Source organism: Schistocerca piceifrons, chromosome 1, assembly GCF_021461385.2.
Source record: "Schistocerca piceifrons isolate TAMUIC-IGC-003096 chromosome 1, iqSchPice1.1, whole genome shotgun sequence".
Taxonomy (NCBI): Eukaryota; Metazoa; Arthropoda; class Insecta; order Orthoptera; family Acrididae; genus Schistocerca; species Schistocerca piceifrons.
Window position 1 is genome coordinate 121470939 of NC_060138.1, and position 144179 is coordinate 121615117.

At 41.2% G+C, this 144179-nt stretch overlaps 1 protein-coding gene across 1 annotated transcript; it reads left to right on the forward strand.

Moving 5' to 3' along the window:
* Positions 1 to 27418: 27418 nt before the first annotated feature.
* On the forward strand, positions 27419 to 120409 carry LOC124783711. The gene is made up of 5 exons (XM_047254042.1): positions 27419 to 27624; positions 27727 to 28531; positions 71388 to 71521; positions 103748 to 105744; positions 119240 to 120409. Exons 1-5 carry the CDS (start codon positions 27533 to 27535, stop codon positions 119764 to 119766), a joined length of 3555 nt encoding a protein of 1184 aa, XP_047109998.1. The 5' UTR covers positions 27419 to 27532; the 3' UTR covers positions 119767 to 120409.
* Positions 120410 to 144179: the final 23770 nt, after the last annotated feature.

The window sequence follows — 144179 nt, forward strand, 5'->3', positions numbered from 1 at the left end:
GACATAGACTATGTATCCATTTCAACAACAAGATGGTAGCTTATCTTGATTACAGATCAAATAATACACTTTATACTTTTCACAATTAAAGAATTATACAGTCAGCTGAAATTGAACTTCTTGCAGTCATAAAATCACCAGGCATGTTCATCTAATGGCCAGCTACACATATCATGTCATCTTCATTAGATGTATTAGGTCATCCTTGCATTTTGTGAACCATGAAACACAGAGAAACTGAAAACAATAAATTCATCCACATTGTTTAAAAATTAGTACCTGTACGAAATACACATTCTTTGTACTCACTGCCATTTTGCGGAAGTGGTAGAAATAAGGATATTGCAGTTCACATTTGTGACACTATAGTGTTTTGTAATTTCTGCACCTATTTCTACCGTCATTTCACAATGCACGAACACTTTGCATCACTTTTTGATTTTCTTCAATGAGATTATCACAGTCAGTTATTAATAAAAATACTTCTAGGACTAACAATGTGGTCAATTTTTCTCTTATTTTTTGAGTGGTTTGCTTTTTATTGCTCTTAACAAATCACTCTTTGGTATACCTTTGTCTCGTATTTGTCTTATTTAAACAGTACTTGCTTAGGTTTCTTCTCCTTACATTATAAGGTTCAAGGCTGAACACTTGTTTGCAAAGCTTCTTCTGCACACCATTCGACCAGTATTTCGCTCCAGTGTAGCATAATTATATGGGCTGCATATTGGCTGCATTGTCGCTTACAAGGTGGAACAGCCCTGCATCTAACTTTGCGTGAATTTTATTTTTGGAATGTGATTCCATCTACAGGGCAGAGTGCAGTGGATACTAGATGAATGTCTTGCTTGCTACATACAAAACTAAGGAGTTGTTTGCAGCTCAACAAATTTGTTTCTCATTTATATGAGGAAAACCTTACTTGAGTCTCCACAATACATTACACAAGTATTTGCAAATATGAAGACTTTTCCCTCTTCACCATGCCATTTATCTCAGTGCAAAACTGGTTTAATCCTGCTTGTAAGTTATGCACCAAAGATATTCCCTTGTTTGCCATTTAGTTTTATTTTCTTTCAGTTTCTTATGTATACTGTGGGGTGTATTTTTCCTCCTTTTCCTACTGTTGTTTATTTTGTAAGATTTGTGGTGGGTCTTAAACTGGGACCAGTGGGAAGTTGCGTCCCTGACCGATATAACAGGGTAATACTTTGCTGACCTCAATACACCACCAGATGAAAGGAGTATTACCCTTATCCTGTCTTCTAAGAGTAGTTTTTTTTCTTTTTTGGTGGTCTGGATTTTTCTGTGCCACCTCCGTGTCTATTCAACTGCGGTGAAGATCCCTGGAATGCTTCTGCAAGTTCTCTCTATTGCGCTACTAAATAAATAGCCCCACATCTCACAAACAGGGAATATTTTGCCCAACATTTTCAATATTACTTTCCACAATGCAGCTAACAATCGCTGCAATTATATTGCTCCCTTGAGTACATTCAAATGTCCGCACATGCATACTGTAGGACAAGAGAGGGAAACCAGAAAAACAACTACCACTCTTGAATGGTTCATTATGGCCTGGTTGGTCCGTCATTTATTCCATGGCTCTCAGATTCAGGCACTTGCTGCACTATGGCACAAATGACTCCCAGATGACCAGTGGTAGTAATACCATTTTTACTGGTTTCCTTCACACCAGCTCCACCACTGTTCCACATTCACTGCATACAAGAAAGGAAAACATACAGTTTCCCTTTCCCAGTACATTTATCCTTATTCAATTTACTCACGGGCATCTCTTGTTGATGGCTTTGCAATGGTGTGTTGGGATGTTTACAAATACCCCGAAACACTACAACTGTTTATTTTTTGCAAGACTTGAGTGTGAAACTCGTTGTGGTTTCCTGTGACGTGTTCCTGAATAACACCTGTCTCTTGTTTGGGTGTCGTGACTTCCAGCACTCTTTGGAGGGACAGATTATCAAACTTTTTGGTCACAAATTGATCTATATATGTGAACAACACCTCCAAATAATCTAAAAATAAATTGAGATATTCTTTCCTCTCTTTTCCTTTTGTTCCCTGCCAGACAAGTAAGTTTTGGATTCGTTGGTTATTTCAGACACCAAGTTTCTTATGATTCAATTCAACAAATTGCTGATCCTTTTCCATACCCATTTTTCAAGTCAGGCGATAATAACTGGTTTTTGTGTTACATAATGTTCAATCACTATCGCATTGTACTTTTGACACAAACTGGCCATTTATTTTGGAACTGCCTCCAGCTTGCTTCACTTTTGGCAAATATTTTGCTGATAGTTCCTCGCAATATCGACATATATATTTCTGGACAGATTTTTTTCAATCTATTTATACTAATCACAGCTTGGTTAACATGGGAGAGACTCTACCAATCTGCACTAGTTATAAAGGAATTTCAGTATTTTGTTTTTATCCATACTGAATGAGAGGTCATGGTTGTGAATGTCAATGTTAAAAAATATATCGGCTCAACTACTTGTTTATAGTGTAAAACACTAAGATTGACGCGTTTCAGAAGTCAAGCTTCCATCATCAGAATAATAAAAAGTAAAAGAATCTGTTAAAACTCGCTAAAATGGAACATGCACCAGGCACAATAAAATGGATAATAAAATTAAAACATCGTGGCTACTTCCCTTGTTGCAGCCGTGTCTTCCAAGGTGCATCTCCACATAGTCATCAAAATATAAAATACTTTAAAATGGTGTCGCCTATGGTGTTCAACATCTAACCACATGGCTCTCTCCTCTATCGTTGTAAACCGCCTGTGTGTCTTCGTTGATACCACACACCACGTAGCCAAACACGACTGCATCTTTTATTACTGGTTTTGAAAGAGTAATGATAAACTTGCCCAAACATTGTTAATCAGAGAGAATTGCAATTGAAATGGGTGAAGGAGATTCAAATAAATGACAGAAATGATGTACCAAGTACGTAAACAGAATACATACATCACCTGATCTATTCCCGCATGTCCTCATACAATAACTTTAGTAAAAATTGATTATAGAAATTTAGCAATATAAATTAGTGGAATCAGTTACACCGCCATCTGTGCTCTTATGGCATCACAACAATATTTAAAGGAATTTCTCCCCTTCTTTTTATTCAAGTCATCATTACTGTAATTAAGATGAAATTATATATTAATTAATATGTGGAATATTTATCGTCTAAGTAGCGACTATCATAAATATTTTTCTATGATCACTGTAAGGTAAAAGAAAGAGAACAAAGCTCCTCAAGTGAACTCTGTTATAAAAGGGACAAACAAAGATGCAAACGACCATTCCATTTAGATAGTTATGCAGAACAGTTTCAGTGAAAGAGTTTAATTTTAACATGACATTATCGTTCAGAATTTCATTTCCAGTTGGAAACTGTTATAAAATGTATGATAGCTAAATGTGGAAGCTTTTTGTTTTGGGTATAGTGTTTAATTCCAGTTATCAATTATTGCAGTATTAATTTTCATTCATTAAATATGACAGAACCGGGAATGACTTCTATTTGTTCTGAACTCTGATTGTCTTTTTTAACTTTAATATTCATACAATTAATGTCAATATTAACACAGAGAATTAAATCAAATAAATTGTTTCCAAGCAGACTGTGGGCCATTGCCATTCTGAATCTAATAGTAAAGATACCCTGGAGATTTTTCAATAATTTAACAATTTTATCAACGACAGAATTCCGTGAATAAGTCAAAGATAATTTTTGAGTCCCAGTTTGTAAGTTTATCGATACCAGAAGTGAAGTAAATAGCATGCAATGGTATTTTAAGAGCCAATTAAGACCTGAATTACTTAAATCCCAATTGAAGACAGAAAGGACGTTTACATGTTCCCTTAATAGTGGTATTAATATTTGAAGTGAGCTCTCCAACTATGGAAAAAGATATTGATAAATAATGAGCCAATTAGTGAAGATTTATATCGATGACCTAAATGGGAAGATTTATGTAATCATTGAGGGATACAATTTTTGTAAGTTAAAGCATTGCACAGACGCTTGCCTCTGGATGCTCTACAATAATATTTCACAAACTAAATTACACTAATTTTTGAAATACTGTCTATATCATTGTCATAAAAGGTCCCAATCTTGAGCTACGTTCAGCAACAAATGAATTCAGGGATTTTCTGCATGTAGCATTTCTACATCAAACATATTCATGTTCTCTTCCTTTTCTGAACTTGATATGTTCGTTTCTGTACATTATTTTAGAATAGAAAGCTTATAACTTTTTGGATGTGTAACTTTACACATGTTTTGGGAAATCAGAGGGAAATGTAGTAATTGTGAGATAGGATTTGTTGGTAAACATAAGTATCCGTAACAGCATAAATACTTCTTAAAATACTGTAAAGTACATTGCAGAGTGCTTTTCCTAATATTAGTGGAAGCAGCAGATTTGTTTCATTGCCTTTTTGAATGTATTTCTCTATATTCGAAAGAATAACATCCGTCATTTAAGTGATGTGTGGTACAGTAGCCAGGTCATTTGTATATGGTCTAAAGTGACTGGATGTAATCTTAGGGTACATCCTCAAATTCTTTAGATTTCCTTCTTCAGGATGACTTGAGGAGAACTCCAATATTATAGCATCACTCTGCAATATAAAAACAAATTAAACAACTATCTGTCTAATGCACTTTTTTCTGCCATGATGTGTTATGAGTATTTTTTAAGTGGACCAATGATTTACACATGTTTTTCTTTTCCTGAATGTAGCCAGTCCTCACCTTTCATTTCATTGAAAAATAGTTATTACATAGGTAATTATCATAAAATGGTGCTGTAATCGTTGATTATGAATGGTAACAAAGGTACTTGCAAGGTGTTCTAACCAAAACTTCAATGAAGGTTGTTAGAGAGGCACATTGGAACCACTCAATATTGCACTTAACGCAAAACAAAAACTGTCCAGAGATTATACAGGCATAAAAACGTAATATCAAACCTGCCACTCATGGTCGCCAGGATATCAGGTTTTATAATGGCGAACATTCTTCATGACATAAGAAAGGCAGTTAACGATTTAGTACAAACTGACAGATGTCTCTGCAGTCTCTGCGATCTGCTCATGGTACTGTGGCCCTTACTGCTAATATTCAGAAGGGATTTTGTAGCGAAGTGTTGGTAAGAGTTTGCAAATTTTTGAAATGCATCATCGCATAAATTAAATAGATCCATGAAGATTCTCATTGAGAAAAGAGTATTATTTGTCATGTATCGGTGTTTGCATTTGTTATGAAGAATCATGTTTTTTCGTTGCATGATAAACAGAATGCCTAAGAAATAACTGATGTACCCAGTTTGCAGATGCAAATTAACTCTGTTTTTTCAACTCCAGAACAGTACTGGAAGCATAAGATTATTATGGAGACTGATATTTTGAAATCAGATCAAAGATCTAATAAAAAAACTGCATTTCCTGAGGGTGTTACACTTATGGGATACTTTGAACCTTCAACTGGATAGTAAGAGTCTGGTAGGTAAAAGTGTGTAGCATCTTGTAAGGATACAAATTGAACATTATGTATTTATTGAGGCATACATGCAGCATTTGTTAGTTGTAACTGTACTACCTACACTTACCAGTCTGTGTGAAGAAAACTGCTAAAGAATTGCAGAATATTTAATTACACAAATAAAGTCAACAAGGGAACCAATACTGTCTTTCACAGATAAGTGGATATTTTCATATGTTTTGTGTGTTAATGCACTTCCAAGTGAGCAGTAACATTAGAGTTAATTTTGATGTTATGGGAAAGTTGAATCATTATTAAGAGACATCACACACTTTTTTAATCTTATACTAACAACTACTGCTTCAGTGCTACTGTAGATGTAGTTTGGTATGTAGTTAAGAAATGAAAATATTGTTTCATGGACTCCAGTCTGACAGCTCACATAGCGAGGTAGGTATTCCTGTTGTGTAGAGACAATGGAAAGTACAAATTTCTTTATGTAATATACGTCTAGGCTTCATGGAGCTGTAGATATTGCTTGTGCCCATGGATAATGGAGAGTGTAAATTGCATAACAAGCTATGGGTGAAAACTATATAGAGACTTTCAGTCATATCACTCACTTGAATATATCGCTGACTTTACATTCTTTTTTCGGCAATAGCTGTTATTTTTGACAGCACTGATAGACACCAGACTCAAAACGTTTCATTTTGTGATGCTGTAAAATAGCTCAGGTATTGGTGAAAAAACAACACATATTCATCTGTAGACTGAAGTATGAATTTTCCAATATTTGTATTGTCTGTACACAAGATTGACATGTATACAGTGTATGGCATGAAACAGTGTTAATGTAGTCTAGTAAATACCGGAAAAAACTTGTGATGCTAAACACATTTCACTTTATTAATTTGGAGATTAAACAACAAAATGCAACATTTCACACTCCTACTAATGTAATAAGCTGCATTCATTTAGGAGCAAACAATTATGGTAAACTTCTGATAGCATATAAAATAAATCAGACAACCAAGACTGGCTGCTGCTTGTTCATATGTAGAAAAACTATCTTTTGGCCACTGTTCACAATAGAGCACTTATGAGATTGTAGGGCCTTGGATCAGACAGTGCAGCTGTTAAAAAAATGGAAGTCTCTGAAATGAAACGAAAGTATTCAGGCTTTGTACACAAGCATTCTTCAAAAACTATTAACAACATTGTCTGATAATGGGACTGCTTACAAAACAATCATTTCATTTTTTAATACTTCTTGGTGCAGCTTGGTATTTTTCATGATAGTACATAATTGCCAGAGATGAAACAGGCTACATCCTGACTGACTGACTTACTCATGGACCCATCACCACCCGTCCAAAAGCACTAAGATTAAAAACTTAAAATTTGCAGGTGGTGTTGCTCTTACACTGTAGGCATAGGCGTCGTTTAAGAAGGGATTTTCGATATTACCTTTCTAAGGGGCTGAAACACAGATGAAAGGCTGTTTGAAAAATGTCGCTATTAAGGCAATTTTGAAGCTAGATGTATGAAAAATGGTATTTGGCTGCTTGGTGAGAAATAAAAGTATATGCATTACAGCATTTTTGGAAATTTAAGCCCTATGAGAGTGAAACAGTGGAAGAAAGTTTTTTCGAAAATATTTAATTATTAAAAAATACTAAGGTATTTTAAAAGCTACATGTATGAAAATTGGCTTTTGACTTCTTGGTTACAAATAAAAAAATATGTCTTCCAGTGTTTGTGGAAATTCAACCAGTAGGGGGTGAAATAGGGGATAAGATACTTTTCCAAAATCTTTCACTAAAAAGGCATTGTGAAAGCTAATACTTTGAATGTTGGTGTTTGCCTTCTCAGTTAGAAATGAAAAAAATACATGATTCATTGTTTTTGGAAATTCGACACCCAAGAAGGTGAAATAGGCCAGAATGAGTCACTGAATCATCATTGCCCAACCCACACTAGGCCAGAAACTTGAAATTTGGAGAGGGAGTGGGTCTTATACAATAGGCATCGTTTAAGAAGGGCTTGTTCGAAATTCCATTCATAAGGGGGTGAAAAAGGGGATGAAAGGCTTTTAGTAAGTGTCTCACTATGAAGGCAATTTTTAATTTAGGACTACAAAAACTGATATCACAAATAAATAAAAGTATGTGTGTAGCGTTACTGGAAATTCAAAAACTAATGGGGAGATAAAAATACATGTTAAAGGATGAAAATTTCAATGGAAATATCATTGCAAGAACGCAAAAGGCATGATTAACAAAACCTTTGGACTCCAGCTACCGGAATTGCTGTTTGGTCAGAGGTACATTTGGGAAAGACCATACTTATATAACCTTAATTAGAGCGAAAAATTTGGGAAGTGTTACAATTTATAAACAATATAAAAATTTGTTTACAAAAAAACAAAAGAAATCTATACAGGCTATACAGTCTATGAGAACAAAGTAGTGGGAACTAATCTACTAATGTATATATAAGAATTAACAATCGAATACGAAAATTCGTTCGTAATCCGTTTCTGAATGAAAAAAGGAAATCTCGAATACTTATTTTCACCATTTGCTGAATTAAGTGACTACTGTGAAACTACACATCATCATTCACTAATTACTCAATAATACTTGCTTACTCACTAACATCACGCTTTTCCCATATAAATTAACTATCATGTGCTCATACCTGCAGTGGCGACATTACGTAACCTGTGGCTACTGGATACAAACTTGTCAGTAATGGTTGTAGAAACAATAGTAAATGTGATGGGTCAGCTATTTTTGTCAAAGATTATTTCAAATTTACAGCAGTAGAAAAGTATCACAACGTGGCAAGATGTAAATACTTTGAACTATGTGTAGCTGATTTAGGAGATCTTAATACCTTTGTTCAAACACTTTATACAGGGCTGAAAACTATTCAAAGCAGAGTTTAACAGGCTGCTTAATAATACAAAATATGACAAGAACAAGAAGTTATTTGTGTAGATTTAAATGCAGACTTTTTAAAAGATTCAAGTCATAGAAATGAGAAGTTAAATGTAGTCAATTGTTTCGAGTGTATACAAAGAGTCAACTTTCCAACTAGAATTATTACTGAAACTAAATCTGCATTTGACCAGACTTTTATAAACTATCTTATCTTCATTAAACTGCAACATTGTATGTATGAACTACAGTGACCACGAAGCTCAGGTTTTGGCAAGTAAACTGAATGCTAATACAAAATAGGGATGAAAAACTAACAAAACTGGACACAAACACATCAGTGATGACAACATCAGAGTTTTTAAGTTTATGTTGCTAAGGGATACGTGGGAAAATATCTTCATCAAACGTGAAATAAATAGCATTTCCGACCGTCTACACAATGTATGTTTGCATTGTCGTCATATAGCATTTACAATGGAAAAACGTATAACAGAAATAGTTAAAAAATATTGAATATAATGGGATGTTGTAACTTCCAGTAACAAGAAAGACACTACTCTTTCATAAAACAAAATAGTCGTACACCAGAATTCAGAAATCGTGTTAAAAAAATGACCAAGTGTGCAACAAGATAATAAAAGAAACTAAAAGAAATAATAACGATAACTATGTATTAAATGCAAAATATAAAAGAAAAGTTATCAACAAGATTATCATATCAGAAACTGGCACAGATTAGACACAATAAAAAATAGCTCATTAGCTTAATGTGTATCACAGTAATAAACGAAATCAGTTAATACAAAATAGCATGCAGATATACTTTGTCTACCAAAATATGTAAATGCTATTCTGAAGTAAGATATCACACTGACAGAGGAGAAGCTAATATTGAGGTCGTTTAGAAACCAATATTTGTGTAGGTTATATGGTGTACCACAGTTTGTACAGTCTCTAAAAAATCGTCTGATTATAGTAATAAAACCAATAATGTACACAGTAAACATATCCCTATGAGCTGGAACATAGTAGCTTAAAAACAGCTAAATTAACTACAGTATTAAAAAAGAGGTGTACTGAATCATATTATTTTTTGTTGTTTCCTTTTCTTATATATAAGCTATATGTAAACTGAATGAGTTATAGACACCACCAAAGGTAGTTTAACGAGTTCTTTTGTAGCATGGATAATGGTTTATACGTTGTTAAATATCTGCAAGAAACAAAGTAAGAAACACACTCTTCAATTTGTTAATTAATGTTTCTTCACACTTTTGTTTTGGGAAGTGGTAGTGTACAGAGGTGTCCTTGAATCCGTCGCACCAGCATTGTTCAATATGTGTGTTTTAACCGTTTATTAAAAGTATTATAAAAAAAGTTATTAGAAAAGGAATATTTAGTAGCATGGTTTTAAGGTCAAATTCTATCTATTCATGTTTTCACTCGCTGTCGATATCCTGCATAAAGAGATTCAGTGCAGGCAATACTAACTAAAGCGGTATATGGAGGAGCATTCCTGCAGCGATATTGTAATACTCAAGACTAAACACAATGGAATTTATGTGGAGGTAATGACTCAGACTTAATGTTGTTGTTGTGGTCTTCAGTCCTGAGACTGGTTTGATGCAGCTCTCCATGCTACTCTGTCCTGTGCAAGCTTTTTCATCTCCCAGTACCTACTGCAGCCTACATCCTTCTGAATCTGCTTAGTGTATTCATCTCTTGGTCTCCCTCTACGATTTTTACCCTCCACACTGCCCTCCAACACTAAATTGGTGATCCATCAATGTGTCAGAACATGTCATACCAACCAATCCCTTCTTCTAGTCAAGTTGTGCCACAAGCTCCTCTTCTCCCCAATTCTATTCAATACCTCCTCATTAGTTATATGATCTACCCAGCTAATCTTCAGCATTCTTCTGTAGCACCACATTTCGAAAGCTTCTATTCTCTTCTTGTCTAAACTATTTACTGTCCACATTTCACTTCCATACATGGCTACACTCCATACAAATACTTTCAGAAACGACTTCCTGACATTTAAATCTATACTCGATGTTAACAAATTTTTCTTCTTCAGAAACGCTTTCCTTGCCATTGCCAGTCTACATTTTATATCCTCTCTACTTCGACCATCATCAGTTATTTTGCTCCCCAAATAGCAAAACTCCTTTATTGCTTTAAGTGTCTCATTTCCTAATCTAATTCCCTCTGCTTCACCTGACTTAATTGTACTACAGTACATGATCCTCGTTTTTCTGTTGATGTTCATCTTATACCCTCCTTTCAAGACACTATCCATACCGTTCAGACTTAATAGGCACCTGTTAAACTTGGTTTACTTGCACTAAAAATATTGTGCTTCCTGCGACAGATCGACAGTTTCAATGGTTGCAGTGATTATCTGGTAGCGCACAATACTGGATGCAGCAGAACTTGATGCAAATTATGTTTATTGACTTTGAAGGTAATGATATTAAACGTGTGTTGGTATTTGTATCAGTTAAAGTTTCACCCAAGATTGTGCACCGATTCAAAAATTACCCTCAATTTTTATCAACTATTCTTTCCAATCAGTTATTTCAACTATTCAACGTTTATTAATCACTTTCCATTTCCATATACTTGTTCAATGGCGACTGTGTAAAGGATAGTGCCAAGTGAAATATGAACAGACCTTTCAATTGCTGAGATAAAATTTTTCGAGATAAATGATTCATATTATCGTTACAAGGAACTGATGAAACTTTCATTGTATTTGTTACATGACCACGAGATTAGAGATTGGGAATCTAGAAACATTGAAAGAGCAAATTAAAATTAAATTTTGCCTATAAACGAGACAAGCCAGGAATGCTGATTTCAGTGGAAAAGGTAGGAAGCTGCTACACCCTATGCTTATATGGCTGCACTGCGCTCTCCAGTTTGTTAATCCATGTATCTTCACACTTTTGTTTTGGGAAGTGGTAGCATATGGAGGTTTGCTTAGATCCTTCGTACCAGCATTGTTAAAAATATGTATTTTAACTGTTCATTAAAACTATTATAAAAATCATTAGAAAAGGAATATTTACTCACATGGTTATAAGGTTAAATCCTATCTGTTAATCATTTCACTCACAAACCGAGCTCCCGCATCAAGAGGTTTGGTGGAAGCAAGAATAATTCATGCCATATATGGAGGAGTGTTCCGGCATCAACATTGTCATACTCAAGACTAAACACAATGGAATTAATGTGAAGGTAAGACTCAGACTTGACAGGCACCTGTTAAACTTGGTTTACTTATACTACAAATATTGTGCTTTGTATGATAGGTCGACAGTTTCAATAGTTGCAGTGATTATTTGCTACCACACTACTGGAAACAGCAGTACATAATGCACATTATGTTTACTGATCTTGAATGTAATGATATTAAAAGTCTGTTGATATTGGTATCAGTTAATGTTTCACTCAAGATTGTGCACAGATTCATAAATTACCTTGAAAAATTTTTCAACTATTCTTTCAAAACAATTTTTCCAACTATTCAACCAATTACTAATCCATTTCCATTTTCATATTCCTTTTCAAGGGGCACTTTAATCTAAATAACTGTTGTCCAGTGTTGTAAATCAGTGTTTCCTCCAAAATACATGAAACAATGTACAAAGTTACATTACAAAAAATATCATATAATGTCCAAGTCATCTTGGATTTAGCAAATCTGAGTCTGCATTAACAGCTATTTATTACTATTTAGAAGAACTGGATGGCGTGGAGGATGTCATCAGAGGGATTCGATATCAGTGGAAAAGATCTTGCATAGAGGAAAGGCAGCAAATGGTGATATTAAGGTACGATAACTTTGAAGAAAATGACGTTACAACAATACACATCTATCTAATAAATTACCAATGAAGTACAGAGTAACACAAGGCCCTGCGCTAGGATCTCTATAGTTCCTTTCAGTGTGTCTGATTACTAGCTAATGGCAAAAAATAACTTAATAATAAATACAGAAAAAACTATCAGTCTCCACTCTTCTTCATTTCTACAAGAATTTGAAACAATACCATGGATTGGCAATATGTAATTGACATCAGTTCTGAAACTAAAGTTCTATGAATATCGCTGAAAACCAATTTAAAATGGTGCTGTCATATGAAAGATCTTGAAATAAAGCTTTCAACAGCTTGTTCTGCTATTTCTGCGCTAAATCAAAGTGCAGTCAAGTCAGCTGTGATTAAGGCATATTATGAACACTTCCAATCATTAGTTCAGTAAGGGCTCATCCTCGGGGAAGACACAGCTCTCTGTAAAACATCTAGACAACACTTCATTCAGCTGAAAATAAAGGGCCCACAAGACTTTAAGATATTAGTTAGTTGGTTAGTTTCATGAACCATAGATCATTTTGCACGATAAATCATAATGGGATGGACTATGTCATTTTATATTCACAGAAAAAATTAGTTTGGAACTATTGCTACATACTGAACATTTATATGTTTTTTTTAAGTACACAAAGGTGAATTATTAATTCCTGCAACCACCTTTAAGTCATTACAATAACAGAAATTGTTCTAAGGAATAAAAGAAATTGACACAGAGAAAGTTTTTTATTTTTAGATTTTATTTTTCTGTCCGACAGACTTTTTATATCACTGATTAAGTGATCAAAACTTTTAATTGCAGCTTTGTGTACCACTTTTTGTGCTGAAGACAACCTTAATATAGAGTAATAAGTATCACTTTTTCTTCTTGTATTGTAATTACATACATCATTGTTCATTTTGAACTGGAGCGAGTTACTTACAACAAACTTCACGAGGTAATAAATACTGCAGTAGTCAGAACACGCAACTACTTTGACAGATGTCTACAAGAAGATCGTGTGGGGGCACTGTGTATTATTCTTACAGCTCGATTCTGAACAATGAAGATTTTATTGCTTAAATATGAGTTAGCCAAGAACATTATTCCACAGGACATTATTGAATGGAAAAATGCAGTATATCTCAGCTTACTGATTTGTCACTCCCCAACATTTACAATGATTCCAGGTGCAAATGTGGCTGAACCAAGTCATTTTAGGAATTCCAAAATGTCTTATCTTCAGTTTAAATTCTCATAAATAAGGACATTTAAGAATTTTGAATTTTCCACTCTATTTATTAATTTCTCACCATGTGTTACACTTTTAATTGTTGTGGTACCCCTAGATATAGAGAACAGAATATGTTGCCTTTTAAAATTGAAGATGAGAGCATTCACAGATAACTAATCAAAGGTAATTTTAAGAATTTATTTACTATATCACCTGTTTCTGTATGTATGAGTGTATCTGTTTGCTGATGAGTGTCTTTTAAACAGCGCTTGAGACCTATGACAAAATAAAAACATATTTTTCACAACACATTAAACACAATTAATATTCACATATCTCAGCCTGTAACAGTATTAGGTCATTCAAGTGCTTTGCAGATAACAGTAAAATTATGCAGCAGCCCACCTACTGATTTAAAATAGCAGTGACATAAAAATACTTTCAAACATAATTTCTGGGAACAGTACTCTTTCTCTCACACTCTTTCTCTCTCCGTCTGTCTTTCTCTATTTTGCTTGTCCTACGTGCAGTGTATTGTTTAAGTATGTAATGGATCAGAGTGCACCAACAAATAATGATGACCTTTAACTGCCAGCAACATTTAATTTATAAAATAAGTAATAGGTTCCTATTAAAATAAATACCATGTTGTCACAGTTCTGGTCATATACAATTTAGAATAAAAATGCACACACTATGTTATTGGATAGTGTGGTACACACCTTGAATGATGAGATAACAATCCACCTCATTTCGTTGTCATCCGAGATGTGCACTTACTATACAGCATATCATAATTAATATTTTGTATTGACAAAGTATAGCACTAACATTTTTGTACAACTTTCACAAACTTTAAAGAAATGCACGATTTCTTCGTGAACACACATTACAATGCCTGATAAGTTTTGAAAGTGGAATTTATTTTATATACAACCATACATTTCCAGAAACCAATCTTTTGGTCCCTGTTTTGTTGTGTCCATTTATGTAGGCACAGCAAATACTTCTTATTTTAGCTTATGTGATATGCAAATCACCCACTCGTCATCCACACTTTTGCGAAATCCTTGGTCATTAAACTTCTGTGTTTGCAGCACTCGTTTTTGTATTTCCACAAACATGCTCGAAATTTAAGAGACTCAGCAATTATTGCTAATGATTTCTTTTTAGACTTGTTTGGAACTGCAAATCACACACACCAGAAAATTGCAAACATGAAAACTAAAATACAGAAATGGTGCTTTGAAATTGAAACAACAATTGACAAACGGAATTTGCTGTTCATTAGTGCAGGAAGGGAATTGCATCAGAAGGTGCAAATGGGATGAACATTTTGTGCCATACTCAAATTGCCTTTTGAGTGATGTAATTGAAAACTGAGTTCTCACACACATTGGTTAGTTAGTTAGTTTAATGTTCCATGAATTATTTGCACAATAAATCGTAAAGATGCGGAACAAGTCATTTTATATTCACGTGGCAAATTAATTTTTAGTTTGAAAATATGGCTATACGCTGAACATTTATTACCATTAATATCATTAAATATACAGATGTGAGCTAGTAATTATTGCCTATCGCATTTTACACATTTCAATAATAGAAATATTTCTGCAGAATGGAAGGAGTTGTCAAGGAGAAACATTTTCAGCTTGTTTTCAGATTTTACTTTGTGGGGTAAGTTATAAAACTTTCAGTTGCAGCACTGTGCACTTTTTTGTGCTGAAGACAACCTTAATGTTTAGTAATGAATGTCATTTATCTTTCTAATATAGTAATTATGTACAACATTGTTTCTTTTGAACTGCAATGGATTATTTGCAACAAAGTTCCTGAGGAAATAAATATATTGCAAAGCATAAATCGGAATTCTCGACTCCTTAAACATGTCTATAAGATTATCATGGATAGATGGATACTTAGAACATGTTTTTGAGCAACATACATTTTCCTTCTTAAAGATTAGTTACCCGAGAACATTGTTCGATATGACGTTATTGAATGAAAATATGCAAAATATATCAACTTACTGGTTTGTCTCCCCTGTAGATTTCCGAAGATTGTAAGTTCAAATATGGCTAAACAAAGTTGTTTTAATTTCCAAAATGTGTTTTTTTCTTGTTTAAATTCGTATCAATATGGACACCTACAAATTTTGAGTGTTCTATCCTATTTACAATTTTCTGATCATGTGTTGCACTTTTCATTGATGTAGTACCTCTAGACAGGCAAAGCCGAATATGTTGTGCCTTTTTACAATTGAAGGTGATACTGTTCACAGAAAACCTGTCAATGAAACTTATAAGAATCTTGTTTACTTTTTTTGTCTTTCAGAGTGTGTGCTTGGATTGATTATAGTACTACTGTTACCTGCAAAGAGTACTAAATCTGCTTGTTGCATGTTAGATGGAAGATCATTTACATACACGTGGAACAATAGCAGACCTAAGGTTGAGCCTTGGGGGACCACATACGTGATTTCCCCAACGTCAGATTAACGTTCCTAGACTACGTTTGTTGCATTACTAATTACTACTTTATGCTTTCACTTCATTAGATATGACATTATCCAGTAGTTGGCTACACCATCAATCCCACAAAACTGTAGTTTATCTAGGAGAGTACTGTTACTCACACATTCAGTTACCTTAGATAGGACAGAGAAAATATCAACTGGCTCTATTTTGTATTTAACACACATAAAATTTGGTGAGTTAACAAGTTAATAGCATTCTCAGTAGCAGAACCCTTCTGGAATCCAAACTATGATTTGCTGAGGGTATTAGTGTTCCTCAGTTACTATTCTAGAATATATCACCTTCTCAAAAATTTTCGAAAATTAAGTCACTAGCGAAATGGATCGGTAGGTATTGACACTTCTCCTGTCATCCTTCTCAAAGAGGCATTTTACAATGGCATATTCCAGTCTCTCTGGAAAAACATCCTTGAGTTAGTGATTCATTAGGCTGTGAGCAGGCAGCACACTCGATGACATAACGCAGGCTGATGCTGTTGTGTCCTGGGCAGTGTGGTTGGTAGCATCTTGCCGAGATCAGCCGAACAATAGAATCTGATGCGTTGTTATTCAATTTGATAGTGGAAGTAAGTACATTTCTGACAGTACATTTATTTAGTGTAAAGTAAGGTCCAAGCATTCAAGTGAAACAGAGAAATGTTTGGAGAGTTTAATACCATGCAGGTGAATTTACGATCAAATCCTGATAAATTCCATAAATTCACTAGAATGTCCACATTTACATTTGATTACGTTTTGAAAGCGATCGATGCAAGCTTGAGAGTACTCTGCATCAATTTTCATTGAACTGTATCGCTCGCATCAGCGCAAGTTAAGTGATTTCAACACTTTTTTTGCTTTTTTGGATATTATTTTCAACGAAAATAGTGTAAACAGCTGCATATAACATTACTAGTGGCAAAAACTGTGCGACACTTGTTTGTGAATTACTTTGTCTGAAGAGAATAACACAATAAAAATATTTACTTTATGTTCATTTTAAGCTTCATTACTATTTCACAGCAAACCTTCCTTCCAATGGACTTATTTTTATACTGAAAATGGCTAGGCTGCTAAATTTCTGGCCTTTTCTTGTTCCAGTGTGCTAATTTCTTCAAAAGACATTGCTTGCCACTCACTACGCACTTAAGAAACACAAACTGGTTTCTGTCGCCTGTGAACTCCCTGCTGCTTGCTGTTACTGTCATCTGCACGTGCCTCCCGAAATACCTGCCTCCAGGACACTTCCATATCGTCAAATAGGTTTGTGTTCTGCACAGTATGGGAGACACCATTCAACACTACTCACTTGGATCATAACCTTAACAAATCTTTACTTTGCTACTTGAAACACTGTCAAATCCAGATGAACTTTTATTTTTGAGAGTATATGTAATTTTTATAATTTCAGAAGAATTTGATGAAACATTCATGTGTCTGAAGTTTTTGAGAGTTGTTTCTTCAACATACTACTATGAGTTTTCTCTTGAGCTGTTAGTCCCTTTAATTTCTTTTGTGTTTATCGAATGATTTTTAAACATATTTGGTGCCTGTCACTTATCATTTATAGCTCTTCCCTTCAGCTCTATAGTGATGATACCATTTTATGTGGCCTTGTCTCTAGTTTCACTACATTCTATATATCCTCACATCTGTTGTCAGAGCTACTAGTTTCTGACATTATGTGCATGTTCCTTGATTTTTTAATAACTTTTGTTAGTAATTTTGACAAGTATTTGTTGTGTGCAACTACTGCAGAATATCCACTTGTTCTTGCCAACAGATACATTCCCCTTTCCCTTTCACAAGCTACTTCAGTCCCTGTAATGATTCATGTTTTTTATGTGGCTGTTTAATGTCTTTTCCGATTAGCTTTTACGAGGGTTGGAAGTACACTCTTAAATGGTTGATAATTCGAAACAGCTTTTATGTAGACAATGAATAAGACAGATTCAACTATGGAGCCTTGAGGTACTCCTCTTTTTATTGGGAGTGCTAATGATTTATGCATGTTTACAAATGGATTATGTAACTTATTTCTTTAAATTTAAGAGTTAATAAGAGTTGAATAAGTGGAGTGATTTATCTTTAACTTTGCAACAAGTATGTTAAGTGAGACAGAATCAAATAATTTGCTTAAATCAGCAAATGTACCAAAGAAAGTCAGCATTATATCATACTCTTCATAAATGGCATTAAAGTTTCAATTGTTTTCACAGCTCCTAGATGGCTGAGTTTGGTGAAGAGCAGCGGTAACTATTTGAGAGAAAGTACAAGTGTGATAAGAGTGAAATGGTGATATTGTGATCTATGTGTGTGTGTCTGCATAAAAGTGATGAGCTATTAATTATAATGCAAGATTTTCATTCTACTTGTGCATAGCTGAGATCAACATTCGTTTCCATGTGACACTACCTAAATTAAGTATGTCTTTTCGTAAGTAACTAGTGCTTAGCATGGCACAAAATGATTGAAAGATGCTAAAAGATTATTATTATTATTATTATTACCATTATTAATATTAGTATTAGATTACCTACATTGCCAAACACATAGACTATATTGTAATGTGTGTGTTGTACCTTCATGTACGTATATGTTCCTCTGATCTAATAAGAAACCCTCAACGAGACTGCTCATGTCTAGTCATGGGCACTCAGATCATTTTATTTTGCAGGTGTCCAGGTTTTAAAATTTGTCAGTGTTAGTTTACATGCTGTGTGTCACCCTACTACAAATTTTTTTGCCAGTGGCTAAAGTAACTGTTACATTGTATGGTCTTAATATAATAACAATTATCTTCAGTATGTTGCTCAGTAGTCGCATATTTGGTCTCTTCAGTACATGTCCAGCACTTGCAGAATTACGGCGACAAGCAGAAGTCTTTTATTCACAGTACTAGTGGTTGTGTGTACAGAGTGGTCCATTGATAGTGACTGAGCCAAAATATCTCACGAAATAAGCATCAAACGAAAAAAAAACACAGAACGAAACTCGTCTAGCTTGAAGGGGGAACCAGACGGCGCTATGGTTGGCGTGCTAGATGGCGCTGCCATAAGTCAAACGGATATCAAATGCGTTTTCTTTAAATAGGAACCCACATTTTTATGACATATTCGGGTAGTACATAAAGAAATTAGTTGGACCACTTATTTCGCTTTTTGATAGATGGCCCTGTAATAGGCACAAACGTATAAGTACATGGTATCACGTATCATTCCGCCAGTGCGGGCGGTATTTGCTTCGTGATACATAACCAGTGTTAAAATGGACTGTTTACCAATTGCGGAAAAGGTCGATATCGTGTTGATGTATGGCTATTGTGATCAAAATGCCCAGCGGTCATGTGCTATGTATGCTGCTCTGTATCCTGGACGACATTGTCCAAGTGTCCGTACCGTTCGCTGGATAGCTAAGTTACACTCCTGGAAATTGAAATAAGAACACCGTGAATTCATTGTCCCAGGAAGGGGAAACTTTATTGACACATTCCTGGGGTCAGATACATCACATGATCACACTGACAGAACCACAGGCACATAGACACAGGCAACAGAGCATGCACAATGTCGGCACTAGTACAGTGTATATCCACCTTTTGCAGCAATGTAGGCTGCTATTCTCCCATGGAGAAGATCGTAGAGATGCTGGATGTAGTCCTGTGGAACGGCTTGCCATGCCATTTCCACCTGGCGCCTCAGTTGGACCAGCGTTCGTGCTGGACGTGCAGACCGCGTGAGACGACGCTTCATCCAGTCCCAAACATGCTCAATGGGGGACAGATCCGGAGATCTTGCTGGCCAGGGTAGTTGACTTACACCTTCTAGAGCACGTTGGGTGGCACGGGATACATGCGGACGTGCATTGTCCTGTTGGGACAGCAAGTTCCCTTGCCGGTTAGGAATGGTAGAACGATGGGTTCGATGACGGTTTGGATGTACCGTGCACTATTCAGTGTCCCCTCGACGATCACCAGTGGTGTACGGCCAGTGTAGGAGATCGCTCCCCACACCATGATGCCGGGTGTTGGCGCTGTGTGCCTCGGTCGTATGCAGTCCTGATTGTGGCGCTCACCTGCATGGCGCCAAACACGCATACGACCATCATTGGCACCAAGGCAGAAGCGACTCTCATCGCTGAAGACGACACGTCTCCATTCGTCCCTCCATTCACGCCTGTCGCGACACCACTGGAGGCGGGCTGCACGATGTTGGGGCGTGAGCGGAAGACGGCCTAACGGTGTGCGGGACCGTAGCTCAGCTTCATGGAGACGGTTGCGAATGGTCCTCACCGATACCCCAGGAGCAACAGTGTCCCTAATTTGCTGGGAAGTGGCGGTGCGGTCCCCTACGGCACTGCGTAGGATCCTACGGTCTTGGCATGCATCCGTGCGTCGCTGCGGTCCGGTCCCAGGTCGACGGGCACGTGCACCTTCCGCCGACCACTGGCGACAACATCGATGTACTGTGGAGACCTCACGCCCCACGTGTTGAGCAATTCGGCGGTACGTCCACCCGGCCTCCCGCATGCCCACTATACGCCCTCGCTCAAAGTCCGTCAACTGCACATACGGTTCACGTCCACGCTGTCGCGGCATGCTACCAGTGTTAAAGACTGCGATGGAGCTCCGTATGCCACGGCAAACTGGCTGACACTGACGGCGGCGGTGCACAAATGCTGCGCAGCTAGCGCCATTCGACGGCCAACACCGCGGTTCCTGGTGTGTCCGCTGTGCCGTGCGTGTGATCATTGCTTGTACAGCCCTCTCGCAGTGTCCGGAGCAAGTATGGTGGGTCTGACACACCGGTGTCAATGTGTTCTTTTTTCCATTTCCAGGAGTGTATTTAAGGAAACAGGAAGTGTTCATCCACATGTGAAACGTCAACCACGACCTGCAACAAATGATGATGCCCAAGTAGGTGTTTTAGCTGCTGACACGGCTAATCTGCACATCAGTAGCAGACAAATTGCGCGAGAATCTGGAATCTCTAAAACGTCGGTGTTGAGAATGCTACATCTACATCTGTTGGACCTGTAGCATATTTCTATGCACCAGGAGTTGCAAGGCGACGACTTTGAACGTCGTGTTCAGTTCTGCCACTGGTCACAAGAGAAATTACGGGACGATGACAGATTTTTTGCACGTGTTCTATTTAGCGACGAAGCGTCATTCACCAACAGTGGTAACGTAAACCGGCATAATGTGCACTATTGGGCAACGGAAAATCCACGACAGCTGTGACAAGTGAAACATCAGCGACCTTGGTGGATTAATGTATGGTGCGGCATTATGGGAGGAAGGATAATTGGTCCCCATTTTACCGATGGCAATTTAAATGGTGCAATGTATGCTGATTTCCTACCTAATGTTCAAATGGCTCTGAGCAGTATGGGACTTAACATTTGACGTCATCAGTCCCCTAGATCTTAGTACTACTTTAACCTAACTAACCTCAGGACATCACATACATCCATGTCCGAGGCAAGATTCGAACCTGCGTCCGTAGCATTCGCACGGTTCCGGACTGACGCTCCTAGAACCTCTCGGCCACCGTGGCCGGCCCTACGTAATGTTCTACCGATTTTACTACAAGATGTTTCACTGCATGACAGAATGGCGATGTACATCCAACATGGTGGGTGTCTGCGACATAGCTCGTGTGCTGTTGAAGCGGTATTGAATAGTATATTTCATGACAGGTGGATTGGTCGTCGAAGCACCATACCATGGCCCGCACGTTCACCGGATCTGACGTACCCGGACTTCTTTCTGTGGTGATAGTTGAAGGATATTTGCTATCGTGATCCACTGACAACGCCTGACAACATGCATCAGTGCATTGTCAATGCATATGCGAACATTATGGAAGGCGAACTACTCGCTGTTGAGAGGAATGTCGTTATACGTATTGCCAAATGCACTGAGGTTGATGTACATCATTTGGAGCATTTATTGCAAAATTGGCATTTATAGGTAATCACGCCATTACAGCATGCGTTCTCAGAAATGATAAGTTCACAAACGTACATGTATCAGATTGGAACAACTGAAATAAAATGTTCAAACGTACCTATGTTCTGTATTTTAATTTAAGAAAGCTACCTGTTACCAACTGTTCATCTAAAATTGTGAGCTATATGTTTGTGACTACTATAGCGCCATTTATCGCAAAGCGAAATAAGTGGTCCAACTAAAAAATTCATATTTCTCTATGTACTACACGAATATGTAATAAAAATGGGGGTTCCTATAGAAAACAAAACGCAATTGATATCCGTTTGACTTATGGCAGCGCCACTAGCAGGCCAACCATTGCGCCATCTGATTTCCCCATTCAAGCTAGACAAGTTTTGTTATTTGTATTTTTTTCGTTTGACGCTTATTTCGTGAGATATTTGGCCCGGTTACGATCAATGGACCACCCTGTGTATGTTTGGTTCACTTCATGTCATTTCACAATGTTACATACATTTTGCTAAACACTCCACGAAAATTAAATTCATTTATTTCTACTTAGGACATCACACTTTCTTGGGAAAGGTTACTATTGCCCCAGTTTTCTGAAAAGTGCTCGCCACTGATCACTCCACGAGGGATTTTTCCAGCCAGTACTTTCTCAAGCAAAAAGATATGGGCTATTGTCCTTATGACGCTGGGCGTTTGTGCAATACTGTCTCTTTTCGATTATAAACAAGCGACCCTGTGATTCTGTTGATGCGTTTTCTTCTTGAGGTATCATTTGAAGGTATGAGTCATGGGAAAAGCAGTTACAATACTGTTCAGGAGGCCATTAATGAATACTTTTAGATAGTGAGGTCACAAATCATTCAAACAGCTATCTAGTCAGTTTGGGAACTTTTCACTCAAGTGCCTCCATCTAGTGGAAATTCTTAACAATAACTAAGATTGAAGAGGAGTTCTTTTTATGGTATTCAGACATTCAGTTACAAATATTGCATTCTTTACGTGATGTAATTGTCTTCTCTGACACTGACTCACTATATATGATGAAAAATAGTTAGTTGTCTGAGGAGATACAGCATACTGATCTGTCCTTCTTACACATGACTGAAGAGGTACATAGATTCATTTTATACAAATATATCATTGTAATCCTTCCACAGTAGTATATCACAAATAACATTTCATTTTGTGAACAGTATTTCTTTCTGTTTTTTGGGAAATCATCTTATTCAATTCTTGTAGAAAAATTTGTGACAGTTCTTATTGCAGATGGCAATTGTGTTTCTGTTAGAGTATTGTCATGTAGAAGTACTCTCAAAAAGAAAAAATGTAGAAGAAGAGAATTACAAGATTAGTAGATTTGGAGAACTATGGTGTGAATTCATCATCTACAGCTTGCTCGAAATATTGAATACCACTGCTACTTAATTTGGTTAAAATCAATGATAATAATGAGTGAGGAGTTTTCAGAGCCATTTTGGCTGCCACTGCAAGCAGAACTTCATAAGTATATTATTAACAGTTACAGTAATTGTGGGGGATAGAAAATCTAAGTCACTGATAATATGAACTGTACAAGAAATGTAATAAAATTGCGCCAGTGAAAATAAGCAAGGATGTATTCTATTATGGATAAGTATTTCTGATGGTAGTTAATTGAGTGAGAATAGAATTACCTTGCATTGCTCAGCTTTTTTTTTCTTTTTGCTTTGAACACAAATGGAAATTTGTGATGATATGGTCACTCTGCAGGTCCTCTGCCCGATGGGTTGCTGAAAAATTCATTTCATGTTGTATGACTTCAGTTAGCTGTGATAGCTTGCTAACACATACCTACATTGCTATTAGCCTACTACACTGCCTCTGTATGGAATAATCAGTTCATATCAAATGGTTTTTGGTCTGAAGACAACACTACTGTTGCATGAGACATGTCTGGTGTAAGCCATTTGTTCACAGAGTATAATGTTACAACTGAATGTATTGTTACAAATTTAATTTGGACAAATGTCAATTTACACCTTGTGTTGTACAGTATTTAGTTCACATTATATTATTATATCATTTACGCTATTACGCCTGAATTCATCAACTTTCTAGAAGGTCTGTATTTTAGCCATGATTCCATCGCCATTTTAATTTTGTTGTAGCAGTTACTTGATACCTTTTGGTATCTTTTTCAGAAACAGCACGCAAATCTGTGCAAAGTTATTTTTAGTCTAGTTCAGAGGACATTTATCACGGTTCCGTGCCTTGTTTTACAAGAACAGACATATATATGCCTTCTCCTTCGGTATTGACAAGAACTTCGAGTATGTACAAGCAGAGACAATAAGATTTTGTATTTTGTGAAGTATTTTTTGCAAGAGATAGTGTTTTATAGACCAAAAATGCATCTTATTATTTTCTTTTGCCAGAGGAAGACATTTGTAACTCTGACAAAATACTCCTAGACTATTTTATTTTATTTTGTATGTCGTGTTCCACAGGACCAAACTGAGGAGCAGTTGTCGTTAGTCATGGAACGAGCCAGTAAACGAAATTATAACAAAAGAGTAATAATAGATAAAACGGGACATATATGAATCCTATGTAGATGACAAGCCACAATTTTAAATAAACATAATCAACAATGCAACACAGTAATTAGCTTAGTTTTTTGATTTTTCCAGGAGTTCCCTGACAGATTAAAAAGAGTGAATGATGAGGAAATTTTTCAGTTTGGACTTGAAAGTGCGTGGATTACTGCTAAGATTTTTGAATTCATGTGGCAGCTTATTGAAAATGGATACAGCAGAATATTGCATGCCTTTCTGTACAAGAGTCAAGGAGCTGCATTCCAAATGCAAATTGGATTTTTACCTTGTATTAATTGAGAGAAACTTATGTTTTAAACTATATTATTTGATACTGTGTTAGCATCGCTAACAACTTGGTGAACTATCAAGCTGGTATCATCAGCAAAAAGAAATGTTTTAGAATCACCCATAATACTAGAAGGCTTATTATTATATGTGACGTAGCATGTGAAAGTTGCTGAATTGGACGGGTTACTCCTGTAACTTAAATATCAGATCTGAAGATGGTTCTGAATGAACTGAAACCGGTCATATGGATAATAAAAAATTTGCAATCAAGACGGATTTAAAGTAACATTATAGCTTATTATTTACATAAATAAGAAATGATAGCAGGACCAGCACTATTTTGTTTATTAAGATATTATGTGAAACAATTTTGAAGCTCTTACAACGATCCACTAGAGTGAGTGTTGAACATTTACTGGGAAACAGCTCTATCCAAGGCTATATGTATTTTGTAATAGCCTTGAAACTACATGATTATACCAACTTTATCTTAGCAACAAAGAAAAATGTGTTGGTAATGATATGAAATTCTTAAAAAGATCCATAAATATTATTATACGTTAAAACATTTCTGACTTGATTTAAAAAAGGTATAATTTGCTGTTAAGCACATTCTAGCCTCATTTAGCACATCATCATTCATCTATGTCTAAAGTCCATAAACCACTGTAAAGTCCATGGCACTGGACCCTTCTCATTGTACCAATTATTAGGACTTTCTCCCATTCCTTAAACGTACAAAGTGTGGGACAAATGATTGCTTAAACGCTTCTTCGTATGTCTTCAAGACTCTTCCAGTTGCGATGATCCTCTTTGTATATGTTTAATATCCCTTAGTATTCCTGTTTGATACGGGTTCCACACTCCACACACTTGTGCAATATTCTAGGATGCTTCACACGTGTACTCTGCATGCAGTTTTCTTTGTAGGATAGTTATAACTCTTTGATTACGAAACGTGGATGAGATGAATCGTGCATTATACTGTTATTTTGAATAATAAATATCGAATCCATATCTTGCTTTATACTTCCAGTGTTTTTACTAAACATTTTAGGTGAATGTTAGGAGAATTCCTTAAACGAGACTATTGTCAGTCTTAGCAGCATCGTTTGAAATTAGCTGTTTTCCGTTGATGTCCGTTTGTAGGCCCGATTCTCGACTTTTCAGTGTGATTATTGGTGTTCACTGATCTGCAAGGCATTGTGGTATATATTGGAAATGCTCGCATTGATTAGCGTACGAAAAGAAAATACAACAATTTGGCATTGATCCTTGTTGTATTCTTAGAAGAGTGTCACAGAATAATGGAAAGTCTCATTATGGTGGCTGTCTTTCTTATCGAAACTGTGAGCTTATATTATGCACAATGCAATCATGTTTCTGTACTGCTCTAGTGACACATCAAGATATGGAAAAACAGTCGTATTAGTATATTGCTTCATTTGGCATTTGCTGGGTTCTAAATTTTGGATCTCTTCTTTCGATGCCAGTGACCTGTCATTGAGGATACTGAATATTGGGTTTTAGGTAACAGCTACTCTCGAAACGTTAATTTCAGTGGTTATTGCTGTAGTGATTCATTCAAATTGATACCAAAATGTCTAGTAAGTTTCAGGGGGCAGCCTCTACATAAGACAGACCACGCTGTTCCAGAAGAATTCATGAAAGTCGTATTCTCTCTCACGTTTCATTAAAAGACTATTTAAAAGGGAAGTATCTTCACGTTATTAAACTGTACCGGTTAGCATTTCTTCTAAATTTTTGTGATTTTGCGGAATGTTATTCATAACTTTTTTGAGTGTGGCTCATTTGCGTTATAGGCTGTTCGCCATTGCTCATATTCAGAGGTGTTCTACCTCGAAAAAGTAGCTAAGCAATTTCTGCCTGAGTTTAGCGACATCAGCAATGCTAAGGCGAAGCAAAAGTTACAGAATAATTCATAATCATAAATCAATAATACGTATATATTATATACTGAGTACATGTAAGGAGATATTCTTGTATTACGGAGATGACACTCGAGACGCACTGAATACTCCCTTGGCTAGTGCTAGATAAGTTGGAGCAACTGCAAGTACCAAACAGTAATCATGTTGCACTGTGTACTCATACCTTTATCATTACGGTAGTCGACATATTTGCTATTAATGCACAGTTGTTTGGTTGATAATGTGCTGAAATTTTCGATTTTTTGTAATTAAATGTGTAATATAGAAGAAATGCAATAAACTAGAACTACTCATTGCGTGACTAACAGATCATTTAGAAAACTGCGTAGGACATGAAATATAGACCTTTAAGAATAAGTGAATGTGTCCACAAATTTTCTTAATTTTTTCATCTGAATCTTATATTGGGACGGTTATGGTAAACATCGATTACTTTACGGAATTTCGCAGCATATTATTTAGCCACTTGATATTAAGCTTTTACGAAACAGCACTTCCCGCCATGTTGTCTGGCCATTTGTATTAATTTGAGTCAACAATCTTTGGTGGACTTGTAGTTGGCGTGTGTTCGTTTGGCACGAAGTTTGTATATCAATGATTTTATACGACATAGCGCTCGAAATATGAAATAATGAGATTGTAAGATACATGACATAAAAGTTGTGTAATGGGAGGCGTGTGTAGAGCTCGTAATTGCTTTCGCACTAAAGATAAGTGTCCTGATCTACCGTTCTTCACTTTTCCTAAAAACCCTATCAGGTATGTTGGTGTTGAAATGTATTTATAAACTTGTTGATGGTTTTCACATCCTAAATACTTGTTATGTTATTTTTTCTTCATGATTTCTTTTGTTTTTAATAGTGCCAAGAAATGGATTACAAACATTGGTGACCCAGAACTGTTGAAGCGGCCACCTAGCGCCTTGAAGAACAATGTTGTTTGTGCCCTTCATTTCGAAGAAAAGTGTTTTGTGAACAAAAAGAAACGCTCGCTTGTGAGAAACGCTGTCCCTACTATATTCAACATTCCTCCATTTAGAACTCAAGAAATCCATAAGAATGATATACATTCGAAATCGGAAAGAACAGACGTTCCTGAGTGTAATAGTGGAGCACTTTTTTCATGCAATGTTGAATCATTTGATAACTGGCATCGTCAGATTGATGCCGTAACAGAGCAGCTGCTGTGTCTACTACCCGAAAATAGCAGCCATACTTCGCAGCTAGAAACGCAAACAGAAAAAAGGTGTATCGACGCATTTACGCAGTATGAGGATGAAAGTGAAACTCGCGATTTTGAAAACAGATTAAACGATCTGAATAAAGATACCAATGTTGAATCGAGTGATGCAGTTCCGAGAGTGCAGTTGCTGTGCCGTTTGTGTTCAAAGCTTACTCATCGTGAAAGAGTGATGCCAATTTTTAGTTATGAAGCGGAAAAAATACATCTAGATGTTATGATTAATAGCATTATGCCAACGAAAGCAGTGCAGGACGACGGTCTGCCACAGCAGGTTTGCAAGTTGTGTGTACGAAAATTGACATTTTGTCACGATGTAAGAAAAGAGTTTTTAGCCTCAGACAAAAGATTACGGGATCTTTTGGGCATTGCAGCTCCCAAGGATTCGGCTGAAGTAGGCCTACCTCCTACCAAAGAAAACGTCATGGTAAGTAGTAGTACATACATTGATATAGGCTACTAATGGAGACAAGCATGCACTTACAAAAGAATAAGCTAAGATCTCTACCAGTGTTTGCGTTCTAATTTGTTGCCAGTAGACAATGCCGGTTGAGTAAATATAACAGGCCTCATAAAACTATTTATGTAATCGAAGCTCTTGCTTACAATTCTCACAGTAGAAACACATGAAGCATAGTAGGAAGGTGTCTCAGAAGTCAGAATGGTGCAGTAAACATTCTGGCATTCTTGTCAACAACAGGGATGTAGACAAGATGTTTGAAAGTTAATATTTCATGAATTCATGTCCAAGGTTACCTGTATGTGTGTTATTCAGTGTACGCTAATATAGGTTAGCACTTCACAGAAGCAAATTAATCTCAACTCAGTCGGCATCTATTTTTAAAGAAACAGAAAGAAAGAAAAAATGCTTGTGACGTCAAATTTCAGCAAAAATCCATTGTGTTTATTAATTATTTAATAAAATTTTGTTCAGTCTGTTACAATCAAAATGTTAAGAATAGATTTATACATCAGTAAATCATTAAAAATGTATTTTAGTAAAATATATTTCATAAATTGTAAAAGAAATTATGTTAATAAGAGATATAAATACATCTTATAGTGTTTTGTGTCCACACACTGCTGTATGTAGTGGTTGAAGAGTACCATAAGCTGTAGTGCTATAGTGGACATTAAATGTGGCTCTAGTGTGATGGTGTCCCCTTCCACTCCACACTCTGGGGAAATTAGTTGTGGTCACAGTCATGTGTAAAATACCTTGAGGCATTGGTTGATGTAGAGTTGATTGTAAGTTGACATAGCCAGTGAATATGGGTAACAGATTACTCTGTAGTACAGTTGAGACCTAAGTTTGCTGTTGGAAATATTTGCTCCGTATTTAATATGTAATTATGAGACGTGTACTCAGCTTTGTGAATGCATAAGTCATTTCTAATTTTGGGTAGAATCCATCACTACCAACATTTGATCTAATTGTTTCTTTATATATACCTGAAAATGGAAGGCAAATTAAGAAATGTTATATCACTTTATGTAGGGATCTCCTAGTGTATTTTAGTGCATGTTGTGTCCATATGCAATACATTTAATCGTGATAGAAACAAGTGGGCCATAATGTAGCTTGGAAGTTACAAAGTAAACTCCCCTTTCCTTCTTTTATAGTTGTAGAAGATATGCCTAAATATACTTGTCAGAGATTTCTCCGTTATGTAATTATTCTTTCCTCAATTTACTGTTCAATTTCATTTTTCTAACAAAAATTAAAGTGAATATTTTACCTACTAGGTCTCTAGTCAATTCACATTTATTGACTTTGCCATCTGACAGCTTTACCCAAACCTGTGGCTCCACAGTATATCAGTATGTAACGACAAACAACATCGGAAGGTTGGGGAGTCGGATAAGCCTCTAGGTGTCAACTTTTGCAGTGGAATGCTGTGTTTTTATTGTGCTGAGCTAGGGCTGTTTGTTCTAGAACAAATGACGAAATAATTAAGGTCCATCATGTAGGTCCTAGGACTGATCTGGGAAGAAATGTTATTGTCCACGTTGACTGCTGAAATTTGCTGCAGAGCATTTGTGAAATGGCAGAATTGTAGGGGGACGGTGAAATTTCCTCCTTCCATGCAGCAGTCTGTGTATAGAGTGGAGTGATTTCATTTTACCTCCCACCCTGCTATTAAAGGTCAAGAAAAAGTTTGCAGACCACTACCACGAGTGAGTTAAGTTCTTCCATTGTGTTGTTTGATTTGCAACTAAAGTTAGAAATGAAATTTGGAATGAGGCACTACCTTTAATATACTTTGCATTTCATTTTCCGTGGTAATTTATTTCAAAGCTCGTCAGATGCTTGATGGAGGTATGTCCATATTTTTTTCCGTGCCATGAGACTGTATCAGAGAAATAATCCCATAATACAACATCAACTTACGGGGCATCTGATACCACCATCTATTGTCTTTAACCAATATCGTACCAAGCCCCAGGATGCAATGTACAAGAACGTGGTTTCGAGATGGTGATCAATAACCTTAGACGTTTACATGGTGTGAAAATGTAAACATCAAATACAAAATTGTACTAATTATTTATAATAAATATTGAAGCTAACAAAACTACCACGGGAAAGTGGAGGTTTTTGGTGGTATCAAACTAAAATCTGATGCAGCAGGAGCAAAATCACATAAAGAGTAAAATATACAAAACACAACAGTGGCAAAAACATGATATGGCATAAAATCAATACAGAAATCCTAAAAGAAATTGTACTAACAAAATGCAGTATCAACATCCAGAGTTGAGCTCAACTTGAAAAGCTGAGACCACTACAAAAATCCTAAAATTGATCATACTATGGAATACCTAAGAACAGGATCGATACACATAGTGAAAAATTGTGAATACTAGTGTAAGACATTATTGATACCGTACAGCAAAACCAATATTTGCTCATATGGTGAATATTGAAATCATTGCTGCACCAATGTAAGTAAAACAAACTGTGATTCCTGTCACCCACAACCAAATATAAATACTAACAACACAACCAGCAAATTCAAATAAAGCTGGAATAAGACACACTTTGATATCCAAGAACCGCACTGTTATGTGCAGGTGAGATATAGATCTAGCAACAGCTAGTGTTAGCTGAAAGAACGTCATCCACACGAGCTCTTGAATAGCAAGCTTAGAATTCCCAAACCTGGAATCCCTCTACATAGAATGCCATATGTTGTTCTGCTGACAATGTCACATATGCTGGTCACTTGGCAGAGATGCAGCAACTTTGGTTAGGCTCACATTTTCTCCTCAATCATAACACTTCACGTTATCTGCAATTAAATCAATCAATTGTAGGAATTTAACTGTGCTCAACATGTCATCCCCCCCATTGCGAAAGGCAGGGACCTACTTGTGAACTTAATTGTCACATCCATAATTAATAAAAAATGAAACATAAAATTAAATCTACAACCATAAACAATACCTACACTAATGCTTCTCAACCCAGAAATGACTATTGCTCATAACTGTTAGACTCAAAATAACTAACAGATTGCCACAAAACAGACTGCCACGAATTACTCTAGTAGTACATCATTAACACCACTCACAAATGTATACATCCTACATTAGTGTGTGCCACTACACACTCCAATACACCATTTGCAAACATTATAAGTGTACCGCATGAACATGACATCCCCAACACAACTCAGTTATGCCGCAAGTCAAAGCAGATGAGTGGTATTGAATGCCCGAGTTCACCCAAAAAGTTTAGTTAATGGAAGTTGCAATCACAGTGCACACACATTAGACAAAATCATGAGAAATGGAGTAGAATATGTCTGGATTTCGAAGAAAAGCTTTCATGTAGTTTCTTACTTGATTGCTTCCATATGTTCCTTTATGCTGTGTTGAGATATCTGCATAACTTGAGTTAATAGCTGTGTTCAGTAGTATCTTTTACTCTTTACTGCAGAAACATAAGAAGACTATATAGTTTTTTGCGTACCATACTTTTTTCTTTTTACACATTTGTTAACTTCATTTGGGCACCTTTTGTAAGCAACTTATCATATACTAAAAAGAAATAGGGGACTTTTGATTTTGTATTGCTTTCCATTTAATCACTTAGTATGTCGGTTTATTTTATACCCTAATATTTTACTTGTGCCTGGTTTTTCATCCAATAACTTATCTACATGATAGGTTTTAATACGCTAAGTATCAGATGGTTTACAGAAGCTTTCATGACAGCATGCTTACTACACTGATGGGGAAAAAAAATCACACCATCAAAAAATGATTACCATAGAGTTAAGAAACTCCATGAAAGAATTTATCAAGGCAACATATTTAAGTGATTAATGTTACAAGATCACAGGTTAATCAAAGCACAAGATAAGCCATTGTAAGTGTGAAATGTTGGTACATTAATAATCCGATGTAGCCACCAGAATGTTGAGTGCAAACATGCATGCATTGTGTAGAACAAGTGCCGGACATCAGTTTGTGGGATGGGGTTCCATGCCTGTTCACTACAGGGATGGTTAATGCCATTTGTGAATGATGCTGCAGTTGTCATCCGATGATGCCCATATGTGCTCAATTAGAGGCATATCTGGTGATTGAGCACGTCAAGCCATCATGTCGACACTGTAGAGCTTATTAGGTGATGACAGCAGTATATGGATGGGCATTTCCTGTTGGAAAACACGGAAATACGGAAGCGTCCGATCCCACCCGTCTGCTTTGACCCATGACGTCACATATATGGCGGAAACAAAAACAAACACACACACTTTCCACAAGAAGCCTAATAACACTAATGGGACAAGTGCGGGATATGGGGTGTTTTGGGTGGGGGGCAAACTAAATATAAACAAATTTAGACACCTTGCGTAGCTACAACGTGTAAGTGAAGACAGCCATGCATGAATACCCACCCACCTCCCCAGGGGTCGTAACCCCTGCAACCCATAGAAGATAAAGATGCTTCAGTAGCTGATTAGTGTTTTTTGTCTTTTAAAAAAAAAAATCTCACGGTATAGAACGAACAGATCAGAAAGATAAATATAATAAACTAAAACAGAAATTCGAGGAAACAGATAATTAAATTAAGTAATAAGTATTTTTAAATTAAAAAAAAAATGTCACGAGATAGAACGAACAGATCAGAAAAGAAAATATAATAAGATAAAATGGAACTGGAGACAGCCACACTCAAACTAAACTCCGCGCCGTCATGACGTCACACACGACAACACCCTTACGTCACGGGTCAATGCCGACGCGTTGGATCGGACGCTTCTGTCGACCCGAAAACACTTACTGGAATGCTTTTCACAGATGGAAGCACAACGGATGAAATCACCAGATTGAAGTACAGATTTGCAGTCAGGTTGCATGGGATAATCACGAGAGTGCTACTGTTATCATATGAAATTGTACTGCAGGCTGTAACTTCAGGTGTAGGCCCAGTGTGTCTAGACCATGAACAGATTTGTTGCAGGTGCTCACCTGTCCTCCTCCTTACCAACACATGGCCATCACTGCACTGTGGCAGAACCAGGTTTCATTAGAAAACACAGCAGACATCCACCCTGCCCTCCAATGAGCTACCGCTTGACACCACTGAAGTTGCAAATGGTGTTGGTTTGGGGTCACTGGAATTCATGCTACTGCACCTCTGGCTCGGAGCTATCCTTGAAGTGACCAGTTTGTAACAGTTTGTTGTGTCACTGTGGCGCCATCTGTTTCTCAGATTGCTGCTGCAGATGCAGTGCAATGCACCAGGGCCGAACACTGAACATGGTGGTCTTTCCTTTTGGTAGTGCCACACAGCTGTCTGAATGCCAACCATCTAGTGACAGTACATTCTGGTGACCATCACTGCCAGCAGTTGTGGAAAGCAGCTACATTCCTACCAAGTCTTTCCACAATATCGCAGAAGGAACAACCAGCTTCTCGTAGCCCTATTACACAAGTCTTTCAAACTGAATGAGGTGTTGATAATGGTGTCTTTGTCACCTTAAAGGCATTCTCGACCAACATCAACTTACCATGTCCAATCTCAAAGGTAACTAATGTTGATAACCGTTACAGCTTGTGTTTAAACCAAACCAGATTTGCATTCTCATAGTCGCTCTACTAGCACCACTCTTATGCAACTGGTGTGAAATTTGAATAGACATCATCTTTCGTATGCATAAACATGCCTTCTAACTTTTGTTTACGTTGCACATCTCCTTTGTGTTGTGATTTTTTTTCCCACCTGTGGATATTCGTAGTTTTATCAAATGTAGTTATGAAAATAATTGCTTTATCGAAGGGGTAGGGTCGAGATTGAGGGCCGTGCTGTCACTTGAATGTTTAGTGCAGCAAAGTTAGTACTACACATTGTGAGGTATGAAGTTGGAAGTTGGTGCATGGCTAAATGGCAGAGCAATGAACAGAGTTCAGCTGATGATGTGTGGAAGCCAGTGCTTAAACCCCAATAGTATAAAAGCACAATTCCTAGTGACAAAAAAATCAGTGAAATTGCAGTATTAAATAATGACAGTGCAATGTAGTATGGTATGTATTTCATAAGTGTCATCGCTTCTGAGTAACTATTTGCTACTTTAATTGTTTGGTAAATACAGCTAAGCTTTGTATCATAAAACAACATATATTGGCTTATCGAAGTCACGTCTAAACTACCACATCTCAACTTAATCTAGAACTCTGGGAAACACTGCTGCATCACATTCATTGACTTTTCCAACTTACCAGTCAAACAGTCACTTGATATTGCACTAAAGACCTGTCTCTCATAACAAACAGCATTCTAAAAAAGAAGTGAAAGACTGTTAAAATAATGACACCAATATTTAAGTCAGCCACAAATAATGCCCAAAGGACATCACCGACATTGGAGTCCTCTGAACACTTTTATAATTTCACATTGATTACCTAAAACCGTCCTTCAGTTCGAAGTCTAAAATTGACTTATAGCAAACCCACGTGCTGTAAACGAAAAGCTCCTTGGCTGGCACTGCACCTGTTCTAGACTTTAGATGATAAGAAGACATACTGCACGAAAGTTAAACATAAGTTAGCTATATTATCTCCAGTATACAAGTGACATATTTTCAGTAATTCCACCCTACATGACTCACCTTAAGAAGGTATAATTTTTTCATCAGGTTAATGATTCATTAACAGATGAAGCACATTTTATTAATGCATTGTTCTACAATGTGTATTTACTGTGTGTGATCAATAGACACACCAGTGTGACATGACGGTGACATATGCTTGAGGGATATTTTGCCACTCTACACTTGAGAATTTAAGGAGATGGGACCTGGATAAACTAAAAGAACCAGAGGTTGTACAGAGATTCAGGGAGAGCATAAGGGAGCAATTGACAGGAATGGGGGAAATAAATACAGTAGAAGAAGAATGGGTAGCTTTGAGGGATGAAGTAGTGAAGGCAGCAGAGGATCAAGTAGGTAAAAAGACGAGTGCTAGTAGAAATCCTTGGGTAACAGAAGAAATATTGAATTTAATTGATGAAAGGAGAAAATATAAAAATGCAGTAAGTGAAACAGGCAAAAAGGAATACAAACGTCTCAAAAATGAGATCGACAGGAAGTGCAAAATGGCTAAGCAGGGATGGCTAGAGGACAAATGTAAGGATGTAGAGGCCTATCTCACTAGGGGTAAGATAGATACCGCCTACAGGAAAATTAAAGAGACCTTTGGAGATAAGAGAACGACTTGTATGAATATCAAGAGCTCAGATGGAAACCCAGTTCTAAGCAAAGAAGGGAAAGCAGAAAGGTGGAAGGAGTATATAGAGGGTCTATACAAGGGCGATGTACTTGAGGACAATATTATGGAAATGGAAGAGGATGTAGATGAAGATGAAATGGGGGTTATGATACTGCGTGAAGAGTTTGACAGAGCACTGAAAGACCTGAGTCGAAACAAGGCCCCCGGAGTAGACAATATTCCATTGGAACTACTGACGGCCGTGGGAGAGCCAGTCCTGACAAAACTCTACCATCTGGTGAGCAAGATGTATGAAACAGGCGAAATACCCTCAGACTTCAAGAAGAATATAATAATTCCAATCCCAAAGAAAGCAGGTGTTGACAGATGTGAAAATTACCGAACTATCAGCTTAATAAGTCACAGCTGCAAAATACTAACACGAATTCTTTACAGAGGAATGGAAAAACTAGTAGAAGCCAACCTCGGGGAAGATCAGTTTGGATTCCGTAGAAACACTGGAACACGTGAGGCAATACTGACCTTACGACTTATCTTAGAAGAAAGATTAAGGAAAGGCAAACCTACATTTCTAGCATTTGTAGGCTTAGAGAAAGCTTTTGACAATGTTGACTGGAATACTCTCTTTCAAATTCTAAAGGTGGCAGGGGTAAAATACAGGGAGCGAAAGGCTATTTACAATTTGTACAGAAACCAGATGGCAGTTATAAGAGTCGAGGGACATGAAAGGGAAGCAGTGGTTGGGAAGGGAGTAAGACAGGGTTGTAGCCTCTCCCCGATGTTGTTCAATCTGTATATTGAGCAAGCAGTAAAGGAAACAAAAGAAAAATTCGGAGTAGGTATTAAAATTCATGGAGAAGAAATAAAAACTTTGAGGTTCGCCGATGACATTGTAATTCTGTCAGAGACAGCAAAGGACTTGGAAGAGCAGTTGAATGGAATGGACAGTGTCTTGAAAGGAGGATATAAGATGAACATCAACAAAAGCAAAACAAAGATAATGGAATGTAGTCGAATTAAGTCGGGTGATGCTGAGGGAATTAGATTAGGAAATGAGGCACTTAAAGTAGTAAAGGAGTTTTGCTATTTGGGGAGCAAAATAACTGATGATGGTCGAAGTAGAGAGGATATAAAATGTAGGCTGGCAATGGCAAGGAAAGCGTTTCTGAAGAAGAGAAATTTGTTAACATCCAGTATTGATTTAAGTGTCAGGAAGTCATTTCTGAAAGTATTCGTATGGAGTGTAGCCATGTATGGAAGTGAAACATAGACGATAAATAGTTTGGACAAGAAGAGAATAGAAGCTTTCGAAATGTGGTGCTACAGAAGAATGCTGAAGATTAGATGGGTAGATCACATAACTAATGAGGAAGTATTGAATAGGATTGGGGAGAAGAGAAGTTTTTGGCACAACTTGACCAGAAGAAGGGATCAGTTGGTAGGACATGTTCTGAGGCATCAAGGGATCACCAATTTAGTATTGGAGGGCAGCGTGGAGGGTAAAAATCGTAGAGGGAGACCAAGAGATGAATACACTAAGCAGATTCAGAAGGATGTAGGTTGCAGTAGGTACTGGGAGATGAAAAAGCTTGCACAGGATAGAGTAGCATGGAGAGTTGCATCAAACCAGTCTCAGGACTGAAGACCACAACAACAACAAACACTTACTGCAATCTTAAGGTCCAGAACCCTTTAGGAACGTGCGGGAATAATTGCTTCTTGTAAGTGGATCCCAGAACTGTTCAATTAGATCCGTGATCAGCAATCATGTTGCTCATATAGAGTAAAAGTCTCTCTCTGTTGCATGTTGTCCACCAACTAAACTCTGCGAGGAAAAGCATTATCTGTAAAAAACAAATAATTTTCAATTGCTCCAGCTTACATTTAAATATAGAGTTCAGCCGGATGCATCCTCTACCTCAAAAGTTTATTTTGAACTGATTCAGATGACATGGAGAACATTTACTAACGCTGGTTCTGGGTGAGACTGTCAGCCAGTAAGATGCACAAAAATAGAGCTATAAAATGTTACCTGCTCATCCGAAATGTGTGTCAGTTTTTGGTATCAACTAAATCAGGACTTAATGAGCAAAATGCAGCTCCATTTGTTATGAACCATCCGTGGTGGTACCCGACCCAATATCTTAATTGTTGTTTGAAGGGTTCTCGGGTGTCCAGCCAGATACGATCACTGAATGCCCATGATATTTTGGCGAATAACTGTTCTGCCAGCATCAGGTGGTGTTGATGCATTCGACGACACCCGAGAACCCTTCAGACAACATGTATGCTGAGAAAGCCTCCGATCACATATCCTAATTGTTATTTGAATGTATTTAAGTGTGTGACATAAATAAAGGTAACTTTCAGAAATCAGAATGCACAGAATTTGAATTGCTCCTTTCTTTGGGCTATATGTTGGTGCAAAAGGACAAGGAGGCAAATTGTACAGAAAATACGTCAAGAAGGTATGGGAAAGACCTCTTACAGTCTGAGAGATCTGCTTCCAATCCAAACCAGCCCCCCCCCCCCCCCCCGCCTCCCTCCTCTTTTCCTTATTGAAGAAGGAATGTGAAGTACTGATAGTGAACAGTATTGCTTTCTGTTTCAAGTTTTTCTATCGCCAGTACTAGAATGTCATCCGTTAAAGGTAGTTATTGGTCAGCCTTGCTATCTCTTTTTAATTTCAAAACCAAATGGTCAATTTTGTACAGTAAACCACAAAAATACTGTGACAGTTGTGAGCAACACAATGATACAAAATAAGTTTCAATCTATGTTCAATTAGAAAAATGTTGAGGATATGGCAACAGGCGACAGGTTAAAGATATGTAAGTGGAAGATTTGGAGGAGGAGGAGGAAAAGGAGATCAGTGTTAAACATCCTGTCGACAACAAGGTCATTAGAGGCTGAGCGCAAGCTTGGGTTAGGAAAGGATGGGGAAGGAAATCATCTGCGCTCTTTCAAGGGAACCATCCCGGAATTTGCCTAAAGTGATTTAAGGAAATCACGGAAAACCTAAATATGGATGACCGGTTGGGGTTTGAACCATTGTCCTCCTCCTCCTCCTCCCCCCCGAACGTGAGTCCAGTGTGCTAATGACTGCTCCACCTCACTTGGTTAATTTGGAAGTGAGTGGTGTGTAATCATTACTACTGTGTGTGTGTGTGTGTGTGTGTGTGTGTGTGTGTGTGTGTGTGTGTGTGTGTGTGTGTGTGTGTGTGTGATGGGGGGGGGGGGGGGCACATGAGCATTGATTAGTTGTCATCCTAACATAGAATGGAGAATGGTGTTCATCAATTGCACCACAGCTAGTGTATAACATAGCTGCTGTCACGCATAACGCTATCCTGGATAAAAGGATATACCTGTGACTGGAATGTGGGAGGAGTGGTGAAAAAATTTGTAGGTGGAGCCTTGCACCTATGCTATCTGCAGGGAATTACCTCTGTGGTGCAGGATTGGCTGTAGGGTTAGAATGTTGCGTATGTTGAATGAGCAACTGAATACTACTATGGGTGATGAAGGTAGCATTGTGGGTAGAATAATCCTGATTTAATGAACATCGAGAGGTAGTTAAGGCTCTGATAAAGAATGTGTTTTGAGACTTTCAAGACCTGTGGGTATTAAGTAATTACAGGGTTAATGTTCAGTGACTAGTTCACATTAGGTAGAGAGTTTGATGGTGTCACAAGAAGACGTGACATAGACTGTGTATTGCTGCGAGCTGTGCTGCATGTGTAAAGTCGTTTAGAGGATAGTTTCACTGGCTGGCGTGCTGCAGTTGACCAGTTCAAAAATGACCACGAGCAATTACTTGTTATTTAGTATTAATAATTTTTGCAACGTTCTTTTAATTCCTTATTTTTGTTATATTTGCTTATTCTGGAAAATGTCAGCAGTTAATTTCTGTTCTGTCTGGTACTCGCATTTGAGAAGATGACAGTCAAATCTGTATCCCACCATCCTGATTTAGGTTTGCTGTGATTTACTCCAGGCAAATGTTGGTTCCTTGAAAAGGGCAGTGCTAGTTTTCTTTCCTTGTAATACCCTTCTGTCATCACCGTGCACTTAATTTTTTGTATTAGAGAGGTCAGTTACAAACTTTCCCTTACCCCACATTCAACAAGAGTTACTGATTTGCTGGCCTGTTATTATTTTATTTTTGCTGACGTAATTTTTCACTCTGGGAATGTCTCGTACTTAAGAGTAACTGTATCAACAGTCGCAAGAATTATCATTCCTTTTCGTTTTTGATGAAATTCTTAAGCAATTTACATATGAACAACATCTATCAAAAGTTTTTCTTATTTTTTTATCAGTTTATATTGATGCGGAAAATCTTGACAAATTTTAGTGCTGTTCATTTCTTTGTTACATACACACGACAGAAAGCAAACATATGCACCAATCAATTATCAGAGACGTGACCTCCTGTAACAACTCTTTTCAGGAGAGCTAGTTAGTTCCCAAAAGATATAGTTGTAGCTGATGCATTCATTTGTGTATATATAACAGATATAGTACCTTAAATCAAACATTGGAAAATTCAGTCCAATGGAATGTTAACAATATTATGAGGAGGATAGTTGCTATTCACCATATAACAGAAGTGCTGAGTCGCAGATAGGCACAACTAAAAGACTGTCACAGATTAAGCTTTTGGCCAACAAGGCCTTTGTAACCGAGCGAGGTGGCGCAGTGGTTAGCACACTGGACTCGCATTCGGGAGGACGACGGTTCAATCCCGCGTCCGGCCATCCTGATTTAGGTTTTCTGTGATTTCCCTAAATCGCTCCAGGCAAATGCTGGGATGGTTCCTTTGAAAGGGCATGGCCGACTTCCTTCCCTAATCCAATGAGACACACACAAACATGACATGACTGCCATCTCTGGCAGCTGAAGGCACACTTACTTTGGAACAGTCTTTTTGTTGTGCTTGCCTGTGACTTGGCATCTCCGCTATAATGGGGAATAGTAACTATGCTTTTCATAATATTGATATATAGTTCCTTACTTCTTTCCTCCTTTCAGCATATGCATGTTTCTTCAAACTTAAAACTATGAAAACTCATGAACAGACTTCAACGCCTATTGTGTGATAACTAACTAATGGGGATTTACCGTCCATGTTTCACTTCCATACATGGCTACACTCCATACAAATACTTTCAGAAACGACTTCCTGACACTTAAATCAACACTCGATGTTAACAAATTTCTCTTCATCAGAAACGTTTTCCTTGCCATTGCCAGTCTACATTTTATACCCTCTCTACTTCAAGCAGCATCAGTTATTTTGCTCCTCAAATAGCAAAACTCCTTTACTACTTTAAGTGTCTCATTTCCTAATCTAATTCCCTCAGCATCATCTGACTTAATTTGACTACATTCCGTTATCCTCATTTTGCTTTTGATGATGATCATCTTTTACCCTCTTTTCAAGACACTGTCCATTCCATTCAACTGCTCTTTCAAGTCCTTTGCTGTCTCTGACAGAATTACAATGTCCTTGGCGAACCTCAAAGTTTTTATTTCTTCTCCATGAATTTTAATACCTACTCCGAATTTTTCTTTTGTTTCCTTTACTGCTTGCTCAATATACAGATTGAACAACATCGGGGAGAGGCTACAACCCTGTCTTACTCCCTTCCCAACCACTGCTTCCCTTTCATACCCCTCGACTCTTATAACTGCCATCTGGTTTCTGTACAAATTGTAAGTAGCCTTTTGCTCCCTGTATTTTACCCCTGCCACCTTCAGAATTTGAAAGAGAGTATTCCAGTCAACATTGTCAAAAGCTTTCTCTAAGTCTACAAATGCTAGAAACGTAGGTTTGACTTTCCTTAATCTTTCTTCTAAGATAAGTCGTAGGGTCAGTACTGCCTCACGTGTTCCAACATTTCTACGGAATCCAAACTGATTTTCTCCGAGGTCAGCTTCTACCAGTTTTTCCATTCGTCTGTAAAGAATTCGTGTTAGTATTTTGCAGCTGTGACTTATTAAACTGATAGTTCGGTAATTTTCACATCTGTCAACACCTGCTTTCTTTGGGATTAGAACTATTATATTCTTCTTGAAGTCTGAGGGAATTTCACCTGTCTCATACATCTTGCTCACCAGATGGTAGAGTTTTGTCAGGACTGGCTCTCCCAAGGCTGTCAGTAGTTCTAATGGAATGTTGTCCACTCCTGGTGCCTTGTTTTGATTTAGGTCTTTCAGTGCTCTGTCAAACTCTTCACGCAGTATCATATCTCCCATTTCATCTTCATCTGTCTGCTCTTCCATTTCCATAATATTGTCCTCAAGAACATCACCCCTGTATAGACCCTCTATATACTCCCTCCACGTTTCTGTTTTCCCTTCTTTGCTTGGAACTGGGTTTCCATCTGAGCTCTTGATATTCATGCAAGTGGTTCTCTTTTCTCCAAAGGTCTCTTTAATTTTCCTGTAGGCAGTATCTATCTTACCCCTCGTGCAATAACCCTCTACATCCTTACATTTGTCCTCTAGCCATCCCTGCTTAGCCATTTTGCACTTCCTGTCGATCTCATTTTTGAGACGTTTGTATTCCTTTTGCGTGCTTCACTTACTGCATTTTTGTATTTTCTCCTTTCATCAATTAAATTCAGTATCTCTCCTGTTACCCAAGGATTTCTACCAGCCCTCATCTTTTTACCTACTTGATGCTTTGCTGCCTTCACTATTTCATTCCTCAAAGCTAGAAAGGTGAAAACTTAAAAATGATAACATTGTCCTTATAATAAGAAAGCTGTGTACTTTCTAGATTCTGTGGTTGTGCAGAAACTGAGACTATCGGAAAAGTTACTAAAACTTTACTTTGTACTGTATCGTGTCTTTTGTCACTTGTTTGATATTACATACGAAGTCAAGGAATGTCATAGGTTACCAAGAAGACTAAAAACATAGAGACGTTAACGTCCACAGTATAAAGTAAACTGAAGACCCATTCGACAATCACTAAGCTTCAATGGGAGTGGTTCCTTTAGTGCTTCATCATAATGAAGAAGAATTTACAACGTGAACAGAATGTGAGGATGTATTAACACTGCCATGAAGAGGACCAGTGATAAGGTCTACATCCAGAGTGCTGGAATTGGCTCCTATGAGATCTACTGAAACAGCCACTCGCTGTTCCTCCAGGGGAGGCATAAGTGCCATAAGCTGTGTTGCGTGTAGTGTTGCACAGTGGTTGACGTGCTGCAGATCAACTGTTGAAACCCTGCCACCAGTAGTTAGTTAATATTTATCATTTCTAAAAGACTCTCGAAATTTCTTTTCTGTTGTAATGTTTGTATATTTTGGAATATTCGATGCTCATATAAGTAACAGCCCATCCTACCCGGAATTCAGTTTTGCTTTGCCTGTACATAGGTGTTCGTAATATATATGCTTCCGCAGCTCATGGTCTTGCGGTAGTGTTCTCGCTTCCTGCACACAAGGTCCAGGCTTCGATTATTTGACTGAGTGTTGTTGTGTCGTCTTCATCATCATTCATCCCCATTATGGTCGGAGGAAGGCAATGCAAACCACATCTGCTAGGACCTTGCCTAATACAGCGGTGTGGGTTTCCCATATCATCCCATACGCTCCTTGGAGTATGGGATCTCATCATCATCAGTGGAAAATGTTGTACGTCATCTTACTGTAGGATTTTGACTTGATTGCAGTTACAGTACGACAGTATTGCCCATCTGTAAAGGCTCCTGCAAGATTATTGATATATTTGACAAACTCCTGCGACCCACAGACAAGTAGATGTCCCCAGCAGTGCTACTGACTTCTTGAAATCACCTATTTTGTGGTGTAGGTTGGGGTCTCAACTATGCACCCACAATCTTCACCCTGTTGAGTCTTCGTTTCTGAGTAATCGATAAAAAAGGACTTAAAATTTTCTTGTGATCCACTAGAGTTTTTAATATAGTGCTGATTTCAAAATGGCAGAATCTCCTAGCTCCTACTTGTTATTTGACTGATATGCTGAAAATTGTGGCTTTGGTCCTGCCGGCTGCAGTCTACTTTCTAATCTATGAACTTCTTATTGCTAACATTTTTGTTTACTGTTATTATTTTTTCAATGCGAGTCTCTGAACTTATGACACTAAAAATTTTCATGTATTTAATTTGTTTCTTTTCTCCTTTTTGTATTTTCAACCTTGTTACTGCAATTGTTATATTTTTACTTTTATATTTTTACTTATTTTGCTTGTATTTAATTTTATTTATAAAACCTTTTATTAGTTTTGTCCTTGGTGCAGGAAGAATTCAAGTTTTAAATGTTTATATAACAATTACCATAAAAAATTACATCTCCTAACAAAAATAAATTTTGGACACCATTGCACAACCAATATTAAATATTTGTCGTTTGTTTTTTATTCAGCTGATTGGTAGGCCTATTTTGAAACTTTTAAATAGTTCACTGGATAAAGTTTCAAATGGACATGAGCAGGGATGATGAGGCTTCACACTGAAGACCACAACAACAAAAATAAGATGCAAGGCTAACAGTCATGTAATGCAGCATTGTAAATGGGAACTCTTATTAATAATTTCCTTTAGTGTCTTCAAAGATGTTCTCACTGGTGGTGACTTTACAAAGCTTTGTCATGAATTGAAGATTTCTTGGTGGTCTGTATTTAATGAGTGTAAGCATGGGACACATCTGTCTTTAGATCATTTGATCATATTGCACCATGGGATACTAATATCTTGTCGGACCTCCTTTTGTCCGGTGTAGTGCAGCAACTTGATGTGGCATGGACGCCACAAGTTGTTGGACGTCTCGAAGTCCACTGGAGAAACATTGAGCCATGCTACCTCTACAGCCGTCCATAATTGCAAAGCCGTCCATAATTGCGAAAATGTTACTGGTGCATGATTTTGTGCGTGAACTGATGTTTTGATTATGTTTCATAAATGTTTAAGGGGATTCATGTTGGGCAATCTGGATGATCAAATTGTTTGTTTGAATTGTCTGCAGTGTTCTTCAAACCAACTTTAAACAATTGTGGCCTGGTGACATGGCGCACTGTCATCCATAAAAATTCCATTATTGTTTTGTAACATGATCTCGTGTATGGCTGCAAATGGTCTCCAAGTATCCGATCATAACGATTTACAGTCAATGATTGGTTTAGTTGAACCAAAGGGCCCAGTCCATTCTGTGTAAGCACAGCCCACACCATTGTGGAGCTGCCACCAGCTTGCACAGTGCCTTGTTAACAACTTTGTGGGGTCTGTGCCACACTCGAACCCTACCATCTGCTCTTACCAACTAAAATTGGGGCTCTTGTGACCAGGCCACAGTTTTCAAGTCATCTAGGGTCCAATTAATATGGTCACTAGCCCAGGAGAGGTGCTGCAGGTGATGATATATTTTGTTAGCAAAGCGTCTTGCACTAGTCATCTGCTGTAATAGCCCAGTAATGCCAAATTTTGTCACACTGTCCTGGCAGATATGTTTGTCGCATGTCCCACATTGATTTCTGTAGTTATTTCATGCTTTGCTGCTTGTCTGTTAACACTAACAGTTCTAAGCAATCATTATGTGAAGGCCGTTGGCCACTGCGTTGGCCGTTGTGAGAGATAATGCCTGAAATCTGGTACTGTCGGCACACTATTGGCACTGTGGATCTCAGAATATTGAATTCCGTAATAATTTTTGAAATGGAATGTCCCATGTGTCCAGCTCCAAATACCATTCCGTATTCTAAGTCTGTTAATTTGTGTTGTGCAGCCATAATCATGTCAGACATCTTTTCACATGAATCACCTGAGCACAAATGACAGCTTCGTTGATGCACTGCCCTTTTTCACCGCTGTCTGCGTATTGCTATCCCATGGCTTTTGTCACCTCGGTACAGTGGAACCTCGCATAATGAGCATAATTCATTTCAGAATCTTACTTGTAGTGTGAAACACTTGTTAAGCAAAACAATTTATCCCATATAAATTAATGTAAAATCGATAATGTGTTCCACGCAGAAAAAATATTAAAAGTTTTCTCTTATTCGTGCCATTTATTGAAAGAAAATTGCACACATCGTATTATGTACTTTATTTTTCATGATACATAACAATTCTTTTTTACTGGGAAACCATCTATAGTCATTTGTTTCTGCCGATACTTCAATGCTTGGTGAAAATGCAACACAGCATTATTGTCAAATATATTTGTAGCGTGCGTAGCCACTGCTTTATTGGGGTTATAATTTGCAATGTACAAGCAGCCAATTCCCTTGCTTTCAGTATTTATTTTATTGTACCAGAAGATTGCTGTTTTGCTGTTACTGCCTCCTCCTCCTCCTCCTCCTCCTCTTAACTCCTCTCCACAACTTCCTGCTGTGAAACACACTACAACTCCATAAGCTCTTCGGTGGTCAGTTCTTGGCTCTGGTCTTCCACAAACTCGTTAATATCATTGTTATCCACTTCTAATCCAATGCCCTTGGCCAAAGACACAACCTCATTGACGACACGCTCCACAGGCACCGACTCCAATGCCTCAGAGTCACATTCAACAACGCACTCCGGTCAAAGCTTCTTCCAAGCAGAAGTTCTCTTGGTAACCCCCTTCCCACAACTTTTTGATCTTTTGATGAAGGCAACGATGTTGAAATTATATTTCCAAAACTGTGTGAGAGTGAGATTGGTCACTTCAGTCAACTCAAGTCTACGCTCAAAGAGTGCTTTAATATAGAGCTTCTTAAAGTTGGAAATAATCTGCTGGTCCATAGGCTGGAGTAACAGAGTGGTGTTAGGAGGCAGAAATAGGATCTTGATGAATTGATATTCTTCGAGGAGGTGGTTTTGTAGACGTGGAGAATGGGCAAGAGCGTTGTCCATAACAAGTAAGACATGGAGTGGCAGATTGATCTTAAGCAAATATTTTCTCACCTGGGGACCAAACTCTTCTTGACTCAATCACAAAAAGGATCACTTGTCACCCAAGCCGTGTTGTTGGACCTCCACGTGACATTTAACCTGCTACTCTGGACTTTAAGCTTCTTGAAGGCTTGTGGAGTTTCTGAATGGTAATTTTCAAATCACCACATGCATTGGCACAGAGTAGCAGTGTGAGACCGCCTTTAATTGGCTTGTGACCGGGCAATGCATTCTCCTCTGCTGTTATGAAGGTATGCTTTGGCATTTTTTTTCCAGAATAGACCCTCTTGTCACTATTAAAAACCTGTTGCAGCAAATAACCTCAGAATCTACTAGCATCTTGAAGTTGTTGATGAAGTTCTCTGCTGCCTTTGTGTCTGAGCTGACTGCTTTGCCTTGCAACACGACGCTGTGGATGCCAGTTCTGTCAAACCTCCCACGACTTCCCTTAAACCCTTCTTTCACCACCGATGATCCTGGCATCATCTTAATGAGGTCAGTGAAAATCATTCTCGCCTTCTCACAAATAATGTTCTTGTTAATAGTGTCGCCTTGCAGTTGCTTTTCATTTATCCATATAACAGCAACCTTCTGACATCATCCATAATATGAAAACCGTTGTTTAGATATTCTTCTCACTCCCTTTGAAGCACCTATCTCTTTAATTTTGTCCTTGTTCTTGAGGAGAGTGCAAATAGCTGATGTAGACCAATTTTATTTGCGTGCAAAATTAGCAATGCTCACGCCACATTCACATTTTTCAATGATTTTACGTTTCATTTATAAGATCATTTCTTTCTCTTATGGTTGTCTTCTTGCGGTCTTATTTTCAGGGGCATTTCTATGATGGTTATTAAAATTTTCACACAAAAGAACACTGTGTGAACATAAGTTTAGAAAAACGTGTGATCACAAGCTGCTCTGAGATGGTAGCGGAGAGGAGTGCTAAACACAGACTGCGGTATGTCCTAAAGACATTGTTCATATGCCGCTGCTGCTGATTAAAGGTGTTCATATTGTCGAACGTTTCCCCCTCTGCGTGTGAGTGGCTGGTGATGTCACTTTAAATCATCATTACTCGCTATGAGAAACATCGCCCGTTAGGCAAATCATTTTTTTTACAATTTGTTTTGCTCGTTACCTGAATTGTGTGTTATGGGAGGTACTCGTTAAGCGATGTTCCACTATATGTAGTTTTTTAGTTTGTGAAACTGAATTTCATGTGAATGGCCTATTGCAGTACTTTCTAAAGTGACACTGTTACCATTACTGTGTGGTAGACAATCTGAGTGGTCCCCTAGTGACGACTGCATTCCAAAGGATAATGCTCTTGAGGTCTGTAGCACATTTACATGTGTCTCCTTCAACATGTCATGGGTGAGCACCTCAGCATTCAGCAATTGAATTTGGCAAGCATGAGTCTACTATGCAAGGGGTCGATCAGTGTTGCTTTGCTTCTACTACCATAACCTATCTACACACTTCAGTGACTCCATTTGATCTGATGGAAGAATTTTGTGTGTCACAAGTGATAGAAATCTTAGCTCCATGTACCATGAGTATGATTCAGACTTCTATTACAGTACTTCAACTTTAAAGTGTGTGTGCTCCATTTGAGTGGATGGCAAAGGTTGTTAGTGGGTAACTAAGAGCACACACACCGCATCCACATTGTATAAATTTACTCAGCCAAGCTGCATGGACATATACTTTCCTAGCCTCCTATAGAAATTATGTGCTTTCTACTAATTCTAAAACCGATCTATTGGTTTAAATGTGGCATCAGGTAGTACCAGTGCCCAACCTGCAAAGATAGTTTGGCTGGCTACCTCTGAAGTAATTTTAGGAAGTGAAAGTATTAAGGTAACAACCAAAGTCATAATTGCCATTGTTCTAAAAACAAACAGTTGTTTGACTTCTGATGAAATGTTGCTATTCTGTGGATGCAAGTGACTGTAGATGATGGGCATTTGAAATCTTGTCATGTTTGGTGATGCAAATAATTTACAAAGAACGATAAACCGGGGGATTATTAAATAACTAATGTTTTTACATCGTGAACTTAGGTATTGATGTTGCCTTGTGCAAGGACCTCATGAATGTAGGGTGAGTAGAATTGCAGGAAGAATCGGAAATGGAAGGGCTGTGCAGTATTCAAAATTCTGTAAAGAGGGGTGATGTTGCTGGAAAAGAGGGTAACATAAACATTAACATTTACACTGACATTTTATCAGTTTACAATATTAGATAAGGAAAGTTACTACTGACTATACAGCAGAGATGCTGAGTCACGGATAGGTGCAACAAAAAGATTCACATAATTATAGCTTTCAGCCAGTAAGGCCTTTGTCAACAATAGACACACATACACAAACGCACACACACACACACACACAGTCTGGCAATTGCAACTTGCACACACGACTGCAGTCTCAGGCAACTGAAGCCACACTGCAAGCAGCAGCACCAGTGCATGATGGTAGTGGCAACTGGGTAGGAGTAAGGAGAGGCCAGGGCAGGGAGGGGGAGGGATAGTATGGTGTGGGTGGCAGACAGTGAAGTGCTGCAGGTTCGATGGATGGCAGGAGAGAGGTGGGGAGGGGGGGGGGGGGAGTAGCAGAAAGTAGAGAAATAAAAAGACTGGGTGTGGTGGTGAAATGACGGCTGTGTAGTGCTGGAGTAGGAACAGGGAGGGGGCTGGATGGGTGAGGACAGTGATTAACGAAGGTTGAGGCCAGCAGGGTTACAGGAAGTAGGATGTACTGCAGAGAAAGTTCCCACCTGCACAATTCAGAAAAGCTGGTGTTGGTGGGAAGGATCCATATGGCACAGGCTGTGAAGCAGTCATTTAAATGAGGGCTATCATGTTTGGCAGCGTGTTCAGCAACACGCTGGTCCACTTATTTCTTGGCCACAGTTTGTTGGAGGCCATTCATGTGGACAGACAGCTTGTTGGTTGTCATGCCTACATAGAATGTGGCACGGTGATTGCAGCTTAGCTTGTAGACCACATCACTGGTTTTACAGGTATCCCTGTCTTTGATGGGATAGGTGATGTTAGTGACCGGACTGGAGTAGGTGGTGGTATGAGGATGTATGGGACAGGTCTTCCATCTAGGTCTATTACATGGGTATGAACCATGAGGTAAGGGATTGGGAGCAGGCTTTGTGTAAGGATGGAGGAGTATATGGTGTAGGTTCGTTGGATGGTGGAATACCACTGTTGGAGGGGTGGGAAGGATAGTGGTCAGGACATTTCTCATTTCAGGACACGAGAGGTATCAAAACCCTGGTGGAGAATATAATTCAATTGCTCCAGTCCTGGATGGTACTGAGCTACAAGGGAATGCTTCTCTGTGGCTGCTCTGTGGGGCTTTGGGAGGTGGTGGGAGGCTGGGAAGATAGGGCACGGAGATTTGTTTTTGTAGGAGGTTGGGAGGATAATTATGGTCAGTGAAGGCTTCAGTGAAACCCTCCATATATTCTGAGAGGGACTGCTCGTCACTGCAGATGCGACGACCATGGGTGGCTAGGCTGTATGGATGGGACTTCTTGGTATGGAATGGATGGCAGCTGCCGAAGTGGAGGTATTGCTGGTGGTTAGTTGGTTTGATATGGATGGAGGTATTGATGTAGCCATCAACCAGGTGAGGGGTTTAGGATTCTAGGTTTTTAGGAAGGATTGCTCTAAATGGCCCATGAATAGGTTGGCATAGGATCGTCCCCTGTGGGTACCCGTAGCTGTACCCTGGATTTGTTTGTAGGTAAAGCCTTCAAAGGAGAAGTAATTGTGGGTGAGGATATAGTTGGTCATGGCAGCTAGGAAGGAGGTCGTTGATTTGGAAACCATAGGGTGTTGTTGCTGGTGATCAAACACCAACAGTCTCTAAGCATTCAAAGTCTCAGTACAAGTAAGTATGACCCTAAATCATTCCCCTCCCTAGCCACACCATGGGAGGAATGCCAGGCTAAGGGTGGCAGTGAACCTTATTCACCCCGGTACCTCGTATGTATGAGAACTCGATTGTTTCTATTGGGACTCGATTGTTTCTATGAAGCCACAGTTGTTTGTAGAACATTTAGAGGACAAGTTCGGGGAGGTGGAGGGCTTGTCCAAAATGTGATCTGGGTCAGTCTTGATAAAAACAGAATCCTCTGCCCAGTCACAGACCTTACTAACTTGTAACAATTAGAGGGATGTTTCTGTTACCATCATGCCACGTAAGAGCTTAAGTATGGTCCAGAGTATTATCTTCCACAGGGACCTTCTTTTGCAGACTGATGACGAGCTGCGTGCCAATTTAGAGCTGCGAGGTGTTCATTTCATCCAGCGTGTCCATCCGAGATGGTCAAGGGGATGGTCTACCGCTGTGATGTGAAGCCGATGCGGTGCTTCGAAGTGCTAGGAGTTTGGCCATATATCTTCCCATTGTGTTTCCAGCGTCACATGTCGAGATTGTAGACGTCCATCACATCCCAATAATCCATGTGCCCTGCCTCCTATCTGTGTCAACTGTGGAGAGCCTTATTCACCTTTCTTGCCAGACTGCAAGATTTTACAGAAAGAGGGGAAATTCATGGAATACAAGACCTTGGACCAACTGACCTACACTGAGGACAAGAGGAAATTTGAGCGCCTACATCCTGTCTCTATGACCTCCTCTTATGCCGCCGTATGAGAACAGTTGTCGCCCCATCAGTTCCTTGCATTCCTGTTGCCTCTCATCAGAACCAGAATACTACACCTGCCCCTTGACGGTGGGGGGGGGGGGGGGGGGACTTCCATCCCTGTTGCTCCCACACCACCTACTTCAGGAGCAAACCCCCCCCCCCCCCCCCACTTCTGAGCCGGAGAAGCGTATGTCTTTTTCATCATAGGTAGGCGTCGCTTCCCAGGTTTCTGCTAGGGGAAAAGATGACACCCGCCAATGGCTGAAGAGCCCAAAAGCAGCTGGTCGTAGGGCTTCACACTCATCCTCAGTTCCGGAGACTGAATCAATGCAGTCCTTCCAGCCAGGGAAACCTAAGGAGCAGCACAAGAAATCCAAAACAAAGGTCCCCGAGACCAAGGGAATTACGGTGGCACCCACACCACCACTACCTACAAGCTTTGCGTCTGCGGATGAGGTGGAGATTCTGGTGTCTGCCGAGGACCTAGATCTCGCTGGACCCTCATACACAATGGATATAGACTGCTCAGGCAAAACGTTAGTGGCAGCAGGTGACCCTGAGGCATAAACTGCCTCCTTGAATGTTTCATGCCTTCCCAGTCTCACGATGACGTCATCCTCCAGTGGAATTGCAGCAGTTTTTTCCACCGCCTGGCTGAGCTACAGCAACTGTTCAGCTTTATACTGGCTTTCTGCATTGCTCTCCAGGAAACCTGGTTCCCGGCAATGTGGACCCGTGCCTTCTGCAGCTATAAGCGATATCACAGGAACCGTAACGACTATAATTGAGTTTCAGGTGAAGTTTGTATATATGTCCGAAGCTCAGTCTGTAGTGAAACTGTGCCCCTTCAAACCCGTCTTGAAGCTGTGGCTGTCAAAATAAGGACGACACAGGAAATAACTGTCTGCAATGTATATCTTCCTCTAGATGGTGCAGTATCTCTGAACGTATTAACTGCACTGATTGATCAATTCCCTAAACCTTTCCTACTTTTGGGAGATTTTAACACACATAACCCCCTTGTGTGGTGGCACCGTGCTTACTGGCAGAGGCAGAGATGTCGAAACTTTACTGTCTCAGTTCGACCTCTGCCTCTTAAGTACTGGGGCTGCCACACATTTCAGTGATTTATCAATTTGCCGCCCAGGACTTCTCCCATCTATCCACTGGAGAGCACATGACAATTTGTGTGGTAATGACCACTTTCCCATCCTCCTGTCAGTGCCCCGGCGTCAGGCCCACAGACACCTGCCTAGATGGGCTTTAAACAAGGTGGACTGGGAAACTTTCACCTCTGCTGTCACCATTGAATCTCTCCCACATGGGAACATCGATGTGATGGTTGAGCAGGTGACTACAACAATCGTTTCTGTGGCAGAAAACACGATCCCTCCCTCATTATGGTGCCCCCTGCGAAAGGCAGTCCCTTGGTGGTCACCGGAAGTTGCTGAAGCAATTAAGGAGCATCAGCAAGCTCTACAGTGGCATAAGCACCACCCTTCCCTGGAGCACCTCATAGCCTTTAAACGGCTCTGTGCCCGTGTTCGCCAACTTATCAAAGAATGCAAGCAGGAGTGTTGGTCGAGGTAAGCCTCGACCATTGAGTGCCATACGTCACTTTCCCAAGTCTGGGCAAAAATCAAACGTGTTTTCGGGTACCAAACCCCAGCTGGTGTTCCCGGTGTTAACATAAATGGTGTGTTATCTACCAATGCAAACGCAATTGCTGAGCACTGTGCTCGAGCCTCCGCGTCTGAGAATTACCCCTAGCCTTTCACACTCTCAAATAGCAGCTGGAAGGGAAAGTCCTCACGTTCACTATATGCCACAGTGAATTCTATAATGCCCCATTTACAGAATGGAAGCTCCTCAGCACCCTTGCTCATTGCCCCAACACAACTCCTGGGCCAGATCGGATCTACAGTCAGATGATTAAACGTCTCTCATCTGTCTTCAAGTGACATCTCCTCTTCATCTTCAACCGGATCTTGTGCAATGGCGTCTTTCCATCAGAATGGTGGGAGAGCACCAGAATTCCGGTGCTCAAACCTGGTAAAAACCCGCTTGATGTGGAGAGCTATCAGCTTCACCAATGATCTTTGTAAGCTGCTAGGACATATGGTGTGTCGGCGGTTGGGTTGGGTCCTGGAATCACGTGGCCTACTGGCTCCATGTCAGGGCGGCTTCCGCCAGGGTCGCTCTACCACTGATAATCTTGTGTCCCTCAAGTCTGCCATCCGAACAGCCTTTTCCAGGTGCCAACACCTGGTTGCCGTCTCTTTTGATTTACGAAAAGTGTATGACACCATCTGGCAACAATATATCCTTGCAACATTATACATGTGGGGTCTCCGAGGCCTGCTCCCGATTTTTATCCAAAATTTCCTGTCACTTAGTACTTTTCTGCCCAAGTTTGTGCCTCCCATAGTTCCCCCCATTTCCAGTAGAATGGGGTCCAGCATGGCTCTGTATTGAGCATCTCTCTATTTTTAGTGGCTGTTAATGGTCTAACAGCAGCTGTAGGGCCGTCAGTCTCACCTTCTCTGTATGCAGACAACTTCTGCATTTCGTACTGCTCCACCAGTAGTGGTGTTGCTGAGCGGTGTTTACAGGGAGCCCCCCTGCGGGTTCGGGGATCAGAATAGGCCCGCGGTATTCCTGCCTGGCGTAAGAGGCGGCTAAAAGGAGTCTCAAATGTTTCGGCCTTATGTGATGGTCCCCTCTCGGGTTTGACCTCCATCTTTCTAAATTATTCCGAAGAGCGAGCCAATTGGGGAAGGGCGCCTTACATGGTGCACTGTATCCGTCGTGCATTGAGACCTTTAGCCAACTTTTTCGTCATTGCAATGGTGTCCCGCTCGTTTTCCGTCTCTTGGGCGGGGATACGTCACTGGGTGCGATTACCACACTGCACTCTGCAGTGTTGCTTTTAACTGCGACGACGACCTTGGACATTTTTGCACCTAAGATCCAGCACAGTAGCCAGTCCGTTGTGGTGGGGCCACCATGTACCCTATTGGTTGTAGCCCCCTGACAACACAGGGATCGCTCTACTGATGCCTGCGCCGTTAACTCCCCACGTATGCCAAGGAGTAGATGCCCGTCTCCCTGGGGCATCAGGACTCCCGGCAATGGACATCCTGCCAGGTGGCTATTGCTGCGGCTGGGTGGCGCCCGTGGGGAGGGCCCTTGGTCGGAGTAGGTGGCAGCAGGGCGGATGACCCGCAATGAAGCGTGGTACACCATCTCTCGCTGGCGGCCAGCCGCCAGCAGTCTCTAAGCGTTCTCGGGCTCAATTTAATGCTCAAAAGTACGATCCGAAAACGTTCCCCTCTCTGGCCACACCGTGGGAGGAGCGTAAGTCTCAGGATGGGGGTAATAGTTATTCGCCCCGATTCTTAGTCTGCACGAGAGCTGATGGGGAGTCTTTTCTATCCACAAAGCCTCAGTTCTTCGTCGAGCATTTAGAGGACAAGTTTGGGGAGTTGGAGGGCTTGTCCAAAATGCGCTCTGGGTCAGTACTGATACAAACGGCATCCTCCGCCCAGTCATGCAGGTTACTTGCTTATGACAAGTTGGGGGATGTTCACGTTACCATTACACCACATAAGAGTTTAAATATGGTCCAGGGAGTTATTTTCCATAGGGACGTACTTTTGCAGTCTGACGACGAGCTGCGCGCCAACTTAGAGTGTAGAGGTGTTCATTTCGTCCGGCGCGTTCATCGGGGTCTGAAGGACAATCAGGTTGCTACCGGTGCCTTCATCTTGGCCTTCGAGGGTGATACATTACCGGAGAAGGTTAAGGTGATGGTCTACCTTTGTGACGTCAAGCCCTACATCCCTCCCCCGATGCGGTGCTTTAAGTGCTGGAAGTTCGGGCATATGTCCTCTCGCTGTACTTCTAGCCTCACATGTCGAGATTGTGGATGCCCATCTCATCCCGATACTCCATGTGCCCCGCCTCCCATCTGTGTCAACTGCGGAGAGCATCATTCCCCTTGCTCGCCTGACTGCAAAGTCTTTCACAAAGAGCGCAAAATCATGGAATATAAGACCCTGGACCGGCTGACCTATACTGAGGCCAAAAGGAAATATGACAGACTCCATCCTGTGAGAATGACATCTTCTTATGCAGCTGCTACAACAACTGTGCTAGCCCCATCAGTTTCGAGACTTCCAGCCAGCTCGATAAGCAGTAAGACTCCTCCTGCCCCCTTGCCCGTGGGGGGCTCTACCCAACCGGTTGCTCCTGCACCACCTACCTCAGGAGCAACCTCCTCCCACCCGTCGGGGACGTCCGTCCCCGCTTCTCAGCCGGAGAAGCGTCTAACTTCTTCGGCTACTCTCGCCCGTAAGAGTTCCCTTGGGACCCTCCCTTCCCAGGGTTCCACCAGCGGGAAGGATGACGGCCGCCAGTGGCATAAGTCCTCACCAGCGGCTGGGCGTAGGGCTTCACGATCCTCCTCTGTCCCGGAGACTGAATCGGTGAAGCCTTCCCAGCCGGTGAAACCCAAGGTTCAGCGAGAGAAGTCCAAGAGAAAGACCTCTAAGGCCAAAGAACTTGCGGTGGCACCAACCCCACCGCACCTTTCGCGCTCTGCGTCTGAGGATGAAGTCGAGATTCTAGCGTCCGCTGAGGACCTTGATCTCGCTGGTCCCTCAGACGCCATGGATGCCTCTCGTACGGGTACTGAATCGGTGGCAGTGAGTGAACAAGCGGAGTAATTTGCCTTCCCAGTCCTTTCACGCCTTTCTCAGCCATGGACAATATCATCCTCCAGTGTAACTGCGGCGGTTTTTTCCACCATCTAGCTGAGCTCCAACAACTTATCAGCCTTCACCCTTTCTTCTGCATTGCTCTTCAGGAAACTTGCTTTCCAGCAATGCGAACCCCCGCCCTCCGTGGCTATCGGGGTTATTATAAGAACCGGGCAGCATATGAAAGGGTGTCGGGTGGCGTCTGCCTCTATGTCCTTCACACTCTGCACAGCGAGTCTGTCCCTCTCCAAACACCTTTAGAGGCTGTCGCTGTTCGGGTGTGGACGCCACATGCTGTTACCGTCTGCAGTCTTTACCTTCCACTGGATGGTGATGTCTCGCAGCATGTCCTGGCTGCGCTGATAGCCCAATTGCCGCCACCTTTCTTGCTATTGGGCGACTTCAACGCCCATAACCCTCTGTGGGATGGGTCAGTGGCAACAGGTCGAGGCGCCATCGTTGAACATTTATTGTCGCAGCTCGATCTCTCGATTTTAAATGATGATGCCTTCACACACTTCAGTGTGGCGCATGGCACATACTCCGCCATTGACCTTTCAATCTGTAGCCCTAGCCTCTTACCGTCTGTCCAATGGAGTGTGCATGACGACCTGTGTGGTAGTGACCACTTTCCGATCTTTCTGTCACTACCACAGCGTCACTCTTCTGGGCGCCCTAGCAGATGGGCTATGAATAAGGCTGATTGGGACTTGTTCTCCTCCACTGCCGCTCTTGAGCCTCTCTCTAATGACGACATTGATGCGGTGGTTCAATCGGTCACCACTGGCATCGTTACTGCCGCCGAATCTGCCATTCCCCGCTCCTCTGGGTCCCCTCGGCGGCGGACTGTGCCTTGGTGGTCGCCTGAGATCGCTGCAGCGATTACAGATCGCCGGCGGGCACTACAGCGTCACATGCGACATCCCTGCATTGAACACCTGATCATCTTCAAACGGCTGCGTGCGCGGGCCCGCCGCCTTATCCGCCAAAGCAAGCAGGAGTGCTGGGAGCGGTACGTGTCCACCATTGGCCTCCATGTCACTCCATCGCAGGTCTGGGCCAAGATTCGACACGTCTACAGCTATCGGCCACCTGTCAGCGTCCCTGCGCTCTCACTGAATGGAGCAGTTTGTACTGACTCCGACGTCATTGCAAACCACTTAGCAGAGCATTTTGCTATGAGTTCCGCTTCTGCGAATTACCCTAAGGCCTTCCGCTCCATTAAAGAGCGGATGGAACGTCGGAGCCTTTCGTTTCGCACCCACCATCCAGAATCGTACAATGTTCCATTCAGTGAGTGGGAATTCCGCAGTGCCCTTGCCGCTTGTCCTGATACCGCTCCTGGACCAGATAGCATCCACTGCCAGATGCTGAAACACCTCTCAGTGGACTGCCAGCGACAGCTCCTCGACCTTTACAACCGTATTTGGGTCGAGGGTGAGTTTCCGTCGCAGTGGCGGGCAAGTATCGTTATCCCCATGCTGAAACTAGGCAAGAACCCTTTGGAGGTGGACAGCTACCGCCCCATTAGCCCCACCAACGTTCTTTGCAAGCTTCTCGAACGGATGGTGAGCCGGCGCTTGACTTGGGTACTGGAGTCTCGGGGCCTTCTGGCTCCATCTCAGGGTGGGTTCCGTAAAGGCCGCTCCGCCGCCGACAATCTGGTGAGCCTGGAGTCGGCCATCCGTACTGCCTTTGCCCACCGTCAGCACCTGGTCGCTGTCTTTTTCGACATGCGGAAGGCGTACGATACGACATGGCGTGATCACATCCTTTCTACGCTTCATGGATGGGGTCTTCGGGGCCCTCTGCCGATCTTTATCAGAAATTTTCTGTCGTATCGTACCTTCCGCGTGCAAGTCGCAGCCTCATATAGTTCCACCCACGTCCAGGAGAACGGTGTGCCACAGGGTTCTGTTTTAAGTGTCTGCCTGTTTTTAATAGCCATTAACGGGCTCGCTGCGGCCGTGGGAAATTCTGTCTCTGCTTCCCTGTATGCTGACGACTTCTGCCTTTATTACAGCTCTACTGGCATTGCAGCTGTTGAACGTCAGCTACAGGGTGCTATCCGCAAGGCGCAGTCTTGGGCTGTAGCTCATGGGTTCCAGTTTTCGGCAGCCAAGACCTGCGTAATGCATTTCTGCCGGCGACGCACTGTCCACCCGGAGCCGCGGCTTTATCTTGCCAGCGAACTTCTTTCAGTGGTGGAATCACACAGGTTTTTGGGGGTGGTTATCGATGCCCGGTTGACTTGGCTGCCTCATATCCGGCAGCTTAAACAGGCGTGTTGGCGGCATCTAAACGCTCTGAGATGCTTGAGCCACACCCGCTGGGGCGCCGACCGATTTACCCTGTTGCGGCTCTACCAGGCGTTAATCCAATCCCGTCTGGATTATGGGAGCCTGGCTTATGGCTCAGCATCCCCCTCTGCGTTGCGGGTGCTGGACCCAATACTACACAGTGGGATCCGACTTGCCACTGGTGCCTTCCGCACCAGCCCTGTGGACAGCATCCTTGTTGAGGCAGGTGTCCCTCCACTGCGGTTACGACGCCAACAATTACTGGCTGCTTATGCTGCCCATGTTTTTAGCTTGCCCGGGCATCCAAATTACCGTGTCCTGTTCCTGCAGTCGGTCGTCCATCTGCCGGACCGTCGGCCCCGGTCGGGTTGTCCGATCGCCGTACGCGTCAAGGAGCTTCTCTGCGGGCTTGGGTTTTTCCCTGTTCCACCTCCTTTCCAGGCACCTCTGCGTACACCCCCGTGGTGTGTTCCTCGCCCTTGCCTTCGGCTCGACTTGGCACAGGGCTCGAAGGACTCGGTCCCTCCAGAGGCCTTCCGCCGCCGCTTTTATTCCATCCTGGCCACGTATCAGGGCTCTGGAATTGTTTACACCGACAGTTCGATGGTTGCTGGTCGTGTCGGGTATGCGCTAACTCTATGGGACCATTCCGAACAACGGTCCTTGGCGGCTGGCTGCAGCGTTTACACTGCTGAGCTAGTCGCCATCTTTCGAGCCCTAGAGTATATCCGCTCCTGCTCAGGTGAGTCCTTCGTTATCTGTAGCGATTTCCTGAGCGGTTTACGAGCTCTCGACCAGTGTTTTCCTCGTTCTCGTCTGGTGATGGCTATCCATGAGTCCCTGCATACTCTTGCGCGTTGCGGCCGCTCTGTGGTCTTTGTGTGGACCCCCGGTCATGTCGGTATCCCGGGCAATGAACATGTTGACCGCCTGGCGAAAGAGGCCACGAGTAAACCATCTCTGGATGTTGGCCTCACTGAGACTGATTTGCGGGCAGTCCTCCGCCGAAAAGTTTTTGCACTTTGGGACGCTGAATGGCGCGATCGGATCACACCCAATAAACTCCGTGCCATTAAGCAGACGACGACTGTGTGGCGGTCATCCGTGCGAGCCAACCGCAGGGACTCAGTCATCCTTTGTCGGCTCCGCATTGGCCACTCCCGGCTAACACACAGTTATTTACTGCGCCGGGAGGACCCTTCTGTATGTCGCTGCGGGGCGGCTTTGACAGTGGCCCACATTCTGTTGGCCTGCCCCCTTTTAGCTGTGGTCAGGCAGACATTTGCGCTGCCTGATACGCTCCCTGCCGTTTTATCTGATGACCCTGTTATGGCTGCCTTAGTTTTACGTTTTATTAGGGCAGGGAGTTTTTATTCTTTAATCTGAGTGTTTCTGTTTTATTTTATTGTATTGTGTTGATTCTGGCCTTTGGTCTACGGTTTTAAACTAAGTTTTTAATGTGTTTTCGGTGGTTAGCTTTTCCCTTTTTTTTGTTCCTATGGTCGGCCAACCACCGTCACACTCCGTGTGATTTTATTTTGTTTTGTCTGGTCCTTGTCTATGTTTCTTTTGTTATGTGTCGTCTGTCTCCTATTCTGTTGAACATTTTTTGTTCTCTGTGGGTATTTTTAGTATTTTGGAAAAAGGGACCGATGACCTCTGCAGTTTGGTCCCTTTAATCCTTAAACCAACCAATCTACAGGGAGCCATCCACAAGGCGCGGTCATGGGCTCTAGCCCATGGTTTACAGTTTTCAACCGCAAAGTCATGTGTTATGCACTTCTGTCGGCGTCGTACCATTCATCCTGAACCAGAACTTCACCTTAATGACGATCCACTCACTGTAGTGGACACAGATCGATTCTTAGGACTGGTTTTCGATGGCTGATGGACTTGGCTTCCTCACCTTCATCAGCTTAAGCAGAAGTGCTGGCAGGACCTCAATGCCGTCCACTGTCTGAGCAACACTAACTGGGGTGCAGATCGCTCTACGCTGCTGCAGCTCTACGGAGCCCTTGTTCAATCCCACCTTGACTATGGGAGTCTGGTTTATGGTTCGGCGACGCCCTCAGCATTGCGTTTACTCGACCCAGTGCTCGACTGTGGCGTTTTCTAGCGACAGGAGCTTTTAGGACAAGTCCGGTAACCAGCGTCCTTGTGGAGGCCAGAGTCCCTCCATTACAGATTAGGCGTGCGCATCTGCTTGCTAGTTACATTGCACACGTTCGTAGTTCTCCTGCGCATCCGAATCACTGTCTCCTTTTCCCACCCAAAGCGGTTCATCTCCCGCATCAGTGGCCCAGGTCAGGGCTTACGATTGCGGTTCGTGTTCGATCCCTTCTTTCCCAACTGGAGTCCTTGCCTTTACCACCTATACTTGAGGTCCATTCACAGACACCTCCATGATGTACACCTAGGCCGTGGTTTCGCCTGGACCTTTCACATGGCCCTAAGGACTCAGTTAACCCCGTAGCTCTCCGCTGCCACTTCCTCTCTTTTCTTGACTTGTAACAAGGCCACGAAGTGGTTTACACTGACGGCTTGATGGCTGATGGTTACGTCGGCTTCACGTATGTCCGTGTAGGACATATTGAACAGCATTCCTTGCTAGATGGTTGTAGTGTTTTCACTGCCAAGCTGGTGGCTATATGTCGTGCTCTTGAGCACATCCGCTCATGCCCAGGCGAGTCATTTCTCCTGTGTACTGACTCCGTGAGCAGCCTACAAGCTATCAATCAGTGCTATGCTCGTCATCCTTCGGTAGCGACAATCCAGGAGTCCATCTATGCCCTGGATCGGTCCGGTCGTTCAGTGGTGTTCGTCTGGACCCCAGGTCACTTTGGAATCCCAGGCAACGAACTTCCCGACAGGCTGTCCAAACATGATATGCGGAAACCGCTTATGGAGATCGGTTACCCTCCAACTGACCTGCATTCAGTACTAAGCCACACGGTTTTTTGCCTTTGGGAGATGAAATGGCATAACCTGAGCATGCACAACAAGCTGCATGCCATTAAGGAGACTACGAATGTGTGACAGTCCTCCATGCGGGCCTCTCGCAGGGACTCTGTGGTTTTCTGTCGGCTCCGCATTGGCTACGCTTGGGTGACACATGGCTACCTCTTGCACCATGATGACCCACCTCAGTGTCGGTGCAGCGCCCGGCTGACAGTGGCCCATATCTTGGTGAGCTGTCCTTTGGCTGCCCTGCAATGGACTCTTCAGTCACCAGACTCATTGCCATTAATTTTAACTGGAAACACCTCATCGGCTAATTTAGTTCTACGTTTTATACGTGATGGTGGGTGTTATCATTGTATATAAGTTTTAGCACATGTCTTTTGTCCCTTTGTGTTCTCCACTCAAATGCTTTTAGGGTGGATGTTTTAATGTGTCGCAGTGTGGCTGGCTTTTCCTTTTTATTCTCGTGGTCGGCCATCTGTGTTCGTCTGCTCTCTTGTTTTTACCCTTTCTACCTGTTTCTTGCTTCTCTCTGTGGTTTTCTTTCCTGTTTCGTCCATAGCAGTGTTTGTTGTCCTGTCATTCTTCTAGTTCTTCCTTTCTCCTTATATTGTGCTGTACGCCTCCTTTCTTTTCTTCTTTCCCTCGTGTAATTATTTTACTGGGAACAAGGGACCGAGGACCTCGTGGTTTGGTCCCTTCCCCTCTCCTTCCCCCCTCCCCCCTCCCTCCCACCACCTTCTTTTAAACCAACCAACCAACCTCCTTGTGTCCTGGGAGCATGCACTAGTGCATTTAGCAGTCCAGGCAGGTTATGAGTTTGTAACACTTGATGAGAGTCCAGGAATAATTGGTAGTATACTGATCTTTGATGATTAAAGTTTTGTATCACTTGGTGTACTAGAACCAACCTTTCTTACTGAATTTCTGTCACAATTAAATAAATTAAAATCTGTAGGAATCAAAATTTTTGTTTAGATGTTTGAGATTTCCTATTTTACCATACCACACACACCAATTGGAAATTGATTATGATGTATGATGCGTCAAAATCATTTCCAAAGATGACGGACTGCATACATGATAAAATATGTAACCTTAACATTATATAATAAGTAATGATTAGATAAATGGCAACGAATTGTGTAGAATTATTTGTTGTGAGTCTTTGCGTGTGAGTAAAGAAATGGCAAAACCCAATAGCTACACTTGTACTCCTGTTGACATCTGTTTTCTTCACTCCATAAGTCATCAGACAAGTCTGAAGATGTGGGACCAACATCTCATGCACACAAATGTAGCAGCTTGCTGGTAGCTATATGTCACTACCAGGTAATGATACCCAGTGGTAAAGTCTGGTAGTTATTTGTCAGTGATGTGGCATGGCATGATTCTTGAATCATACTTAAAATTGGAGTATTTACACTTAAGTTACCAGTTTTCCCTAATTGAATATGGATTGTTCTCTCTCTCTCTCTCTCTCTCTCTCTCTCTCTCTCTCTCTCTCTCTCTCTCTCTCACACACACACACACACACACACACACACACACACACACACACACACATTATCATTGTCTTTGGAGGTAATGCAGGTAAAGTTAATAAGCTATTTATTGTGCTAATGTTGGCAATAGCAGTATTGTGCAAAGCTCTTGGTAACTATCTGTTACATTTACATCGCCTAATGGTATTCAGGGTTAAGAAAAATCAATTTCAGATGGCTTTGCTGCTTCTTTGGAATTCAGAAAGGGAATATGTGTTCTAGTGCAAGCTTTCTGCTGTCTCAAGTGGGCTGTCAGGGCATTTATCATTAACATGTAGTGACAGAAGCAGTACATTGTTTTTACACTATACCTGTATTGGCATGGGTGTTAGTTTCAAACCTCTGTCTGTCCAACTTACTTTTCTTTGTTTGCTGTAAATGACAAGTGAAAGCTCGGATGGTTCCTAACAATACAGTAGAAAATTCAGTTTCCCCTCCTCCCCCCTTTAAAAGAAAACCTTCTGTTTGCTTGAGCTCCTTTGGGTGAGATGTTAAACTTCAGCCTTCCTTCCTTTCACAGAATGCCACAAGAGCTTCACTCTGCCACTGCCATTCAGTAATCAGAGTTAGGCAGTTTTTAAGATATATACACATTCTTCATAAGTCAGTGGCTTTCATCATGAGTAGGAGTTTTTTGTCTCTTTAAAGCCGACAACAGCTGTGTGTGAGCAGAACAGTTCTTGTACTCCGTTTATGTGAACCTGCTGGCTGCTGTGACTTTTTAGAGTCAGATCGACTAGCTGCTTGGATACTTATTCCATTTTATACATGGATAACTTGACATTTGGCATAAATTTTTCAGTCATGGCTATTGACCTTCTGAATTTTAAGAACGAAAGCTTCAAAGGAACTAAATCGGGTGTTTGACTTTTGACTTGCTTCCATCAGCAGTAGTTCTTCAGATAAAGCTGGTAGTGTAGCAGTCCAGTTCACATAGTTTTGGCGAACTACTGAAGGGGTGCACAATGACTGTCTCATAAACAAAATTCTTTTAATTTGTCACCTTCCTGTTACATGAGTGGTATTGTCACCAATTTTGACTTATTAAAAATTTGTTATCAGATGACAGCTGAACGCATTACATATTTATTCATGCCACCAGGGGGCTTGCCGCTCTTTGACAGGTTCATGCTTGGCTACCAAGGGACCCCAGCCTTTGCAGCGTCTTGTACCTTCCGTGCTGCATGTCTATCCTCTTGCTATCCTTTTTCTCCTCCGGTGGGGAACATGTCTGGGGTGTTTTTGGGAATGGTCTGAATTTTCCGTAGCTGTCATAAGAACAATCTCACCACTGTTTTTCATTTCTTCATTCACCTTCTCCTATTCTTCCTCTGCTTTGGTGTTTCGATGTCCCTCTTTTTCTTCTTCCACCCTGTGCACTCCTGAAGGTTGGCCCACATGTCTGACGTGTAACAGGTGACTGTAAAATGCATAATTCCCAGCCCTGGGTCGACAAGGAGGGTTTGCATGTATCCCCAGGTACAGGCCAGGCCCAGGGAGGGGTGATTGCCTGAGCTGCTACTTTCCCAAATTGCCGATTGGCTCCTCTGTCAGGTGTTCGGCAGTTGTTACCAGAGGTGTGAACAATCGCCTACGGCGGCTGAGCCCCCCTCTGAGGGGGGGAGTTTGCCATTGGAGATGTTGGCAATCGTGGGAGATTTTCTCGCAATGAGCCAGCCATTATCTTTGCAGTCACATCTACCAAATGTAAATGGAATGAAGTTCCCAATTCAAGGACCCTCCCAGCTGCAACACAGTTCCCTGTGATTTCACATACTGAAGAGGTCATTCCTTTGCGCTGGTAAATTTTTTTCTAATTTAGAAAGGTGGTAATGCATTTGCTGGCCCTGTGAAATCCTGCTCTTGTTTACACAGTGGCACTTTATGTTTGGAGACTGCTTCTGATTCTCAAGCACAACTGCTTGCCGCACCGCTTCCCCCCGACTACCTTGTTCCTGTTGAGGCCCATACAACTGTGAATTCTTTCCGTGGTATTATTTACACTAGGCTTAAGCGTCAGGAAGTCATTTCTGAAAGTATTTGTAGGGAGTGTAGCCATGTATGGAAGTGAAACATGGACGATAAATAGTTTGGACAAGAAGAGAATAGAAGCTTTCGAAATGTGGTGCTACAGAAGAATGCTGAAGATTAGATGGGTAGATCACATAACTAATGAGGAGGTAGTGAATAGAATTGGAGAGAAGAGGAGTTTGTGGCACAACTTGACAAGAAGAAGGGACCGGTTGGTAGGACATGTTCTGAGGCATCAAGGGATCTTAAATTTAGCATTGGAGGGCAGCGTGGAGGGTAAAAATCGTAGAGGGAGACCAAGAGATGAATACACTAAGCAGATTCAGAAGGATGTAGGTTGCAGTAAGTACTGGGAGATGAAGAAGCTTGCACAGGATAGAGTAGCATGGAAAGCTGCATCAAACCAGTCTCCGGACTGAAGACCACAACAACAACAACAACAACAACAACAACAACAACAGGCTACCTGACTGTCTAACCAAGGCAGAAATCCGAATGTACCTCTATGATCAGGGTGTCATTGCCCTCCATTTGATGATGAAAAACATAGATGCATCCTTAGTGCCCACACGCACTCTTTTTGTCATGTTTGATAGAGTGGTGTTTCCGTCAAAGATTGAAGCGGGTTATGAAGTTATCACAGTCCAACCGTACATTCCCAACCTGATGCGCTGCTACCAACGTCATTGTTTCAACAGCACTCGAATGTCTTGTCTCCATCGAGCCAAATGTGTAACTTGTTGTTGAGGTACACACAAAGGCAATTGTCCACCTCCTCCTCCCCACGGTATCAACTGCAAAGGTGAGTATGCTGCCTTCTCTTGAGATTGTCCCAAGTATCTTGATGAGCTGGCTGTCCAGGAGATCTGGATAAAGGAAAATGTGCATTACCCGGTCGCTCACAAGTTATTGGCTAGTCGCGAACACTTTGTTCTACCATCTGGTACTTACAGTACTTTTCTTGCTACATCTTGCACCATGAAGCACATGGCCACGCAGACATGTGACCTCACATTCAGCACTGAAGTTGTGAAATCGCTCAGTGTCATGGTAACATCACTGCCTCCTCGTCCAGCACTGCAACAAGCCACCAGACATTCGCCTCTGGAGCGAAGTCACCTGGTACCCAACCAGTAGGGCAGAAAGAATAGAGGAAATACTCCCACGAAGTCCTCCTACATCCTTCCAGCCAACAAACATCTGAGACTTCCTTCGCCAGCTGGAAAGGCTCCAAAAAGGCAAACAGCTTTCTCCTTTGCTAAAGAGATCCTCTTCAACAATGTCGCCACACGAAACCCTTGCCTGGCCGACCTCCATGTCGCCGGTTCGTACCGCCAACCGTTTTTCTGTCCTGGACTCCGCAGATCAACAGAGGGTGAGTGCCACCGCCTCTGTAGATCTCGTGGAGCAGGATCGTCCAGTCTCTACACCCTGTAGCAGTGAGTCTTTGAAGGCTGGCACTCGGCAGCTGCCAAGGTGACATACTTTTATTTTTTTCTTCCTCTTCTTTCCTTGTTACGGCTCTCCTTGAGTGGAACGTTTGTGGCCTCCCATCAACCAAAGAGGACATATGGCTGCTCTTAGAATCACAGCGTCTGCTTGATATATGCTTCCAGGAAACAAAATTGCATCTTCACAACTGCTTTGAGCTTTTGGCTTTCTTCGCAGTCTATTTTGACCTTCCTCCCAAGAATGGCGTTCCATCTCGTGTGGTAGTCATGTTGCTCACCTGAGATGATGTTCGTAGTGAACCAATCTTCCTGACTTCCCATCTTCAAGCTCTTGCAGTTTGCCTTTTTCTTCCTCACTTGAACTTTTCCCTTTGTACCGTCTACATCCCTCTGCCATTCAGAGTCACCAAGGTAAACTTCCTCCAGCTTATTGGGCAGCTACCTCTCCCCTGTCTGCAGCTCGATGACGTAAATGCACACCATCCCCTTTGGGGTTCTCCCAGATCCTGCCAGAGAGATGCCCTCTTGGCTGAATTTCTCAGTCAACTTAACCTCATCTGCCTTCACACGGAGCACCAGCGTTTCTAACAGACTCCTTGCACACCTATTCCCATTTGGACCTATCCTTCTGTGCTGTCCAGCTTACCCATCATCTCGAGTGGTCCATCCTCACTGATGCATACTCCAGCGACCATTTCCTGTATGCTACCCTTCTGCTGACTCCTAACCCATCTACATGTAAACCCAAATGGCAGCTTACTAAGGCCGACTTGGGGCTTTACTCCTCCCTGGTGACTTTTGACGAACAACATTTTCCCAGTTCGATGAGCAGGTGGAATATCTTACAAGTCTTATCCTTACTGCCACAGAATGTTCCATTCCTCACACTTCCTCTTGACATCGCAGTGTCCCGGTCCCTTGGTGGACTGAGACGTTTCGTGACGCAATTCGCATACGGAGATGTGCTCCCTTCATTTTTAACCATCATCCTATGATGGCTAACTGCATTCATTATAAACTGTTGTGTGCAGAATGTTGTCGTGTTCTTTGGGGTAGCAAAAAAGCGAGCTGGATTTGATTCACTAGTTCTTTTAACAGTTCCACCCCCTCTTCTGTCATGTGGGCCAGCGGCTCTGAACTGACAGTAGCAGACAATGTCACAGTGGACCCTGTTGCTGTCTCCAACACCTAGGGCTGCCATTTTGCGGAGAGTTTAAGCTCCTCCTGCTATCACCCTGCCTTCATCCATCGGAAACAAGTGGAGAAGGCTCGAGTGATACCATTCTCCTCTCAGAAATATGAGTGCTACAGTGCCACCTTTACTGTGAGGGAGCTAGATCATCCTTTCACTTCATCCCGATCCTTCGCCCCAGGGCCAGGAGATGTTCACATTCAGATGTTGCAGCATGTCTCTCTTGCGGTCAGGCAGTTTTTGCTTCGTACATACAACTGCATCTGGGCAGAGGGCATGTTTCCCAGATGCTGGTGTGAAGCCACTGTCATACCCATAACTAAGCCAGGTTGTCGTACACATAACTAAGCCTGGTAAGGACAAACACCTTCCTTGTAGCTATCACCCCATTTCTCTCACCAGCTGTGTTTGCAAGATTGTGGAACATATGATTCATGCCTGGCTGGTACGGTGACTTGAATCTCGCAATTTACTTACCACTGCACAGTGTGGATTTTGAGCACGCTGTTCAGCAGTTGACCCTCTCATCACATTATCCATCCATGACATGAATGGTTTTCTACGGAAATCCCAGACTGTGACTGTTTATTTTTCAATTTGGAGAAAACCTACAACATCTGCTGGAGGACTGGTATCCTCTGTAAGCTCTGCACTTGGGGCTTCCATGGCCACCTTTCCCATTTCTTTCAGGAATTTTTAAAAGACCGAGTTTCTAAGGTATGTGAGGGCTCTGCCTTGTCAGACACCTTTAGCCAGGAAAACAGTGTGCCTCAGGGTTACATCTGGAGCATTGTCCTCTCTGCTATTGCCATTAACCCTATAATGGCCTGTCTCCCACCATTTGTTGATAATTTTACCATCTATTGTCATTGTCCTTGGAGCTGTCTGATTGAGTGGCGTCTTCAGCGATGTCTCGATTGTCTCTCTCCTGGAGCATTGACAATGGCTTTCACTTTTCCACTGACAGAACCACTTGTATGAATTTCTGGCTGTGCAGTTGTTTTCTTCCACTGCCTTTATGTCTTGGGCCTGTTGCTCTTCTGTTCATTGAAACTAAGAAATTCCTGAGCTCATGCTTGATAGCAAACTTGGTTGGTCCTTCCGCGTCCTAACCTGGCAGCCTGCTGTATGCAGTCCCTCAGTGTCCTGCATGTCCTCAGTGGTGCTTCTTGGGGAGCAGATCGTACCACCTTCCTCCATTTGTACCGGTCTCTTGTCTATTCAAAACTAGACTATAGGTGTTTCGTGTACGCATCTTCACGTCCAGCCCTCTTGATGCAGTCTTAATACCATCCACCATTGTGGCATCTGTTGGCCACTGGCTCCTTTTACACTAGCGTGATGGTGAGTGTGTATGCCAAAGCTGTTGAACTACCACTGTCCTACCACTGTGACTTTCTCCTCAGCATATGTTCATGCCATTTGTCTGCCATGCGTGGCCACCGATCTTACGCCTCCTCTGATCGCCAGTATGAGGCGTGTCCCTCTATGTTACCTCCTGGAGTTCACTTTCGGCTCTTGCTCCGGTATCTTAACTTCATGCTACCTGCCACTTTCCCGGTGTGTGTGAAGCCTTCACCACCTTGTCTTTGTGTGGCAGCCTGTGTTCACCATGGCCTTCATTCACTTCCAAAGGACACTACTCCAGCCATGCTCTATCGCCTTCAGTTTCACAACCTTCACACGGGACTTCACGATAGTACCTTTATGTACACTATTGCTCTTGGACTGAAAGTGGTGTCAGGTGTGCCTTCGTCATTGGTGCCAACATTCTTCGGTATCAGGTTCCGGAACTCCACTTAGAATTTACAACTGAGGTTTTTGCCCTGTATCAGGCCATGCAGTACATACGGCGATGTAGGCTTATCAATTGCGCCATCTGCTCTGACTCTCTCAGTGCCCTTGAGAGCCTCAGTATGCTGTTCATCATCCATCCCTTAGTGCAATGGGTCCAGGAAATCTGTCACTTCCTCACTCTTGATGGAGCCAGTGTGATTTTCTTGGGTTCCTGGTCACATCAGCCTGACAGGAGACGAGGCTGCTGACGCTGCTGCCAAGGCTGCAGTCCTCATACCTCAAGCCCACTAGCCCTTCCATTCCCTCTGATGATCTCTGTGCTGCCATCTGTCAGCAAGAGACGTCCCTGTGGCATCACCATGGCTCCTCCTTCACAGGAACAATTATTAAGCCTCTCCCAGTGGCTGAGATGATCTCCTCTCGGCCCTCTTGTCACGAGGAGATCATATTAGCTAGGTAACGTGTCGGGCTTTGTCTTTTCTCTTGGCCCTCTTGCCATGAGGAGATCGATTGGTTGGTCCTGTGTGTAGGTAACACTCATAACTATACAAAATGTTGTCCATATGGCTGATATTCACTGTATTATTGTGGTTTCCTTGGTCTGCATAGCTATTGCTAGTGGCTCAGTTTCCTTCCGTTGTACTTTTATTATATCCTTACATCTATCTTAATATCTATTAATTTATATCTAAAATTAGGTATTCCGATTGGAGGTTGCACATCAGGCTTTGTCTTTTTAGCCATTTCCGTGTGTTAAGTGGTGCTCCTCACCACTTTATACTCACTGTGCTCAACCTTTGATGGTGCGCCATTTCCTGATGTAATGCCCTCTTTTTAACCACGTACGTTCTCGTTTGTGTTTGCCGTCTGAGTTGTTGGCTGATGCGTGGGTTATTGATGGCGTTTCACTTTTTATCTGTCATAGTAATATGGCGAAGGCCATTTAATCTTTAGTTCAGGATGTCTGTTTGTCTATGGCGTATTTTACAGACCTTTCTCCAAGTCCCTGTTTTTAGATATCTTCTCTTCTGTCATTTGAGATAAGTGGGTAGTTGTTGTTAACTCCTCTCTTTGTGTTCTACTGTTCTGACATGGAAGCATATGACCCTAGTTGTTTTTACACCCTAAAACAAAAACAAAACAAACAAACAATATTTATTCGTCAATACTGTGAGCACTTCACCTGACCTGTTCAGTTGTACAGTGTTGGATTATTATGTATTGTGTTCAAGTATCATCATCATCATCATCATCTGATGATGATGATGATGATGATGATGATGATGGCTTTGTAAGGAGTCATAACAGATTATGATGCCAGCTGTGTGATACAGGGCTGAAAAATAAAACAACTTTTATTCTATTTTTTATCTTAAGCTGATTTAATACTCAGTTCCAGATAACAGTTTGAATACTTTCTTTGTCTGACTGAACCTTGTTTAAATGAACAACAACAAGGTTTTTGCAGATTCAGATTTTGTCTGCAAAATAGGTTTACATTAAAGACAAGTTATAGGTACATCACTGAACCCCAGGTTGGAATGACACACAATCATTTCCTGTTGTTCAAGAGAAAAGCGTCCAACATCTAAATTACCAAAGTAAAGTTGGGCGGGCCTTCTTCACTATATGAATCCACCAGTTTTCCAAAGGAACAATACGAAAAGTTGCATGAGGGAAAAAATGGTTAAATTTTATATCAGTTGATTATTTTTTATGATGTTTCCCTAGATTGATTAGTAGACCTTCACACAAAATTAGAACAAAATCTGACTTGACTCAGTGGGGCACATCTCTAAAACTAGACCATTCGACATGCAGTCGCCCATTGACAATTGGAAACATGTTGTAGAAGATATAAGATTGATTGACTTGAGAATGTAGTGAAACGTTAACTTACGAGATGTTTTAATTTTCTTTCGAAGGAACGATCAACTGTTCTGGAAAGCACATCTGCCAAAGTCATCACACCTCCAGCCGAAGATATAATAAAAGTACAACGGAAGGAAAAAGAGTCACCATCAATAGCACTGCAGACCGAGGAAACCACAATAATACAGTGAGTATCAGCCATATGGACAACATTATGTATAGTTATGATTGTTACGTACAGGCAGGTGAAAATATGACTTTTCCTGAAGAAGACACAGTTTCTGTAACGCATTGGCATCACTCCTGAAAATACTGAGTTACAAAGAAAAAGATTACAAATGAACTTTATAACAAATGTCTCTTTACAGCATTGACACACATTTAGTTCTTAATAAGACACTAGCTGTATGGATGTTTTTTGACATTCTAAAATTTTTGGTAACATAGATATTTTGGTTTTTGTGCTGATGTACTTTGAGATCTAATTATCCTTTTATTGGGGTGAGACTTTTTTGAGGACACTGAAAAATCTGTGTGTGGAAAAAAAAAGACATGACAGAATAAAACAATGGAAATTCCAGGTTGGAATATCAACAATATTAGGAAATGGATAGGTTGCTACTCGCCGTAAAGGTGACACATAGAGTTATAGACAGGCACAACAAAAAAAACTGTTACACTTTAAGCTCTTGGCCAAATCTGGTGTGAACTGCTGGAGATGGCAGTCATTTGTGCATGAGGTGTGCTTGCTTGTGTGAATTTGTGTGCACTTTCTTTTGTGAAGAAGGCTTTGGCTGAAAGCTAAGTGTGTACCACTCTTTTCATTGTGCCCGTGTGTGTCTCAACATGTCATCATTATGGAGAGTAGCAATCTATCCTCCTCCTGGTGTTTTGGACTTGTGCCATAAATGGATAAAGGGTTGCCCATCATCAGCGACTTTTAATTTAAAGATGATCTGCAGTATATTTGTCTAATATAAACAGTTCAGTGCTTCAAATGACTAAATGCTTTAAATTAATTGAAATAATAATAATATCTCATTTGGATTATATTGACATGATGCTTCACCTAAATGCATCCTTCTTCTTGAAGTGTTTCTTTTTCTTTTTATAGATTATTACTACAACTCAAATTTTGAACTTGGTGGAGCAGAGAAATACTGTATATTCACTCAAGAAAGAAATTTTATGGTCCATTGTATGAAAAATGGGAACAGAGTGAGATTTAAAACTTTCCTAGCACATAGACTGTTCTGTAAAAACTTCTGCCACAGTATTTCAGCACAGTGTTCTCAGGTGCATACACCTGAAGATGGTCAGATAAGTCTCCACCAAAAATTGTAGCAGCAAGCAACTGCCATCCATCAGTCTGCCTGAAATTTTATGGAACAATGGAAACAATGTCAAGCCTACAGTGGACAACTTCTTTCATGCTAACTCTTTGTTGTATTTCAGTTTAGCTTCTCAACAATTGTGTGACCAACACAGTGGAGGATTGCTGTCTTATGCATCAAGTCCATCAATCACCTTCATATCTATGCCTGCCATCCCACACACTGCACTGGATTTGCTGCAACATACTGTGTCACCTCTCACCGCTGGTGGAAGAGTAGCAGCAGCTGGAATAGGGAATTACCGCTTCATGTAAAGGCTGCTGTTAACGTCATAATACAAATGGCTGATGTCATAGCATTTGAAGGATCTTTTCGGTAGCACTTCGTAGTCCAAGACACTCTGCAATTGAATGTCTTTTAGTTGAGATGTTCTACTCAGTCCATGTGTTACATGATGTGCTACACCCATAAATAAATTTCTACTCATTGTTTATTAATAATTCTGAAGTTCTGTGTGTATACTGCTGAGTCAGAATTACCTTTTATGTCTTCATTAATATAGACTTCGCCTCCTCCTACAACTTTTTCTGAGAGGGAAGCTGAAAAGGTCTCTCAGTCTTCCAAGAAATGATGTTGAGGCCTTCTTCTTTAACAGCTGTGTATTGACCGATTCACTATGATACTCAAACACCTTGTACACTACCTTCTGACAAATGAGCTGTATCAGTTACAATTTCATTTGGTATTAATTGACATTCGTTCTCTTTCGAATAACAGCAGAAACTACTTATGCTATTCTTGTGATGCATTGCTATTGTCGTGGTAGTTCTTCTTTGGTGCGCAACATATCTCCAAGGCAGGATCTGATGCCACAAAATAAACGGCCCAAACAGCAGGTACCGTAAAACATAGAGTGCTATTATCTCCCAGCTTGCAAATTTCCTGCTCCACCCACTTCAGAATACATGCAGATAAAAGAAAGGAACTTCCGAACAGCATACTTGTTTTAAAAACTATGAATTTGGCCAGCTGTGGAAGCGCATACAACTTGAGACTTACAGTGTTTCTGTTTCTTCATTTCTTCCCAGTTCTTCATTTTCTCTCCCAACTGCCCGTCTCTGATCATCTGTCCACTCTCTGTGGTCAAGGTGTGGCTTATCTTCTTCATATGTTGCCCTTTCTATCACTAGCCTGAAGTGATTCTTGTCACATATGATTTCTTCTGATAACAACTGTTTTGGGACAGCAACCAGCCACAAATTTACTTTCAGTTCCTTTGTTCAAAGGGTACCGTTACTGGTTTTGAATTTTATGATTCATCTTCAGACAGTTTACATGCTTTCCTTATAACATGGGGTGCCTTTTTTACAGATTAATTGTTGTGAGATGTCAGTTTGGAGTGTTGGGTTTCATAACATTTGTCCAACAGATGTGAATACATTCCTACTACATTCTTATTGTTGCACACACAAATTTTTCTCACTGAACACTTTAGATTTGTCACTGAAAAGATTTCTACCACACACTACATGTTTAGATACATAAAGAACTCACAAACATATGAGTATCAAAGATGCTGTGATATATCGTAACATAATGTACTGTTTTACCTATACAGTACAAAAAAAAGAAGGAACAACTTTATAATTAATATAACAGTATCCACTCATAAATAAATAAATAAATAAATAAATGTCTCTGTATTAGTGTAAAAGGCGTTTATATAGGACGTCTTCAAATGTTTTGATATATCATAGCATCTGTGGTACTCATATGTTTGTAAGCTCTTTGTATGTACCACAACATGTGGTGCATGGTAGAAATCTTTTCAGTGACAAATCTAAAGTGTTCAGTGAGAAAAATTTACGTGTGCAACAATAAGAATGCAGTAGGAATGTATTCATATCTGTTGGATGAATGTTATGAAAACAAACGCTCCAAACTGACATTTCACGACAATCTGTAAAAAATGCACCACATGATATAAGGAAAGCATGTAAATCGTCTGAAGATGAATCATAAAATTCAAAACCAGTAACGGTACCCTTTGGATAAAGGAAATGAAAGTAAATTTGTGGGTGGTTGCTGTCCCAACACCATCAACATTTGTCTTCAAATAACAGCCACAGTCTCCAGCCGTGTCATCATATGACAAAATTTCAACAACTGTTTTGATTGCATTTTACTCCTCTGCTTCTATCCATTTTACAGTTCTCTTTAGTTTATTGACATAATCAAAAATGTCAAAACTTTTCTTTGAAATCCGTGTTTCTTTTATTCTTTTTAAATGTCCGTACAATTTTAGCTATCTGGTCCTCGTGGTGTGTGTGATGTTTTTTTTCTGTATTTTTATACAAATCTTTAATTTCTCGTTTGAATCCCTATATTTTCATTGTTTTTCTCAAGACTTTTAGAATTTTTCTTAGTATTTTTCCCTCTTTTTTTTCTAGTTCTCTTAATTTGCCTTTCTTATTCAGTGTTAGTCACTCTTCTGAACGCATACTATACATACACTAACACATTACTTAAAAAAATTTTTTAGGATGGCAATCATGATTCATCTGTTCAGTAGAATCTATGCAACACGTCACTTCACCTAAGTGATATATTACATTATGCTGTTTTCTTGTTGGCAGAAAAATTGGTAGGAGACTGCTTCCTTAATGACTCAGAAGTAGAGCTCCAGTATCAGTCATTTCGCTAATGCAATTACCAGACTTCTACAACACATTCAGTTAAGACCTTCCATGCTTAAAAGATCTCTTAGCTCTACTGTATAACAAGAATTACATATTGATCTATGAGAACATAATGTAGTTAAGTAGAAATGCGTATTGGAGGGTGCCTGAGAAATATTTCAGTTTGAGATAAATAGATAAATGAAGAATTTGGAAAATTTTGGAAAAAAGAAGAAATTCAGAGGTAGTTGATTGTTCACTAAAAATTTTAACAAATTTTCATGAAAAGTTTTGCAAATGTTGAACAATGTGCATGTATTACCACTAAAATTTGGGACAAAATGATGGGAAAGGTAAGGTATTCAAACAGTACCTATCTGAAGATGACAAAAATGAAAGGTTAGAGGTCCCATCTAGTTTTCTTTTTACATTGCAGTACTGAAGATGAGAAGTTGGACCTTTTCCAAAGCTGTATTAGTACAGGCAGAAGCTCTCACATCTCACTGGTTGTTTATCATTCACTGCTAGAAACTGCTGTTTCATACAAGCTCATCTTTATAACAGTTTCTGATGCCCCCACTTTCAGATAGAAATCTTTTTCAATTATTTATCCTGTTCAACCCCCCCCCCCCCCCTTTTCCAGTAATTCAGGTCTTGGATACATGTCTCCAGTGATGATGATGATGATGATGGTATAACATTTACTAAATGTTAATCTATCTTAAATTGTGCAGCAATTTATTTGGATTCTCTAGGGCCCCTCTTTTTCTGATTTTCTTAGTGTGTGTGTGTGTGTGTGTGTGTGTGTGTGTGTGTGTGTGTGTGAGAGAGAGAGAGAGAGAGAGAGAGAGAGAGAGAGAGAGAGAAATTAAGGCATTTCCATAAATGTAATAACTAGGTGAGAACCTGGTGTTGCCCAGGTATATATTTATTCCAATTCTAGTAGACCATCTCCTACTCCCTCCTCTCTGTTTGTTTCCTCTGCCCCCATCTCTGTCCATCTCCTTCACTCCCCCACTCTCTGTCCTCCTCTTCCACCCCTTGCTCTCTCTCCATCTCCTCCTGCTCTCCCCTCCCCCACCTCTCTTAGTTTTTGTGATATTGATTGATCAGTAATGATTTTTAAGGTTTGTCCGAAGTTTCCGACTTTCATTTGTAATTGTCCTGGATTTCTGTTTCCTGAAAACTTTTCCAGGACCATAGCAGAAAAGAATTACACGTATCCATCATTTGAAATGTGACTTGTGGTCTTGAGTTCCTACAAAAATACCATAGAAGAAAAAGCGCTTTCAGATTTTCCCAAATTGTGCAATTTTCCAGATAACTTTTCCAATTCTACCAGCCTTAAAAATCTTATTCAGACTATTATTAACAAAAAAAAGCCAAATTAGTTCAGCCATTCTCAGTTAACATGCAAAGCAGCAGATGGGCATTTAATTTTTATTTATATAGATAATTGTGGATGGAATAGTAAGATTTTAATGCTAAATTTTAAAATAAAGGTGTTACAAAAGTGGCCATTTTCAGTACATGAGACATCAGGAAATGTAAACATTACTAAAGCAGGAATAGTTCATGATGTTGAATAAACTGCAACTATTAAAATATTTGGTACCTTTGATTGATACTGGACAGAAAGAAAGATTGCGGCTTTGTAGGAATCCAGAGAATGACAATATCACAGTAAAAACAAAACCTCAATAAAATACACAATTCTGAAACATCCTGCTAAAACAAATCACCGAAAGTGAAAAATAAAATAATGAAGGGGCATACAGATACATAAAAGCATAACATGACTGAAAGAATGTCAAAGTACATCAATGTGCAAAACTTAAGGACAGAAGTAATTTTCGCGTTATTTCATTGGCAAGGAACATGGTTGGATGTATCTTAGATTATACATGGAAAGAACTTCTACAGTATAGATCAGAAGACAACAGAAATGACACTTTCCTTCAAAGACAATAATTACAATGAAGTCACCTGGACTTTACAAAAGGTGGGACATAGGTGTTTATTATTATTATTATTATTATTATATACAGTTCGTGATCACCATGGATGACAGTGCATGGTCTGCAACTTGCTTCCAAGCTGACTACCAAGTTGGCAAGGAATTCTGGTGATAGGGTGTCTATTCCTCTAACAGCATGGTTGACAGCTGCTGGATATTCGTTGGTGCCTGTGTACATGCTGCAGTACATCTTCCCAAAGCATCCCACATACGCTTGATGTGATTTAAGTCAGGAGGATGGGCAGGCAAGTTTATCTGCTGAATTTCCTCTTATACCGAGACCTGCTTCATGTGTGGTGTTCGATGAAATCATGCATTGTCATCCATAAAAATTAAGTTGCGGCTTATTGCACCCCTGGAAAAAGGCCCTTACTGTAGGAGTACTGTGTCACTATGACAATGACCGATGAGTGTACCACATTCAGAGATTTGGAGGTCTGTATGCGAATGCAGCATTATGCTTCCCTATGCCATAACAACTGGATAGCCAAAATGATCATGTGTGACCATATTCCTAGATGGATTTTATGTTACCACCTCTTGTCATTTAGGCTGCATCCAGAATCACTACTCAGACGGAATGTGCTCTCATCTGAGAAAACTGGACCATGTTGTAATGAAGTCCACAACCACAATCCACTATGACTGCACCCTGACTGACACACAGTCTTTTTCACTTACTGTCAACTGCTTTTGTTGCCGGTCCAGCAACACTTGGCACTATTGTCGCACTGACCTGATGCCGTATTACATCGAGCTTTCTGTGCATAACTGGGAGACCTCTGAAAACATATTCCTGAACATCCATTCATTTCCATAGAGTTGTTAATGTTATAAAATGAGGCATCTCGAACACAATGACCGCCTCCATGCCATCCAGCATGGATTCTGAGAACATCGATCATGTAAACCTGAACTTGCACTTTTCAGCTAACATACTGGAAGCATTGGATCAAGGCAGTCAGATAGATGCAGTATTTATTGATTTCCAAAAAACATGTGACTCAATAACACACCTAGACTTTTTGTATCCCCAGGGGGCTTGCCACTGTTTGGCAAGTTCGTGCTTGGCTACCACAGGGTCCCAGCCTTAGCAACATCTTTTCCTCTTGCTGTCCTTTTTCCTCTTTCTTGGGGAACATGTCTGGGATGTCTTTGGAAATGTGTTCTGTATTTTCAGTAGCCTGACACTGGAACAGTCTCTCTACTGCTTTTCGTTCCTCTTTTCTTTCTTCGTTCCACTTCTCCTATACTCCGTCCGTTTCAACATTTGAGGTTCCTCTTTTCCTTCTTCCTCCCAGTGCGCTCTTGAAGGCCGGCCCACACTTCTGATGTGTAACAGGCAACTGGGTAATGGGTAATTCTCAGCACCGGGTCGACGGGTATGGTTTGCACATATCCCTGGTACAGGCCAGGCCCAGGGAGCTGTTACCTTCCCAAATTGTCAGTTGGTCCCCCTATCAGGTGTTCTGGAGATTTGATCTGAGGTGTGAACATTCACCTAAGGCGAGTGTGCACCCTTCTGAGAGGGGCCCCAAGTCGGAAGGAGCACATCGGAGACGCTCACAATCATGTGGGATTTTCTCGTAATAAGCCAATCGTCTTCTTCACAGTCAACATCTACCAAATGTAAATGGAATGAGACTAACGATTCAAAGACCTTCCCAGATGCACCACAGTTCCTCCTGCTTTCACGTACTGAAGACTGACAGTCCTTTGCTACGGTAAATCTGTTTATTACTCAGAAAGATGTTGATGCATTACTTGCCCTGCGAAATCCTGCTCTCGTTTATGAAATAGGACTTTGGCTTCGGAGACTAAGGTGTCATTGCAGTCCATCAGATGATGAAAAAGGTAGATGTAGCCTTTGTGCTCACATGCACTCTTTTTATCACCTTTGATAGAGTGGTGCCTCCAACAAAGATCAAAGCAAGCTATGAAGTTATCACTGTCCAACCGCACATTTCGAACTCTATGCTCTGCTACCAGTGTTAGTTATCATTACAACCACACTCAAATGTTCTGTTGACACACGGCCATATGTGTAACCGGTAGTAGGGATGCTCACAAGGGCAATTGTCCGCCTCCATCTTCCCACTGTATCAACTGCAGTGTTGACCATGCCACCACCTCCAGAGTGGTCCCATGTATCTCAGTGAGCGGGCTGTCCCTGAGATCTGGATAAAGGAAAAAGTGCCTTACCTGGTCACTTAAAAGTTATTGGCTAATCGCAAACTCTGTGTCCTACCATCTGACACTTACAGTACTGACTTACAGTACTGCTCTTGCTACATCTTGCTCCACGAAGGACACGGCCACGCAGACATGCAACCTCAAGTTCAGCACCATGGTTGTAAAATCTCCCAGTGTCATGTTAGCAAGCTCGTCTCTTCCTCTAGCTGTGCAACAAGCCACGAAACTTTCCCTCACGGGGCGAAGACACCTGTTACCCAACTGGTGGGCCGGAAAGGACAGAAAGAATACTCCTGCGAAGACTTCCTACGTCCCTCCAGCCAACAAACATCTGAGTCTTCCTGTGCCAACTGGAACGGCTCCAAAAAGGCAAATGGTTTTCTCCTTCGCTGACAAGGAGATCCTCTTTGGCGATGGCGCCGCGCGAAACCCTTGCCCGGCCGACCTCCGTGTCACCGGTTAGCACTGCCAACTATTTTTCTGTCCTGGAATCCGCAGATCGACAGAGGGAAAGTGCCCACACTTCTGTAGATCTCATGGAGCAGTATCCTCCAGTTTTTGTGCCCTGTACCAGTGAGTTTTCAAAGGCTGGCACTCATCAGCTGCCGAGATGACACCCCTCATTTTTCCCTCCTCCCCTTTACTCATTATGACTCTCCTCTGATGGAACATTCCCAGCCTTTGGTCCGACAGAGGACTTACGGCTGCTCTTTGAATTGCAGCATCTGCTTATTATCTGCCTCCAGGAAACAAAATTGCATCTCCACGCTGGTCTGTTGTGACATTTCCCCTGAGTACAGCATTCCATCTCATGAGGTAGTGATGTTGCTCATCCAAGATGATGTTAATAGTCAACAAGTCTCCCTGGCTACTCAGCTTCAAGCTGTTGCAGTGCACATTTTCCTTCCTCACTTGACCTTTTCCCTTTGTACCGTTTGCGTCCTTCTATCATTCAGTGTCACCAGAGCAGACTTCCTTCAGCTTATGGGCAACTCTCTCACCCCTTTCTGCAACTTGGTGACTTTAATGCACACCACCCCCTTTGGAGCTCGCCCAGAACCTGTCCGAGAGGTGCCGTCTTGGCTGACCTCAATCATTTCGGCCTCACCTGCCTTAACACAGGAGCACCAGCATTCCTTTCAGACTCCACTCACACCTATTCCCTTTTGGACCTATCCTTCTGCACTGCTTAGCTTGCTCATCATCTCAAGTGGTCTGTTTACTCTGTCACATACTCGAGCGACAATTTCCTGTGTGCTATCCGATTGCCGACTCCTACGCCACCTACGTTCACACCCAAATGGCAGCTTTCTAAGGCTGACTGGAGCCTTTACTCCTCCCTGGTGACCTTCGACGAACATTATTTCCCAGTGGCGAAGACCAGATTGAATATCTTACAAACATTATCCTTACTGCTGCAGAAAGTTCTAGTCTTAGCACTTCCTCTTTACCGCACCATGTCCTGGTCCCTTGATGGAGTGAGGCGTGCCGCAACACAATTCGCGTGTGGAGATGTGCTATCTGCGTTTTTAACCATCACCATACGGTGGCTAAATCTTACAAACAGTTGCATGCACATTGTTGTTGCGTTCTTCAGGATAGCAAAAAAGCTAGCTGGATTTCATTCATTAGTTCTTTTGACAGTTCCACTCCCTCTTCTGTCATGTGGGCCAACATCTGGCAGCTCTCTGGGATCGAGATCCATTTCCCAATTTCCGACCTGACAGTAGCAGACAATGTCGTAGTGGACCCAGTTCATATCTCCAATGCCTTGGGCCGCTGTTTTGCAGAGATTATGAGCTGCACCCACTATCACCCTGCCTTTCTCCATCAGAAACAAGTGGGGAAGGCTTGTAAGGTACCTTTGTCTTCTCAGAATCGTGAGTACGACAATGTTGCCTTTACTACAACTTCCTCTTTTCAGGATTGTGTGTGCGACAATGTTGCCTTTACTATGAGGTAGCTAGATCATGCTACGCTTCATTCCTATCCTCAGCCTCAGAGCTGGACAGTGTTCACATTGAGATGTTGCAGCACCTTTCTGTTGCGGGGGGGAGGGAGGGGGGGGGAGCAGTTTTGCTCCTTATGTAAAATCGTGTCTGGGTAGAGGGCACGTTTCCCAGATGCTGGCGTGAAGCCATTGTCATACCTATACCTAACCCCGGTAAGGACAAGCACCTTCCTTCTAGCTACCACCCCATGTCTCTCATCAGCTGTGTTTGCAAGGTGATGGAATGTGTGATTCATGCCCAGCTGGTATGGTGGCTCGAGTCTCGCAGCTTACTAACCACTGCACAGTGTGGGTTTCAAGTGCCCCATTCTGCGGTTGACCATCTCGTCACTTTGTCAACTCATGTCATGCAAGGTTTTCTGTAGAAATATCATACTGTGGTCATTTTTCGATTTGGAGAAAGCCTAAGTCATCTACTGGGGGACTGGTATTCTCCACACTCTCTGCACGTGAGGCTTCCATGGCCGCATGCACTGTTTCCTTCAGCAATCCTTAAAAGACCGAGTTTTCAAGGTATGTGTGGGTTCTGCCTTGTCAGACACCTTTATCCAGGAAAACAGTATGCTTTAGAGTTCCATCCTGAGCGTCATCCTTCTTACTATTGCCATTAGTCCTGTGATGACTCCCACTGCGGGTTCGGGTGTAAGAATAGGCTCTTGGTAATCCTGCCTGTTGTAAGAGGTGACTAAGAGGAGTCTCACACCTTTTGGCCTTTACGTGATGGTCCCCTGTAGGGTTTGACCTCCATACCTCCAAATTTTTCCGAAGAGCAAGCCAGTTGGGGAAGGGCGCCTTACATAGTGCATCGTATCCATCGTGCATTGAGATCTTTAGCCCACTGTCTCGTCACCGCATTGCAGTCCCGCTCACTCTCCATCTCTTGGGTGAGGATACATTCCTGTGTGCAGTTTCCGCCATCCATTATGTCGTGTCACTTTATACGCTGACAACGACCGTGGACTTCTTTGTGCCTGATGTCCACATGGTAGCCAATCCATTGTGGTGGGGCCACCATGTATGATGTTGGTTGTAGCCCCCTGACAACACAGGGATCGCTCTGCTGATGCCTGCGCCGTTAACTCATCACGTATGCCAAGGAGTAGATGCCTATCTTCCTGGGGCATTGGGACTCCCGGCAATGGCCATCCTGCGGCTGGGTGGCACCCATGGGGAGGGCCCTTGGTCAGTGTGGGTGGCATCAGAGCGGATGACACACAATGAAAAGTGGTACATCTTCTTTTGCTGGTGGCCAGCCGCTAGCAGTGTCCAAGCATTTGAGGGCTCACTTAAATGTGCAGAAGTATGACCCCAAATCGTTCCCCACCCTGGCCACATCTTGGGAGGAACGTAGGGCTTCAGAATGACAGGGTCCTTACCTCGCCACATTACTTAGTTTGCAGTGGAACTGATGGGTGCTCCTTTCTCAACACGAAGCCTCTATTTTTTGTTGAACACCTGGAAGATAAGTTTGGAGAAGTGACAGTGCTATACAAAATGCGCAGTGGGTTGGTTTTGATTAAGATGGTATCCCCAACCCAGTTCTGGAGGTTACTCGCCTGTGACAAGCTGGGTGATATCCCTGTTTGGGTCACTCCCCACACAAGCCTGAATATGGTCCAGGGAATATTTTTCATCATGACCTCCTATTACAGTCGGATGCTACATGCCAATTTAGAATGGCGGGGTGTTCATTTCGTCCGGCATGTTTACAGGGCACCCAAAGACAATAGGGTTGCCACTGGTGCTTTCATCTTGGCCTTTAAAGGTGATTCATTACCTGAAAGGTTCAAGGTTATGGTTTACCAGTGTGACGTTAAACTCTGTTCCTCCCCCTATGCGGTGCTTTAAATGTTGGAAACTCGGGCACATGTCCTCCCAGTACTCTTCCAGTGCCACATGTAGAGACTTTGGCCGTTCGCTGCATCTGAATACTCCATGTGCGCCTCCTCCCACCTGTGTGAACTGTGGACAGCATCACTCCCCCTGCTCGCCGAACTGTCCGGTACTCCAAAAGGTGCGCAAAACTATGGAATACAAGACCCTGGACAGGCTATCTTATCGCGAAGCTAAATTAAAATATGAATGAATAAACCCTGTTCCCATGCTATCTTCATTTGCTGCCACCGCAACTGCGTCGCCGTCGATGCCGTTACGCCCCTCCTCTAAGGTTGCTCCAGTGGGCACTCCGGGCCACCCATCTTTCTCCTCTGTTCAGTTGGCTGGGGGTGCATCTTCTTCTGCTGTTCCCAGAGCTTCTACTTTGGGAGCATCCCCCCCCCCCCCCCCAAAAAAAAAAAAAATGCCCAGGACATTGGTCCCCTCCCCCCAGCCGGAGAAGCAACGGCCTCCTACGGCTCCTCTTATGCGGTAGGGGTCGCTTGGGACGCTACCTTTCATGGTCCCTCCTGTGGACACCAGCCAGTGGTTGAAAGAGCCACTGGCTGCTGGTTGAAGGGCTTCATGGTCTTCCTCTGTCCCTGAAACTACTTCTGAGAAGCCCTCCCAACAAGACCATAAGGAACAGCGAGAGGGCAAATCTTCAAAGAAAACGTCCCCCAAGAAACGTGAGCCTCCAGTGCCTCCTACACCAGCACTCCCCCACGGCTGTGTGTCCGAAGACGAGGTGGAGATTCTGCCATCCCCTGAGGATCTAGCTCTCGCTGATGCCTCAGATGCCATGGTACTGGATGTGGACACACTACCGGTGGCGACAGGTGCCGCTGAGGCCTAATTTGCCTCCTTGGTCACTCCATACCACCCCAGATGACAGACACCGTCATTCTCCAGTGGAACTACAGCGGTTTTTTCCCCCACCTGGCGGAGTTACATCAACTTTTAAGCAGTACACCTGCTTTTAGCATTGTCCTTCAAGAGACATGGTTTCCTGCAACGCGGACCCCTACCCTTCATGGCTACTGGGGGTACTACAAAAACCGTCCTGCCTGTGACAGAATGTCAGGTGGAGTATGTATTTTCATCCTTACTGCTGTCTGGAGTGAACCTGTGCCCCTTCAAACACATTCAGAAGCTGTAGCTGTCAGAGTGAGGACAACACAGGAAATTACCATCTGTAACGTCTACATCCCTCCAGATGGTGAAACACCACCCTACGTTTTGGCGGCTCTCATTTTGCATCTCCCCCCACCTTTCCTCCTCCTGGGTGATTTTAACCCCATAACCCTTTGTGGGGTGGAGCCAAGGTTAATGGCTGTGGGAAAGATGTTCAGGACCTTCTAACAAACGTCGACCTTCGCCTCTTACATACAGGAGCACCCACACATTTCAGTGTGGCACATGGAAGATATTCGACCATTGATCCCTCAGTTTGCAGTCCTGGCCTTCTCCCATCCATCCACTGGAGAGCACATGACGACTTGTGTGGTAGTGACCACTTTCCCTGTCCCTGCCGCAGCGTCCCTCATCTCGATGGATGCCCAGGTGGGTTCTTCCTGAGACTGACTGGAACACTTTCACATCTGCTACCAACATAGAATATCCGTTGCACGCCACCATCGATGAAGTGATCCATGTCGCCACAAATACCATTGTTGACGCAGCTGAATCAGCAGTCCCTCATTCTTCCGGGTGTCCCCGGCGGAATTCAGTGCCTTGGTGGTCGCCTGAAATCGCTGCAGCCTTTAGAGACCTTAGGCGGGCACTCCAACGCCATAAGCTCCACCCTTACCTGGAGAACCTTATTGCCTTCAAACGGCTTTGAGCGCAGGTTCGCTTACTCATCAAACAAAGGAAGCAGGAGTGTTGGGATTGCTGTGTGTCCACTGTTGGAACAGGAACCTCCCCCTTCCAGGTTTGGACCAAGCTCTGCCGACTTTATGGCTACCAGAACCCAGCAGGTGTACCTGGAATTTCCAAAAATTGAGCTGTATCCGCCGATCCCGACGTAATTGCAGAGCATCTTGCTGAGCATTATGCTCGCATCTCTGCGTCGGAGAATTACCACCCCACCTTTTGTCACCTCAAACAGAGGGTGGAACGACAACACCTCTCTTTTGATCCACGCCACCCTGAACCTTATAACGCTCCATTCAGTGGGTAGGAATTCCTCAGTGTCCTTGCCAACTGTCCTGACACGTCCCCTGGCTCAGATCGCATCCATTCGCAAGTGCTGAAACATCTGTCAGTGGAATCCCAATGTCGCCTCCTTGCTGTCTTCAACCGCATTTGGAGCGATGGTGAATTCCCATCGCAGTGGCAGGAAAGTGTCATCATTACAGTGCTAAAGCCTGGGAAGAACCCACTAGATGTTGACAGTTATTGTCCCATTAGCCTCACCAGTGATCTGTGCAAGCTGCTTGAATGTATGGTGAACCAGCGGTTGTGTTGGCTACTAGAGTCTCGGGACCTTCTGGCTCCGTCCAGGGCAGTTATCACCAAGGATGTTCCACCATCGACAACTCATTGTACCTGGAGTATGCCATTCGATCAGCTTTTTTCCGGCGACAACACCTCATTGCCACATTTTTCGATCTCATGAATGCCTATGATACGACTTGGCGACACCACATCCTCGCTACTCTGCATGAGTGGGGCCTTCGGGGCCCACTTCTGATTTTTATACAGAACTTTTTATCACACCGCACTTTCTGAGTTCACGACAGTGCTTCCCATAGTGTACCCCATATGCAAGAGAATGGAGTTCCGCAGGGCTCTGTCCTGAGTGTCCCACTCTTTCTAATTGCCGTCAATGGGCTTGCATTAGCAGTAGGATCGTCAGTATCTCCTCTCCTATACACTGCCGATTTTTGTATTTCGTTCTGCTCCGCTTCTACTGTTGCAGCTGAACACCACCTGCAGGTAGCTATACAGAAGGCGCAATCGTGGGCCTTCACTCACGGCTTTCAATTTTCGGCCACCAAAACTTGTGTGATGCACTTTATTTGTGACAGTCTTTTTGTTGTACCTATCTGTGACTCAGCATCTCCACTATGGTGAATAGCAACTTTCCTTTTCATAATATTGTTGCATTCCACCCTGGATTTTCCGTTGAATGATCACATAGGTTCAGTCGTGGGTATAGCAGGTGGTAGACTTTGGTTTATTGGTAGAATACTGGGGAAGTGCAATCAGTCTACAAAGGAGAATGCGTACAAATCTGTCGTGCGGCTGGTTCTAGAATATTGCTTAAGTATGTGGGACACATGCCAGATATGACTAATAGGAGATATTGAACGTATACGGAAAAGATCACCACAAATAGTCACAGGGTTGTTTGATTCATGGGAAAGTGAACTGGCAGACTCGTGATAGACTTCAACTTTCCCGAGAAAGTCTGCTAACAAAGTTTCAAGAACTGATATTAAATGATGACTATAGGAATATCTACACACCCCTACAAATTGGTCACATATGAATCATGAGGATAGGATTAGAATAAATCGGCAAGCACAAAGCCATTCAAAGAATCATTCTTCCTGTGCTCCGTATGTGAATGGAATGGGAAGAAACCCTAATAACTGATAGAAAGAGATGTATCCTCTGACGTGCACTTCACAGTGGTTTGCAGAGTATAGATGAAGATGTAGATGTACCTTTATCAGCCGTTGTTGGTGAAGCACCAGGAAACTAGCAAGTAGCGTATTTAGCTTCTGTGTTTGTGCTCACAGTTTAATTCTTAAATTATATCTATGTTTTTGTGTACTTGCAAAGTTTAATTCTTAAACTCATTGCAAATCTTGTATTTGAATGGTATAGTAACGCTTCCTAGTGATGATAATGTGTGCATTCGGCAGTCTGTAGCACCGTTGCGATTTCATTCTTGGTTTGTGGGCAGCCAATAACTGCTGGCTGAAGCTTAATCAGCGGCCTGCCGTCATTGGTGGAGCACCAAGAGACTAGGGAGTCATGTATTTAGCTTTTTCTGTTTGTCTTCATATTTAATTCTCAAGTTAGTAATAGTGACTGTAAGGGCAGGATGTGTGCGTGCCATGTGCGGACGCAGGAGGAGTTGGCTGCGATATGCAAACAGCAGGAGATGCTTATGGCAACGGTCAGCTGTCTTCAGGCTGTCGCCTTGGGGTGTGGCAGCAGTGGAGAAATGGCACGTCGCATGGTGGGACACCTCATGTGTCTCGTGTTTCGCCACAGGCTCTGCTGTCAAGGTACCTTCCAGCATATCTGACAGAGGATCTGCACTCTCTGTAGGTTGAATGGTGGGTTGTTACGTGGTTACATCATTTGAGGCAGTATGTTGTTGTAGAGACTGGCTGTCTGTCCTCGCCCATTCAGTCTGTGAGTAGTTAGGTGGCTACTCCTTCAGCAGGTCCGAGCAAGCACAAGGGAGGAAGGGTTTACTAGTTATCGAGAGCACCAGTGTTAAGCACCTTATGGAACTCCTTAAGAAAATAATGTTCAGGGCAGGAAAGATTCCAATGTGCACTTGGTGTGTGGAGAAGGCCCCACCTGTTGTGAACTGGGTTGCAGGGTGCTCTAGTCTGCACCAGATTATGCACTTATGATGCCTTGAGTTCTGAGGACATCCTCTGTTCCTACTGGGGCTGGTGGAAATGGTGAAGACTGCTGGTCTCCCTTGCAGGGTGCAAGCAGAGCTCACAATTTGCAGCATTATGCCCAAATTAGATAGACGCCCTGGTTTGTAGAAAAGTAGCGGCTCTTTACCAGAGGCTATGTTGACTCTGTGATGGTCATGGTGGCAGATTTCTGGACCTGTGTTATAGGGTGCAGAGTTATAGCACTCCCCTTGATAGGTCAGCGGTGCACTATCAGGCAGGTAGTGGAGTTCTTGTGGAGTGCATAAGGGTTCATTATAGGCTAGGTGGTAACATAGAAAGTGAAATCAGATTGTTTAGAAAATGGAGATCGTTTGACTATCTACATTTTCACAGTAAAGTATCTAAGTATGCATAACACAGTTCCAAAATTTACTGCCTTCCAGGAAATTTCTTGCACTCAAATTATCTTGGGACCGAGAGCTGTCTGAAACCTTAACTCCAAAACGTTTAGCGAGTTGTGGAGCGTATATCGCAAAGGCAGATTAGTCACCATAGGAGGGGAAATATTCATTGCAGTTGCCAAAAGTGCTGTAGCTGTTGATGTTGAATTTGAATCAAACAATGAAGATAAGGGGATGAAACGTAACTATATTAGAGAACTATTGATGCCACCTCCCTGTACACTAACATTCCTAGTGCCCAAGGCCTTACAGTTATTGAACACTACCTTCCCCAACACCCGACGGATTCCAAACCAATCACCTCCTAGTCTCCATGACCAACTACATCCTCACGCACAATTATTTCTTCTATGAAGGCATTACCTGCAAACAAATCCCGGGTACGGCTATGGGCAACCTATTTATGAGCCATCTACAGGAACCCTTCCTAAAAACCCAGAATCCTAAACACCTCACCTCATTCAGATTCATTGATGACATCTTTGCCATCTGGATCGAAGGTGAGGACACCCTATTAACATTCCTCCAGAACCTCAACTACTTCTCCCCCAATTGCTTCACTTGGTCCTACTCAACCCAACAAGCCACCTCCCTAGATGTTGATCTCCACCTCGACATGGGTACATCAGTACCTCCGTCCATATCAAACCTACTAACTACCAGCAATACCTCCACTTCAACAGCTGCCACCCCGTCTGTACAGCCAAGCCATCTGTAGTCGTCGCATATGCAGTGACGAGCAGTCCCTCTCGATATATACCGAGTGTCTCTCCGAGGCCTTCATTGAGCGTAATTATCCTCCAACCTCAAACAAAAACAATTCTCCCGTGCCTTATCTTTCCAGTCTCCCACCACCTCTCGTAAGTCCCACTGTCCGGCCACAGAGGAGCATTCTCCTTGTAATACAGTACCACCCAGGACTGGAGCAACTGAATTATTTTCTCTGCCAGAATTTCAATTACCTCTCTTCATGCCCTTCAATGAGAAATGTCCTGCTCACTATCCTTCCCACCCCTCCCACAGTGGTATTCTGCCGTCCACCGAACCTACACAATATACTCGTCCATCCTTACACAAACCCTGCTCCCAATTCCTTACCTTATGGCTCATACCCCCTGTAATAGACCTAGATGGAAGACCTGTCCTATACATCCTTCCACCACTACCTATTCCAGTCTGTTCATTAACATCACCTATCCCATCAAAGGCAGGGCTACCTGTGAAACCAGTCGTGTGGTCTACAAGCTAAGCTGCAATCACTGTGCCGCATTCTATGTAGGCATGACAACCAACAAGCTGTCTGTCCGCATGTATGGCCACTGACAAACTGTGGCCAAGAAACAAGTGGACCACTGTGTTGCTGACATGCTGCCAAATATGATATCCTTCATTTCAATGACTGCTTCACAGCCTGTGCCATATGGATCCTTCCCACCAACACCAGTTTTTCTGAATTGCGCAGCTGGGAACTTTCCCTGCAGTACATCCTACGTTCCCGTAACCCTCCTGGCCGCAACCTTCGTTAGTCACTGTCCTCACTCATCCAGCCCCTTCCCTGCTCCCATTCCAGCACTTCACAGACGATATTCCACCACCACACCTAGTCTTTTTATTTTTATTTATTTATTTATTTTTTAATTTATTTCTCTTACCCAATTCTGCTGCGACAGTTGCAGAGTCATTCATGGAAAGTTTATGGTCAGTAACGCGGATATGTGCAGGTCAAGCAGTATTACTCGGAGGCGACTTTAACCTACCCAGTATAGACTGGGACGTCCTTTTATTCACTGCAGGAGGTATGGACAGACAGTCTTGTGGAGTACTTCTGGACTTGTTTTCTGAAAAACACCATGAACAACTAGTTAGACGGCCCACATGCAATGGAAATATTTTCGACCTTTTAGGTACAAAAATTCACGGCCTTATCAACAGTGTCAGTATAGAGGCAGGGATTAGTGATCATGACGTCGTCATAGCGACAGTGGTTACTTAAGCTAGTAAATCCATCGAAAAAGTCAAGAGAATTTTTATGCTAGAAAAAGCAGATATACAGTTGTTAGTATTCTAATTAGACAGTAAATGGACATTGTTTTTAACTTCAGTATGATGAATGTATAGGGATTAAGGGCAAAGTTTAAGCCGATACTAAGTCGCACTCTTGAGTGTGCCAAGTGGCTTAAAGATTGAAAGGGCCCTCTGTAGCTTAATACTCAAATCTGGAAAAATTCTGAGGAAACAGATTGTTGCATTCTCAGTTAGGCAGGCAAAAGTTGGTAGAAATTTGTGCATCTGTAAGAAGATCAATGCGTGAAGCATACAACTTCAACCATCATACCTTAGTGAAAGATCTTGCTGAAAACCCAAGAAAATTCTGATAATATGTAAAATCATAAGCAGATTGAAGGCTTCCACCCAGTCACTCTTCAACCTGTCTGGGGCAGCAATAGAATACACCAAAAGGAAAGCTGAAGTTTTAAATTTCTATCTAATGAAACAACAAGTTTTACTGTTACCAGTCACCATTTATTCACACCATTGCTCAAAAGTTTTTGAACACCCTGAAAGTAAGATAAAAAAAAAGCTAGGTATCAGATTCAAATAAGAATTAGCTATATTGTTTCCCCAGTGTTTGCTCAGTATAATACTTGAGTAGTGTTCCACGTTTTTAAAAATGAAATTGGTCAAAACATAACTTTCCGTTGTTATACTCTTCAGGATCCAAGCTTTGCATGGCATTAATTTTGTATTGTGGTGGCATAATATAATCTTTCCTCACTAGATGGCGTTCATAGGATGTCAGCAAACTCGTAAACATGGTTAGAGGTAAGAAAGGGGCATTTAGTTATGCACGAGATATCAGAGAGTGAAGTGTGCTCAGTGTAAGCATCGATAATAGAATGAAGAAAGGAGCTGTCGACAGAAAAATGTTCTGCAGTTGTGTCCTTATGTGCAGCCAGCCTTACTATTTGACAAATAGCATAGCAAGAACATATTTCCTTGGGATGTGTCCATTGCACATAGCTGGCACATTCAGATACTGGACAGGATATGGATCAACCTTGAAAGGGTAGGCAAAAAGTCGCATCAAAAAGTGATGACAAATATATAGTAGTCACAAGTAAACATAATTATGTCAAAACAGTGCCAAATTTAGCTACAGAACTCAACTGTAATAGGGAAAAGCTGATGAGTGTAAGTACTGTGAAAAGATGTCTTTGGGCAATGAAACTCAGTGGGCTTGTGGCAGCTAAGAAGCCAGTACTGATGGCTATTAATAGGCAGAAGAGGCTTCATTGGGCAATACAACATGAAAATAGGCCGATAAATAAGTGGAAAAGTATACTTCGCAAATCAGTGGAAAAAAATACTTTTCTCTGATAAATCCAAATTTGAAGCAGAGGACAAAATCAGAGAAATTAGAGTCCACACAGAAGCATACCGACAATTCTTCTTTCCATGAACAATATGAGACTGGGACAGAAGGGAGAACCGATAGAGGTACTCTAGGTACCCTCCACCATACACCGTCAGGTGGCTTGCGGAGTGTGGATGTAGATGTAGATGTAGATGTGAAGTCTGTGGCACAAAGTGATGCAAGTTTGTTTGCCGGTTGCCAGGTGAACGACTGTTATACCAGTTTGTGTCTCCAACATTAAAGCATGGAAGGGATTCCTACATGGTCTGGGGATGTTTTGGAGGTGATAAGATTTGAGACCTTGTACAAATAAACGGAACAGTGAAGAAAGAGGATTACCATTGCATTCTGCAGTGTCGTGCAAAGCCATGTGGAAGACGTTTGATTGGCAAGGGATTTGTCCTACAGCTAGTTAATGACCCTAAACTTATTTCAGAACTGTGTAAAGCATATTTGGCAAATTAAGAAAAAAGAAGGAACTGAAAATTATGACCTGGCTGCTCCAATCGCCCCCGACTGTAATCCTCTTGAACTGCTTTGGGATCACTTGGATAGAGCAGCTACATCAAGGCCTATTACTAATGTTCATCACCTCTGAACCAGACTGCAACAGGAATGGTGACATATCACCGAGGAAACCCTGATGAAGCTGACAGCAAGAATGTTTTGCGTATGCAGAGCAGTGATTAAAGCCAAAGGAGACTTCTTTGAGGAGAGTAAAATTTGAGTGCATGTATTTAGTATCAGTAAAAGATTATTCTGAATCTGACTTATGAGTATTTCTAACATTTCTGGTTTCAATTTGCATTTTTTCCTCCAAATCACTAATGTTCAAAAACTGTTGAATGATAGTGTGTATCTACGATGCGTTTTGAAGGTTAGGGTAACCCCAAAATTGAAAAACAACACACACACATACCATACTAGCATGTGTAAATCCACCTCCTGATGAAGGAGGTTTGAATTTTCAAAACATTTTTTTGGATATAAGTTATCAGTGACTGGTAACAGAAAACTTGTTGTTTCATTCGAAATAAATAACAGTCATGATAAGGCCTAACCTAAAATGTTTGCATTTTAAATTTCTTGTTTAAGAAATCATTCACGCAGGGGGGGATTGCACAAACATACTGTCATTTGACTATCATACAGACTCCCGCATGGAGAATGTAGAAATTGGAACCCATGGCATAGTGCAGCAACTGAAAAAAGAATTGAAAACAAAGTAGTCTCCAGATCCAGATGAAATTCCAATTCTGTTTTACAGAGAGTGGTCTGTGACATTGACCCTTTAAATAGGGTGCATTTATTGCAAATCTCTTGTGCAGCAAAAAGTCTCAAATGACTAGAAAAAAGCACAAGCAAATGCTGTATATGAATGATAAAAGAACTGTCCCGCATAATTACAGACCAATATCCTGAACATCGACGTGCCGCAGAATTCTTAAGCACATTATGAGTTCGAATATAAAAAATTTCCTTGAGAGGAAAAAGCTTCTGTCTATTAACCAGCACAGCATCAGAAAGTGCCACTAGTGCGAAACTCAGCTTGCCTGTTGCTCGCATTATATCCTGCAAACTTACGATAAAAGGCAACAGGCAGTTTCAATAGTCCTAGATTTCCAGAGAGCATTTGACATGGTGTCCCACTGCAGACTGTTGTCGTCTGAGCATACGGTTTAGGTTCCCAGGTACATGTGGGTTGAAGATTTTTGGAGTAAAAGAACCCAGTACGTCACCCTTGACAGCAAATGTTCATCAGAGACAAGGGCATCATCAACAGTGTTCCAGAGAAGTGTGATAAGATCACTTGTATTCTCTATATACATAAATGTCTCGATCGACAGAGTGAACAGCAATTCACTGATGATCGCTAATGATGCGGTGGTGTACAGGAAGGTGTCGTTTGGCGACTGTAGGAGTATACAAGATGACTTTGGCAAAATTTCTAGTTGGTGTAAGGAGTAACAGCTTGCTCTAAATGTGGAAAGGTGTAAGTTAATGTGATTGAGCAGGAGAAAAGTCTTGCGGCATTCGGATACGGTATTAATAGAGTGCAGCTTACACATCAATTAAATATCTGGGCATAATGTTGCAAAGTAACATGAAATGGAATGAGCATGTCAGTTTGATAGAAGGGATAGCAAATGCTCGACTTCGTTTAATTTGGACTGACACTGCACTCTTCACTGAGGTCCTGGGTTTTGAGCACTGTGCACTTCGCATTAAGTTGCTACCTGGTGCTACGGGCCACACTCACCAGTGCCTGTCATGTCCAGTGCTGACCCAGCTGTGTCGCATCAGCTCCTGAGGCCGTGCCACTGAAACATGGTTACTACACAAAGCCACTGCACCACAATGCTGTGTTTTAATGAGAAGAGCTATTACCCCTGCCACTGCACGCTGCTGAGTCCTTTGCTGGGATCAGCTCTGCAGCCCATTGTCAACAGTGCTGCCACAAAACTAGCCACTGCAGCTGTATGAATTCTACTGAATAAAATATGTTGTTGATACCACTGCTCTGAAGATTACACAACAGCCGAGGAACTGGTTCTTTGCACTTACCTCCCAGCCAACAATCCTGAGAAATCGCCCTACATTTTACATTGTTGATAATTCACAGAATATTTTGGCATCACAGTAACTGGTGTTACGGCTGAGTTACTAGTTGGTCAGATGAACACTTGTTACAAATGACCAAATTACATTTAATAGGAGATGCAAAATCACGTGTAATGTACCACGAGGACCTGAGGTATTTGCAAACATGTTAAGTCTTCAGGAAATTCTTAGTACAATGCTAGATAAGAGGACTAGTTGTAGGTACTACAGTGAGCAGTTTAATGGGGTATTACAGAGACAAGGAAAAACAGTCAAAAGTTTTGTGGATAGAATAAGAAAACTCAATGTTAATGCTTATGAATTAATGGACAGTGATGACACGAATAGGGTCCTTCTGCAAGAAGCAGAGCAGAGAATTTGACACTTCTTTATGGGGATGATCACGAAGTGTGTCAAGGAAAGAACATGCATAGTATCTTAAGGATGTATTTGGAGCCATAGACACAACAGCTTTGGAAAAAATAGATGTGGTAACTCCATGATAGAAGAGTATTTTTTCCACTTGTGTGGATTGTGGATCTTTGGGTCACATACAGTGAGACTGGACAGATATAATGTAGGAAATGTGGGAAGACTGGTCATCAAGAAAGGGACTTCGCGCAAAATAAAGGAAATGGGAATCACCACCTGTTAAATGGCAACAGGAGCCCCCACAGCAACCAAATGGCACTTCCAGTGAATTTTACCACAAATGAAACAGTGCACAAGCGGAATTCTGCTTGACTGGCACGGTAGATGGAAGGGAACACAAGCTTTTACTAGACATAGGTGTTTATGTATCTGTGGCAGCTTTGGACTAAATGGGAAAGACGCAGTTAAACCATCCACAATATATGTTATGCGGAGTACATGGTAATGACGTGCGTTCATTGGGTACAGTGATATTAAGTTTCCAGGTGGAGCAAACCATCCCCAGCAGTATATGGAAGATTTGCCTTGTATATATTTCAGTTATGGTGCAGTCCTAGGGTTAGATTTGCTATATATGCATCATTCTAAAATTGACCTTGGACAACCTACAGCGGAACTCGGAGTATCGTTCCATTTGGTGAAAATTGTAGTCAATGACTTATTGCCACGTGGTTCATCTTTCTGGAAAGATGAACCACAGGATCTATGTAAGATGAAGTCAGACCTTAGCCAAAAGCAAGCTGCCACCAGTGTAACTGCATTGTGTGAGAAGAAAGTAAAGCGTGTAAAAGGAATGGTAGAAGTAGCAATGGTAGAATTATTAGTATCTGTGACCTGCTTAATCCTTGTGGGTCCTTACCAGTGACCACAGTGACACAACACAGAGTCCAAAGTAGGTCTTAATCAGCAGTGTATCTTAAGACATATCAGATACTCCCTCACCTGCAGCTAGGGATGGAAGAGTTTATTAACCAGCAATTACGGGAAGGGTATTATTGAGGGAAGGTCCAACTTGTGGGATGCACATGTGGTGATTGTGCCAAAGAAGAGCTTGGAAGGTACACAGAAATATTGGTTTTGCAGCGATTACAGGTACATCAGTTGTCATACCGTCGCAGATGCTTATCTAACATTGTGGCATTTTTGGAGCTCTCTAGACAGCTACTATTTCCACCCATAGCCATTTGCACTTTGCAGTTGAAAGCTGGCAACAGCACTGCCAGCTGTCAGGAATCATTTTATGCCAACTCAACTATAGACTGTTTGAATGCCGAACAATGTTTTCTAACTCCTCAAACAGGAAAGGAGTTGCCGTCATTTTTAGGGTTAGCAAATTACTATGGGAAACTTGTCCCAAATTTTCAGAAATAATGTGTCTTCTCATGCACGTATTGAAAAAAGATGTAAGGTTACACTGGACATTGGAATACGAAGGTGTGTGTGAAAAGCTGAAAGAGTTATTGACAGCACAGCTAGTCCAGTCCTTGTCTGTTCAGACACTGTGAGTGTCCTTCACTCTCTCCAACACTTGTACCCAGCACAAGTGTCCAGGATGCCCTCCTTCACCTACAAAGGCTGGGTAGGAGGTGTGCCTCTGCTGGGTGCCAGGGCATGTAGGTATTAAGGAGAATAAAATGACAGATGTAGCAGCCAAGTTGGCATGCAGTTATCCTCAGGTACTTCAGTGTGTCACCCTTGTACATGATATCGCCTTGCCGTTGGGGTACAGAGTAATGTGTCGATGGGAAGAAGAATGGCTGGAAGTGACGGACAATAAGCTGCATCTGGTAAACTCCTCAATGTGCCAGTGGCATACCTTCTTACAACTGCAGATGGGATGACATCCTTCTTAATCTGTCTTTGCAGAGAACACAGACCTATGACGCATGGCTACTTGCATGGTGAGAGGACATTTCCAGGTGTGGTGCATATGGCACACAGGATCTGCGTGCCACAGTTTAGTGGGCTGTATTTTGTATTCAGACAGGTGGGCAGCTGTCATTTGTGAACTGATCGCCCTTTATTTTAAATGACAATGACACAAATGTGGTTTGTCTTTTTAAGTTTTGCACAATGTCCGACTTGTTCCCTAATATATTAAGGCAACAGTTAATGTTATGTCAGTCTGGATGGTTTATCAGTCTTTTTTGTAAATGATAAATCAGCCATGTATTCCTGTGAATCCATTTTAGTTTTCTTCTTGTTTTACTTGTATTTTTGGAACATATGACCAATTTCAACACTCCTTTACATGATGTGAGCTAGTGTGACTGTGTGGCTGATCAAGGGTGAGACTGGAAGAGAGTGAGTGCAGTATTATCTCAAATTGCTTTTTGTATCTCATTTGTTTCTACTAATCTTGGTATAGGCACTGATAACGTCATCGTTGATTCCCCCTCCCCCTGCCACACACACACACACACACACACACACACACACACACACACACACACGAGCGCATGCAACAGTTCAAGCTCTGATGGCATCGGTTCTAGTCTCAGCTCATGGACCAGCAGCTAGATGAGATTGGATGACTCACATCGGGTTGACAGCTGGTGTGGAATAGTTCTTGGTGTTGGCAGCAGTCAATGACAGATAGTGTTATGCCTGTATGGCAAGTATTTATACTTGATTGGCATGGTGTTGTTATGAAAAGACACAGATTCTTATCTCATAGAGGGGCCCAGGCAGTGCGGATGAGGTAACACAGCGCTCCACTGTGCTGGGATGGTGGCTTGCATCATGTCGCATCAGCAGTATTGTGGCCCTGCCAGTGGAATTTCGAAGTCAGCATGCTGGTACACATGGCTATAGTTTGTGGGATCTGCTGGAGAAGGAGCTGGTGTAACAACCTTAACAGTTAAGGATTTCTGCTTGTCAACAAAGTGGTGCAGCTGTTGCGCATGAAAACTGTTCACTGGAATACAATGTAATCGTAGAACTTAACCATTCAAGGACAGTGCTTAAAGCAGATACACTATCCAGGTTTTACCATATATTTTGCTGTGTACACACTGAGTTTGCAAAGTGTTTTTAATGATGCTTGCAACAATGTTTCTGCTTACTAACTGGTCACTGATGTGCAAAGATGTTTGAAAAAACTGAAATGGTTAGCAATAGCAGTGTCAGTACAAGTCAAAGGAAACAGTGCTTCTGACTGGCCATCACATATCACTGCTGCATGGCAGTAACTTATGTTTACTTTTTGACTTGTGGCTTTGTCTTTAGGTATAGTGTTTGTTTTGTAAATAATTGTAGAGATGATATTGCTGTATCAACCAGAGGGGTGTATACAGAACATAATAAGCAAATACCCAATAAAAACAACTTTCTGCAGGGAAAAAGGAATGAAAAAACCACTAGCAGCCGTGTAGAGCAAAAAAATAAAAATAAAAAATAAAAAAAATTGTCAGTTGTTGTACAATACCAACAGAAGAGAATGTTGGAGCACCGCCTGAGATTGGGCAGTGGTGTAGACATTCTGTTCAAGACAAAATGGTTTGGAGATAAGTGCTTGTGATTTTGTGAAAACACTTAGGAACCCAAAGAAACCATAGATTCCTTGTACAAAGAGGTGCACAGGTTTATACTTGATTTCCCATATTTATATTCATCCGTAGTTATTTTGCCATGGTACACTTACGTGTGGGCTAAAATAGAGATTTACAAACCTGTCACAAATATGAGTTTGAAGCTTTTCGTGTATAAACTAGGTCACTGTAATAATAGCCGCTCTGTTACCTCATCTTTATGTGCATGGGTCCCCTCATCCACCTCTAAATCATAAGATTCAGAGTATCCTTGTAGAGTGTATTTATTCCTTGCTTCAGCATTTTACACCAAGAAATTATGGCAACACACTGCTGAAGACTCAAAAATTTTTAGTCACTGGCAAATGAAACACATTTGATTTTGTATTTGGAAGACTTGACAGTAAGAAGTGGCAACGCAAAAAAGTTACTGGAACTTTGATGGATGAGAAGCAAGGGAAATGAAACAGCATAAGGTGGTCTGTTTCTGCTCCTGGAAAGGAAGTACAGAAGTGGGACAATAGAGTATTAGATGAGATCACATCATCTGTAACATACATCTCATGTAGTTTGTGACTGGCACCATAGCAGAAATTGAAACACAAATTAAATGAGGTGCTATGTTTGGCAAAGAGAAGCTTTTACAAAAAATTGGGACCTTCAGTGTGTGTGTGTGTGTGTGTGTGTGGGGGGGGGGGGGGGGGGGCTGGGACCTCAACAAACACTGATTCCCCTTTAACATTCACAGCATGCAGTAGTGAGTGACAACACTATTGAAGCAGTCATATTGTGTGCTGGTCTGCGCAAGTATTGTGTGACTAATAAAAATTAGATTAAGTATACACTATGTTTATTTCATTTAGTTATCTTTACCCTTACATAATCAAACAGGACTTCCACCAGTGCTCCACAAGTTTTGGGTACCATTTCAGATATTGCTTGCTTTGAAAGGTGAAATGAATATGCAATCCTCTGGAATGAAGATCGTGTAAAAATGTAGTTTTGGCAGCATTTCTAATCTGAGGATGACATCCCAATGAAGGTACATATACCAGCACAGTCTTCTGTATTCAGCTCTTTCAGCAAGTTTTTTGTGCCACTTCTTTTATAGTATGTTTTTGTCCACCTGTGAAGACCATGTCTTTCTCTCATTTGCATATATGTCCAAGTGTTAATACGGCAGCACCACATATCAATATGTCACCAACACTAGACACAATGTAGTGTATGATACAAATACCCTGCTAGAAATAATGGTGCAGGCAATGAAAATACATTATGAGAAAGAAGGATGTACCCAACGATGAATGATGGTCAGGAGAGAGCAGCTGCTCCCCCCCCCCCCCCCCCCCCCCCTGCACCCTCCCCCAGAAAAAAAATTTGTCACACACGAAACTATCATCCTGCTCCACCAAACAGACAAAAATGTCAACTCAGTGGTTGTTAGAAGCAAGACAGAACAGGTAATGGTTTTTAACTAGTAGCAAGTATACGCAGAGCCATTTGTCTTGAAATAAAAAAGTATTCCATCATTCACTGTGAAAGTAACGTGAAATCGCCCTACTCAGCTCAGATTCTCAGTACGATCTTGAGAAAGTTTGTCACCAGTGTGTTGAGATTTTAACAACAAATGAAGTTTTCAACGTAAACATTTTTACAGCGGCATTGTGTATACTTTATTAGAATCGTAGCATAAAGCTACTGCTAAAGTGAAGCAATGAGTAGGCCCCATGAAGCACATTCTTAAAGCTATTTGATATAAGAATGTCCCTTGAAAGGCAAAGCTCTTGAGTGCAGTGCTGGCGGTCTCTCTGTTGATCCCGCTACGCATGTCGCGCTCCAATCTCTTTTCCTCAGAAGAAACATTTAAATTGATGAGTATTCCTTAATATTTTATTTCTAGATTTTAGCATCTGTCCTGTCGTAGATGTTTTCAAAATTTCAGGAATCTGTTGAGTCACACTCAAATATTTTGGGTGTCGAGTATGTGGTAATTTCTTGTTGTGGAAGATTACATTCAGTACTCTGTTTGCCATTCTGTTGGTTAAGTGGAATGAGCGGACTTATGTTTTATTAGAGTTCGGGCAAAATCTCCACTATAAATAATACTGGTTGAGTTTTCTAATGCAAATACCTTAAGAACTACAGCACAAGTACTTGTGTATCCTGTCGCTGAAGGCTGTTCTCCTGTTTGGAATAGAAGTATCCGTGTCAGCAAAATGGATACCCATCTGAATGACGTGAAGAGGATCATGACAGGAACCCCTAAATCCACACCAATACCATGGTTGACAGTACTTGCCAATATTGCAGCTCCAAATCTCTTGACAACAAGCAGTAAAACATGAATGGATGAAATCCAGAAGATTGAGAAACTTACCAATTCATGAAACATTGAACAACTTACCATGCACCCATTTAAAAATCTAGGGAACCAATCTTGATAAACAGTGGTCACTTTGCCCCAGAAAGCTACAGTCTTAAACAGATGAATGGAGAGTCAGCGGACATCCTTCCATGGTCACAAGAAGTTAGGTAGAATAGATCTGATCATCCAATGCTATGAAAAAAACCAACCAAGAAAAATATGGAGCTCCCTCAATCATGTCAGAACTGGCCCTGCCATGACCAAAGCATTGCTACACAAGTGGGGAGTGACCAATGTAACTGCAGAACATTGGAACAAACACTAGAGCACATTTTGAACAACTGTCCAAAAAGAAAATTTATAGGTACCTGGAAAGACATTGTAGATGTAACATCTGCAGCAGTTACCTTGCTGGAGTCTGTGTGTACAAAATTATGGTGGAAAACGGATTTCACAACTTCCTTTAGCAAGTGCCAAATTTCCAGCTTTCATTATTACCTATACATGCATATATACAGGGTGAACATTAATAAAAACGACAAATTGCAGGGTTGGATTCCCGATTGGAAATGGAGGGAAAAAGGTCATATGAACGTGGGTGGAAATGGACGGTGTCCATGCAATGACAGAAAATCATTCCAGAACACTGTTCAGAGCTATATCGCATCCCCATCACAACAGATGCTCAAAGTGACCTCCATCGGATTGCAGGTGATAGGGATAGTAGCAGTTGTCATGCAGGATACACATAATCATTCAAATGTGTGTGAATTCCTAAGGGACCAAACTGCTGAGGTTATTGGTCCCTAGACTTACATACTACTTATACTAACTTATGCTAAAAACAACACACCACACCCATGCCCGAGGTAGGACTCGAACCTCTGGCCGGAGGGGCCGTACAATCCGTGACAGGTTGCCTCAGACCGCGAGGCCATATAATCGTACTTTGGCTTACACTATGTTGGCGGGCCACTTGCCTGGAGCTTGTACTAGGGTTTGTCTCAGTATCCTGCAGAAACCGTTCCTCCAGATTTGGTGTACGCACTGTCTGCCGCGTCGCCGCTTGTTCATCTGTCTGAAAGAAGCATGATCACTCAAATGCCCAAAGAGGGCTTGAAATGTTGGGTGATGTGGGTGATGTGGTTGATAGCTGTGGGGGTACTTGTTTTGGTACAGTTCTGCTGTTTCTTGACCGCTTCTGTCTGCTTGGCCACCTTGACTTGTTCCCGACATAAATACTGGACCATTCTGCTGGTTACAGTGTGCTGCATCAATCACACAGCCTCCAACACAAACTAACACTTGGAAAGTGGTCAGATAAATTGTAGTCTGTAAGTGCCATCTACTGTGGCAGTGATGCACTTCCGGACACATGTTCACGTTTTCACATGTTTGTAGGACCTCTTATCCTCCAGTTCCAGTCAGAAATCTGTCCCCACAGTTTGTCACTTTTGTTTATGTTCACACTGCGTATATAGATGTATCTGCTTGTGCTGATTCGTATCATTTTATCTTGCATCAACTTAACTGTAAAATATAAATCTGTAAGCCATTTGCTAAATAAGTAAATTTAAACTTGTCGCTGCTAGAGAGGAATAACCAGATTCCACCAGGTGGCGCTACACACACCACCAGATGATAGCGAATTTGCATCACCTTGCTGCTTGCAGTTGTTACTGGTCCACACGTCTCTTGAAGTCACCATACTCAGAGCTCCACCTCAGATTATCATCACTCTCCGAACACACAAAGCATACAGACGACCGTGCAGTGAGAGCTTCTGAGTGTACTACGAAGCGAACTTCATGAACCTAGCAGTACTTCTGCAACTGCTAGTGAGTATTGTAAGCCCAGTGGTAATGGAACAGAGAGAGAGAGAGAGAGAGAGAGAGAGAGAGAGAGAGAGAGACTCAAGGGAACAAAGTTATTTGTGGTTTATATCGAATATATTGTAAATAAATAAATTTGTGTTGTAACCCTTCTGTAGTGTTGGAGGTGTTTTGGGATGTTCAGCCACCTAGCTGCACCGAAGGACACAATGCTGGGTTGAATTCCAGATGTGGCAAAGTGTTTTAATTTGTCAGGAAGTTACTTATCACGACATTCCAAGCAATACTGCATATCCTTCCTCCCCCCCTCCCCCTCCCCCTCCCCCTCTCCTGTCTATTTTCCCTCCAATTGTAAATGAACCTATAACATCAAGACTAGCGTGACTATAGAATATAGTGAAGAGTCCATCTTTTAGGTCTTCTCAGTGATATTTTGTTTTTCCTGTTTGTTTCAAAGTTTCTAGGCAATTTTGTGTTCAGAATTTCAGTAACAGATACACCTATCCTTGAGGTGCACCAATCAGTGGTCTACAAGCTGCCTCACCTCCATTCATTCTCAGAGATATTGATGGTGCCCTGTTTCTATATACATGTCGGCTCCTGGCACCAGCTTCATTCGTCGATGTACATTTCTTTTCCCTTGCCCAAAATGTCAATCTGAGAAACAGCCTTATCCTATCCAAGATAGAACCTTTTTCCCTTATTATAAGGTTTTGTAACATTTTTATTTCTATAGACTCCTTAATGACAGTGTCCCATAGTTGTAGTTGTTGAAAATACTCTGCAAGTGTTCCAGAGTGTCAGTATTATGTAATCCAATTCTATTATTTTCATCTTTGAACAAATACATAGTACTTGGTACCTTTAATTTAAGGTTGAAGGTATGATATAAATACCTGGACTTACTTTATATGAAATTTTCATGCATTTCGACAAGTTAGTTTTCAAACTAACTTTCGATTTTCTTTATTAACCTTGCTATTTCTACTCTTTGTTGTTTAACTTGTGTGTTGTGGTACATACAGAGCAGTTCCGTATAAATCATTTATTCATACTCCTCTTTGTCTGCAGGTCTGAAACTGTGAAAAGGGGTCCCAGGAAAAGAAAGAGAGTTATGACTGCAGTTAAAACTAAGAGTACTAGGAAAAAGGATGATAAAATCCCAAAATTAACAAAATCCCGTTCTCAGGGGAAAAAAACCACAGCTGAAGATACACCAAAATTAATAAAGTCAACCCCTCAGCGAAAAAAGACCATTGCTGAAGATGTATCAAAATTAGTAAAGTCAGTACATGGAAAAAAAGTTGCAGCTGAAGAAAGTCCAAATTTAATAAAGCCAGCTCCTCTTGGAACAAAAGCCACAGTTGAGGAAAGTTCAAAGCTAATCAAGTCAGCTCCTCATGGGAAAAAAGCTGCAATTCAAGAAAGCCCAAAATCAAGTAAGTCAGGTTCTCACACAAAAAAATCTGCAGTTGAAGAAAGCCCAAAATTAATAAAGCCAGCTCCTCATGGAAAAAAAGCTGCAGTTGAAGAAAGCCCAAAATTAATAAAGTCAGCACCTTATGGAAGAAAAGTTGCAGTTGAAGAAAGCCCAAAATTAATAAAGTCAGCTCCTCATGGAAAAGAAGCCACAGCTGAAGAAACCCCTAAATTATTAAAGGCTGGACCTCGTGGGAAAAAGCCCACAGGTGAAGAAATCTCAAAATTAGTAGAGACCGGTCCTCATATAACAAAGGCTACAGCTGAAGAAATCTCAAAATTGGTGAAGACTGACCCCCATGAAAGAACGATCACAGTTGAAGAAATCCCAAAATTAGTACAATCTGATCCTCATGGCATAATGGCTACAGTTGGAGAAATACCAAATTTAGTAAAGATTGGTCCTCACGAAAAGAAGAGCACAGCTGAAGAGAGTGATTTTGAAAACGATAGCAACTATGAAATCCATTGGTACGATGAAGCATATGACGATAGTATCTCAGAAGATATGGGCCCTAATGATAGTATTCTGAATAACAAAAAAATGTTAGTGAAAAACGCAAAGAAACAGATTACATGTGAGGCTACAAAGTTGGTGACAGAGCCTGTTGCAGACGAAGAAATGAAAAATATTAAAGAGAATAATATAACAACATTAAACCACAAAAAGTTGAATGAAAGTAAATTGGATGATACCATGGTGAAGGATATTCACATGAGTGACACTAAAGCGAATGACACTAAAGGGAATGAGAGTAAAGGAAATGACAGTAAAGTGAATGAGAGCAAAGTTGATGAGAGTAATGTAAATAAGAGCAAAGTGGACACTGGTATGACTGTTCCAATAACAAACAGCTGTTCCTCTTCTAAAGAAAGTGTTCCTAGCAGTGGCTCAGTTAGACAAAAAATTGGATCTGGTAGTGTTAAAGTGCGACTGATGACAGAGAGACAAAAGCTGTTAAAGCTGAAAATGAAAACTCAGAATAAACTCTTAAAACAAGGTAGCAAAAAGAAAGTGTTACCTGCAAAAAATTCATGTTCAGAATGTAATAAAAGCTTCTCATCTAAACTAAAGCTAGAGCGCCACATACTTATGCATAGTAAATATGAGTGTGCTGTGTGCAGCACCATATTTAACACTGGTGAAGAATTGTCAAATCACAGTAGAGAGAATTGTCTTTCAAAGTTGAAGGCTGTCACGGATGCGGCAGCCACAGGTCATGAATGTGAAATTTGCAGACGCACATTTAAGACTCGCCAGCGTTTATTGCTTCATTCAAAAACACATTCAACAATCATAACACATTCAACATCCATACCTTATACATGCAAGGTCTGCCCAAAAGCATTCCCAACAAGAATTCGACTGAAACAACATCTCAAGATTCATAAACCAGAAAAGTCTAAAAATAATAAAGCTTTATTTAAACAGCGCGTTCAACATACTGAAAGTGCTCTAACTCTAAAGTGTGAGATATGTAGTACGTTTTTCACCAGTGTGAAAGAATATGAGAAACATAGAGAAGAGCATGCTTCCAGTAGTTCGACCATTCATATGAACAGTACATCAAAAGCTGCAATAACTTCAGGTAAATTGTATTTTTTATTTCTTATGTATTCTTATGCATCTTTTCCCTAGTAATTACTAGTTGTGTATTAGAAGACGAGACGGGTTTAAAAGTAAGTAAGTTTATTGACTCTGCACTGTCCAGTTCCACTTTTAGTATAAGGATAAACGTAAAGGCTTAAAAAAACACAACAGTCAATAAACATGAATAGTAGTGTTGAAATTTCAGTGATAATGTTCTGTATTAATGTAAAGGACAAACAAGAGTTTTTAGAAAAATAGTACAGCAGTATTGTCAGCAGACACCATCTGCTTATTTCTTTACTACCTGTTTTGTTACTAGTTTACAGTTGTTTTATATCGCTTTTTGGAATTGTTCACATAAAATGTTATCATATGAATTAGTTGCTGTTATTTTCTGTAGGGGTGCATTGTTGGGGTATTGTTGTTGGTAAAGTGGCATTTGCTCCTTTTATTTGAACTCCTATTATCCATTTCATAATGACTGACCCGTGACTTGGAGCTCATATTCTGGTCACACTGCATTAAGAACATCGATGTGTTATACATTTTCAGAATTATGAAAAACGTCTATTTTGTTTAGTGTACAAATATTACATTTTGGTTGAAATGGGGGCAACATACATGGTAATATTTAAGAGAAACCATGCTTTTTCTAGCTTTTTTCAGATAGTGTCAACTTCAAGGATGCATAAAAATCAGACTGTAATGTAGGAGAAAAATTTCCTTACCACAGTTTAAAGATCAGTCTGTTTTATTTACATACGGATTTCATTATTTTCTGATCGCTATAATGTCAAATGCAGGGTGCTACACTTCAGCTTACCATTGTAGCTATTGTCATGGAAAAGCCTCTGTTAGGCTTGAAATTCTATTGGTTACATCATATGTCTTTACTAATGAATACTCCTTATGTGTATAGTTAAGAGTTTGTAAACCAATTGTGTTAGTGGCTGCAATATATATGAGGCTATAGTACAGCATAGTTGTCACACCAGTTCACCGCCGCTGTTGGAATGCACCATAAGCACCTGTTCGTCAGCAAAGAATGGTAATTTCATGGTCACATTCTAGTAAAACATAGCCAAGTTCAGTTTTTGTTGCGAGTAGAAGGAAATAATGTGGGAAATTGCAAATAAATGCTCGATATGCAAGCGGCTGACAATAAATGAGCATTTGTACAGTACGTTTCAACAGTAAATGGAAAAATTGATTAGCTCAAATAAATTTTGCAGAAAAGAATGATGACTGAAATTAAACATACCTTAATCGCTTTTGCTTCTGGCTGAGGTCTCGCTGCTGCCATTGCAGTCATCTACTTGGATCAGCAATGGTTCTGTTGCTGTGTCAAGACAGTGGGCTCTTTGTGCATAACTGTTTGTGTATGTGACTCACTGAATTCCTCCAGACACTTTGGGGACACAGCTGTAAAGTATCATTTACTTTCAAATTCTTGTTCTTCTTTGCTACTTTGTTCTTCACAAATGCCTAAATAACCTCAGTGGTGTTCAGTTCGCAGTACACTACAGGCAACCACAGAAGTTAAATTTCCTTGTCCATTGGTCACAATTTTTTTTCCAAGGGGCTCCTGTGTCCTGAAGTGCGGTCGTGGGTGTTCCAGTAGGCCAGCTTTGGTAAATTCCTCATATGATGTGGCATTAGATGGAAGCTCTACATTATTGCTTTCCATCCATTCAGTAATAGAATCCTTTCTCCATTTTGTAGATATATTTTGTGATACTGGATTCATCATTGTGCGATATGGAGTCTGATCTAAAACAATCGCAGTTCTGTGTGGTAATTTTCAAGAACGCTCGTCAACCACTCTTCATAGTGTCTGGCATTCATTTCAGAATGATAATCTGCTCCTCCTTTCTGCCCAATAAAATGTAAGCCAGCATTTTGCATGAAACCATCTTTGTTCCCTACATATCACATTATAATCCTTTCTCCAGAACCGGACGTTGTTTGAATTCCTTCTTTTCAGCCTTTCCACACTTTAACACTTCCTCTGCGATAATCATATACATTTTCTGATGCATAAGGCATCTTTTACTCCTGCCAACCAAACTTTCTGGAAAGACTTGCACCACATCAACTCTCATCAGTGTTCTGTAAGTGTCTTGTTTCCCACTGGAACTGATCTCTTTTTCCTGCTACTTAGTTATTTTCCATAGCACATGTTTTTTGTTTTGAACGTATTTTATCTGAAGCTTGATTTTCAAATGGTATGCCAAATGGTTGTTTCACTCATCAGGAAACTTCAACTTAAGTCTTCAACTTCTCCAGAATGGCTGCCACTGTTGGAAACTACTTTTCCACGCAGAAGTCGTGGACTTTTCTTCTTATGACTCCCCTGTAAATTCATCCAGTACAAACTTGTGTCGTCTGCCAGAACTGCAGTTGCCTTAGACTGCAGTCGTGTGTGTGTGTGTGTGTGTGTGTGTGTGTGTTTTATTTTTGATGAAGGCCTTATGGGCCAAAAGCTTTATTTGTAACAATCTTTTTATTGGGGCTATCTGCGACTCAGCATCTCCGCTATATAGTGAGTAGCAACTTTCCTTCTCATAATATTGTTACAGAACTCTCATTTGGTGATACAGGATGTGAAGTTCCTCTATATTCTATCAAAATTAACTTGACTGTACTTTCACTAACACTGAGACATTCAGAAGTTCTCTTTACTGGCTGTGACACGTAACTGCTCATGCCCTATTCTTTTTCAGCCTCAAATTAAGCACAAGCACAATTACCATAGACTTCTCACAATTGTGTAAATGATGCGTAGTTTCACACAAGTGCAAGGCAACTGATTATGTTATGAGCAATGTCTCACACATATACACAACAAAGAATGAGAGCACAATTGTTTCCTATCTGACGGGAAGCACAATGTAAACATTGCAACAGTGAACAGTGAACTGGAAATACTGTTCTGAGGTCCGGCAACACAGCAAACGTGAGCACGCAGCCCATAGAAATGCAAAAGCAAATACATTAAAGATGTTATATTAGTGCTTTATGTAGATTTACATGCGTAAAAACATAACAGCTCTGAAAAGCAACAACATAGCTTGCATTTACTCTTTTTGTCTTGTTAATATGTATCACCATTAGTTGTATTGCAACAATCTACACTCACCATTATTAGGAAAAAATGACTAATTGGAAAGCAACGATGATTTGATTGGAAATTGAGTATGGTTGCATCTTTAAACTAAGCAAAGGAAATTTTTCTCCTAATTATGTTTCTCTTAAATATTGCTGCGAATGTTGCCCCCATTTCAACAAAGATGTAATATTCATACAAAAAAATAAAAGTAGACATTTCCACAATTTCGGTAAGGTATAACATATCGATGGTTGTAATGCAATATGACCAGAATATGAGCTCAAAGTCAGTGGTCAATCGTTATGGCATGGCTAGTAGTAGCTGGATACTGAAGAAAATGAGATGTTGCAACCATCAGGAGCATCTAGAAGAACAGTTTCTTTCACTAGTTTAGCTATGTTTCCTCATGAATCGGTAGTAAGAAATCATCTAGTCATTCCTGTTGTTTCCTGTATTATATACTTACGCTCAAAAATTGCAAGAGACCTGGATTTTGCTATAGCACCATTCTTTGTTCTAACAGGAACTCTATAGCTTGTCATTTTGTGTACAGAGTACAGGTATTACACATGTCAAGTCTCTTCCCACAGTAGGATTATTCCTTTTCTTTGATACAGACTCTTGTGTTCCTAATTTCTTTGAAATATTTTCTTTGAATAATTCTTTCTAATTTTACTTACACAGGTTTATGTGTAATTACCTCTGGGGCTTCAGAAGACAACTGTGCAAAAACTGAAAGATGTACTGAATATACACACATATCAGTAAAGAAAACATTTCCCCAATTTTGTAACTCAAGTTACAGGCCACCTGTTGTGACATGGCAAATATCAATATGATAACCAGTACATGTTCCAACACGTCATGGTCATTATTGGTGACCACATTAATTCTCCTTCCATGCAATTCTTCCCAATTAAGTGACATTGGAAGCAGTATCACACAATCAATGACATAACACCATCATGGATTTAAGTCAGGTGACAATGGGGTCCCTGAAGATGAGGAGAGTCATAAAGGGAAGCACATCCAATCCAACTGTAAGGCAGTTCACTAATGTTGTAAACAAAATGTGGTGGAGTATCATCTTGTTGCACAATAAAGTCTCCGTTGCCTTGCTGTAATTGCAGCATAAGCCATTGCTGCAGCATGTCCATGAGATGATAACTCAGTTGTCTCCTCAAAGAAAAGTGAACAATAAACTTTTGAACAGGACAGGGCAGGGGAAAAAAAAGAAAAAAAAACCATTAACATTCAGGTGAATCATGAATGTGAGCCACACTACACACACACACACACACACACACACACACACACACACATATGTGCATGCACCCACCCACCCATTACGATGCTTCACCATTCCATACAAGTGAAACATGGGTTTGTCACTGAAAACCAACTTTTGCAAAAAACAATCTTCCCGCAGTAGCCACTGCGAGTCATTGCAAAAGTCAGAACAGAGCTTATTGTCCCAAGTAGTCAGAGCATGTAAATTGCAACTGGTATGGTTTGACACTTAGACATTTGTGTAAAATGCTCCAGGCAGTTGTCTGTGCTGTCTGTTGTTCTTTCCTTGCAAGACTCATTGATTTCTTTGGACTCCTGACAAATGACCTCCACACAGGCACCACCTGCTATGCTGATTGCCCCCACCAGCAGCTTTTCTACACACCACAAAAGCAGCTGGTGTCACATATCATGTTGTGCCACACATGGATTGTTCTGTCTGTTGTATCTTTTACGTGGTATTTGGTATGAAATCACCACTGACCCATCACAATTGACTCACATTTAACAAATTCAAGGACACGTAACATGCATCGCTTCTTTATATGCCCCATTCTAACGTGCCTACCCCTGCTGGTGTTCCTACCAGGGTGCTCACCACTCTTTGGTGGGTTCATGCTTGGGTACCACAAGGCCCCAGCCTTTGCAGTACTGCTTCCTTGTCTGTGCTGCATGTCTATCCTCCTGTTATTCTTTTTCCCCTCCTGTGGGGAACATGCTTGGGATATTCTCAGGAATGATTGTTGCAGTTTTGATAGCCAGCATCAGAACAGTCCCTCATATGTTTCTCTTTCTTCCTTCATCCTCCATCTCTGCTTCGGCATTTGTTCTTTTTCTTTGTTTCTTCTTCCTTCTTGTGGTTTCCTGAAGGCTAGCCCACACATTTGATGCATAAGAGGTGATTGGGTAACACATAATTCCCAGCCACGGGTCGACAGTTAGGGTTTGCATGTACCCCCTGGTACAGGCCAGACCCAGGGAGAGGCGATTGCTTGAGCTGTCACCTTCCCAACTGCCAATTGGTCCCTCTGTCAGGAGTTCGGGAGGTGCAGCCTGGGGCATGAACAGTCACCTAAGGAGGGTGAGCCCCCCCTCTAAAGGGGCGCACCATAGGAGATGATGGCAATCATAGGAATTTTTTCGCAGTGAACCAGTCACCATCGCACTCTATATCTACTAAATGTAAATGGAATGAAACTAAAGATTCAAAGACTTTCCCAGCTGCACGTGGATTCCTCATGGTATCATGTACCAAAGGCAGTCAGTCCTTTGTGACAGTTAATTCGTTTATTATTCAGAAAGGTGTTGATGCAGTTGCAGGCCTTATGAAAACATGCTCTCACTTACGTAATGGGACTTCACTTCTGGATATAAGCTGTGATTTTCAAGCCCAACAACTGCTTTCTGCTTCACTCCTCCACAACTATCCTGTTCGTTTTGAGGCCTGTCGAATACTGAAATCTTTGCATGGTGTTATTTACACCCATCTGCTTGATGGTCTGACCAAAGGAGAAATCCAAACTTACTTCTCTGATCAGGGCATCACTGCGGTCCATCGGGTAATGAAAACTCTCTTTCTCATGTTTGATCGAGTAGTGCTTTCATAGAAGATCAAGGCAGTCTATGAAATCATCACGGTCCGATGGTACATTCCAAACCCGGTGCATTGCTACCTGTGTCAACGTAGCAACCACACTCACATGCCCTGTCAAAACACGGTCATATGTGTCAATTGAATTGTGGTAAGGATGCTCATGAGGATGATTGCCCACCCCCTTCTCCCCGCTGAATGAATTGCGATGGTGACAATGCCGCCTCTTCCCATGAATGTACCATGTATCTAGATGAGCAGGCTGTCCAGGAGATCTGGATGATGGAAAAAGTATCTTACCTCGTTGCTTGCAAGTTTTTGGCGTATCAAAAGCCGTGCATGTTACCATCCAGCAGCCACAGTACCGTTCTTGCTACTCCTCTCTCTCCACGAAGAACATGGCTACTCAGACTTGTGAGTTCCAGTTCAGCATTGCAGTTGTAAAATCACCCAGTATCATGGTAACAGCTTCCTGTCCTTCTCCTACAGCTGTGCAACAAGGCACCAAATCTTCGCCTCAGTGGCGAAATCACCTGCTACACAACCAGCAGGCCGGAAAGAATAAAAGGAATACGCCCACGAAGACTTTTTATGTCCCTCCAGTAACAGCTGTCTGAGTTTTCGTCTGCCAGTCGTAAAGCCTCTAAGAAACCAAATAAAGGCAAATGGTCTTCTCCTTCTCTGTCTCAGAGATCATCTTCAACGGTTTTGCCATGTGATACCCTCATCCGAAAGAATTCCGTTTCACTGGTGTGAACTGCCTGCCATTCTTCCACCCTCGGATCTGCAGGCTGATCCAGGGAGTATGCCAACACCTCTGTAAATATTGTCTTTCAAAGCTGACACTCAGCATCCACTGATGTGACTGCCCTTCATTTGTTCCCACCTCCCTATTCTGTATTGTGATTCTTTTCCAACATAATGTTCATGGCATAAGGTCCAGAAAGGAGGAATTATGGCTGCTCTTGGAATTGCAGCATCCTATTATTTTCTGGCTTGAACAAACAAAATTGTAACTGCTTTGACCTCTCAAATTCCTTTCAGACTCAACCTACACCTAGTCCCATTTGAACTTCTCATTCTGCACTGCTCATCTTGCTCATCATCTCAAGTGGTCCATTTTCTTTGACACATACCAGAGTGACTATTTTCTGTGGGCTATCCATTTGCTGACTCCTACCCCACCTACATCTAAACTGAATTGCCAGCTGTCTCAGCCTGATAGGGAGCCTTGCTCTTCCCTGACGACTTTAGATGAACAACATTTCCCCAGTTTTGATCAGGTAGAGTACCTTACGAATGTTATCCTTACTGCCAGAGAATGTTCCACACTTCATTTTTTCCACACTGTTTTCAAGTCCCCTGGTGAACTGAGGTGTGCTGCAACGCGATTCGTGTGCTGTGACATGCTCTCCATATTTTATCATCATCCTACGATGGTGTACCGTATTCATTATAAACAGTTGCATGTGCAGTGTCATCGCAGTCTTCGGGATAACAAAAAAAGGTAGTTGGACTTCACTTACTATTTCTTGTAACAGTTTCACTCCCTTGTCCATCTTGTGGGGCAACCTCCGTGTGCTCTCTGGGATGAAGGTCCATTCCCCAGTTTTCACCCTGACCATAGCAGATGGTGTCATTGTGGACCATGTTGCTATCTCCAGCACCTTAGGCCACTGTTTTGCAGAAATTTTGAGCTCCACCTACTATCACCCTGCCTTCCTGCCTCGGAAATAACTGGAGGAGGCTTGGGTGATACCCCTAGCCTTTACTATGAGGGAGCCAGACCTTGCTTTCTCTTCATCCCGATCTTCCACCCCAGGATCAGGATGGGACATTGTTAACATTCAGATGGTGCAGCATCTCTATCTTGCAGGCAATCACTTTCTCCTTCCTACATACTATCGCATCAGCAGTGTTCACAAGGTGATGGAACATATGATTAATGGCTGGCTGGTATGGTGGCTTGAGTCTCACAGTCTTGGAAATACCAGACACTGGCTGTGTTTTTTAATTTGGAGAAAGCCTACAATACCTGCTGGAGGACTGGTACCTTCCATTCTCTACACATGCTGGGCTTCCAAGGGCACCTTCCCAGTTTTCAACAGGGATTTTTAAAAGACCAAGTTTTCAAGGTACATGTGGGTTCTGTCTTGTCGGACACCTGCATCCAGGAGAATGTCCGGAGCATCGTCCTCTTTGGTACAGCCATTAATCCTATTATGGCCTGTCTCCCACCAGGTGTTTCCAGCTCTGTTTTTGGCGACAGCTTTGTGATCTATTAAAGTTCTTCACAGATTTGTCTCCTTGCGGGGCATCTTCAACAGTGTTTCGCTCATCTTTACAATGGCATTCACTTTTTCATTGATTAAACCGTATGTATGCATTTCTGGTGGCACAATGGGTTTTTTCCACCATCTTTACATCTTGGGCCTGTGCTTTCCGTTCACAGAAATTCCTTGGGCTTTTGCTTGACAGGAATCTTTCGTGGTCCTTCCCTGTCTTACATGGGCGCATGTTGTTCCCAGTCCCTCAGTGTCCTACGTGGACCTTCCTGGGGAGCATATCGAACCACCCTCTTCCATTTGTGCCAATCCTTTGTCCAATCAAAAAAGACTAAAGGTTTTTTGTTTATTCATCTGCATATTCGTCCATTGTATGCCGTTTTAACACAATCCACTATTGTGGAATACATTTGGCCACAGGTACATTTTACACTAGCTCGGTTGAGAGTCTCTATGCAGAAGATGCTGAACTACCACTGTCATACTGGCGTGGTGGATACACGTGCCGTTTGTCTGCCATGCCCGGCCACCCATCCTGTGCCCTCTGTTTCGGTGACTCCCTTGGCCGCCAGTATGGGACGCACCCTCCCAGTGTTTGCTTTCGGCAGCTTAACTTCATGCTACCTGCCATGTTCCAGATTGGTGTGAACCCTTCACCATCTTGGCTTCATACGGCAGCCAGTGTTCATCTTCGACATCATTTGTTTCACAGGGACTCTACTCTGGATTTGGTCTATTGCTGTAAGTTTCTCGACCTTTGCACACAACCTAGCAATAACACCTTCTTGTGTGCTGATGGCACTAAGACTGACCATGGTGTCGGGTGTAGCTTCGCCATTGGCACATAACACATTCGGTATCTGCTTCCAGAACACTGTTCAATTTTTATAGTAGAGCTCTTCTCCCTCTTATCAGGCTGCCCAGTACATCTGGCGACACAGGCTGTTTAATTGAGTCATATGCTCTGATTCTCTGTGCCCCACTGTGGCTGTACACAGTCTATCATTTAGTGCTACGGCTCCAAGAAAGCTTCCACTAGCTCTCCGTTGAGAGAGCCACTGTGATGTTCTTGTGATTCCTGGTCACCTCAGTATGATGGGAAACGATTCTGCTGAGAAGGCCTCCTACCTTGGCCTATTAGCTCTTCCATCCCTTTGGATGCTCTCTATGTTGCTATTTGTAGGGAGATGGTATCACTTTGCCGTCACCACTGGTCTTTTCTTCATGGGAACAAGCCGTGGGGAATTAAACCTCTATCAGCCGCATGACTGACCACCTCTCAGCCCTCTCACCACTAGATAATGTTAGCTAGGTTGTGTATTGAACATTGTCTTTTTAGCCATTGCCATTTGTTAAGTGGTGATCCCTCACCACTTGGTACTCATTGTCATCAGCCTTTGACTGTTCTACATTTCCTGACCGAATGCCCTTTCTTTAACCACTTATGTTCCAGTGTATGTTTGCCATCTGTGTTATCGACCATTTTAGTGAATGACGTGAGGGCTGTCAACCACGTTCTACTTTTCATCCATCGTTCAGTATGGCGGAAGATGTTTAATCTTTGGGTCGAGACCTTTGCTGTCTTTACGGCATACTTTGTGGACCTTTCTCCAAGATGACGTCCTTGTTATTAGTTCTCTTTCCTTCCATCAGTTGGGCTTAACATGTAGTCTTTAACTTCTTTTTCTTATTAGTGTTCTAAGGTTGTGACCTCAGTTGTTTGTCAGCACACAGTCTGCAGCACAATGAAAATTTCATTTGGGTTCTGAATAGCTCTGTATGTTCTCACAGTTTTCATGTTATTTCACTGTAGCTAATAGCTTTAACTATAGCTGTAGTAGACAGATAAAAGGAAACTGATATCATGGTATACACAGAATAATTAAATGGAATTTGAAAGAGAAAACATGATATTAACTCAACTTAATTTTTGTAAAATAATATCTCTGCCAGTAACTTCGTATGGAAGTGAAACGTGGATCTAGTTTCAGTGACAGAATAAAATGTGAAAGAAGTGTATAAATACAATGAAAAGAAGCACACTGATGGAAATTGCTCATGACCGCAAGCTAGTGAGTTGAAGGATCATTAGAAGGCATAGAAAGAAGTGGGAATTATTGGAATCAGAATGTGTCGTATGGGATAAAATTCCTTGAAAAGAAGAAGAAGAAGTAGCAGCAGCAAACCTAGTTACAAAATAAAAATTTTTCTAAGCTAAAAGCATGGAATTGTACTGCAATCCTTCTCCAGTGTAATATGTAAAATACTGGAATTATTACAAGGTGTACAACTTTGCATCTGCCGTCCCCCCCCCCCCCCCCCCCTACATTTGAGGCTTTAATGAAACAAATTGGTTACACATGTATCATTCAAAGTATTTTCCATCACTGGCCACTACTTTCTCCCATCTTTCGGGCAGTGTACGAATCCCGTGTCGAAAAAATTGATCATCTTTTGACGTGATCCATGAGTGGATACAATTTGTGACTTCTTCATGAGATCAGGAGTGTTGGTCAGCCAGGCCATTGATCTAAACAGGTGATAGAGGGAGCAATGTCTGGAGAATACGGCAGGTGGGGCAGGACTTACCATTTTAACATTTCCAAGTATGTTTTGACCTCTTTTGCAATGTGGGGTCGAGCGCTGACATGCTGCAAAATCGCTTTATCGTGCCTCTCGCTGTATTGTGGCCATTTGTCTTTTAATGCTCTGCTCAAATGCATTAATTGTGTTCGATAACGAGCGCCTGTGATTGTTTCACTTCGTTTTAACACCTCGTAGTACACGACGCCGAGCTGGTCCCACCAAATACAGAGCATGATCTTGGACCCGGGACCCAACTTCCTTCTTTCTAAATCATGCCCACAGCCTTGAGAAGTTTTGAAATGGCTTGTGTGTCACTCCCACTAATCATGCCAATTCTTCTCGAGATTGGCGCGAGTCTTCACTCAGCAATGTCTCCAGTTCTGCATCTTTGAAAGCTTTCTCTCTTCCACCACTATGCCGGTCTATGACACTAAAATCACCATTCTTGAAGAGTTGAAACCACTCGTGACACGTTCATTCACAAATTGTGTCCTTACCATATGTGCTTGAGAGCATTCAATGAGACTCAACTGCTGTTTTCTTCCTATTGAAACAAAACAGTAACACCTCCCGCAAATTATGAGAATTATTCTTGTAAACTGACATTTTCAATCAAGAACAACCTTATGATGCAGACACAAATCGACTAATGTTTGAATGAGGTTATGTTGACCAAGGTCCAAGCTAACTGCCTGACATCTGTGATCTATTTCTTTTGATCACTACTTACCGTTGTCGCCACCTATCGGCAAATGGCAGAAGCAAAGTTGTACACCTTGTAATTTTGACCCAGAAATGCATGTTTTGTACTCTCAGTAATCTTGTGTATAAACGTTCAGCTGTTTTTGTGAAAGGCCACTTCATTTGGATAATTTGACGCTCTTAATTCAGTATGAAACTATAATAATTCACAGCAATTCATCCTGTTCTGTAGAGTGGACAAAACACATTATTCTATGAAAAGTGTATGAGGGGTGCAATTTCATTACTAAACATGATGAATTTAAAGGTTATGTCAGATGCTAAATAAATAAGGTCATAGCTGAGCTTCTGATTGTTAAAGACTGTCAGTACCACCTCTTAGCTTGTTGACTAAAAATTGTACATTTTAATTGTGTTCACTCAACTTCTGAAAATTTAATGTAGCACTGCACACAGATTTTCTTCAATTTATTCATTTCAAGCAGTATTGTTCTCATATTTTTTTAAATCTTGTGGCGTCAGTGAATGTCAAGAATTGTAATTTGGGATGCTCTAACCACACACCTACACACCATTGACTTCATTTCTCTCAAGTCTTAATTATTTTGGTATCAACCTGATTGTTGATTTCAACATTGCAGATCTTTAGCAGTCATTTTGTGCTGGAGATCATCCATCATTTCATTTCCTCTTGCATGAACACACCCCAAGGAGATATATTGGGATCATTGCTATTCATTTTTTGTATTAGTGACCTGCAAACAATATGAATCGTAACCTAAGAGTTTTTGCAGATGATGCAGTTATCTGCAATGAAATAGTGTATGAAAAAAGTTCGCTATTATGCAGATGGATCGTGATAAAATTGAAAGTGTTGCAAAGGTTGATAACATGATTGAAATGCACAGCAATGTAAAACTTGTGCACTTTGTAAAACAGAGAGAAATGGTATCCTAGGACTACAATATCAGTGAATCACAATTAGAGTAGTCAACTCTCACAAATGCTTGGATTGTAACAATTTGTAGGGATATGAATTGGCATAATGATATAACCTCAAACCCAGATAAAGTAGATGGCAGACTTGAGTTCATGAGCAGGATGCTGAAAAAATGCAGTCAGTTTACAAAGAAAATTGATTACAAAACACTTTTGTGACGCATCCTAGAATATTGATTGGTTGTGTGGAACTTAAGCAAATGGGCTGCTTACAAGACACTCATGGCTCCTCCTAGAATGTTAATGAATCCTGACAGATTCACAGCAAATAGGGCTAACAGTCAATGTCGAATGTATATAAATAAGAGCAGCATGAATGGTCATACGTGTGTTTGAAGTATGAGAGAGTGTTACAGAAATACTGAAAACTGTAGACTAAAGAATTAGGAAGTTTCAAGAAGCAGTAGTAAGAAGGGAATCTAGGAATTTACTACAATCCCCTACAGCTTGCTCCTGTAGAGGACAAGATCACAGTGAGCACGGAGGCATTGAAGAACCCATTCTTCTTCTGCTCCATATGTGAATAGAATGGGAAGAAGCCCTAGCATGTGGTACATGATAAGTACCCTGTGCCGTGCATTTAACAGAGGTTTGCAGAGTATTGATGTAGATTTAGGTGCTCTTGTTTTCCACATAATCTCCTTTTTGCATTTATGTTCAAAGTACTTTACCGGATTTTAAAATGAGAGTAAAAATACCATTTATTTTAAAACCATTTTTAATGCCACTTAGTTGATATAATAAACGTCATTACAAAGCAGACAGCAAGTTCATTGGAATGGGAATGCACTATATAACTTACTAATGAGCCCCGAATTTTCAGTATTAAAACTCAAGTATATTTAAACAAATATTTATTAAATAAAATTTGGTACTACTGCCCCTAGAAGAATTCTGTTGTTTAATATTTTTAATTTCCTGTTTGTTACAGATGCAAGCAATGCAGATAAGCTTGGAAGTAGTTCAGTTGGCTCTATTGATACAAGTTCTGTAGTGGCTGATGTACACGGTGTTGAATTGACCAAAACTGTTAAAGAAGATGGTATTATGAAAGTTAAAGTACCTCATTTGGAAAAGAATCTAATAATCACTTCTGCTGATCAGTTTGTGTGTGACATATGTGACTGTAAGTTTTCCTCAAAACACTTCCAAGAAGAACATAAAAAAGTACACCATTCATTGCCTAAACAGAGCAGTGTTCCTGTGGCTACGTCTCCAGTGGAGTCTTCTGTAGAACTACTTCAGACTCCAGAACGAGGCAAATTGTACTTTTGTGACCAGTGTGGTGAAGGATATGAACGTAAGAGGTCATTGGCATTACACAGGTTTTCACACACATCCAGTCATCGTTGTCCCCATTGCCATCAGTCATTTTCTTCAGAGGATTCTCTGACACGTCATCTTGAAAACTGTGTAGAAGTGAAAGAAGAAACAACTGTGGAAAATAATCAACTGTAATACATCTTAAATTGTACTTGTTCAAAAAACGAATGAGGTAAGAACAGTCAGTAATGTGGGGATTATCACATGCACATCCCTTCAACATTGCTGTAATGCCTGGTATCCTGTTTCTGTATGATTTATTTCCATAATCTTTAAAGTTGTGCTGAAATAAATGAACCAAACAAGACCAGCCTATGGAATTTTTTGAGAGAAAAAGTTTCAAGAATGTTTGTATTTAATTTCATTTGTTGATTTTGATGACATAGCATATATGAATAGGTTATATAATTTTAAATAAAACAAAATTTTAACAAATAATAATATTTTAATTATTATAGAGCTTCTGTAACAATCAATGTTACAAAGCAAAAATGACCTGCAATGACATTGGTTTTCTTAAGCTTGGTTCAAATTAGTACATGTAGTTAAAAACTACACATAGAGGCTGGAATGCCTGTTTTATTGAAATGTGATGTACATTTTACAAATATATGTCCACAGTCCATTTACTGAAAGTTTACTACTCTCATAATGCTGCCTGTTCACAAAAAAGAATGCAAATTAAAGTTGTGTTTATTACCAACTAACTAGCAAAGTATATGATGGGAGAATAATTATATAGTGTATATATGATCTGTTGTAAATCACAGAAATAGATTATAGATGTGTACATATTTTATTTAGTGGATTCAGTATTTATTGTGTACCACACTATAGTATTGTATATCTTATTATACAAATTACCTTTACCCCCTCTCCCCTACAAGTAGAGATTCAAAAGTATTTGTGTGCATCATTCATAGACATCACAGACTGGCTACAATAATAAGCAAATTTTGTCAAAAATTGCAGAACATGTCAAACAAAATTTGGATAAAGAGGTGCTGACAGAAATTAACAAACACAACTGATGGTAGTAATTATGTGGAACAAGGAGAGCAAAATTATGGAGAAGCAATTTATATTTTCAATTTTCTGGTTGAATATCAGTAGTGTTATTTAGTGATATATGCATTTTTTGATAAAAAAAAGGTCACATTTGTTAGAAGTGAAACATTACCAGAGGTTATAGTTAGATTATTGAAGAAGAAACTGATCACAACCTCCATCATATGGAACAGTTGTAGCAGAAGCAATTAGTGATTCAGTGAAAGCAGTGGACCTTCATTGGACCTTCTGAACAAGATTGGGACTTGGCATATTTCACACAAGTGCACTGCCTTACTATAATGTCCTCTCTCTCAGCATCAGCACCTAAGAGATAAATACAATTCAAAGAAGTATACCATGTGGTGTGGATAGAAAGTAAAATTAAATGGAAGAGCTCTGAATAGTGTGTCAGCTCTTATTCAGCTACAGGTACAGTTTTATGCCACAAAAGAAATTGATTCCAAAAGCTTGAGATAAGTTCTTAAAATATTTTATGTAATATTGACACTCACTCCAATTTTACACTTTTTACATTCTTGCCTAAATCAAACTTTCATTTTGACAATGAAGGGTTGGAACTTGAAACTTTTTTGGTGCTGTTAATATTATCTGCTTTAAATGCTTGCAGAGGGTATGCAATCAACAGAATGATGAATGTATTATTGGGAATGTGTGGAATACATATTTCTGCAAATTTCCTTACTAGAAACTGCGTAACATGTTCAATATGATAAAAAGGAAAAATCTCTAATATAGCTAATTATTGGCAGTACACTCTGGTTATATATATTTATTTTCTTCGGCAACTGGAAATTTATGTTTGAATTCTACGGCAAGTTTCCAAATGAACTTCAAACTAACTTTATTCATTTATTTCTTTCATTATACATGATAATTTTAATTAAACATTTGCTACTTGAGCCAGTGTAAATGGAAAACTATTTGCCATATCGGTACCCAACATCACAGGAATGATGTTTATACTGTGTGCAACAGAATTCGCATTGTTAGTAGTATTAGTGTCATGAACTACCGTTGTGCCAGTGCCGGAACGGTGATGTACGGTCGAAACATATGCGTCAGTGGCAATTATAGTTGCAGACAGTTAATATGGGTTTGGACAAGGTGAGCAGAGCCTTATTTCTAAAGCTGTTTTATCAAAACAACGGTAATAGTGTTGCTGATCTTCATGAGTGTTGACTCATTAAAGGAATGACAGAGAGGTCATCTCTCTTCACCACTGTTGAGGAGTGATCCGGAAGGTCAAATTAACTGGCGATTTGGGAATTGCTCTTAGGAGAGGCTGACGGACAGTTGCACCACAAATTGGTAAAGAAGTTACTGTTTCCATGGCAGAGAATGCTGGAAGCAATGTGCGATCATCAAGCAGTCCATGAGCTCTATTGCAACAGCTCAGCATTCCATGGTTCGCCTGAGATGTTTCAGGCAGCAGTAGAGCAGTCTGTAATGTAATTCCAGTCTTTCGTGGATGCAAATGGTCATCACATTGATCAACATTCTAACCTGGAACGTAAACATGGTATGCAATTAATAAATATTACACTCTCATGTGTAACTTAAGATGTATTTCAGTCAATGGTTTATTTGCTATTTCTCTTCTGCATGTCCTTAGATGTGTTTCCACAATATTTCATTGCTGTACAATCGCTTGTTTTCATTGGCCCTCTCAATTAGCGAAAGTTTAATTATAACCACCCAGTATATCCATTTGTTACAAATATTTTCAGTTACCCTAAGAACACACAGTCAACAATTGATACGTGTCATTATAATGCCAATCTTCATTTCCATTTTTTTGTCTTACTATGATTAATCTTTAATTCTGGTCTTGTGCTTATTGTGTTACGTTCTTCCAGTCTTCATTGCTGTCAGTGCAAATAAAATAATAAGCTTACATATCAAAGTTCATATTGGGAATATATATTGAGGTAAATTTTTCTTCATTCCAATTCACTAATTTCAGCCCCTTTCCAAGGCTGCAAAAAGAGTATTTTTTGTTTCCTCACAGCCCTAAATTTTTCTCTCCTCTTAAAGCTAAGTCTATAGTAAGACTTTACTTAATAAACTGATACCTCTGTGTTAGAGTCTTTCTTTCCAAGTGGTGCTCACACAGCTTTTGTTGAAATTAAGGTGAAAGCTGCAAACTTAAAGAGTTGTCGTACTCATTAGAGCTCTTTACAAGTAGCCCTCTTCCCTATTTGCAGTAGTTTCTTTATTATAATAACGGTTTACATCATAATACTGCAAGTCCAATAGGCCACACAATGGAATACATTGCTTGCACATTATGGGTTACTATATATTTGACATTTGCTTGGTAATGTTTCAAAATATTTTGAACAATGGAAAAATCTGGGATGGGAAACAATATGAATGAGGATAGATTAATACTCTCGACATAGAATAGGTGCTGGGCAGTGGACATGCACGCGCACACGCACATGCCTGTGCATGCGCCTTCACATATGCACGACTCACACATATGGGTGGTGAGGCTTGACTGCAGTTTGTAATGGTCTATGTTGGGGGGGATAGTGTAGGGACAGAAGATATCGGGAAGGGGAGAGATAGCAGGATAGGGGTAAGGGAAGCTGCTGTTTGACAAGGAAACCTTGAGTGCAAGGTCGCAAGTTCAATCTTTTGTGAGGCTCAGTTGATTAGTGTTGTGTTCACAATTATGACAGAAAAATAGTAGTTGCTAATGACTCGCCATGCGTGTCAGGAGGGCGACAGAAAACTATTGTTCGGGAGGTGCAGAGATCAACCTTCTATGGGATGTATGTATTACACTTCACAAAATAGACATTGGTGACACTCAAGAAAAGTGCAGAACAAGCCATTAACTTGCACTATGAACACCGAATGAAAAATAGTGCACCACAGCAATCACAAAGGTCTGCACCATCAAGATTGAAGGCGAACTCCATGGGAGTTACAAACTATGTAGGATGTTCACATAGGTATCTGCTCTTAGAATTCATATAGAGGGTGATTATAATTAAGTTTAAACTTTCAAAACACTGTAGAAATAACACCACTGGTGAGAATAATGTCAAATTGCAACGGTATATTATCAGAGAAGGGCAGAAGAAGAAAAAATAGTGTGAAAGCTTGATCAATATATGGCATTGTATGTGTCAGAATATGTAAATGAAAACACCTGTCATGCGCACGATGCATTGAAGTTGGTGCAAACATGCCAGGTATAGGGCTTTTCTTCCTTTTGCGTCTGCGACGTTCACCATAACTGTCTCAATGCAGGATGTGCGCTCTGCCTGTAAAGCTATATTATACGAATGATGACTGTGCACACATCACTCTGCAGAAGTTCTGGACTCTGAAGGGTTTGAAAAAAGGCATTGATCTGATGACTGCTGGGGTCTGGAAAAAATGATTCGGAAATTCGAAAAGTCAGGTTCTTTTGGTGTGCATACTGGTAGAGAGAGGAAACAAATTGGTTCGACGCCAGTGGGAGCAGTGGCCACAGCAATGCAGGGGGAGACGAGCGTGGTTGCGTACAAACGTGTAGTGCACGGAGAATTACCCGAACATTGGACATACCCGTGAGCACGGTGCAAAACATCCTTATTTGCTATCCACTCAAAATTACCTGTGTGCGCGAGTTGCTTCCTGTTGACCTGCCAGCAAGAGAGACCTTTGCTCGCACGGCCCCTCCTGCCGGAAGTCCTCTCTCGGACATGGGTGGGTGTGTTGTTCTTAGCATAAGTTAGTTTAAGTTGTGTGTAAGTCTAGGGACCGATGACCTCAGCAGTTTGGTTCCTTAGGACTTCACACACGTATGAACATTTTGAACAGAGCTTTGCTTTAGGATTCCTTGCTCGCGTGGAAATGGACAATGATTGGCTGGGGAAGATTTTGTGGACAGACGAAGCCCACTTTCATCGAACAGGATATGTCAATACACAGAATTGTTGAATATGGGCAACGGAAAATCCACATACAGATCAGCTAGTAACACTTCATCCTGAAAAGGTTACTGTGGGGTGCAGGTTTACGGCATCATTTATCTAGGGCCATATTTTTTTGAAAAGACAGGTGCTTCCTGTTCTGTTACCTGTACTGTCACTAGTAAGTGCTATTAGATCTCAAACAGCATGGATGTATGGATGGGATGATTTTTATGCAAGATGGCACACCTTGCACATTGCGAATCCAGTTAAGCAGCTACCGAAGCACCATTTCGGAAATGCTAGAATTATCAGCTGTCATTCCCTACAGCCTGGCCATCTCAGATCACCTGATCTTAATCCGTGTGACTTCTGGCTGTGGGGCTATCTCAAAGATGTGTTTAGTGTTCCAATTGCAAACTTAGCAGTGTTGAAGGCACACATTGCGTAACACATTCTGAACATGACCCCGCAAACATTTCGATCAGTTGTGGAACATGCTGTTTCTCGATTTCAACTTGTTGTAGAAAATGGTAGACACCATACTGAACATGTTTTACGCCACTCATATGGATATTAATTATCCGGTTTGAGTTTGATTGATGCTTTTTATGCGGTTTTTGGGCTCAGGACAATTAAAAACCGATGCGAGTGATACTTTTTATGCGGTTTTTGGCTTCAGAACAGTTAAATCCTATTTTTCACTTCCATTGTGGTATGACTGTGCTGTGGCGGATGGGCTTATGTAACTAAAAGTATCATACCTGTACACCCCTGCACACTTAGTAGTACAGTTTGTTTAATATCAAACGTACACCTTAGGCATTGTTGTACGATTCATTTGTCATTTGTAGTCGACCACCATTAAATTACGATGCTTACAGCACCATCTATTGCTATGTTTTGTAACTATTTATTTTTCTTCTTCCATGCATTTTCCTCCTTCCCCAATAATATTCTGTTGCAATTTGACATAATTCTGACCAGTGGTGTTATTTTTACAGCACTTTGAAAATTTAACTTCACTTATAATAACCCTGTACAATCATATTTGTGTAATGGGGTGATGAGAACTGATGCAGGGTTGCCATAGGTTCTGGGAATCAGGGAGTTCTCAACATGTCAGTGAAATATCAGGGATGATTGGCAAAAAAAGAAAAAAACACCACCAGAAAAATCTCCTAACCTAGTAGCTGCCTACAAGAAGCAGGGAGGTATGAGGGGTGGTTTGTTTGGATCTGATTCTCAGAGACTGTAGATGCAGTAGCTGGAGAACAGTGGTCTTGAGTGCCTGAGTTGTGTCTGAGTGATTGTGTGTATGACTTTGTGCTCTCATATTCTGACAAAAGCTATGGCTGAAAATTTAGTTGTTAGAGTGTGATTGTCTTTTCTGTTTGCCTTTATGCAGCTAAGCAATCATCTTTGTGGTGAGTTGCTATGTGCCCTCATTGTTATTGATGCTCAGAGTATTTGAACAAGTTATTTGTTGCATGGATTGATCATCGTGGTCTCATTTCATCAACATGCCCTCTGTGGCTCGTGAATAGCTGACCACACTAATGGATTTCCGTGAAGGCCAAATCCAGAGGCGGTTTCTGTGGGTGTCTGTAATGGATCGGGCCTGCCGATCTAAAGCCATTCGGTTGCCACTGATGTGCAGGACCTGCCCATTGGATCTAGTCTCACTGATCTGCCCCGTGCTGGGTCTGTTTGTGTATTGTGTGATGCTGTGGATTTTCATGGCTTATCCATGGACACAGGACTGTGGTGCTCCTCAGTTGGCCAGAGGCTGTGGGTGATGAATTTTAGGAATTGAGACTGTCTCGTGGCAAGTGTGTTGTACAGTGTGACATTTTATAGACATTTTATTTGTTCCAGTACATTGTGGCACTTCAAAAGTAGTTTATATATTAGAAAGTATGGACAATAAGAAGAAGAAAATGTGTTAGTTGCGGGTGGTTTGTACGCTATGTACTCATATATTTCTCAAAAGAAAAATCACACAATACCTGTGAAATGATAGATATAACACAGTGGGTAATAACTGACAATAACGAATATAGTAGAACCAACATTTCATTGAAGGTCACCTGCAGTGTTGGTTTATACAATTCTTCCAGGCCTTTCACTTCTTTCAAGAGGCGTACTTTTTTCTGAGGTTATTTCTGAAATCAGTGAAGGTATTTTAAATCTGTCTCGCGACTCCAAGGAAATGCATATTTTTGTCACCAGATGTGCTTCATTTTATTGAAATAAAATAATGCCAGTGGTCTTACTGAAACGCGTATACCATTTGGCTTGCTTACTCCATCTAGGAACAGTTCATTACAAAAGAGGTTGGTGTTAGTACTAAAGTTTTTTGCTCACATCAGGAAGTGCCATCTGCTTGCAACTATTTTTTTAGATATTTCCTTGTCTGCACTATTGTTTTTTGTGTTGTTGCTGCAAAAACAGATTGTCAACTTACATCTTAAATTAACCTTGAGATCTAGAAATTTGTCAGGGAAAAATACGAAAACCCATATGGAAATCGGGGAATTTCACTTGGGGAAACTTATGGCAACCCAGTCAGGGAGTGCTATGGCATGCAACCGAATGTGAAACAGTCTCCCGTGGAGCTTATCGTGACACTGGTTATCCCTTGAGGCACACAGTAGGTAGTGCAATAACATGTTTTATAGGCACGGAAAAAACAAGCATCTGAGGTAGAATTTGTCTAGTGGTTCCAGGTGGTATGAAGTGCCATCTCTCAATCATTTCAGAATGGATAGTTTACAGGTGTATGATTTTTATTGACAGACTGTGCCTCAAGCAAAAACAAATTATTTTGACCAGCTACTGGGCAAAAGCAGTGCTCATACCGTAGTTCTTGTTCTCTTATGCCCATTTTACAACTTTTTCTTGCTATGACGTAAATATTCCCTACTGCCTCATAAATATTCCCTACAGCCCTCGCAAGATTAAATGCAAGGGAGAATTGTAAGGTACAGAGCACATCCAACTTCTCGCAGCACAATAAATAACTTTCCAGTCAATTTACCATCCAGGTTAACAGTTGGCATAATTGTATATGAATGCATTGATGTTAGTTTATGTTAATACAACACCCTTGGTACCTCCAATTTCCAGGGTTTCTTTCATAAGCAATTCCTCTTCAAATCCTGATAGGTCAGAGTTGAAAACAAATTCCTTACTGAACAATGGGGTAAGTTTGTTTACCTCGTATACAAATTTTCAGGCCTGTTCTGCAGTTTGCTGTGCATCGTCAACTTCAGGCTTTGTTTGAAATTTTGTCTTAGCGCTGTTTGAACTTGCGCAACCATCCACTGCTTTCATTCAAATCACTGTAATGTATGTCATGTGCAGTTTGCTGTACATAACATAGAAGCTCACTATCATGCATAACCTCTAAAATGTATCGAGCATCCTGGAAATGTGCAAACAACAGTTTTAAGTGTGCATTGTCCTGCCTTCCGTAGTTTTACTTATGCAGTATATGGTCATATTGCTGCGGTGTTATCCAAAATCTGTCCATAATTTCTTTTTTTCTTTTCCCTATGCTGCAGATTTTGTATGTATGTAATTATATTTAGTACCTGCCCCTTGAATTATGATTGTCCTTTACTGCATTTCATGGGAAACATGATTTGTGGCTGCCTGTCTGACAGGGATGGTGAACTACATTGCTTGACATCTGTTTCAATATCACTTTTACTTGTGAAGCATATATAGTCATTCTTGTACCCCTCATACACATTGTGCACACAGTTGAGTGTATACGACACAACACATTCCGCTGACTTGTCATTCAGATACACTAGTATTACATCTGCTACTTCTTTCTCATTCTGTAAAATTCTGTGGGTTCCTTAGGAATGAATCACATTGTGTCCTGAAATGAGAAGTATCCTCCCACAGTGGTATTCCACTGGGCACCCAACCAATACAGTATCCTTGACCATCCCTTCTCCCAACCCCCATCACTTATATACCTGCAAAAAACCCAGATTGCAAGACCTGTTTTATACATCATGCTTCTGCCACTTAATCCTGTCATGTTGCAGGTGTTTCCTATCCCATCAAAGGTAGGGACACCTGTTAAACCAGTCACATGGTCTACCAACTTAGCTGCAACCACTATGCAGCATTCTACATAGGCATGACCACTGACAAGCTGCCTGTCCACATGAATGACCACTTCTGGACTATGACAAAGAAATAGTTGGGCCACCAAGTTGCAGAGCATGCTGTGCAACACGTGTGCTTGGCTTCAGTCGCTGTTTCACAGACTGTGTCATCTGGATGCTTCCCATCAACACTATGGTTTCTTCACTACATGTGTGGGAGGTCTCTTTGCAACATATCCTTCAGTCCCCTAACTTGCCTGACCTCCACCATCGCAACTACCTGTCCTGCATGTGTCTCTGTACCCTGCGCTGTTCCCACACTGGCCACTAGCATAGCATGCCTTCTGTCCTCCTCCTCCTCCTCCTCCTCCTCCTCCCCCTCCCCCCCTCCCCCTCCTGCGCCCCTCAGCTTACCTGCATAGTCCTTTCCCTCCCTCTGCTTCTCTCTCTGAGCCTCCCCTCCCCCCCTCACCCCAGCGCAGCTCTCCCAATGCACAGCCAGTATCCCACCATCCTGTCCCACAATGCATCTGCGCATTCCTAGGCAACTCTACGGCATCTTCTCCCACTCCTGTCCTGCTATCCCGTCCCCACGCCCCACCTTTTCTGTACGTCCCTGTCCACCTTAATTGAGATTACTATTCTCCAAAGTGCCCGAAGACAGCAGTGGTGTGTGTGTGTGTGTGTGTGTGTGTGTGTGTGTGTGAGTGAGTGAGTGATATCCTATGATGCACTTTGTGCAAAAGCTGGTATTTTCCAACAATCCACTTTTGAATGAGCCTATATGTCACTCTACACCCCCATTATGTGGTGAGTAGCAATCTGTTCAGTACGTTTTCCATTGTGTAGTTCTTATTTTGTTAATAATAAAATTTATTCGCCAATGTCCTTGTCCTGTACATCTGCAGACATTTTCTGGTGACAGTTCAGTTTCCTGTTCCTGCATACTTTGATAGCAGAGTTATGTCATGCTTATATGATTTGTTTTAACATTTGTTCTTAGTAACCCATGTTTTGTCTTTCAGACCATACTGTTTATAATACATATATAGAGTATTACAATTTGTCTTATAAAGCATTACTTGTGGTAACTATGTGAATCAAGTGCACAACTAGTGACTACTGAGCATAACAGTATTACTACTTACTACAATTACTATTTATTGCAAAATTTAAAACTGTGAAGTATTCTGTCAGAAGGAGTACAGTTACAGTTACGTTAGTCACTAACAAATGTACCAACGAACACAGTTATTTTTGCCGTTGGCAACATTGCCGTGAAATGTACACACAATTACCTGATTTCTTTGGTAGCAATCATCTGCAAAGTCATTGTTCAGAAATAATGACTTGTCAGACAAGTTACTCGTTTGGAGCAATTGCATCCTTATAACTTGTAATATTTTACTTTGTTCAAATTGTATCTGGATAAACTTAACCTGTGCTGACTGGAACCACTATTTCCCCTGCACTATTTGCCACTCACTGAGGCGAGTACCTGGAGCGACTGTCAGAGTATGGGGCTGAGAGCTCATCAAATTGCAATCAGTTTTCTAACTGAACAATAATGTAGTTCAAGAGTAGACCTGTCATACCTACTTTTAACCCTCAAGCGGCCATCTGTTTTTCATAACACGAGCAGGAGGGTAATGTACTTTCTACACTTGTGAAGAACAGCTTTCTTTGTTACCAAGTAAACATGCACGACTGAAGTCAGAGTTTAATCATAAAATAATCTTACAGTATATGAGCCTAAGAATTGTTTAATTTTATAATTGTAAAATAAACTTTCATTATATCAGTTTGATGCCACATACAAGTGTAGCCTCACTGTAATGATCTGCTCAAAGCATTAAACAGTGCAGTTGCATCATATCCCAGCCAACCACTTATTCGTTTACTAATTATTCCGTCGACAACTGCCTCATTGTGGGATTGTGCTGCTGACTCATAATGTGGGTCATTTGCTTGCATGGAATGTAAATTTTTTGTCTCACTGTTTGTGTTATATTACTGATGCTCACTTGGACACATGACAACAAAACTTATGACTGTGTTAGCCAAAGCAATAATGAAGGAATAAATATGAGCTCAAAATTCTAAAACAACAATGGAATGGAACAAGACAATGTTATTATACATAGTTGCACCCATTTTAAGGTTTAATGCTGCTTGTTACTTCTGTAACAGTTGTTTCTGGTGTGTTTGCTGAATGTTCAGTGTGTCACTGAATGCTCGATCATGTGAAAAAATTCTAATTCGCAAAATCATTTTGTTGACTAATAATGAGGTCATTAATTGAAATTGCAAAGCAGTAATTAGTGATTTCAGATACAACTGTGAAGACACTCCACCACACTCCGTAACAGGACTTCAAAAGTCTAGATGTATATTTCCAAGAACAGAATCTTTGCAGAGGATAAAATACAAAAATTCACACCAAATCATTCTTCATTTGAAACCATTCACTCCAGGAAAATTCATCAAGTAATGCCTTATTCTAACTACTGAAGAGATCTCTTTGCAGTTGGTTCCACAGTATTAATCAGTTTGTCCTCTAGCAGAATTTGTTGCCTCAAGTTCATAATCTAGCAGCAGATTTTGAAGTTCAATGGAAAATAGTGAAAGGCAACTCACTCCATGCACATGGATACTCCACAGTATACACACATAATGAGAAATGACAGGGAAGTGCTTGGAATTTGGTAGATGTTGTATGCATTACCAGTTAAAGAGAAACTATGGAATAAGATATGTAAAACGACATTGCAACAGTACTTCAACATTTTTTGCAACAGTAGTTGAACACTTTGGTCTCCAGTGGGAACTGCAGTTTATTGACTGACTTGTCTGACAGCGCTGGATCGTTTTTTTGAAATTTGACAAGAAATGGCTTTGTTTCTGGAAGTGGAGAAATAATAAAAAGTGAGTTTCTGGCTTGTTGTTCCTAACTGATACCACTTGTCACTCGGTGATTCCGATTTGTTGCTAAAAGTAAAATGCAGGTAAATTAACAAATGCTTTCAAATTTAAATTATTTATTCGTGACAAACATTGAATGTCATAGACCTGTGGCACTTCCCAATATTAATTTTTCTGATGGATGCTAACCAAGCAGCACATTTTAACCAGTAAGTGTAATTAACAGGAAGAACAATAATTTCATAATTTGTCAGGCCTGAAGATAGATATGAAGATTTTTCTCTGTGGCCATTGATGTTCTTCCCCAAGTGCTTCACCTAGAAAGTATTTATATGCATTTCAGCACACACTGAAGCAAAGAAAAATCTTCACAACTTCTACAGGAATTTTCCTCAAACACTTTGTACAACTTTACAAAAATGTTTCTTGAATGCTCAATATGTTTGGTTGCCTGTGTAATTGTGAAAATTTTTATCAATTATAAAAATTTGCCAATTACAACTGAAGAACTCTGTTAGACTGCAGCCAAAAATGCGGTGCACTATATCTCATGTACCAGATATTGAAGGATTTTGGTACAGCAAGATGCTTAGAAGGTAAGGTAGTGTTTACATGTATTTTTTAATTTAATTTTATCTATTTTGCATAGCTGTTGAGTCTCAAGGTAATAAATATTATTTTAAGCACTGAGTGTTTGTTGTTAAATCTAATTTGTCATTTGTGAGATGAGCATGTGAAGTATTACTAGGATCAGGTGTTCTCAAGCATAGAGCAAACAGTCCATGCTCCAGGGTCTGTCTTACAGGCCTACTTCAATAAGTTCAAACAATGAAATGCAAAACTTGTCGTATGACCCATGTATGCATTTAGAAAATCTTTTTGCATTAGAACTCATAGATGTTTACGGGCAATGTCAGGTCATTTTATGCTTTCAAGTTTCCCGCAGCAAAACATCTCCTCTCCACCCCACCCCACCCTCCTGCCTCAATTGCGTCGACGTGTGTGTGGGGCGGGGAAGGGGGGGGAGGGGCGAGAGGGGGGGAAGTGGCATGCGGGTGTGTTGGCACGCAAGCTTAAAATCATATTCTTTGTGGTGTAATGTCACTCCTCAAGAGTGATGTCTAAACCTACATTTGCCTTTCCGATGAATAATAAAACAGTGTAATATACTGTGGGCATGTTGCACGAATTTGTAGTAAGTGAACTGGAGAGAACTCTGATTGTGGCCATTTGTGCAGTATTCTCCTACAATTCTTAAATCATAGTACACCACAAAAACAGTTGCTCATAAGAGACTGGCTTAATTTTAAATTCAAGATTGTTGTTCTCTTCTCAACCATTGTTAATTTGGGTTCATGGAATCTTCAGTCTGGCCCTTTGAAGCTGCAGTTTGCAATGATGTGTCTACAAAATTCGATCTGACATCGTAGCATTGTCTGCTTCACTGCCCATAGCTAAACAATTATCTCAAGCAGATGATATGCAAATACAAGCCACAACACTTTTCCAATACAATACATAAATAAAACGTGTGTGCAAAGCATCTTAAGTAACATTAAAGAATACGTGAACAAGTAGTTCGTGCGGTTGGGGAAAGCCACTATGCCGAAATGGTGTAGTGGTTAGTGCGTCTGCCTAGTGAGCAGGAAGCCTGGGTTGAAATCCTGGCCTTGGTACAAATTTTCATTTGTTGCTTCAGTCTGCACATATACATAATAGATATTTGAGACTTTGGAAAGGTCTCTGGAAGCATATAGTTTTGTATGATTAAAGCACCTGTGCCTGAGTTCCAGGCAGGATTTGCCATTTTGTTTGATGCTGAGGTGTTATTTCTATGCAGTTGGAGAGCCTCTGTAACGCTGTTTTAGTATAGGGGGTATACTAGTGGTCTGAGGTGTGAATGGGAATTTGAATTGAGGAGGGAGGCATGCTAGGGTATTCTGTGCAGTTATAAAAAGCCACTGTGCCAGGGTGGCATAGTACTTAGTGCATCTGCCTACTGAGCAGGAGACCCAAGTTCGAATCCCGGTCGTGGTACAAAATTTGCGTGTATTTAGCTACACAGTTTTCTCAGTGATTTGTTCTTGACTCGGTTGTCAATGACAAACACACTATGTTGTAATATATATTGGCTCAAAATCCCATTTTCTGATTGTTGTTGTTATTTTTCCAGTTTCTGATTATCTACTAACAATAAATTTCTGTGTCCTGGCATTCTTTGAATTAAAAAAAAATTTGAGTGTCACAACCATTATTTTTCTGTAAGTCTTAAAATTATTATAATTATTCTTTTTATTTTGTATTTGTCTACAGAGTACATTTTGCCCACATATTCAAGCCTTTTTGTTAGGATTTCTGTCAAAAATACACATTACACAGGTGGGAGATATCCTGCCAGGTTGTAATAGTCAATTGAGGCAAGTACTTTTGTTCTTTTTACAACTTGGGGGGGGGGGGGGGGGGGTGTTTATGCATTGCTTTCATGTTACAGCATTTTTTAAAGATGATCTATCACACTTATTCTGCAGATTATACATTTATCAAGGATGTAGGTATTAATACATAATCTGGAAAAATTGCAAACATGTCATAATGCAATTTTTCCTGTTTTCAAGGAAAAAATTGCTTTTTCAGATTCTGCCCTCCCTTTCTGAAATACTAATGCAATTTGGAGCAGAACTCTCTCATGATTCATACTCTATCCTCTAGGGAAAAATAAATCATCCTATACAAGGAGTCCAAAGAGGAATGGTCAGTATTCAGGGATACCATCCCTTCAAAGCAACAACAGATAGAAAAGATAGGTTGGTTTGGGGGAAAGACACCAAACAGCGAGGTCATCAGTCTCATCGGATTAGGGAAGGACGGGGAAGGAAGTCGGCTGTGCCCTTTCAGAGGAACCATCCCGGCATTTGCCTGAAGCGATTTAGGAAAACCTAAATCAGGATGGCTGGACGCGGGATTGAACCGTTGTCCGCCCGAATGCGAGTCCAGTGTGCTAACCACTGCGCCACCTCGCTCGGTAAAAGATAGGTTCTAAAATGCGTACCATAAGAGCTATAAGCACTTGTTCAGTAGATGAGAAGTGTTTCACAGTAGTGAAGATGAATGTGTGCTCATAGCTCTTACGGTGTGCACTTTAGAGCTCATGTTTACTGGACATTCTTTATTGTTGTTTTGGTCCATACTATCATGTCTCAAAATGTGGGTAGCAAAGAGCATGTGGTAGAAGAGATTTGTTTCACACATTTTAGAGACCAAGTTCACTGGACTTCTTTTGCTTCAGATGATTGTTCCTGTCATATCCCTGAATACTGACCGTTCCTCCATACTGTACAGATAACTGACATCATTATGAAAAGGTTAGACTGTTGCTCACTGCGTAGAAGATGCACTGAGTCACAGGCAGACACAATAGAAGAACTGCTAAACATTTAAGCTTTTGGACAAAAAAAGTCGTCCTTTGGAAATAGAAAACATACACACTTTCTCACAAGGATAAGTTACAGACAAATGGCCACTGTCTACAGCTGTTGTGGTCCTACTGTAGGCTGCAACTGCATGAGACATGAGCAGCAATTGGTGGATAATAGTAGGGAGAAGGGAGTGGCCTGGGATAGGAAGGGCTAGGGATGGGGAGAGGATATACTGTCTGTGAGAGCTTGCAGGGATATAGTGGAGACAGGATAGGGCTGCTAGCTGTAGAGTCAGGACACTGGACACTGTACTGGGCGGAGAGGAGGGGGGGGGGGGGGGGATGGCGGAAAAGGGAGAGGAGAGGTGGAGAAAAGACTAGGTGCGTTGGCAGAATAGAAGGCGTGATGTATAGTACTAGGGTGAGAGCAAGAAAGGTTGTAAATAGGTGGAAAATGGGAAATAGTGAAGGTTGAGGCTGAGAGAGTTAAGGGAACAAAGGATATATTGTAGGGTGAGGTCCCACTAGTACAATTCAGAAGAGCTGGTGTTTGTAGGAGGGATACAGATCTCAATCGGATGTAAAAGACATTGTATTGGGCAGAGTGTCCAGCGACTTGGAGGTCTAGTTGTCTCTTGTCCAGTTTATCATGTTGTTAGTTATCACACCCACATACAACACAGCACAGTGGTTTCAGTTTAGTTTGCAGATCACATGGCTGCTTTCACAGGATTCAATGGCAGATGGTCATCATGTGCTAATGTGCCACAGTACTGTGTAAATATCGAACTAAAATTGCACAGGTTCTTTTTGAATGCAAGCCGGAAAGTGAATCAAAGTTATGCTGTTTCTCTTTTAATGAAGCTGGTATGGAAATACAATGGATGAAAACACAATAACAAGATGCCAGCACTAAGAGTGCTACACTGCACACCGCACCAGGTCTGTATTTTTCTCTGAAAGTGCGTGTAAAGTCTTGCGCAAAGAGCGTTTCGAATTCTGTAGATGATCTGTGAAAGGGGCCCTTTTCCAGTAGATCATTGGAGGAGAAAGTAAGAATTTGAGTTACGTAGATCTATTTCAAATTTAGATCCAACAAGGGGTGGGTGGACATGGGATGGAACTCACTGATTTGGGCCAAACTCTGTGAGTAGAAGCAGGTAGGTGCCCCTTTCAAATATGTAGATTGTTTTACCTGAGTAGGCCGCAGGAAAAGGCAAAATGCTCTCTAAAGATTTACGAGTAGAGTATGAGGGATTTTTGAGCGATACTTGACATGTTGGCACCATGGCGCAGTGGTTGAGCGCACAAACTGACAAATTGTTCGGGTTTGATGCTTGCTGCTACCATCAGTGTTAAACTATTAATTACAAAACTTAAATATATTTAAACAGTTTAATTTAGACACACACAATTAATATATTCATATTAGTTAGGTTTACTACCCTTATACGTCAAAAGGAGGTGGTGGTTTTTTTTTTATAAAAAAAAAAGGAGGGCGAGTATACGAGTAAATTTAGTATGAATATGAAAATAGTTGGATCTGTGGGTGTGATGTTTGCAATGCTTTTTTTGGAAGCAGTGATGTGTGAGGTACAGAGGAAGTGAAAGATCTAGAAAATGTTAATGCATTAAAAAAACAGAAATAATAAACATATAACCAACATATTTGGTCATAACATTAGGTAAAGTGAATATTGCAACAATATTAAGTCCTGCCTATGTTGATGATATAGTGAAACACAGTCCATTTATTTTTGTAATATTGTAACACACAAAGTTTGTACGAGGCACCACTAATGGGATTGAAGTGCCCGTGATTCGAGTGGAGTAGGTAGTAGTGGGAGGATGTAAGGGACAGATCTTGTACGTATGTCTATTGCACAGGTACTAGTTGGAAGTAGAGATGGAATAGTAGCAGACAAGGGTATCACATAGGTTTGGTGTGCAGTAGAATACCAAAATGGGAGGAGGGGAGCATAGGGGGTAGGATATTCTTCGTTTCAGGGCACATCAGGAGATAGTCAAAACCCTAGTGGAGAATGTGATTCAGTGGCTCCAGTCCTCGGTGATACTGAGACAAGAGAGGAAGACCCATTTGTGGCTGGACAGTGGTTGTGTTGGAGGTTGTAGGAGACTGGAGAGACAAGGCGTGGGAGATCTGTTCTTGCACAAGGTTGTGAAGGTAATTTTGGTCTGTGAAGACCTCAGTGAGACCCTTGTCGTATTTGGTGAGGGACTGCTCTTCACTACATATGCAGCGATCACAAGTGGCTAGGCTGTATGGAAAGGTATCAGATAGATTATATAATGGTAAGATAGAGATTTAGGAACCAGGTTTTAAATTGTAAGACATTTCCAGGAGCAGATGTGGACTCTGACCACAATCTATTGGTTATGATCTGTAGATTAAAACTGAAGAAACTGCAAAAAGGTGGAAATTTAAGGAGATGGGACCTGGATAAACTGACTAAACCAGATGTTGTACAGAGTTTCAGGGAGAGCATAAGGGAACAATTGACAGGAATGGGGGAAAGAAATACAGTAGAAGAAGAATGGGTAGCTCTGAAGGATGAAGTAGTGAAGGCAGCAAAGCATCAAGTAGGTAAAAAGACGAGGGCTAGTAGAAATCCTTGGGTAACAGAAGATATATTGAATTTAATTGATGAAAGGAGAAAATATAAAAATGCAATAAATGAAGCAGGCAAAAAGGAATACAAACATCTCAAAAATGAGATCGACAGGAACTGCAAAATTGCTAAGCAGGGATGGCTAGACGACAAATGTAAGGATGTAGAAGCGAGTACCACTAGGGGTAAGATAGATACTGCCTACAGGAAAATTAAAGAGACCTTTGGAGATAAGAGAACCACTTGCATGAACATCAAGAGCTCAGATGGAAACCCAGTTCTAAGCAAAGAAGGGAAAGCAGAAAGGCGGAAGGAGCATATAGAGGGTCTATACAAGGGCGATGTACTTGAGGACAATATTATGGAAATGGAAGAGGATGTAGATGAAGATGAAATGGGAGATACAATACTGCGTGAAGAGTTTGACAGAGCACTGAAAGACCTAAATCGAAACAAGGCCCCCGGAGTAGACAACATTCCATTAGAACTACTGACGGCCTTGGGAGAGCCAGTCCTGTCAAAACTCTACCATCTGGCGAGCAAGATGTATGAGACAGGTGAAATACCCTCAGACTTCAAGAATAATATAATAATTCCAATCCCAAAGAAAGCAGGTGTTGACAGATGTGAAAATTACCGAACTATCAGTTTAATAAGTCACAGCTGCAAAATACTAACGTGAATTCTTTACAGACGAAAGGAAAAACTAGTAGAAGCCGACGTCGGGGAAGATCAGTTTGGATTCCGTAGAAATGTTGGAACACGTGAGGCAATACTGACCCTACGACTTATCTTAGAAGCTAGGTTAAGGAAGGGCAAACCTACGTTTCTAGCATTTGTAGACTTAGAGAAAGCTTTTGACAATGTTGACTGGAATACTCTCTTTCAAATTCTGAAGGGGGCAGGGGTAAAATACAGGGAGCGAAAGGCTATTTACAATTTGTACAGAAACCAGATGGCAGTTATAAGACTCGAGGGGCATGAAAGGGAAGCAGTGGTTGGGAAGGGAGTGAGACAGGGTTGTAGTCTCTCCCCGATGTTATTCAATCTGTATATTGAGCAAGCAGTGAAGGAAACAAAAGAAAAATTCAGAGTAGGTATTAAAATCCATGGAGAAGAAATAAAAACTTTGAGGTTCGCTGATGACATTGTAATTCTGTCCGAGACAGCAAAGGACTTGGAAGAGCAGTTGAATGGAATGGATAGTGTCTTGAAAGGAGGATATAAGATGATCATCATCAAAAGCAAAACAAGGATAATGGAATGTAGTCAAATTAAGTCGGATGATGCTGAGGGAATTAGATTAGGAAATGAGACACTTAAAGTAGTAAAGAAGTTTTGCTATTTGGGGAGCAAAATAACTGATGATGGTCAAAGTAGAGAGGATATAAAATGTAGACTGGCAATGGCAAGGAAAGCGTTTTTGAAGAAGAGAAATTCGTTAACATCAAGTATAGATTTAAGAGTCAGGAAGTCATTTTTGAAAGTATTTGTTTGGAGTGTAGCCACATATGGAAGTGAAACAGGAACGATAAATAGTTTGGACAAGAAGAGAATAGAAGCTTTTGTAATGTGGTGCTACAGAAGAATGCTGAAGATTAGATGGGTAGATCACATAACTAATGAGGAAATATTGAATAGGATTGGGGAGAAGAGAAGTTTGTGGCACAACTTGACTAGAAGAAGGGATCGATTGGTAGGACATGTTCTGAGGCGTCAAGGGATCACCAATTTAGTATTGGAGGGCAGCGTGGAGGGTAAAAATCGTAGAGGGAGACCAAGAGATGAATACACTAAGCAGATTCAGAAGGATGTAGGTTGTGGTAGGTACTGGGAGATGAAGAAGCTTGCACGGGATAGAGTAGCATGGAGAGCTGCATCAAACCAGTCTCAGGACTGAAGACCACAACAACAACAACAACAACAACAACAACCACCTTTCCCATTGCCCAATTGACTCCAGATCCCATAACTTCCTTCCCGGTTACCATGGCCAGCTGTATCCTCACCCACAATTACTTCTCCTTTGAAGATATAACCTACAAACAAATTAGTGGTACTGCAATGGGAACACACATGGCACCATCATAAGCCAATCTGTTCATGGGCCTTCTAAAGGAGGCCTTCCTAGAAACCCGTAATAACAAACCCCTAACCTGGTTCAGATTCATGGATCAAATCTTCGTGATCTGGACCGATAGTGAGGAAACCCTATTCACATTCCTTCAGAACCTCAACCGCTTCTCCACCATTTGCGTCATCTGGTCCTCCTCAACCCAATAAATTGCCATTCTCAGTGTTGCCTCCAACTCAAGAATGGCTACATCAGCATCTCCATCCACATCAAACCTGCCAACTAACAGCAATATCTCCACTTTCAACAGCTACCAAATGTTCCATGTCAAGAAGATCCCTCATTATGGCATAGCCACCCATTGTTATTGTTCTGTAGGAATGAGTATTCCCTCTCAAAATATGCCTAGGGTCACACCAAGGCAAATAATTCTCCCCTCCTTTTTCAGAAACAGGTCTCGCATGCCTTTCTCTCCAGATCCCTACCACCTCCCAAATACCCACTGTCCACCCACAATGGAGCACTTCTCACTTGACTCAGGACAGGAGCAACTGAATCACATTTTTTGGCTAGGGTTTCATTACCTTTTGTTGTGCCCTCAAATGAGGAATACCCCAACAACTATCCTCTCCTCCCCTCCCACAGTTGTATCCCTATGCCCATGGACCCTACACAATACCCTTGTTTCTTTACTCCAGCCCTGCTTCCAACCTCTTGTCTCATGTCTCATATCTGTGCAGTAGACACAATCCCATCATGGACAGTGCTTCCTCTTACAGCAGCTGTTTGATCTACAAACTAAGTTGCAACCACTGTGTTGGTTTGTCTGTGGGCATGACAGCTAAGAGGCTGTCTGTCTGCATGAATGGCCACTAGACAACTATGGCTACGAGAAAGCTGGACCATCAGGTTGCTGAACATGCCACCCAACACAATGCACATCAAAACCTATGCCATCTGAGTCCTTTCTGTCAACAGAAACCTCCCTTCAACATATCCTTTGTTCCCGTAACCCTGTTGGCCTCAACATTCACTAGTCTCTGTTTTCCACCCACTTTCCTGCCTCCACTCCAGCACTATGCATAGCTTCTACAGGGTGTTTGAAAATTACCGTTACAAGCTTCTAGGACTTGTGGAGGGAACTGAGTACAGTGAACTCTCAATTCTACAGTAATTGGAGACTTCAATACCATGGATAATCGAATTCTGTGGATAATCTACAATTAAAGTACATAGTGATCAGTTCGCGCATGTGGATATTTTCATAGCCTTCCTCTTTCACAAACTTTTAAATGAGTCTGAACTACTAGCAAACTGAATTATTTTGTCTCTGTTTTTCCAAATATTGTGGATTGTAGTTACACCCACATTGTAAATCACAGCCAGATTCCACTTATCAATACTGCCTCCTTCAGGTTTGCGTATTATTTCAGGTTTCTGCTGTACTGTCAGCACACCACATTTTCGCTTTTCAGACTTTGTTTGGCACTAACAGAAACCAAATGACTGCAGTATCCATCGCAACAGTACAGTGCAGCCCTTGAGGTGTTCAGGTGTTTGAGCAGCACATTGTTTACTACAATTGTGTTGTAATGTGACATTATTGTTCACTGGCAACCACTCCTTGGTAAAAGAAAAATTTTCAGCAGCTAAAGCAAAAGAAAAAAAAAATGGGAGAAATAGGCCGTGGATAATCTGCAAAATGGATAATCCAGTCATGGATAATCAAGAGTTTACTGTAGATCAGGGCTTCCCAACCTTTCCAGCTGGCGGACCTCCTCTTCAGTTGAAAATCCATGGCAGACCCCTAGTCAGTCAAGAGCACAGTAACTTTAAATTTCAGAGTGAAACCCATGGGAACTGAAAGCTTCTTAATACGCAAGTGCCATGTTCCCAATGACCCCCCCACCCCCCCTGAAGTATCAATAGTCTCCGGTTTGGAGATGAATGAAAACAACTCGAAATTAATTATCCAATTTGAATTCTCACTGTATCCAGACACTTACTAGTGGATTTACTCTCTTTGTGCAACACACTATAGCCTGATTAAAATTACTTGGTAATTGACATTTCACTCATTGGAGCTGCCTTCCTTCAAGAGCAATCTACGTCACGCCCAAACTGTTCGCTGTTGACAACCTGCCACTTGTGGCCTGTTCACTTCCACTGTTTGGCTACTGTTGTGTAAGGAGCATGCATATTTCATAGTGTGTGTGTCTTTCCAGAACCGGATTTCGTTAGCCGATGTCCCACTTCCGCTTTTGGTTGGTCTGTCCCACTTCCGCCTTTGGTTGGTCAGGTAAACACTTCAAAATCGATTCTGGAAATCTGCTTTTATAAAGCCGTTTTCCAGTTCCACAATCGATTTTTGTGCCCATGTAAACAGCTCGGAAAGTCTAGTTATTTTTACATCTTTGCGTATCTACTGAACGGCAGCTGTCAGTCCATAGCCGGCAGCTAGCAGGCGGCGTTGCTTCAGTGTACTGTCAGTTGGTAGCTGGCAACTGGCAGGCGGCATGGCAACAGTTTAGCCACAGCTGACAACTTCAACTTCAACTTCTACTTGGACACTATATCGTGGCAGTCAGCCTCGACTGTAAACAAATTAGGAAAACAAACAGACTCTCTTATTTCTATATAAGAAGATGAAGCATTTCACAGAACATAAGACTTTTTTCTCAATGGAAACAATTCTGGCAGAGGAGGTTGACCTTCTACAAGGTGGCACGTGAAAAGTCTTCATTTGCTTACACTCGCAGCCAGTTACCACAATGTAGTGTCAGAGTAATAGCAAGTAATTGTAATTGAAGTATAGGCAGGCCATATTTTTAACTGAAAGGATGGAATATATTATAAAGAAAAGAAATTAGCTTTAGAGATCATTTTAATTTTCGTAACAAAAATATCAATGCCAACAGAATTCAATTAATAATTATTTTGTAAATGATAGAAGACAGAAACAAAATTCCTAGAGTTATAGTTCAGGTACATTCACTGAGCATCTACAAAGAAAAAATGCTTTCTTCTTTACTATAGGTGAGTCTGTAGGAATAATAATGGAAGCCTAATGTGATGGTTGAGGGTGCTTCTGCTGACACAATTTTGAAAAGTTGGGTTCAATTCTTGACAACTGGAGACGGATGTCTGGTTCCGCATCTAGACAGCTTCAGTACTTACATCTAGACAGCTTCAGTACTTAGTTTTGTGGGCAGCATAGATTCACACATGTATTTTGTGGCAAACGGATGAAGTACACGTTTTGCCTTTTCAACAAGGGGGTAGTATTTCTTGTTATCCAAATGGATCCAAATGTGTGAGTAACCGTCAATGTCAAAACTTGATTGATATTCATTTGATAATAGAATGTTCGGCTTCTTGGATACAGTGAATGGGTTGACCAACCATTTGTATTTCTGCAGCTTCTCATCTTTGGCTGTTGAGAAATAATGCTCCAACAATGACATCAAGCTTCGGAGATGTTCCAGGATTTGATGAAACAAATTCTTCCCAAGTGCCAATGTTTTGTTTTTCAAAAATTGCTTGAGAAGAGAAAAACACTCAACCTCCCTCTCCTTGACACTCTCTGCCCAAAAATTGATTTTCCTCGAACTTTGCCGGTAGCAGTGACCTTTGTTTCACTTTGCCCTCGGAGTGAAATATTCATTTCGTTTATTTTGGAGAAAATATCTGACAAATAGGCAAGTATACACTGCCAATTTTCATCATTAATAAGGTCTGCTAATTTGGTGTTATGCTCCAAAAGGAAAGCTAAGACTTCCAATCTTAATTCGTACAACCAGGAGAGTGCATTCCCACATGAGAGCCACCTCACTTCTGTGGGGGGAAGCAGAGGCTTCCCATATCTTCACACAGTATTGTGAAAAGTTTTCACTTCAACGGCCTTGATTTTATGTAGATAATGATTTGAATGGATTCGTCTAAAACTTTCTTGAACAAAACAGGCAGTTGTTTCGTAGCTAAAGCGTATCTGTGGAGAGCACAACAACTACTGCTGCAATTCTTGGCGTTTTATTTTATTTTCGTTATTGCTCCGACTGTAGGACCCGTCGTAGCTTTTGCACCATCTGTACACACATCTTTGCAATTAGACCATGAAACTTCTTTATTCCTTAAAAAATCATCCAATAGACGGAATATTTCAGCACCTGTTGTGTTGGCAGGTAGTGGTCTGCACAATAAGAGGTCCTCCTCAAAACATCCAGAATATTCATAACAGACAAAAACCAATAAAATCGCTAATCCTGCAACATCAAGGGATTCATCTATCTGCAGAGAAAATGAATTGTGTTGGATGCGAGAAACAAGAGTGTCTTTCACATCATTTGACATGTCAACAATGCGTCTCTTCACAGTATTGTTTGATAATGGCACTGAAGATAC

Excerpts from the sequence above, each read along its gene's own strand:
- LOC124783711 (XM_047254042.1), top strand. The coding sequence starts at position 27,533 with ATGGGAGGCGTGTGTAGAGCTCGTAATTGCTTTCGCACTAAAGATAAG. Across the intron at positions 27,625-27,726 it reads TTTCCTAAAAACCCTATCAG|TGCCAAGAAATGGATTACAA; the intron begins GTATGTTGGTGT and ends TGTTTTTAATAG. Across the intron at positions 71,522-103,747 it reads GAGGAAACCACAATAATACA|GTCTGAAACTGTGAAAAGGG; the intron begins GTGAGTATCAGC and ends CTTTGTCTGCAG.